Source organism: Sesamum indicum, linkage group LG11 (genome assembly GCF_026168435.1).
Source record: "Sesamum indicum cultivar Baizhima isolate 11 linkage group LG11, ASM2616843v1, whole genome shotgun sequence".
NCBI classification, from domain to species: Eukaryota; Viridiplantae; Streptophyta; class Magnoliopsida; order Lamiales; family Pedaliaceae; genus Sesamum; species Sesamum indicum.
The window spans coordinates 12,618,219-12,725,402 of NC_142667.1; the positions used below are offsets into that span (position 1 = coordinate 12,618,219).

At 39.8% G+C, this 107,184-nt stretch overlaps 9 protein-coding genes and 2 long non-coding RNA genes across 17 annotated transcripts; 7 read left to right on the top strand and 4 right to left on the bottom strand.

Moving 5' to 3' along the window:
- The first annotated feature begins 4,097 nt into the window (after positions 1-4,097).
- On the top strand, positions 4,098-6,414 carry LOC105173914 (plant intracellular Ras-group-related LRR protein 6). The gene is made up of 3 exons (XM_011095830.3): positions 4,098-4,570; positions 4,824-4,993; positions 5,475-6,414. The coding sequence occupies exons 1-3, from the start codon at positions 4,298-4,300 to the stop codon at positions 6,145-6,147; spliced, it is 1,116 nt and encodes a 371-aa protein (XP_011094132.1). The 5' UTR covers positions 4,098-4,297; the 3' UTR covers positions 6,148-6,414.
- Positions 6,415-7,508: 1,094 nt separating this feature from the next.
- LOC105173915 (Oligosaccharyltransferase complex/magnesium transporter family protein) lies at positions 7,509-8,287 on the top strand. The gene has a single exon (XM_011095831.3). The coding sequence runs from the start codon at positions 7,643-7,645 to the stop codon at positions 8,141-8,143; it is 501 nt and encodes a 166-aa protein (XP_011094133.1). The 5' UTR covers positions 7,509-7,642; the 3' UTR covers positions 8,144-8,287.
- Positions 8,288-10,925: 2,638 nt separating this feature from the next.
- On the top strand, positions 10,926-13,030 carry SDG20 (SET domain protein 20). Its single transcript, XM_011095836.3, has 3 exons — positions 10,926-11,590; positions 11,723-12,118; positions 12,342-13,030. Exons 1-2 carry the CDS (start codon positions 10,927-10,929, stop codon positions 12,109-12,111), a joined length of 1,053 nt encoding a protein of 350 aa, XP_011094138.1. The 5' UTR covers position 10,926; the 3' UTR covers positions 12,112-12,118; positions 12,342-13,030.
- Positions 12,209-17,886, bottom strand: LOC105173916 (Leucine-rich repeat protein kinase family protein). The gene is made up of 10 exons (XM_011095832.3): positions 17,257-17,886; positions 17,031-17,126; positions 15,140-16,648; positions 14,622-14,755; positions 14,255-14,495; positions 13,606-13,811; positions 13,466-13,515; positions 13,264-13,375; positions 12,695-12,986; positions 12,209-12,468 (listed from the first exon to the last, which is right to left on the bottom strand). The coding sequence occupies exons 3-9, from the start codon at positions 16,473-16,475 to the stop codon at positions 12,705-12,707; spliced, it is 2,361 nt and encodes a 786-aa protein (XP_011094134.1). The 5' UTR covers positions 16,476-16,648; positions 17,031-17,126; positions 17,257-17,886; the 3' UTR covers positions 12,209-12,468; positions 12,695-12,704.
- Positions 17,887-20,783: 2,897 nt separating this feature from the next.
- On the bottom strand, positions 20,784-23,010 carry LOC105173918 (plant cysteine oxidase 2). Its single transcript, XM_011095837.3, has 5 exons — positions 22,505-23,010; positions 22,086-22,210; positions 21,479-21,635; positions 21,177-21,380; positions 20,784-21,089 (listed from the first exon to the last, which is right to left on the bottom strand). The coding sequence occupies exons 1-5, from the start codon at positions 22,746-22,748 to the stop codon at positions 20,953-20,955; spliced, it is 867 nt and encodes a 288-aa protein (XP_011094139.1). The 5' UTR covers positions 22,749-23,010; the 3' UTR covers positions 20,784-20,952.
- Positions 23,011-25,067: 2,057 nt separating this feature from the next.
- LOC105173920 (uncharacterized) lies at positions 25,068-47,835 on the bottom strand. 6 transcript variants are annotated; one of them, XR_016062790.1, is made up of 10 exons: positions 47,697-47,835; positions 47,531-47,585; positions 47,308-47,454; positions 46,795-47,136; positions 46,622-46,689; positions 46,348-46,545; positions 46,175-46,242; positions 45,902-46,098; positions 44,498-45,789; positions 25,068-25,798 (listed from the first exon to the last, which is right to left on the bottom strand). It is a non-coding gene; the product is annotated as an uncharacterized LOC105173920 (long non-coding RNA). The 6 variants fall into 6 exon arrangements; XR_016062791.1 differs by having other exon boundaries at positions 46,628-46,689; positions 46,846-47,136; positions 47,257-47,454; XR_016062789.1 differs by having other exon boundaries at positions 46,846-47,136; positions 47,257-47,454.
- Positions 47,836-47,958: 123 nt separating this feature from the next.
- LOC148785106 (uncharacterized) lies at positions 47,959-49,663 on the top strand. The gene is made up of 3 exons (XR_016062792.1): positions 47,959-48,154; positions 48,921-49,220; positions 49,407-49,663. It is a non-coding gene; the product is annotated as an uncharacterized LOC148785106 (long non-coding RNA).
- A 2,294-nt stretch (positions 49,664-51,957) lies between these two features.
- On the top strand, positions 51,958-62,382 carry LOC105173921 (protein RRP6-like 2). The gene is made up of 14 exons (XM_011095838.3): positions 51,958-52,835; positions 53,553-53,708; positions 55,214-55,372; positions 55,448-55,531; positions 56,229-56,308; positions 56,495-56,545; positions 57,287-57,395; positions 57,818-57,900; positions 58,012-58,057; positions 59,173-59,260; positions 59,386-59,555; positions 60,328-60,666; positions 61,070-61,165; positions 61,388-62,382. The coding sequence occupies exons 1-14, from the start codon at positions 52,149-52,151 to the stop codon at positions 62,033-62,035; spliced, it is 2,796 nt and encodes a 931-aa protein (XP_011094140.1). The 5' UTR covers positions 51,958-52,148; the 3' UTR covers positions 62,036-62,382.
- A 986-nt stretch (positions 62,383-63,368) lies between these two features.
- LOC105173922 (ArgH (DUF639)) lies at positions 63,369-67,481 on the bottom strand. 2 transcript variants are annotated; one of them, XM_011095839.3, is made up of 11 exons: positions 67,348-67,481; positions 66,721-66,949; positions 66,395-66,496; positions 66,140-66,309; positions 65,741-65,874; positions 65,418-65,595; positions 64,674-65,226; positions 64,446-64,558; positions 64,111-64,354; positions 63,758-63,984; positions 63,369-63,621 (listed from the first exon to the last, which is right to left on the bottom strand). In XM_011095839.3, the coding sequence occupies exons 1-10, from the start codon at positions 67,407-67,409 to the stop codon at positions 63,778-63,780; spliced, it is 1,992 nt and encodes a 663-aa protein (XP_011094141.1). In that variant the 5' UTR covers positions 67,410-67,481; the 3' UTR covers positions 63,369-63,621; positions 63,758-63,777. The 2 variants fall into 2 exon arrangements, with proteins under 2 accessions (XP_011094141.1, XP_011094142.1); XM_011095840.3 differs by having other exon boundaries at positions 66,721-66,945; positions 67,348-67,441.
- A 1,440-nt stretch (positions 67,482-68,921) lies between these two features.
- On the top strand, positions 68,922-74,924 carry LOC105173923 (FH protein interacting protein FIP2). Its single transcript, XM_011095842.3, has 11 exons — positions 68,922-69,115; positions 69,902-70,011; positions 70,674-70,808; positions 71,285-71,440; positions 71,833-71,916; positions 72,016-72,062; positions 72,247-72,320; positions 73,021-73,079; positions 73,297-73,356; positions 73,899-73,979; positions 74,629-74,924. The coding sequence occupies exons 1-11, from the start codon at positions 69,067-69,069 to the stop codon at positions 74,680-74,682; spliced, it is 909 nt and encodes a 302-aa protein (XP_011094144.1). The 5' UTR covers positions 68,922-69,066; the 3' UTR covers positions 74,683-74,924.
- Positions 74,925-77,316: 2,392 nt separating this feature from the next.
- Positions 77,317-78,081, top strand: LOC105173924 (uncharacterized). Its single transcript, XM_011095843.3, has 2 exons — positions 77,317-77,754; positions 77,864-78,081. The coding sequence occupies exon 1, from the start codon at positions 77,396-77,398 to the stop codon at positions 77,747-77,749; it is 354 nt and encodes a 117-aa protein (XP_011094145.2). The 5' UTR covers positions 77,317-77,395; the 3' UTR covers positions 77,750-77,754; positions 77,864-78,081.
- Positions 78,082-107,184: the final 29,103 nt, after the last annotated feature.

Genomic DNA, 107,184 nt, shown 5'->3' on the forward strand with positions numbered 1-107,184 from the left:
CACAATTTCAAGATTATACACATCACGAATAAAGGGTCAATCAATTATTTTAGTCAAACCTACGTGATTAATAATTAGGATGTAATAAGTATGATATTGTATAGTATTTTTGGTAAAAAATAAAAACTTACCTTTTGAAAGTGATGTATATGGGTAAAAAATATTAACTTGTAAGGGTAAAAGAGTAATTTAACATATATAAGATACATGTTAAACAAATGCAACCTACCATACAATGTAACTTCCAACATTACTATAAATACAAAAAATATTTTTTTTTAACTTAACTCCTATTCATTGATAGTGACCACTCTTACTAAAAAACTCACTCGAAAATTGTATTTTCAACTGGTGAATTATCGTGTCGCGGATAAAATTTTCAGTTTCATCCCGTCGTAAAAACCTCGACCACATCAGAATATTGATGCAAAAAATTGTATTTATGAGAAGAATATATAATAAATATTTGTATATGCAAGTCCAGATATAATACATCAGAGCAGCCAATATAAATATTAACTGAAAGCCACATATACATAATTTAATTAAGTGGGTTGGTGGAATATATATATATATATATTTATATTTAAATAGTGGTATTATTATATATTATTATTTAGTGATCAGATAAGCATATATCAATTAATTAATAATATGTAGCGATCAACGAAGTAATCATGTACGGCAGAAGATGGAGGGCATATATATAGTCAACCCAAACGTACGTTCCAAAATTAGTATTTAGACTTTAGTGTTTGAACACGTCACCGTTTTGTTGTCTTCCATATAGCCTTTTTCTTTAGTGGGTAAAGTATTGTTTAAATTTGATCTAATTATGAATACTTATTTATTATGTAAAATTTATAAATACTTTTCGATACTTGATGAACGTATATAATTTTTATATGAAAATTTGAAAGTGTTAATTTTATTTTTATTGTATTTTTTTTAAATCTTTTATGAAAAAATCAGACAAAGTGGATCGAATTTTTTGTAAAAATATAATAAAATTATCCATTTAGTCCACAAAACCTTTTTAGAAATTGCAAATAATAAATAAAATTATAGTTTGTAGTTCACAAATGTATTTTGGTTAGTTCACCAAAAGAAGTAGATGAAAATGTAATGGAGACTAATGGATTGCGGACAATTGTTATGCGATCGTTAAAATTAGGGGTTATTGATAATTTTTTAAACAATAAGAGGTATTTGTAATCATGTCAAACATCACAAAAGCTTGTTGTAATTTTTTTTTAATTTCATCTTGTAAAACTAAAATTTCGGTATTATGAGGTTTTGAATTTAATTTTTTATTAATAATTATTTATTTAATTCAATCATCGTTAACATTTTATAATTAAATTTATATTGTGATCCTTTCTTATTTATTGGGAAAAAAAAAAGAAGAATACTTGTATTTTGAAACGACGTCAAACCCTGATGATCAAACACAAAGGGCAAATTTGAGGGGCTCCTTTGAATTTTCAAAGTCAATCTAAGGGCGTACGGGAACCTTCATCTGATATTTTTCATTTAATTAAGTCATAATTATATGATTATATCAAAATATTAATTAATTATTGACTTAGGTATATCAATTACAAATTAATTTCAACAAAAGTTGATAGGACTTAATTAAACAAGAATACCTCTTTAGTGTTGAATTTTAATTTTTGAACCAACTTTATCATATGACGAGTAAAATACAATTTACTTAATCATGTAAATCTCAAAAAATTGAAAAACGATATAGAAAACCTTCCTCATATTTGAAAAATAATGCCTTGTGTTTAATAAATTAATATTAATGGTTACAGTCAGACAAAATTAATGCTAAACTTCGCAGTTTTCAAATTTAAATATTTTCAAGTGTGTGGTTGTTTTTGTATTGGGTTTATAATTGTAAGAATGAAAATATGATTAGATTAGGATACTTTAAGATGTTTATTTGTTTTTTATAAAAAAATATTATAGAATAAAAATATATTTAAATCATAATGTTTTATGATTCATATTCTTCAATATGTGATAGTTTGAATTATGATGTTTTGTGATAGATTTTTTATAGGGACATATGTGATATTTTATAATAATTTTGTTTAGTATAAAATACGTGATATAATGAATTTTCAAAAAAATACATATTGTAAAAGGTTCGACCAAACATGATTTTACGATTTGAAATAGTATAATTAAAATTCCTTTGAAAACAAAACCAAACCAGGTTGGCTTTGTATGCTTTCATTTTTAAGGGATTCTTCTCTGTTCATACTAATATAGAAAATAAAGGCCTTTACACTTACAAACGATGGTTAATAATATCATATATTAATTTTTTGTATAAACTATTAAACAATTTATAAGATAACTAATTTATTCAAATTTTTATTTTTATTTATAATATTTTAAAAAATATGAAATATTAATAGAATTATTTTATAGTAGAACTCACATAATAATTGATCGCAATAATTTCTGGTGATTATAACCATATATATATATGATATTATTACAATTATCATACTAAAACATGGGATACGACTTTTGTTGTGCCCGGCGGCTGCCCACTGATTTATTATTTCCAAGTCGGTTTTGACTAATACTTCCTCGTTCGAATATTATATTCTTTTTTATATTTAATTATGGGAGTTTCCATAATAAAATATATATAAGATAAACTTATTTTCATTTTCTTTGGTCTGTGCAAATGAAATTAACAATATTACTAATTAATAAATATAGTTTCAACCATTATTCAATTTAAGTCCATTCCAGGAAACGCTAGTAACATTTTCAGGGGTTTATAAAATTACAACTACATCCTCTGAAGGACGTTAGTATAATATTTTTTAAGTAGTGTTTGTGTAAAATTTTATCTTTGAATGCAGAGAGGGAGAGGTAATTATAATTACAATTATAACTTTATGCTGTAGTTAAAATTCTATAAAAAGCATAAAATATTTGTATATTTTGACATAAACCCAGAATATTTATTGATATGAATTACCTTAAAAAGAAAGAAACGAGTAAAACGCATTTTACCCTAATGTGGATGGGCAAAAACCATCATATAGGAGGTAAAAGTCAAAATTTATGGTGTGTGAGTTGGGCTCAACTGTTAGCTTAGTGGTTGAGGCTAAAGGTAAGATTACATGAATAAGTTTGAGTTTAATCGGATGTGTGGATATTTGTTTCACTTTATGTGAGTTATTGTAATTTATTTATTGAATTGATATAATTTATTTACTGATCTTAGTCATACTAATGTATTAGTTGAATTGCATTACCCAAAAATAAAATTCGGCTTAACAGTGGGAGTTTTAAAACTCAATCACGATTTTTGAAGAATCAATTATTATGAAAGTTAAAAAAACAAAAATCAATTCTTTGATGATCAATTATTCAAAACTCAGATGAAATTCACCTTTAAATGAGATGTAAAAGAACAGTGTGGTGGGAAGAACAATATATATGCACATTTTCATAGAAATTTTATGGGTTAAATGCAATTTATCCTTGTTGAAATACAAAATGAATAAATATCTTTTTATATATAAAAAAAATGAGTAAATTATTTTCTATATTTTAAAAAATGAAGCAAATTATCTCCATTAATTGTTTAGATAGGAGAAAAATTTGCTTTATTTGTAAACACAAGGAGTAATTTGCTATTTTATTTTTCGTATGGGGTATTTTGTTTATTTCTAGTAACATGAGGGGTATACTATTTTTTTGAAATTTTATTGTACTTGTATTTATATATATATATATATACAAAATAAAGACAGAATTAAAGATTGTATTTGTTTACATATAAATTGTATGTGTTATTTGAGAAAGAACATATGAAGTTGTTGAAAATTGATAATTTACTATAAGGGGTATTGTGAAATTTGGTATTTAAGACAAAAGGAATAGCAGAAGAGCAAATATAGTATATAGTGAGAGGAAGAGAGAGAGAGAGAGAGAGGCGTAGCGCAATTGGCGGGCAGCAGAAATAACGGAAATGGGTTGACTTTTATAGAGAAGGTAACGTCAGCACGCAACATACGGACCTTTGTACTTTCCCCCATTCATTCATTCCTTCCAGCTCTCTTCTCATCCGTACCGCGTCCTCTCTCTCTCTCTCTCTATATATATATATATATATACTTTCACATTTTCGATTGGTCTACAGATCTCTCTATTATTTTTCATCAAAAATTAGAAGAAGAGATATATATAGAGAGAGAGTGCCCTTTGTGTATATTATTGTTTGAAAGAGATAGAGAAGCAGAGTGAGTGTGTGTGTGTGAAGATGATGTATGAGCAGCAGCAGCAGCAGCAGCAAGTACGGATTGATATGAGGAGTAAGAGGCAGATGGAGAAGAGGAAGATGATGATGATGATGATGAATAATAACAATAATAGAGTAGTAGGGATAGAAGTGGAGGATGAGAATAGCATTGATACTAATAATAAGGTGGAAGAAGTTGTGGATCTGAGTGGTATGTCTTTGGACACACTTCCCAATCCGCCTCTCAATTTAGCCATCATTTCCAAGTTAGACCTCTCCAATAACAATCTCCAGGTCACATCTCCTTCTTTTCTATCTCTTCTTGATGAAATCCCATCTTTCTTTTCATTTGGAAAAAACAATTTCATAAACAGAAAAAGGTAATTAATCTTATTAATAATTCTATACAACCTGAAATTATTCGTATTTATCTCATTGAATATTCAGTTTTAGTAACCTATGATTCTTTTTTTCTTACTATATTGTTATTGGGTTTATATAAGCTGTCTTAACCCCTTAATTTCTTATCTTGTTCGTCATTTGGCAGAGTATCCCAGAATCCTTGACAGCAAGGCTCCTGAACGTGGTCGTCTTGGACGTGCATTCAAATCAGCTCAAGTTCCTACCAAACTCCATCGGATGTTTATCCAAGCTCAAACTCTTGAACGTTTCCGGCAACCTTCTTCACTCCTTTCCTAGGACGATCGAGAACTGCAGGTTCATTTCCTCCACAATCTTTATGGCTTTCATTGTTCATCATGTCCCACATACAGCTAACATCGTCATTTTGAAAAATTCTTGCACAAATCATGTTTGGTCCAATCAAAACAATCATGTTTCTTGGACGTTTTATTTGCCTAGATCGTTATTTAAATTGCTGGTCGTTTTCTGCCATCTTTTCCCAGCTCATGTCTAGTTTTAATTCTTTGAGGAAAACAAGGTTTATCAGATAATTGTCTGGTGGTTATCACTCCAAATAAAAAGTCAACTTTTCAATAAGATATATATGGATCAGAGCAACACAAATCCATTCCCAAGTTTAATATAATTGTTCCCTTGTCTTTTTCCACATTAGATTATCGCAATTTGTGTGTGATTCAATCTATAGAAATATTAAATAATTTTCCACACGACTGTTTAAATTTTTAGATGAGACAGTCCTTTAGTAACAAGGCGCGTGTGTTTTGAGAATCTGCAGGTCTCTTGAGGAGTTAAATGCAAACTTCAACCAGCTAAGGCAGTTACCAGACACAATCGGTTTCGAGCTAGTAAACCTCAAGAAGCTGTCCGTCAACTCAAACAAGCTAGTATTCCTCCCCTACTCCACCTCCCACCTGACCAATCTCCGAGTCCTCGACGCCCGTCTCAACTGCCTCCACTCCCTCCCCGACGACCTTGAAAACCTCATCAACCTTGAAGTCCTCAACGTCAGCCAAAACTTCCAGTACTTGGCTACAATCCCATATTCCGTAGGCCTTCTCATATCCTTAGTCGAATTAGACGTCAGCTACAACAAGATCACTACCCTACCGGAGTCCATTGGCTGTCTCAAGAAGCTCCAAAAGCTCAGCGTGGAGGGAAATCCACTCGTTTCACCCCCCATGGACGTTGTCGACCGGGGAGTGATGGTCGTTAAAGAGTACTTATGCAATAAGATAAATGGAACGCAGAAAACGTCCCCAAAGAAGAAGTCATGGTTTGGGAAGCTGACTAAGTGTGGGACGTTTAACGGTGCGAGTTTACCGGTTGATGGTGGAGAAGGGTACATTATGCCTAGTTATAGGCCTATCGATGCCATGACGTCGCCTAGATACATGGGGATGTTCTCCCCGAGACGGCTTTTCTCGCCTAAATCCTACTTCTCGCGGTGAATTGTGCATGGCTTGTGCTAGAAATTTAGTACCTGCGGAGGTTCTTCTCATCGGAAGATCCTCGTTTTGCATGTTTGATTCTTGTAATATAGGTGCATGTTTGTGTGTATATTGTGGTATTAGTGTGTATGCAGTGGGAGTTGTTTCTTTCTAGTGTTCAACCCTGAGGTACGTATTATGAATGTTTGGGACGAGAGCAAACCTTGTTAAGATATATGTGCACTCTTGTTTGTGTTCATAGCTGAAATTATGTTCAGTTTAGCTTCAGAGGTGTTTGTTTGCAAGGATTTAAAATAATTGTTTATCAGCTTATTGTTGAAAATAAGTTAAAAATAATATTTTTAATTTACAACTTGTTCTTTCAAACGATTTAAATTAAATTGATTCGAACTATAAATAGATTTTTAACAACTTATGCAACTTATTAATAAAATTGTAAATATTAATCTGTTTTTCAAAATACTCAAACTTTAATTTTTTTTTTGTTCACTTTTAGCTTATGTTTTCAAACAATTCAAACTTTTACTATTACTTCACTCACAACTTTTTCTATAATTTATTCCCCGGTTATTCATTTGCAAGGTGATGAAAAAAGCTTGTATTGAAAAATCTTGTGCAAATGTGTTGAGTCCCACCCCCATTAATAAAATTTAGTTGAACTTTCTTTGTGCGACATCACTTACAAGCATTGCGTATTTGTTGTAGAAGAAGATTTTGAGTGGTTTATAAATTTTTTATATCTCATCTCTCTAATAAGATACCGATAAAATCGTGAAACTCATAGGAAACTCGAATAGATAACATCGTATCGTTATATGGGGAATGATGAAATATTATTAAAACTAATAAATAATTTAATATATTTTCATATTTGGGCTGATTAGTTTTCCGAAATTAAACAGTTGAGAATCCCTTGAATTTTACTTAAGTGGGTTGATTCAAATCCGACCATAAATGAAATCATAATCCATACAAATTGCTGGATCGAATTTACCCTTAATTATTTTATTACTGACTTATTACATATCAAACAATTTATTTTCAATTAAACTGCTTTGGTAATGGTGAAGATATACTTCACATTAATGCGTGAATATGAATACGGGTAATTTGGTCATGAAAAAATTTATGTGACATGTAATAAATCGATAATAAGTAAATTGAGGGTAATACAAATTTTTTCCATATTTTTTGTTAATATCTATAAATTTGATGAATTTTAATTAATGAAAAGAATTATTTATTAGACGAAAAAAACTTTAAAAATATAATTTTGTAAATTATAAAAAATTTACATATAATTATATCAAATCTAAAACGAAAATGTAATTATCCCAATAAAATATTATGCACATAGAGGAGGTGTCACAAAATAGTAGTACCGAAGTAAACGGAAGGAGCGAGAGTAAAGAAGTAGGATCCAGTGACGAAAACCCCCAATTCTTCCTAGATCCCTCGCTCAGCAGCTCATCTCCTCCTCCAATCCACTGCTAAAATGTCCGCCACCGCACCCCAACCCGATCCATCATCCGGATCCATCGACCCGATCTTCCACCTCATCCGGATCGTCCCATTCTCCTTCCTCCGCCCCCCGCGCCTCCGCCTGAAGCTGCCCACCTTCACCCTCCCTTCTGCTATGACTGTCTACTCCCTCATTCTTCTCACCTACTTTATGGTCGTCTCCGGCATCGTTTACGACGTCATCGTCGAACCACCAGGCATCGGATCCACACAAGACCTTTACACTGGGGCAGTCCGACCGGTCGTTTTCCTCCCGGGTCGGGTGAACGGCCAGTACATCATTGAGGGCCTCTCCTCCGGGTTCATGTTCGTGCTTGGTGGGATTGGGATCGTGCTTTTGGATCTGGCGCTGGATAAAAATCGGGCGAAGAGTGTGAAGGTGTCGTATGCTTCAGCTGGGATTGCGTCTGTCGTGATTTCTTATGTTATGAGTATGCTATTTCTGCGCATTAAGATCCCTGGATATCTTCGCTGATTTATTTTCATTTTCTGTTTCCTTTTGGCTCCAAAATGGATACTTTTCGGTTTTACAATTGTAATACGATGAAATTCTGCAGTTTCGACATTCTGTTTATGCGACTTATTAGCTGAGATATAATGAGTTAGAAGTAGTAGATAATCGACTTGCATAATTGAGCATTTCATTGGCTACTGGCTGTAATGATTGATTATTGGTTCGTTCTGAAGTTAATAGATGGTCAGGTTAAGCTCTCTTCCGCGGCAGAACTCCTGAGAGTTTGAGACTTCTGAATTTAGCGGGTTTAAAAGTGTCCTAGATGCAAAAAGAAAATTGAGCTTTTTATACTTCGATTGCTAATATTACTTGTTACAATTCTTTGATGAATGTCAGCCATCGAAGCTATTACATCTTGTTTATCATGTTGATATTTAAGAATCCTACATAAGGGAATAACGGAAACTGAACACCTGTTTCTACATTTGCTAATAATTTTGCATTTCAACTAAAAAATATTACCCCAGTTGTCAAGTTTTGAACGAGAAGGGATTGTTTTTGTTTTTGATGTGTATGGTGATCAGAAGTCTTTATGTTCTGACCCTTGATCAGATTTTTCTGCATTTTATAGGCTCAATCTTTTATGTGTGTGTGTGTGTGTGCATCTGTGTGTTGTCTATGCCGTCGTGGAATTTGGTTCTTTTGTACATTAGATGGGTGAATGGTTATGCGATACAGATCTTGAGTCTAAATTATGCTGCCATTGATTAAGATTTTAACATGAATGGAGATGTGGGTTAAGCTTGAACTATATTTTGGACGCTGTGGATTGCTGATGCCTGCTTGTTATGGGGTTGAAGCAAGCAATTTCTAGAATCTGTTCTAGAAAAACTTTTTGTGAACACAGTGCTCCGTGTTACATATAATATGGTTGTCGTGAACACCCTTTTCTTTAAGCAGAGATATATATCTGTGATTCCTAGTGGCCTATTCGTCATAATTTTGTAAATCGTGTTTGAATCGTATGGGTATTTTTGCTCTCATCCTGGCAATATTATTACACCCTCGGTCATTTGTTTATATGATTATTCTTGTATCCCTTTTCTTTTCAAAAAGTGGAAGTTTACTGCAAGGAGTCTATCTGAACTTCTACTTGGGATCATTTGGCCCTACAAGATTCTTAGTTAAATTGACCTGAGTACTTATGGACCTTATTTTGTATTTAGTTGAAATGGTTGGTTTAAGTGATGCATTGCTACTTCCCTTACAATGTAAGTTGTAAATCATCTGAGGTACGCTGGCCGAGCAGAGTGTTAGCACTCTGTATGTTTGTCAGATTAGGACTCACATAGCTGTGATTGTTTCCTACAGAGGCACTGATTTGGAATTGTATCTCATTCGCTTTGAGTTCAGGCAAAATGTTTTGTGAGGCAAGGCAAGAATGAAGTTGTGAGGTGAGGGTTTGAGGCGAAACTCTTGTATGGACAGGGTGCAACAGTTCCAAGTCCATCCAAAATCATTAGATAGATGAATCAGGAAAAAAACATCAGTTCCTATGGTCCAATGGTTACGTTGGACCAAGTGTGTTACCACTCTGTAGAACGTCCGCGATTTGAGTGTGTTGGTTGGTTGAGGTGAGATAAGCCAAGTGGTCCTTGGTTTGCAGATTACTAGCAAATTTATCTAGTGTTGTGAAGTTTAACTGGCAAATGAGCAGAATAGGAGACGGGGAGAGAGTTGAGAAATATGAAATGGTCTTTGTTACAATCAGATTCTATCTTGATCGTGCAGGGTCCTCTTTCCTCACAGAGAGCGTAGTTTCAGCACCCAAGTGAGGTTGTAAGCAATCAAAATATGATGATGGTACGATATAAACTCCAACGTCCCAATGCGCAATTTAACAGTTCAGAACTCCACTCCATTTGGCCCTTGGATGGAATGGAACCTCATTGACCTGCTAGCGCTGCCGATCTGACTTGTGCTACTTGTTACTTCTCCCTGATTGTTGGGCATAACGAACATTACAACCATCAGTATGTCATTGCAGGGTGAATGACAATTACCGAAAACCAAGAAAAGAATTATAGGGTGAATAAGACTATTCGTCATGTATATACCCTATCGATTCATTCTTTCTTCAATTGTGATTTAAATAAATTATAACATAGTTTCATTTTGTTGAAGTTGTGATGTTATGATCTTTTTTCCAATGTGAGGTTTTTGTTATCCCGTGGAACTAAGAATGAAAGGCAAGTTCTATGGACAAGGCAAGGATGATGGGGTTGTAAATAAGTAGAGCCATGTTTAAATTATTGTTCAATTTTTTTTGAATTATTATTTAAATTTTAAAAATTATGTTTAAATTTAATTTGATTTAATCTAATTAAGTTCAAATAAATCTTAATTAAATAAGATATAAGTTGAAGTTTGATTAATTTGATATTTTAAATATATTATATAATTTTTAATCTAATGAAGTCGAGTTGTGCTCCAAAAGTTTATCGAATAAAATTTTTTATTCAAATTTAATGAATTGAGTTGAAATGAATTTTTGTGCGTCAATTTCAAGTATTCAATGCTAAAAGAGATGATTTTTATAATCATTTGTTATCGTCGCACGCGGTTTCTACCAACAAATAATAGTAAATAGTTAAGAAAAAAATAATTGTGAGATTATTAAAAAAATATTAAAATTATTAATTTGATTAATTTTTTTTAAAAAATAAAATAAATAAATTTTAAAATTGATAAGATAAAAAATTTTATTATAATAGTATTGATGTCCAGATACCCTAATTCTTAAGATGAAAAATCTATATTGGTGTTGGGTGGCAATCTTTAATAAATTTGCAATGGAGGAACAAGAATGCAGCAAAACGCGCGATCGCCACTCTCACGATGCTTTTCTCCGGTGCGCCGCCGTAGTCCTCCCATACCTTAACTCCGATGAACTAGCCTCTGTTGCCTCAACCTGCAAAGCCTTGCATCTAATCTCCAAACCCATAACCTCTCGAAGAACCTCCGACGCTTCCAGAGGGTTGGAGAACCTCCCAATACCATTCTTCAACCCCATCGCCGGCGACTCACAGCCCTACCCCTACTTCTTCTACACCCCCACACAGACCCTCCTGGTAAGACCCGAATTTCGCCAGCCCTGGGGCTCCGGCGACGATGCCCGGATGTGCACTGAAGAGGGTCGGCCAGACCCGTTTCTGTTCCGGGTCGAGAGTGCCAGCGGGTGCGAGTGCGCAAGGTGTATTGGCGATTGTTGTCCGTGCTTGGAAGCCGGCGACATTTTGCTGACCCGAGAATGTGGGCCTAGCTGCAAGTGTGACCCGGCGTGCGGGAATCGGGTGACTCAAGGAGGGGTCAGGGTCAGGTTGAAGATAGTAAAAGATGAGAGGAAAGGTTGGGGCTTGTATGCGGCTGAGATGATTCCTAGCGGGCAGTTCGTCTGCGAGTATGCAGGTAATATCTGGTCTCTCAAATCGCCAAAATATCCTATGAACTTCCCCTTGTGTACTGGAAAATTTGCAATTTTGAATATAATTCATTTTCAATGGATAATTGATGAGTGAATCGTTGCCATTCCTATTGAAGGTGAGCTTTTGTCCACCAAAGAAGCAAGACAAAGGCAGCAAACATATGACAAAAACGCATCAATGGGGTGCTTAACTCCTGCTCTTTTGGTTGTAAAGGAGCATCTTCCATCGGGGAACACATGCATGAGGATCAACATCGATGGCACAAGAATTGGGAACATTGCACGGTTCATTAATCATTCTTGTGATGGTGGTAATCTTGATACGGTGATAGTGAGAAGTTCTGGAGCTTTGCTGCCCCGCATTTGCTTCTTCACGTCTAGAGATGTTCAAGAAAATGAAGAGCTTACTTTTAGCTACGGGGACGTTAGGCTCAAGCTGGATGGCCAGCCATGTTTTTGTGGTAGTTCTTCTTGTGCTGGCATCCTGCCTTCGGAACATACATGATGTGCAGGTAACAAATGCAATCAGATATGTGTGGTTTATGGAAGTTGGTTTAACTTTGTTTCACTTGCCCTATGTTGTTATGCGGAATAGATCAATGTGTAGGAGAACAATTTTACTTAGAAAGGAAAATTTTAGTGAAGTTAAAGACAATGAAATAGTTAATTTTTTCAGGACAATATCTTGCCTGTACTCCTATGATATTGTCATAAACATTTCTCTCCCTACTTTAGGAAGAAAGCTATGAGGTACAGCCTGGGAAGATCGAATCTTCGGAGTACAATACATACAACTTGTCTATGTTGCTGGATCCAATATAATTTCCTTAGCGGCGCTCCTCTTCTTATGAATGCAAAATCTCTGAAGATGAGAAATGATAGAAAAGTAAACTTACAAGGTCTGTTTACAGAATGAATCAGCAAAAGCACCAAATGTAGTATGTGACGTGCGGTATCGAACAATCTTTTTAAAAATTTCAACATGCTCTTAAATAATGCTGGAGTGGCAGTTTTTCTTAGTGCGGAAACAGAGATCAAATTGAGAAATTAGTTTTGAGTCATGGCTTTTGGGAGGCAATAGGAAATACCTGTTATCATCTATTGTTTGATAGTCAGCTTCAAGCCTGAAGTTCGCAGAGGAGAAATGGGAGAGCCCTCACTGCTCTGGGAATCACCCCTCCATGCGTCCTGAACCTGAGCAGCAAACTGCAAATTCCAGAGTACATCTTCAATGGAAGGTCTTTCAGCAACATCCTTGAGCAAGCATCTCAAGCATATCTCGATCATCGTTTGCACAGATTCACCCGAGCACGAGTTTTTAACTGCTGGATCGATGAAACTCTTTCTTGATGTATCATCAGCTATGATGCTGGCTTGTAACTGCATAACATTAGAAGAAGATCAATGACTGTTTAGCATGTTGATGTGATGATCTCCAATTAACACCGACACATTTACTGATAATGCAAGTGAAGAAAAAGAAAGACATATATTCTTGGTAAAGAAATTTCTTTTCAAGCTTCAGGCATCTAATGGAGCCATGAGCTACGAATGACTTGTGAATTCTCTTCATTAGAAGCATAAAATGGGTTTTATTCATCTTTTGTGCTTCCGAATGAAGAGAAGAAAACAGAGTGTAGTTTAGTTCAGTGACTACCTGATCTTTTAGAACCTCCACTTCTTTCCTGGAAATCATAGGCTTTCCTGAGATGACTTCTAGTAAAATCACCCCAAAGTCATAAATATCCAACTTATCTTGATGCTTTGTCCTGTCGATCAACGGAATGCATGTCTGAAGCATCAGTTACATCAAGAAGCATTTAATTATATAGTTTCTTATTCGTTGACAAGTGACAGACCTTGCACTCTTAAACTCCTTTGATACACCGAGAAAATTTTGGAGCTGATCCTGTAGAATTGGGTAGATTCTAACAGTCAGTTTCTGCAGCACCAATAATAAGGAAAAACAAAAATATTCTGAGAAATTCTTTCTTCATACTTTTCCCATATTTTCTGATAACAAAGGCAGGTTGTAGCTGCTAATTTTTGCAACAAGGTTCTGATCAACTAAAACATCTGTTATTTTGATATTGTTGCCAAAGAGACCTGGCACAATTCCAGTATGGAGGAACTGAATGCCCTTTGCTACCCCCGTAACAGCAGCTATGCGCTGAGCCCACGTAAGCTTTCGTCTAACTCGCTTCTCTGCCAAATATTATGGTCAACGAGAAATCATCAAACATACTGTTACATAAACTTAATTCAAAAATGCATCTGAACAAACGAACTGGTATATTAAATAATATCAGCTATAATTTTACTTCCAGACCGACGTTAATAGACTACATCACCTGCTTTTATTGCACATTCAAAAACTTTAGTTCACTTGTTCAGCAAGTTCTTGTTGAAAAGATATGCAATTACATGTCCAGCTAAAGGGTTTGATATTAAGCACGACTGTTAACTGTACAGAGATTCTTCTGGAGATAACAAGTTACAGAATTAATCCCATTCTCATCTAGCTCACCTTAATTAGAATAATATAGGAAAAGTTCCCAAGTATTTGGTGGAAAGAGAAGGTAAGAATAACTTTATGCATGTCAAGAAAATGCAGGTAACCACACAATAACTGCCGTATATTCACTTACCAGATATCCAGCTTCTGAGAGTCCCATTTGGCACATATTCAAACACCAGAAATACTCTGCTTACACTTGAATCATCTAAGTAATACTCAAAGCAGTGTCCAAGAGCACTGACCAAATGCTGATGTCTGAGTTTTGATATCATTTCAATGTGAGGCATAAAATATTGAGTGCTGTGGTTTCTTTTCAGTTTAAGGCATCTAATTGCAACGTAGGAACCATCCCTGAGTTGACCTCTGTACATCTGATTCCAGTTAGAGGCAAATTCATCAGCCCTTTCCCGTCAAATCTCAAAGAGCTTAAGAGGACAAATTTACTTTGTCCCAGAAATCTTAATACGATGAGAATATGTGAATCCAAATGTGAATACCTGGCCATGAGATCCTTCTCCCATGAAAGTTGATGTATCGAAGTTGTTGGTTGCTTCCTCAAGTTCTTCCAGTGAAAAGGTCCTATAAGCTGGAAGCCCAAGTGCTCCCAGTTTCATTGCTTGAGTTATATATCCTATGAACAGTGATCGGGCAAAAGTAGAAACAGTCAAATTGGTTGAGACATTCTTGAGGGCGTATACAAAGGCATCAGAAATCTTTCTATGTTGGATTTTGGAAAAAAAGCAAAATATGGGCAGCTAAGGTCATACATTCACTATTTTCCTGTAAAGATTAACTATATTAATGAAAGTAGCCACATGTGGATAATTGTGTCAGCTGTTTTCTCTCAGATACCAAATCAGAGTCTAAATCAGTTGCAGTATTTAGAATAATTAGTCTTGATTAACATGTCAAATGCAAGAGCTTGTGCTTTATAGTTGTGCATATTGATCACACCTCAGAACAAATTCCACTTGAGCATTATTCACTCAAGGAGAAGGTGAAAGGAGAAACTTACTTGCATCTTTAAGAAACTTTGAGGTGTAGCCAGTTGATGCATTTTCTGTCTTGTATCCTGGTAGAGGTGTTTGTGCTGCTGTCTTGACAAGAAAATTCCTGACCACCAGAAAGGTTACACTAACTAAAACTATTACCCCAATAACTCCTCCAGTTATGCTTAAAGCAAGAATTACTTTGGAAGCTTGTTTTTGCTTATGAGAATGAGGTAATATTCCCACAGCTAGAGCCTCGTTCTTACAGAAGGAAATTTGTCGTTGGTTTTCACCTCCAGCGTCCAAACAATTTTCAGCATATAGAACTACCCTTTTCTTCGGATCAGACAGTAAACAGTTGGGCAGTTTTCCGGTCAACAGATTAGCAGTGAAGTTCACAAAACCAAGCTCATCATTGCAAGGAAGATTTTCAGAAAGCATCCCAGTGAATTTGTTTTCTGAAATATCCAGATAAGTAATTGATGGCAGAGATAACAAAGATACTGGAAACGGTCCGACAAATCTGTTGGAAGAAATGTCCAAGATTTTCAGCTGGTAATAGGATTGAACTTTCTCCGGAATCCCAAAAGTGAACTTATTGCTCCTTAGCACAATTCTTTCTATTTTGTCACCAACTACTGGAAATCGAGGCCCAAGAACATTGTTTTCCAAGTCAAGAACTTGAAGGTTTGTCAACCTGCTGAGATCAGGCACTTCACCAGAGAAATTGTTATTAGACAGCGCAAGAACTCTGAGGTTTTCCAAACTTCCCAGTGAATGTGGCAAGGATCCACTTAAAGAATTGTTCTTCAAACTCAGAACAGCCAAAGATGAAAGTGAACCGAGGCCATCTGGCAGCCTACCTGTCAAGTTATTGCTATCAAGTATTAGTGTTTGAAGGTGTTCCAATGATGATATGCTTGGCGGAATGTTGCCTTGGAAGAAATTCAAAGTCAAGTTTACTATTTCTAGGGATGATAAGCGCATAAATTTGCTCGGCAGTGGTCCCCATAAACCAAGAGACACCAATCTGAGGACTTTCAAGCTTGGAAGCTTCACAAGTGTAGTAACAAAGGAATCAATTGAGAAATTCTCTGGTAATCGAGGAGCCCCAATATCCCCGACAATATGCAACTGAGTTATGTTTTCTTCATAGCAAACAACAGTGAGAGTAGCAGTTGGTTCGCTTTTGCAGAAATCTGTGTCATTCTTCCAGCTACTCAGAAAAGATGGAGAGTTTAGGAGGAGTTTAATTCTCAGGAGAGTTTCTACTTGGGATGATTGTTGCTGCTCTCTACAGGACACTGAAATCAATAGGACAAACAAAAATAGGAACACTATTTGGCAGAAATGTTTAGCCATCAGCTCCACTGAACAAGGTGCGGGGTCTGGTGGAAAAACCACAAGCACTTAAACTATTCGCCGACTTGATTCTAGTGATTTCAGGAGAAGTTTGTCTGAAAGAACAGGAAATGAATCAGAATTTGGAGATTTTCACTCCTGAAGAAGACCGGAATTATTGTGAATCTGAGTGCCTGCATTTATCATCAATGCAAAAATAATTGAAACCAACAGAGATAAGGCGCACAAGAGAGAAAAAATTGACAAGAAAGTTTCTTCGTTTCATTCTTTCTTCCCTTGTGGGATTTAGACAATGACAAACTTCTTGAGACCAAATGACAGTTAGAATTCAAGAACATTCTCAAAAGCTGCTATTATGGTGTTGAGATACTCTCAAGAAGATGAAAACATTTTCGCATTTTTGCTCATATTTGATTCATCCACATGTATTTTGTACCTTCTCATTGCATTAGCAAGTGAACAAGTATATTCTTCTTCCATCTATTGACAACATACAGCCACCAACACAATCTAGAATGCAAAGTACAAAGTTGGAAGAATGTCTCAGAAGCATACCTTTCTTATCAGCAAAAACAAGTTTCTGGTGAACCCAAATGGTCAAAGAGACTTGTCTGAACAGAATTAAGCCCCCATAAAATTTAATTGGAATACCTTGAAAAAAAAAATCAAAATCCCAACAATGTATTACCTTCAAATGAAGCAACACAGGCATAATCAAAAGCTTTCTGAGGAAAAAAAAAACATTGAAATCAGGTGTTACTGAACTTCACCAACTACTAACCTTCGAATTAAGCAACCACAAACTTCAAACAGAGCCTTCATTACAGTTCATACTAAACTGACCACAAGATTGACTGAGCTTCTCCGCAAGCTCCCATTTTCTTAAGGATAAAAAACTCGTTGGGTCCTTAAAGAAAAAGAAACCCCTGAATCTTTTCTAAGAATTGGAGCCTTCCGACAAGGATAAAAGAGTGGGAGTTGGTTACAAATTGAAAAGGCACAAAAAATTACCATGCACGGAAGAAGACAAGTGGAGTTACATGTTTTACATAAAACTCAGTGCCAAACCACATTTTAACCACCATTATCACTTCATTTACCGACAATTTTCTTTTCACAATTTCTCTCTCTCTCTCTAAACTTTATAGCTCATATTTTGCCAATTATATAAGTGCTTTTGAAGCTTTAATGGTGTCCCATTGTTGGGCAGAACTACAAAAGAAAAGCAAAAAACCACAAAGAAAGATTCTTGCAGAGAAGAACCCTTTATTCTCTCACAGTGCCAGTGAGCATTCGTTATCTGCAACAACCACCACCACCTATGTTTTTCTCTCTTTTCTTCCTTAAAAATGCTGGTTCTGGCACATCAAAATCCCTTTTTTTCCTATTTAATTTCAAGATTTTGTATTACTCTAATAGAGAATTCTATAATTTTCAAGAAAAGGAATTTGTCATGCAGAGCGAGGTTTCGCTTTCCAAGTCCCGTCAGGCGTCAGGCGTCAGCAGTTTGGGCTTTGGCTAATCCTAGACGTAGTTATCTTGGCTGAGCTGTGACCCTCTTTGGGTTGTCAGTTCTCCCTTTGGCGCTTTTTCACTTTCTTCTCTCTCTCCATTTATTTTTCATTTGAAAAAAGAAAAGCAACAGCCAACATGCAAGCAACAAGCACTGCTGCTGAATTATTAAGAATCTGACTACCAACACTCAATGTGGTTGGATCATTATCAAGAATGGCTACTATGTTAACTAAAACATTCACATCGTATTATATATATATATATATATATTACATTTATTTTTTTATAAATACAAAAATATATAAAAAAATTTTAAATAAGGAGCAAAATAAAAAAAATATTATATACTTATCTCTCCTCTTACAAATTGAGGGTTTTCGTTGAAAAGGACTATAGAGATTTCACATGTATCTTTCTTCAACATATTTGCAGCCTTAGACTAAACCAAATCTATAAATTGGGAATGGACCATGCTACCAAAAGATGCCAAAGTTTCCACGGGCCAACCCCCCCCCCCCCCCCAAAAAAAAAAAAAAGAAAGTGTCCCTAAGTTCATTGGGTTCCTGACTTGCAATTCGTGGTTGTCACTATTTCTAGAAATTTTTGCATACGATGAGGTTTCAATACAAACTTTCCTCTAATAATATAAATACAATGAGCCATACCCCTGAGATTCAATAACTACCTTAATATCCCTTAGTTTCAAGATTTCAACTCATTGTGGGACACATCTAACAAGTGTAGGCTTAAGGGCCTAATAGAGTTGCTTTCTTTTTGTGAGTATATGGACCTAAAATAGTATACCCTATACTACATACTTTGTCTTATTGAATTATGAGAGGCACATATTAAGTGCCTCTTTAATAGTTAGGCTACCTTTACGTATGTTGATTAGATGGAATACATCATTTAATTCTCCTTTATCCCTTGTCTATATTATTGGAGGGTGGTATCAAATATGTACTTCTCGTTGTTTGAAAAATTAACAATATTTTTATATGTTTGATGAAATTATACAATTCTTGAATTGAATTTGAAATTCTCCACTTTGGACGAAATAATCTGAAAAATTATATATATAAAAAAGTTATCGACTTAGTCTATAAAATTTAGTAATATTTCAAAAAAATTTTAAAAATAAGTAAAATTTATGATTTATGGCCCACAAGGGCATGTTTGCTATTTCACTATAAAAAATAAATAAAAATATAATGAAAACTAAGAAATTGAGCTACTTGTTGGGAGGTAGTTAAATTTAAGAGTATTAATAATTTTTTAAACAATGAGAAGAATTTGTAATTATGTCAAATTTGACATAAAGTCATTATTACGTAAAAAAACCTTTTTCTCCTTTTAATAGTTTAACTAAATTATTATTGGGCCGAACAGCCCATCTGAGGCTTGCCCGTCTTAATTGAGGGACAGCACCCTGTGGACCAATAGATAATCAGCTCGTTTCTACAAATAGTAGCGATTACGACTCTGGCCCATCAAAGCCCAAATTCATGGAGACTCCACGGCTCTCATATTGCTCAAATACCTGAAGAACGTTTTGGTTTTATTTTCATTACCAATGTTGAATTTTAGAAAAAAGAAAATTGTTTGCCTGTTAATGATCTTACTATAAATGCTTTTATCATTATTGTTTAGGTAAATTATTTTGACATTTCCAGATCAAAATACACAAACATCTCTTATTTTTTTATAAGACTAGCTGTTATGGCACGTTGTTCCTGCGTGCATATATTAAATAATCTTTCATACTTTAAAATATATTATAAATAAAAGTAAAATATATAAATCAGCATATTACATTAATAAAAAGAAAAAAAAAGATCATTTAATGTAAATTTTAAAAAGTTGAGTATGTTATTTTATTATGAAGGGTATTTTTGACTTCACAAAAAATTAGTGTGACTATGTCATTAACTATTGTTTTTTAGTATAAAGGGGCTTTTCTTTTTATTAGTATCGATATAGATTGCAGGTACACCTCCTAAAGAATGTTTGTGTAAGTTTATATTTAAATAGAGGGTGTAGTTATAATTACAATTATATTCTCAAAGGGTATTTTGGAATTTATAAAAAATATAAGGTGTTTGCGTAGTTTGTCATAATCTTATAAAATATCAAAACAATTTACTCTATTTCTTACTAACAATTTAAGTACTCACGATGTATGAACAAATAAAAATGATTAAGATAAAATAATTAATATTCATTAATCAATATATTTTTATTATGTATTTTGGTCAATTTTAAAACATAGTATTAAGTAAACGAAATAATATATATAAAAAAAGATCAAATAAATCTACATATATTGCCAAATAAATATATGATTTGAAATATATAAAATTAAATATTTACAAAAATACAAAATATAAATACTGGCAACAAAATTATACACAATTTTCTTTTGTCAGCATTGAAAAAACAGTTAAATATATTAAATATCATAATAGTACAAATATTACTCGCTCACAAATATTGACAAGCCACTATTAATAACGATAATCCTAATACTATAATTGTGTAAAAAAAAAAAAAAGAAATATTATATAAATATAAATATATTTTCAAAAGAATAATGTGATTCTTTTTTTAGTTAATTCTAATTAGGAGTGAATGGTACCAAATGGAGACTAATTATACGCTGCAGATTACAGTTTGTCATGTATTAATGTAAATGGAGTGTAGATATTCAAGAACACAGTCTCTTGTCTTACAAAGCTGTTGTTCACTGAACTATGAAACTATGTAAGAATTCGACAGCCTGTGTTTCCCTTCGCATACTACCAATGAAGAAACTATGTCACATTAAACTCTACAAATGGGGCATATATACAAGAGACAAAAAGACCAAGAAATGTATAGCAAAAGATCAGAAACATGAGAACTAGCTGATGCTTTAGGTACAAACAGGCACTAGAGTGTAAGAAATGTGGGAGGAAAACGATCACTAGGCCATCGAATCGAAGACTTGTGGACCCTTATACTCAATCCCATCCATCTCTGATTCCTCAGGGATTTCGATCTCCTCCAGCCACGCATAACGACCACCCGCGTTGTCTATGATCTTTCTAAATTCTGCACCGTCTGAAATCAAAACGAAAAGATGTTCTTGGTCAGCACAAAAAACCACGACAGATAATGTGAAGGAAGCATGAAAGAGTAGCATCTTACACAATGAAGCATCGCACGGAGTATCTCTATAGTGTGAGCAATCACGGCCATCGTCTTTTGAATAGGGAGGCCCAATAACATCCAGCACGGCACATGGCGTTATCGCTGTGAACTCGTGGATGTTTCCTCCGGATGTTGGATATAACACGGAAGTGTCGCACGGGGCTGTGAACGTTGCATCCGCTTTGAGCTTCGCTAGTCTAGCTGAAATTTTATATTTGAACAACATATGCATTAGCAAATCCATATTCTTAGTCACATACATAGGGTTGTTGGTTTTGAGGAGACAGGAGATCACTTACATTTGGTAGGTGAGGTCAAGTAATCAGAGTCGTGGGGATCGACCCAATCGTATGCTTTTATGTGCATTGTCCCCAGCAGAAGCTTGCTGAAGACAGTCATTTCCGGGTGATTGTGAAGAGGTATGACAGCAGTTGCCGGAAGGAAGAAAATGCACAGCTGCAGAAAGGAGATTGAATTCGAGCTTTTCAAGATCAGTAATTCAGCTTATATTTGTGGGATAATTAGATTAATTACACTCCCATGACTACAATCAAATTACAGAAAAGACATGGAATTACATTAATTATAAACTGCTAGGCATGCCACATCCTCACTATTGCTGGGGAGAGAGGCTAGTGAGTGTAATTATTCAAAAAGTATGAGCTGTTTCAGTAATTTGACTATATTAGTGAGGCATCAGTGCAATAATCCCTATATTTACATAAGATTCCCCAATTTGCAGAATAAATAAATAGTAACAAGTTCAACATACTTCAAGAAAACCAAAAGCAGAAATCTGAAAACGACGGTCTTCAATTGTATAGCTAATAGTATTGGGACATCATATGCTCAGGCATATGTTGCATGAATTCATGATTGCTGCAAGAAAGTAAGAAGATGTATTACCTCAAAATTTTGACATTTGTAGATGGTAGCTGAAGTTACTCTTGGAGTGCCTTCAACCTCATGACTCCTAGGTTTGAAGAACTGCAGATCCCTACTAAGTCCAACATCTTCAGGCTTCATTACATCTACAACATGAAAAAACATTATTAACTATCAAAAACTATGACTATAACTTTGTCTTAAATTAATCCTTCACCACATAAGTGATAACTAGATGCGTTCATGCAATCAATCGCATGACGAATATAATTCAGTAAATATTTAACCAATCAAGAAAACTGAGCAGCTAGCAAACAATTTTTGAATCATCACTGGAAATTGCAGTGTTTCACAAAAAAAAAAAAAAAGGGAAATTCTTGATCGATCCCACAAGACAATCCCATAAAAGAAGTCAAAACAGAGGGTTGTTGCGTAATTACCAAGAATACGACACAACTTCCGGACATCAGTAGGAGAAGGAACAGTTCCAGGGCCCTTGAAGACATTCCGGCAGGAACGAAAGAGCTTCTGCAGAGTGGTGGGATGATCAACCTGAGGAGACCTCCTCAATCGAATTTGGACAACCTTTCGTCTGCATCTCTTCTTCTTGATAACCTTATCCACAAGCCCAACTCTGTCTGATCTCCTGATTTCCTCCACCAAGCCTGCAGCTTCAATTGTCATGATCAGACGACGATTCTCAACTTCACAACAAGAGGAAGAAAGCTAGTAATGGTTTTCTCTCTCTCTCTCTCTCTCTCAGTCTCTGTCTATATACATATATAATGATCAAAGTAATTAGATATTTGTTCCTGCAGGAGCAGAAAAGGACGGATCTGGAACAAGAAAACCCAAGAAGAATAAAGCGGGGGGGAACTGTGCAAGGAAAAGTCAGAAGGGAAATGGCGGATGGGGGGTGGGGAAAAAGGGGAAGAGAGAGGAGAGAATTTATATAAGGAGAGAGAGAGAGGGTAGTAAAACCAGGGGCCATGAGTGGAGGGGGAGGGAAGAATTCCAAGGGAAAAAAAGCATGCAATTAATGTATAGTATAGTTGAAAAGGGAAGAAAGCAGTTTATTTCCCGCCCCAAGATTGAAACCAAAACTGCCAAATCCGGTATTGCTCTATCTATCTTAATAGTCCCACTGTTTTTTCTTCTGAGTTCGGGTCTCCCTCTGTCATGTGCTGTGCTGCTGCCCCCCCACCCCACCCGCACCCGCAAGCTCACCTGGCCACCCTTTCCCATCTACACGTCTCCAACTTCTGACTGCACACCTACTGCTTCTCTTTTGCTTTCTCTTTCCTCCTAATTATTATTATTCAAATTAAATTTAGTCTAATCAGATTAATTGTAAAATAAATATAATACATTCATTATATAATTAATTATTTTTTAATTATACACTAATTATATTATAAATATATTAAACTTACTATATAATTAATTAAAATTCCATCAAATTCAATTTGTATTACAATTTTTCCACCTTACTACACGTGATATAAATCAATTTTTTTATTTTAAATTGAATTTAATTAAGCAGATTTAATATATCATATTTATCTACAATTTTGGAAAAATATATATTTTGTATATAACAAGTGTAATTATAATTCCCAAATTATGACTGGCTTTAACATGTTTTATGTTGAAGTATTATGAAAAAGTACAAAAGTATAATTTTCTCAAAGAAGAAAAATAGGACAGTTTTGACAATTTTTTTGTACTGACTGTGGGATCTTTATTTATTTAATTTTCTGCGTAAATTAGTTAATTAACGGCATTCTCATTTTCAACTTGATCATTACTAATCATGCTAGAGGGTGGTCCTATTTGATGTTCTTGCACCAATTAGATGTAATGAACTTCTTATCTTTATATTTTATAATTAAATTTTATATTTTTACTATAAGTTTCGTGATCTTATATTAAGGAAAATAAAAGTAATCATGTATGAGATGAGAGTAAGAATTTTCATTAAAATTTATTTTGCAGACCACTAAACCAACAAATTGTTGATCCATACACCCCGTAATATCAAAATTAATTACCATATAAATACTGAGTTGAAATCACTCCTAATTATTCAAAATTTTGGGACAAACACACCCTTAAATTAGTTGGGAATGTTCAAAATCCAGCGGTATATCTTCTTGAAATGTCTAGTCATATACAACACCAAAAAAAGAAGAAGATAACTAAAAAATGAGACAATGGCCACTGGATTTGACAAAAAGAACGAAGCAGCCGAAAGGCCAACAGTTAAAATAGTTCACTTTGGTTCACACTGTGAAATTGGCAAAATAGGATTCCAAGGCCTACCTCCTCCACTGCACTGCACTCACCACCCTTTTACCTTTTCCCACGTTTTCTCTGCGGATTAGGCACTAGTATTTCATGATTTCGGCTGCGTTCCTACCAATGATTTGTATTGTACCCACTTCATTTGAAATTTCAAATTCAATGAATTTTAGCTCAAAACAAAAAAACTCTTTGCATTTGAATAGAGACATTCAGATTTTTGGAATTGATTCGGAGTTAAAAATTCAAATGTATCCACTAATAGATGGATAGAAAACTCCATCAAAATGGTGATGAAAAATGTTATTTTTGATCCATCTACTTTCTTAAACCACTCCCTAGCCCTAAACCCACCCCACCATTTTCAGAAATCCGCCTCCATCTCTTCCGCCCACGCTGCTAATGCTCCAGCCGACCAGCGTGCTTATGATTAAATATGAAGCACAACTATCTTTCTCCACTTAAAAACCCAATAATAGTCGCATCATAGCATGCACCCCTCCGTTGCTTGCCCTAATCGTGTTTTTAGCAGTTCTAGGTGGGAGGCAGATTGCATCCAAACTGTAAACGAAATGGTCTAGTTCAAGGTCCCTATGTTGATATAACCTTTAGTTTGTGCAGAGCATTAAGTCATGCAGCTCTGCTTCATTTCACATGGGAAACTACTGTGCAATCAAAAGTCAATCCACTTGAAACCCCACATATTGAAAACCATCATATACACGCTCTGAATCTGTTGGCAGAATGCATAATTTACATGGTGCTTTGGAACTTTTCAACAAAACATAATACTTGAAGAAAATGAATTCATGAAAACTTGTACAATGAGATCAGCCATGCATGGAAAGTACAGCAAGTCAAGGTGAAAGAATGCTACTCATCAATCGGCCTATATCATGCTACTTACAACTCAACTCACACAATTTGGACCTATGTATGCCTTCAGTTACCAGTTCTTCCTACTTCCACTTTTGTTTCATTGTAACATTTTCTGACCATCTATAAATATGAACACATCTAGGAAATCAAGTTTCAACTAGATTCTTTTTGTTCATGAACACTGGGTAGCTCGCTGCAACACAAGATTAATGGAAAAACTGTGTTATAATGAGGTTGTACCAAATGGTGCATCAGTCGTCTTGCCACCTCCAGATAATAATGAAGATGATTATTGTAAAAACCATGCCTGCATACTTAATCCATCTGTCAGCACGATTACGCCTCTCAAAAAGAAAATGGGAGAAAGATCAGTTGATCTTAAGTAAACTGAAGAAGTGCTTGTTTCAAATCTCAGTAAGAGGACATACAGCTCTTCCAGAGTAATTCTATCCTTTCTTGGGCTTCTAGCATTTGCTTCTGGTTTTGACAAAGGTGTTTATCCAGACTATGCAAGGCTAACTGGCTCAGCCTCCTCACTGATTTGCTCCCTTTTCCTGTGCAAAAGGAGAAAAATTACTTCTTTCAAATAACTAAGTCTGCAAACCTCCTCAAAAAATTGTAAGTAGAACCAAACAAACTGAGCAAACAACATACAGCGGACAAAGGAAGTGAAGGAGAAGTCAAGAACTTGTGACTTGTGAGTCCAGCTAGATGCCTCCAAGCTCAAAGAAGACACATAAACGCCCATTTGTCTAGGATTAAATATATCAAGAAGTTGTTGCTTAATTTACAAAGGATATTTGATGATCTTCTATGCACGAAAAAACATACATCGTATATGATCGACAAAAACAGGGCCGCATTGTTGATGCATTTCAATTTTCTATTAAGATCAATCTACAGACAGACACTCATACCAAGCATTCAGTTGTCTGTCCTTTTGTGGTTTACATTCAATGGTGTATCAAGAGTAAATAAAGCCATTTAACCCACTTGACGATCTTTCCGATACACAGTACCAGACAAATTTCAATCTCCAACTTCTGCAGTTGGACCAGACAAATGATATCAGACTCATACTTATCTTCTACAGAGTAAGGATAAGATCAATTAAACTTTCACGGATCCCTTTCAAAAACATTCATAAAATAAAAAACTAATGAACAGCATAAAATTCAAGAACTCGTCCAGAGCACACCTGAATTCAAATTCAGCAATAACAATCAACCTAATATACGAACCAACAGTCCAAACCAATGCGTAGACAGAAACCAAGCTTAAACACGCAAGCAGATGGAGAGAGAGACCTTTTCCAGAGATCGCGCTGGGGCTTGATACATCGACGGCGTTTGAAGATGACAAAGAAGAAGATAAGGAGGTGCACTCGAGGCGCTCAAGTCTCTCCAAGGCATCCCTGATCTTCTTTGATCATAATATTTTTTTATAATTTTTATAAATTTAATCAACAACTTAGTAAATTATAATATTTTTATAATTAAAATTATTATGTAATATAATACATATAAACTTTATGTAATATTTTAATATATATTTGAATTGTGTTATATTTTTTATAAATTGACAAGTAATTCACTTACGATTTTTTTATTTATTTTTATATCAAGATATATAGTATGCATTATACAATCTATTTTATTAGTTATAAATTTATATTGAAATTTTTAGTGATTCTTACAAATTAATCTAAAAACAATGATAATAAAGAAATGATTTCAGTTATTTCATGCAATAATTTGGGTATTCAGCATGATTCTGACTATATGTATAAGGATTTGTATCTCCTGCCTTATCCAATTTATTGTGTTCACAGTACAATGCTTTGTTATTTATTTGCAAATGTTGTTAAGGTCTCCAAGCTCACATGAGTTTACAACGAAGAGGAAGTATGAGGTCTAATAAACATATTACACCTTTTGCTTGATCGACAGTGTAAATTTAGCTAAAATTTTAGTGCAACAATCACTCGCGCCAAATAATTTTGTTCCACAATCAACTGTCTTTCCTTTTCCAATCTATCCAAGAAAGAAATGAGAATTTCCTTCATATCAAGAGCAGCTTTAGCATCAGAGCATCCAACGTCCTGGTGTTGTTGCTATGGCCCATGACCTTAAAATCGGTAGACCACTTAAAAGCCCAAACCCCAAGCCCACCCGGCAGCCCACAGACGACCCATGACCCGACCCACTACCGGTACTTATACTCTCTAATTGTTGCCCTAACCCTCAGTATGTACCTTGCGCCGTCTGCCTCTCTTCTTCCCCTTTCTCTCTGATACTCACCGAGATACTCTTTCCTTCTTGTCACCGGCTTCCATGGAAGCTTTCCTAAACCAAGATAATGGTTTAAGGAAAGCTTCAATGGCTTTCCTTTCTCACCTATTTTCTCAACCGTATAAATAGGAGCTCTCTCCTCTCTTTTCAAAAAACTGAAATCGAGAAATACCCGAATCCTCTTAACTCTTCTTTGTGAGAATCGTGAGCCTTGAGGTGTCTTTTGCGACCGGGTGAGATAGTGATCTGAGTGATCCGGTTCGTTGAGGTCGTGTCTCCGTGTGGTGTTGCCGTGGGCTTGGTGCCGTTTGGGAACGGAACTTACAGTGGCCGTGTCCCTCTCATTCTTGGACCTGGTGTTTTCTGAGCCGACTATTTAACAAGAGTTTGTCTCTGTTGATTCCTCAGTTTATTCATTCTGTTATTTTATTATACTGCAATATTGGGTTGTATAATTTTTAAGGAGTTTCGTACTCCAAATCGGCTTGTAATAGTTGATAGGATTGTTTTGATATCCACTCTACAGTGGTATCAGAGCCACTCCTTCCGATCCGACGGCACTCTGGTGGCGGTAACCTGCTGAAACCCCTCCTTTTACTTCCGCATTTTATTTCTGTTATATTATTTCTCGAACTATTAACTGAGGTGCTTGTTCCCCCTGATTACCCTCCTGGCCGGACCCTTGAGGTCGTCGGGTATCTGGACTGGGTGTTAGGCTGGAGAGGCCTCAGCTTCTATTTTCTATTCGTGATATTAACTGTTGCAATATTCTGAATATTATTTCGTACACTGTCTTGTGGGATTTCTGAAATATCTGTTATTTCTACTTTGTGATTAATCTCTTAAGATTGTGGATATCTCGGTCTATGATACTGCCGCGTGCTTGTTCTCGGTGAACACTATACTCTGTGAAATTTTGAACTTACCATATCTTTTAAGGCTCTGTGCGTGACTTACTGTTGATTCTTGATACTTTGAGGTTATAATCTGAACTGTGTGTCTGCGTCGTAATCTCTGAGTGCTCACACTTATCTGTGATTTCATAACTGTTGGGACTTTCTGCTGTGATTTCATAACTGTTGGGTTTTTCTGCTGTGAATTTTCATAACCCACTGAAACTTGTTTTCTTTTGAAAATCCTTCCTTCTTTTCTTAAATTCGATTTTTGAAAAGGTTTTTTCTTTAAAATGGCCGGATACAATTTGCAACCTTTCGATGGAAAAGGTGACTTTTCAATTTGGCAACAGAAAATGAAGGGCATTTTAATTCAACAAAAGGTTTTCAAGGCCATTGATGGTCGGTACTCTGATTCCATTTCTGAAGAAAAGGTTTTAGAAAATGACGAATTTGCATATTCTTCTATAATTCTAAACCTGTCTGATAATGTTTTAAGAAAAGTTGGTAAACAAGACACAGCAAGAGATTTATGGGAAAAACTAGAGGATCTTTACACTGATGTTTCATTGCCTAGTAAGCTATTCTTGCTTGAAAAGTTTTTCAAATACAAACTTGATTTATCCAGAACCATTGATGAAAACCTTGATGATTTCACTAAATTAGTGCAAGATATAAAACTGACTGGTGATAAGAATATTGATGAGTATTCTCCTATTGTGCTCTTGAATGCTATACCTGATACATATTCTGATGTGAAAGCTGCGATTAAATACGGTAGAGATAGTGTGGGTCTTGATATTGTTGTTAATGGCTTAAAAAGCAAAGAAATTGATCTTAAAACAAATAGACCTAGCAATAATCATCATGAAGTGAACTCTGTCAGAAGTAGGTCCAAATTTAGGAACTCTAGTAACAGGTACAACAATAGGAGTAAGAGTCGGAATAAAAACAGGAGTAAATCCAGAAATAGAGATTATTCACATAAGGATGACAAAATTAGAGAGAGAAGATGCTATAATTGCGGTATAAGAGGTCACTATATCAAGGACTGCAGAAAACCTAGACGTGATAATAGGGATAACCATGGAGAAGAAAAAGAACAAGTGAATAATGTTACTGATGAATCTGGAGAAGTCTTTGTGGTTTCTGATGTGAACTCCGTGCTTCCTTTGAGTATGCATGAATGGCTTGTTGACTCTGGTTGTACTTTCCATATTAGTCCTTTTGAAAGCATTTTCTCAAATCTCAAAATTGGTGATTTTGGCTCTGTGTCTATGGCAAACGAAAAACGATGTGATATTAAAGGTATTGGTGACATTTCCTTGACTTTTGATAATGGTTATAGAATGACTCTCAAGCATGTTAGATATGTTCCTGAACTTAGTCATAACCTTATTTCTTGTGCTGCTTTAGAAGATGATGGGCTAGAGGGTAGATGGGGAAAGGGCATTATGAAAATCATGAAAGGCTCCCTTGTCGTTTTTAAAGCTGAAAAAAGACGAAATCTATATTTATGCTCTGTGACATATGATTCCTTGGCTGCTTCTGTGAACATGCATGACAAAACCGTTCTTTGGCATAAACGTTTTGGGCATATCAGCCAAAAAGGACTTGAGTTTTTAAACAAAGAAGGCATTTTGAGTGATAACATTGATAAACTGCCATTTTGTGATGATTGTGTTATGGGAAAACAACATCGTGTACATTTTCCTGCTACACCTTCCCCGAACCTTTCTATGTCATCTTGCATTCTTGACTATGTTCATGCTGATGTATGGGGTCCTTCCAAAGAACCTACCCATGGTGGGAATCGATATTTTCTGTCTATTGTTGATAACTTTTCTAGAAAGGTGTTTGTTTTCTTGCTTAAACACAAATCTGAGGTTTTTGAAAAGTTTGAAAAATGGAAAACCCTCGTTGAAAATCAAACTGGAAAAAGGCTTAAATCTTTACGCACTGATAACGGTCTTGAGTTTTGCAATAAGCATTTTGATAATCTTTGTGATAAGTTTGGTATTAAGAGGCACAAAACAAACCCCTACACCCCCCAGCAAAATGGTGTTGCTGAGCGTATGAATCGAACTTTACTTGAAAAAGTAAGATGCCTGCTGATTAGTTCAGGTTTACAAAAATCTTTTTGGGGTGAAGCCGTGTTAACTGCTGCATATTTGATAAATCTATCTCCTTCTGTGCCTTTGCTTGGAAAGTCTCCTGAGACTGTTTGGAGTGGTAAAAAACCTGATATCTCTTTATTGCGCACTTTTGGCTGCTCTGCTTTTGTTCATCAAACTACTGATAAACTTGAACCCCGCTCCCTGAAATGTGTTTTTATTGGTTATCCTGATGGGGTAAAAGGGTATAGGTTATGGGTTAGAAGCCAACCAGGTTTTAAGGTCATCATTAGTAGAGATGTAACTTTTAATGAATATGAGATGCCCTGCCTCTTGAAAACTGAAGTAGAACCGAAAAACTTGACCTTTAATAAGGTGGAGGATAACCAAGAAGGGGGAGAAAATGTAGTTGAGACCAATAATGATGAACAAAACTTAGAATTAGAAGTTGATCCCTTAGAGAATTATCAACTAGCTCGAGACAGGAGTAGACGAGAACGAAAGATCCCAACTAGATTAAATGATTTCCAAGTGGCTTTGAACATAGAAAACATAGAACCCGCAAACGTAGACGAAGCTCTTAGGTCAAAAGAATGGCTTAGTGCCATGAATGAGGAGATGAAGTCTCTAAAAGACAACCACACTTGGGATCTAGTTCCAAGACCTAAAAATTGCTCCCTAGTTGATTGCAAATGGATCTTTAAAATCAAACAAGAAAACCCTTTGAAATTTAAAGGTAGATTAGTAGCTAAAGGGTTCACTCAAAAAGAAGGGATAGATTACAATGAAATATTTTCGCCCGTTGTGAAATATACTACCGTTCGTATTATGCTTGCTCTTGTTGCTCACTTTGATTGGGAGTTGAAACAAATGGATGTTAAAACTGCTTTCTTACATGGTGACCTTGATGAATGCATATACATGCGACAACCTGTTGGTTTTATTGAGAAAAACAAACCTGATCATGTTTGCTTGCTAAAGAAATCCCTATACGGTTTGAAACAATCACCTAGACAATGGAATAAGAAGTTTGATATGTTCATGCTCTCTTTAAACTTTAAGAGAAGTGATTATGACCATTGCCTTTATTTTAAGTTTTTGGATGAAGTACCTGTCTTTCTTGTGTTATATGTTGATGACATGCTCATTACTAGTCCTAGTTTAAATCTCATCGAATCTTTGCAAAATGACCTTTCCAACAACTTTGAAATGAAAAATCTTGGTGATGCAAAGAAAATCCTTGGCATGGATATTCACAGAAACAGAAAACGTTTTTCCATCCTTTTGAATCAAAAATCCTACATTCATTCTGTTTTGAAAAGATTCTCTATGGAAAATTCAAAACCTACATCGGTTCCCCTAGCTGCCCATTTTCAATTATCCAAAGATCAATGTCCTAAAACTTCTTCCGAAAAAGACAAAATGTGTAAAATTCCTTACTCTAATGTGATTGGGTCTATAATGTTTCTCATGGTATGTACCAGACCCGATATTGCATATGCTATAAGTTGTTTGAGCAGGTACATGTCCAATCCAGGACCTCCTCATTGGGAGGCTTTAAAATGGCTCCTAAGATACCTACGAGGTACCGATAACATAGGTATAAATTTCTCTAAATTTTCTGATTCTGTTAATCTCATTGGTTATGTGGATTCAAATTATGCAAATGAAAAGGATAGTAGAAAATCCACAACCTCATACATTTTCACTTTGTGTGGATCATGCATTAGTTGGAAATCCCAACTACAACACATTGTTGCACTTTCTACAACTGAAGCCGAATACATTGCTACTACCGAAGCTTTCAAAGAAGCTATTTGGCTCGAGGGCCTTGTAAAAGAAATTGGTTTTCTAAAAAATCGGCTTACTGTTTTTTCCGACAGTCAATCTTCCATTCAACTTTGCAAAAATCCCGTTTTTCATGATAGGACTAAGCACATTGACGTTAGATTCCATTTTATACGTGATATCGTCAGCAAGGAAATCATCAAATTGGAGAAGGTAAGATCTGAGGAGAATCCTGCTGACATGGGCACAAAAAGCCTTCCGGCTGAGAAATTCATAAATTGTTTAAAGATTCTAAATTTAGTTCCTGACTAACGTCAATATTTTTCTTGCAGGTACACAGGGGTAGATCCCCCTAAGGCTATGATGAGTAACCAGGTCCAAACCAAAATCTCCAGGACCCAGTACCTTTAAGGTCTGGTCCAAGGTGGAGTATGTTGTTGCTATGGCCCATGACCTTAAAATCGGTAGGCCACTTAAAAGCCCAAACCCCAAGCCCACCCGGCAGCCCACAGACGACCCATGACCCGACCCACTACCGGTACTTATACTCTCTAATTGTTGCCCTAACCCTCAGTATGTACCTTGCGCCGTCTGCCTCTCTTCTTCCCCTTTCTCTCTGATACTCACCGAGATACTCTTTCCTTCTTGTCACCGGCTTCCATGGAAGCTTTCCTAAACCAAGATAATGGTTTAAGGAAAGCTTCAATGGCTTTCCTTTCTCACCTATTTTCTCAACCGTATAAATAGGAGCTCTCTCCTCTCTTTTCAAAAAACTGAAATCGAGAAATACCCGAATCCTCTTAACTCTTCTTTGTGAGAATCGTGAGCCTTGAGGTGTCTTTTGCGACCGGGTGAGATAGTGATCTGAGTGATCCGGTTCGTTGAGGTCGTGTCTCCGTGTGGTGTTGCCGTGGGCTTGGTGCCGTTTGGGAACGGAACTTACAGTGGCCGTGTCCCTCTCATTCTTGGACCTGGTGTTTTCTGAGCCGACTATTTAACAAGAGTTTGTCTCTGTTGATTCCTCAGTTTATTCATTCTGTTATTTTATTATACTGCAATATTGGGTTGTATAATTTTTAAGGAGTTTCGTACTCCAAATCGGCTTGTAATAGTTGATAGGATTGTTTTGATATCCACTCTACAGTGGTATCAGAGCCACTCCTTCCGATCCGACGGCACTCTGGTGGCGGTAACCTGCTGAAACCCCTCCTTTTACTTCCGCATTTTATTTCTGTTATATTATTTCTCGAACTATTAACTGAGGTGCTTGTTCCCCCTGATTACCCTCCTGGCCGGACCCTTGAGGTCGTCGGGTATTTGGACTGGGTGTTAGGCTGGAGAGGCCTCAGCTTCTATTTTCTATTCGTGATATTAACTGTTGCAATATTCTGAATATTATTTCGTACACTGTCTTGTGGGATTTCTGAAATATCTGTTATTTCTACTTTGTGATTAATCTCTTAAGATTGTGGATATCTCGGTCTATGATACTGCCGCGTGCTTGTTCTCGGTGAACACTATACTCTGTGAAATTTTGAACTTACCATATCTTTTAAGGCTCTGTGCGTGACTTACTGTTGATTCTTGATACTTTGAGGTTATAATCTGAACTGTGTGTCTGCGTCGTAATCTCTGAGTGCTCACACTTATCTGTGATTTCATAACTGTTGGGACTTTCTGCTGTGATTTCATAACTGTTGGGTTTTTCTGCTGTGAATTTTCATAACCCACTGAAACTTGTTTTCTTTTGAAAATCCTTCCTTCTTTTCTTAAATTCGATTTTTGAAAAGGTTTTTTCTTTAAAATGGCCGGATACAATTTGCAACCTTTCGATGGAAAAGGTGACTTTTCAATTTGGCAACAGAAAATGAAGGGCATTTTAATTCAACAAAAGGTTTTCAAGGCCATTGATGGTCGGTACTCTGATTCCATTTCTGAAGAAAAGGTTTTAGAAAATGACGAATTTGCATATTCTTCTATAATTCTAAACCTGTCTGATAATGTTTTAAGAAAAGTTGGTAAACAAGACACAGCAAGAGATTCATGGGAAAAACTAGAGGATCTTTACACTGATGTTTCATTGCCTAGTAAGCTATTCTTGCTTGAAAAGTTTTTCAAATACAAACTTGATTTATCCAGAACCATTGATGAAAACCTTGATGATTTCACTAAATTAGTGCAAGATATAAAACTGACTGGTGATAAGAATATTGATGAGTATTCTCCTATTGTGCTCTTGAATGCTATACCTGATACATATTCTGATGTGAAAGCTGCGATTAAATACGGTAGAGATAGTGTGGGTCTTGATATTGTTGTTAATGGCTTAAAAAGCAAAGAAATTGATCTTAAAACAAATAGACCTAGCAATAATCATCATGAAGTGAACTCTGTCAGAAGTAGGTCCAAATTTAGGAACTCTAGTAACAGGTACAACAATAGGAGTAAGAGTCGGAATAAAAACAAGAGTAAATCCAGAAATAGAGATTATTCACATAAGGATGACAAAATTAGAGAGAGAAGATGCTATAATTGCGGTATAAGAGGTCACTATATCAAGGACTGCAGAAAACCTAGACGTGATAATAGGGATAACCATGGAGAAGAAAAAGAACAAGTGAATAATGTTACTGATGAATCTGGAGAAGTCTTTGTGGTTTCTGATGTGAACTCCGTGCTTCCTTTGAGTATGCATGAATGGCTTGTTGACTCTGGTTGTACTTTCCATATTAGTCCTTTTGAAAGCATTTTCTCAAATCTCAAAATTGGTGATTTTGGCTCTGTGTCTATGGCAAACGAAAAACGATGTGATATTAAAGGTATTGGTGACATTTCCTTGACTTTTGATAATGGTTATAGAATGACTCTCAAGCATGTTAGATATGTTCCTGAACTTAGTCATAACCTTATTTCTTGTGCTGCTTTAGAAGATGATGGGCTAGAGGGTAGATGGGGAAAGGGCATTATGAAAATCATGAAAGGCTCCCTTGTCGTTTTTAAAGCTGAAAAAAGACGAAATCTATATTTATGCTCTGTGACATATGATTCCTTGGCTGCTTCTGTGAACATGCATGACAAAACCGTTCTTTGGCATAAACGTTTTGGGCATATCAGCCAAAAAGGACTTGAGTTTTTAAACAAAGAAGGCATTTTGAGTGATAACATTGATAAACTGCCATTTTGTGATGATTGTGTTATGGGAAAACAACATCGTGTACATTTTCCTGCTACACCTTCCCCGAACCTTTCTATGTCATCTTGCATTCTTGACTATGTTCATGCTGATGTATGGGGTCCTTCCAAAGAACCTACCCATGGTGGGAATCGATATTTTCTGTCTATTGTTGATAACTTTTCTAGAAAGGTGTTTGTTTTCTTGCTTAAACACAAATCTGAGGTTTTTGAAAAGTTTGAAAAATGGAAAACCCTCGTTGAAAATCAAACTGGAAAAAGGCTTAAATCTTTACGCACTGATAACGGTCTTGAGTTTTGCAATAAGCATTTTGATAATCTTTGTGATAAGTTTGGTATTAAGAGGCACAAAACAAACCCCTACACCCCCCAGCAAAATGGTGTTGCTGAGCGTATGAATCGAACTTTACTTGAAAAAGTAAGATGCCTGCTGATTAGTTCAGGTTTACAAAAATCTTTTTGGGGTGAAGCCGTGTTAACTGCTGCATATTTGATAAATCTATCTCCTTCTGTGCCTTTGCTTGGAAAGTCTCCTGAGACTGTTTGGAGTGGTAAAAAACCTGATATCTCTTTATTGCGCACTTTTGGCTGCTCTGCTTTTGTTCATCAAACTACTGATAAACTTGAACCCCGCTCCCTGAAATGTGTTTTTATTGGTTATCCTGATGGGGTAAAAGGGTATAGGTTATGGGTTAGAAGCCAACCAGGTTTTAAGGTCATCATTAGTAGAGATGTAACTTTTAATGAATATGAGATGCCCTGCCTCTTGAAAACTGAAGTAGAACCGAAAAACTTGACCTTTAATAAGGTGGAGGATAACCAAGAAGGGGGAGAAAATGTAGTTGAGACCAATAATGATGAACAAAACTTAGAATTAGAAGTTGATCCCTTAGAGAATTATCAACTAGCTCGAGACAGGAGTAGACGAGAACGAAAGATCCCAACTAGATTAAATGATTTCCAAGTGGCTTTGAACATAGAAAACATAGAACCCGCAAACGTAGACGAAGCTCTTAGGTCAAAAGAATGGCTTAGTGCCATGAATGAGGAGATGAAGTCTCTAAAAGACAACCACACTTGGGATCTAGTTCCAAGACCTAAAAATTGCTCCCTAGTTGATTGCAAATGGATCTTTAAAATCAAACAAGAAAACCCTTTGAAATTTAAAGGTAGATTAGTAGCTAAAGGGTTCACTCAAAAAGAAGGGATAGATTACAATGAAATATTTTCGCCCGTTGTGAAATATACTACCGTTCGTATTATGCTTGCTCTTGTTGCTCACTTTGATTGGGAGTTGAAACAAATGGATGTTAAAACTGCTTTCTTACATGGTGACCTTGATGAATGCATATACATGCGACAACCTGTTGGTTTTATTGAGAAAAACAAACCTGATCATGTTTGCTTGCTAAAGAAATCCCTATACGGTTTGAAACAATCACCTAGACAATGGAATAAGAAGTTTGATATGTTCATGCTCTCTTTAAACTTTAAGAGAAGTGATTATGACCATTGCCTTTATTTTAAGTTTTTGGATGAAGTACCTGTCTTTCTTGTGTTATATGTTGATGACATGCTCATTACTAGTCCTAGTTTAAATCTCATCGAATCTTTGCAAAATGACCTTTCCAACAACTTTGAAATGAAAAATCTTGGTGATGCAAAGAAAATCCTTGGCATGGATATTCACAGAAACAGAAAACGTTTTTCCATCCTTTTGAATCAAAAATCCTACATTCATTCTGTTTTGAAAAGATTCTCTATGGAAAATTCAAAACCTACATCGGTTCCCCTAGCTGCCCATTTTCAATTATCCAAAGATCAATGTCCTAAAACTTCTTCCGAAAAAGACAAAATGTGTAAAATTCCTTACTCTAATGTGATTGGGTCTATAATGTTTCTCATGGTATGTACCAGACCCGATATTGCATATGCTATAAGTTGTTTGAGCAGGTACATGTCCAATCCAGGACCTCCTCATTGGGAGGCTTTAAAATGGCTCCTAAGATACCTACGAGGTACCGATAACATAGGTATAAATTTCTCTAAATTTTCTGATTCTGTTAATCTCATTGGTTATGTGGATTCAAATTATGCAAATGAAAAGGATAGTAGAAAATCCACAACCTCATACATTTTCACTTTGTGTGGATCATGCATTAGTTGGAAATCCCAACTACAACACATTGTTGCACTTTCTACAACTGAAGCCGAATACATTGCTACTACCGAAGCTTTCAAAGAAGCTATTTGGCTCGAGGGCCTTGTAAAAGAAATTGGTTTTCTAAAAAATCGGCTTACTGTTTTTTCCGACAGTCAATCTTCCATTCAACTTTGCAAAAATCCCGTTTTTCATGATAGGACTAAGCACATTGACGTTAGATTCCATTTTATACGTGATATCGTCAGCAAGGAAATCATCAAATTGGAGAAGGTAAGATCTGAGGAGAATCCTGCTGACATGGGCACAAAAAGCCTTCCGGCTGAGAAATTCATAAATTGTTTAAAGATTCTAAATTTAGTTCCTGACTAACGTCAATATTTTTCTTGCAGGTACACAGGGGTAGATCCCCCTAAGGCTATGATGAGTAACCAGGTCCAAACCAAAATCTCCAGGACCCAATACCTTTAAGGTCTGGTCCAAGGTGGAGTATGTTGTTGCTATGGCCCATGACCTTAAAATCGGTAGGCCACTTAAAAGCCCAAACCCCAAGCCCACCCGGCAGCCCACAGACGACCCATGACCCGACCCACTACCGGTACTTATACTCTCTAATTGTTGCCCTAACCCTCAGTATGTACCTTGCGCCGTCTGCCTCTCTTCTTCCCCTTTCTCTCTGATACTCACCGAGATACTCTTTCCTTCTTGTCACCGGCTTCCATGGAAGCTTTCCTAAACCAAGATAATGGTTTAAGGAAAGCTTCAATGGCTTTCCTTTCTCACCTATTTTCTCAACCGTATAAATAGGAGCTCTCTCCTCTCTTTTCAAAAAACTGAAATCGAGAAATACCCGAATCCTCTTAACTCTTCTTTGTGAGAATCGTGAGCCTTGAGGTGTCTTTTGCGACCGGGTGAGATAGTGATCTGAGTGATCCGGTTCGTTGAGGTCGTGTCTCCGTGTGGTGTTGCCGTGGGCTTGGTGCCGTTTGGGAACGGAACTTACAGTGGCCGTGTCCCTCTCATTCTTGGACCTGGTGTTTTCTGAGCCGACTATTTAACAAGAGTTTGTCTCTGTTGATTCCTCAGTTTATTCATTCTGTTATTTTATTATACTGCAATATTGGGTTGTATAATTTTTAAGGAGTTTCGTACTCCAAATCGGCTTGTAATAGTTGATAGGATTGTTTTGATATCCACTCTACAGTGGTATCAGAGCCACTCCTTCCGATCCGACGGCACTCTGGTGGCGGTAACCTGCTGAAACCCCTCCTTTTACTTCCGCATTTTATTTCTGTTATATTATTTCTCGAACTATTAACTGAGGTGCTTGTTCCCCCTGATTACCCTCCTGGCCGGACCCTTGAGGTCGTCGGGTATCTGGACTGGGTGTTAGGCTGGAGAGGCCTCAGCTTCTATTTTCTATTCGTGATATTAACTGTTGCAATATTCTGAATATTATTTCGTACACTGTCTTGTGGGATTTCTGAAATATCTGTTATTTCTACTTTGTGATTAATCTCTTAAGATTGTGGATATCTCGGTCTATGATACTGCCGCGTGCTTGTTCTCGGTGAACACTATACTCTGTGAAATTTTGAACTTACCATATCTTTTAAGGCTCTGTGCGTGACTTACTGTTGATTCTTGATACTTTGAGGTTATAATCTGAACTGTGTGTCTGCGTCGTAATCTCTGAGTGCTCACACTTATCTGTGATTTCATAACTGTTGGGACTTTCTGCTGTGATTTCATAACTGTTGGGTTTTTCTGCTGTGAATTTTCATAACCCACTGAAACTTGTTTTCTTTTGAAAATCCTTCCTTCTTTTCTTAAATTCGATTTTTGAAAAGGTTTTTTCTTTAAAATGGCCGGATACAATTTGCAACCTTTCGATGGAAAAGGTGACTTTTCAATTTGGCAACAGAAAATGAAGGGCATTTTAATTCAACAAAAGGTTTTCAAGGCCATTGATGGTCGGTACTCTGATTCCATTTCTGAAGAAAAGGTTTTAGAAAATGACGAATTTGCATATTCTTCTATAATTCTAAACCTGTCTGATAATGTTTTAAGAAAAGTTGGTAAACAAGACACAGCAAGAGATTTATGGGAAAAACTAGAGGATCTTTACACTGATGTTTCATTGCCTAGTAAGCTATTCTTGCTTGAAAAGTTTTTCAAATACAAACTTGATTTATCCAGAACCATTGATGAAAACCTTGATGATTTCACTAAATTAGTGCAAGATATAAAACTGACTGGTGATAAGAATATTGATGAGTATTCTCCTATTGTGCTCTTGAATGCTATACCTGATACATATTCTGATGTGAAAGCTGCGATTAAATACGGTAGAGATAGTGTGGGTCTTGATATTGTTGTTAATGGCTTAAAAAGCAAAGAAATTGATCTTAAAACAAATAGACCTAGCAATAATCATCATGAAGTGAACTCTGTCAGAAGTAGGTCCAAATTTAGGAACTCTAGTAACAGGTACAACAATAGGAGTAAGAGTCGGAATAAAAACAGGAGTAAATCCAGAAATAGAGATTATTCACATAAGGATGACAAAATTAGAGAGAGAAGATGCTATAATTGCGGTATAAGAGGTCACTATATCAAGGACTGCAGAAAACCTAGACGTGATAATAGGGATAACCATGGAGAAGAAAAAGAACAAGTGAATAATGTTACTGATGAATCTGGAGAAGTCTTTGTGGTTTCTGATGTGAACTCCGTGCTTCCTTTGAGTATGCATGAATGGCTTGTTGACTCTGGTTGTACTTTCCATATTAGTCCTTTTGAAAGCATTTTCTCAAATCTCAAAATTGGTGATTTTGGCTCTGTGTCTATGGCAAACGAAAAACGATGTGATATTAAAGGTATTGGTGACATTTCCTTGACTTTTGATAATGGTTATAGAATGACTCTCAAGCATGTTAGATATGTTCCTGAACTTAGTCATAACCTTATTTCTTGTGCTGCTTTAGAAGATGATGGGCTAGAGGGTAGATGGGGAAAGGGCATTATGAAAATCATGAAAGGCTCCCTTGTCGTTTTTAAAGCTGAAAAAAGACGAAATCTATATTTATGCTCTGTGACATATGATTCCTTGGCTGCTTCTGTGAACATGCATGACAAAACCGTTCTTTGGCATAAACGTTTTGGGCATATCAGCCAAAAAGGACTTGAGTTTTTAAACAAAGAAGGCATTTTGAGTGATAACATTGATAAACTGCCATTTTGTGATGATTGTGTTATGGGAAAACAACATCGTGTACATTTTCCTGCTACACCTTCCCCGAACCTTTCTATGTCATCTTGCATTCTTGACTATGTTCATGCTGATGTATGGGGTCCTTCCAAAGAACCTACCCATGGTGGGAATCGATATTTTCTGTCTATTGTTGATAACTTTTCTAGAAAGGTGTTTGTTTTCTTGCTTAAACACAAATCTGAGGTTTTTGAAAAGTTTGAAAAATGGAAAACCCTCGTTGAAAATCAAACTGGAAAAAGGCTTAAATCTTTACGCACTGATAACGGTCTTGAGTTTTGCAATAAGCATTTTGATAATCTTTGTGATAAGTTTGGTATTAAGAGGCACAAAACAAACCCCTACACCCCCCAGCAAAATGGTGTTGCTGAGCGTATGAATCGAACTTTACTTGAAAAAGTAAGATGCCTGCTGATTAGTTCAGGTTTACAAAAATCTTTTTGGGGTGAAGCCGTGTTAACTGCTGCATATTTGATAAATCTATCTCCTTCTGTGCCTTTGCTTGGAAAGTCTCCTGAGACTGTTTGGAGTGGTAAAAAACCTGATATCTCTTTATTGCGCACTTTTGGCTGCTCTGCTTTTGTTCATCAAACTACTGATAAACTTGAACCCCGCTCCCTGAAATGTGTTTTTATTGGTTATCCTGATGGGGTAAAAGGGTATAGGTTATGGGTTAGAAGCCAACCAGGTTTTAAGGTCATCATTAGTAGAGATGTAACTTTTAATGAATATGAGATGCCCTGCCTCTTGAAAACTGAAGTAGAACCGAAAAACTTGACCTTTAATAAGGTGGAGGATAACCAAGAAGGGGGAGAAAATGTAGTTGAGACCAATAATGATGAACAAAACTTAGAATTAGAAGTTGATCCCTTAGAGAATTATCAACTAGCTCGAGACAGGAGTAGACGAGAACGAAAGATCCCAACTAGATTAAATGATTTCCAAGTGGCTTTGAACATAGAAAACATAGAACCCGCAAACGTAGACGAAGCTCTTAGGTCAAAAGAATGGCTTAGTGCCATGAATGAGGAGATGAAGTCTCTAAAAGACAACCACACTTGGGATCTAGTTCCAAGACCTAAAAATTGCTCCCTAGTTGATTGCAAATGGATCTTTAAAATCAAACAAGAAAACCCTTTGAAATTTAAAGGTAGATTAGTAGCTAAAGGGTTCACTCAAAAAGAAGGGATAGATTACAATGAAATATTTTCGCCCGTTGTGAAATATACTACCGTTCGTATTATGCTTGCTCTTGTTGCTCACTTTGATTGGGAGTTGAAACAAATGGATGTTAAAACTGCTTTCTTACATGGTGACCTTGATGAATGCATATACATGCGACAACCTGTTGGTTTTATTGAGAAAAACAAACCTGATCATGTTTGCTTACTAAAGAAATCCCTATACGGTTTGAAACAATCACCTAGACAATGGAATAAGAAGTTTGATATGTTCATGCTCTCTTTAAACTTTAAGAGAAGTGATTATGACCATTGCCTTTATTTTAAGTTTTTGGATGAAGTACCTGTCTTTCTTGTGTTATATGTTGATGACATGCTCATTACTAGTCCTAGTTTAAATCTCATCGAATCTTTGCAAAATGACCTTTCCAACAACTTTGAAATGAAAAATCTTGGTGATGCAAAGAAAATCCTTGGCATGGATATTCACAGAAACAGAAAACGTTTTTCCATCCTTTTGAATCAAAAATCCTACATTCATTCTGTTTTGAAAAGATTCTCTATGGAAAATTCAAAACCTACATCGGTTCCCCTAGCTGCCCATTTTCAATTATCCAAAGATCAATGTCCTAAAACTTCTTCCGAAAAAGACAAAATGTGTAAAATTCCTTACTCTAATGTGATTGGGTCTATAATGTTTCTCATGGTATGTACCAGACCCGATATTGCATATGCTATAAGTTGTTTGAGCAGGTACATGTCCAATCCAGGACCTCCTCATTGGGAGGCTTTAAAATGGCTCCTAAGATACCTACGAGGTACCGATAACATAGGTATAAATTTCTCTAAATTTTCTGATTCTGTTAATCTCATTGGTTATGTGGATTCAAATTATGCAAATGAAAAGGATAGTAGAAAATCCACAACCTCATACATTTTCACTTTGTGTGGATCATGCATTAGTTGGAAATCCCAACTACAACACATTGTTGCACTTTCTACAACTGAAGCCGAATACATTGCTACTACCGAAGCTTTCAAAGAAGCTATTTGGCTCGAGGGCCTTGTAAAAGAAATTGTTTTTCTAAAAAATCGGCTTACTGTTTTTTCCGACAGTCAATCTTCCATTCAACTTTGCAAAAATCCCGTTTTTCATGATAGGACTAAGCACATTGACGTTAGATTCCATTTTATACGTGATATCGTCAGCAAGGAAATCATCAAATTGGAGAAGGTAAGATCTGAGGAGAATCCTGCTGACATGGGCACAAAAAGCCTTCCGGCTGAGAAATTCATAAATTGTTTAAAGATTCTAAATTTAGTTCCTGACTAACGTCAATATTTTTCTTGCAGGTACACAGGGGTAGATCCCCCTAAGGCTATGATGAGTAACCAGGTCCAAACCAAAATCTCCAGGACCCAATACCTTTAAGGTCTGGTCCAAGGTGGAGTATGTTGTTGCTATGGCCCATGACCTTAAAATCGGTAGGCCACTTAAAAGCCCAAACCCCAAGCCCACCCGGCAGCCCACAGACGACCCATGACCCGACCCACTACCGGTACTTATACTCTCTAATTGTTGCCCTAACCCTCAGTATGTACCTTGCGCCGTCTGCCTCTCTTCTTCCCCTTTCTCTCTGATACTCACCGAGATACTCTTTCCTTCTTGTCACCGGCTTCCATGGAAGCTTTCCTAAACCAAGATAATGGTTTAAGGAAAGCTTCAATGGCTTTCCTTTCTCACCTATTTTCTCAACCGTATAAATAGGAGCTCTCTCCTCTCTTTTCAAAAAACTGAAATCGAGAAATACCCGAATCCTCTTAACTCTTCTTTGTGAGAATCGTGAGCCTTGAGGTGTCTTTTGCGACCGGGTGAGATAGTGATCTGAGTGATCCGGTTCGTTGAGGTCGTGTCTCCGTGTGGTGTTGCCGTGGGCTTGGTGCCGTTTGGGAACGGAACTTACAGTGGCCGTGTCCCTCTCATTCTTGGACCTGGTGTTTTCTGAGCCGACTATTTAACAAGAGTTTGTCTCTGTTGATTCCTCAGTTTATTCATTCTGTTATTTTATTATACTGCAATATTGGGTTGTATAATTTTTAAGGAGTTTCGTACTCCAAATCGGCTTGTAATAGTTGATAGGATTGTTTTGATATCCACTCTACACCTGGGAACAAAGCCCGTGCACACAGCTCCACGCCCTCACTTTGTCCCCAACAGAGTGCACAATTGTTCTGAAAATCTCTACTCATTATAAGGTGGAATCTATGCAGGACCTATTCTACCACTTCAAGCAGGTAACAACAAAAAGGAACACGACAAAAGGAAGATCACAGAAAAATGTGCAAGAAAAAAGAATAATACCGGATATTTAACTTACGGAGACAACCACAACCGCTTAGCATTGAGATCGGCACCCTAACCTGTATTACCATTTAAAAGAAGCAGCAAACCATAGCGGAACAACAAGAAGTACACATACCAAATTGACAAACAGTAGAAGGTATGCATTTTAAGGTCCATACCTAGCCATCACTATAAATCACAAAGAAAGATGGTAGATCAGATCAAGGGCAAATAACTCGATCTACTCATTCGAAGACTTGTAATATAAATTGGGCTTCTCAAAGTGGTGGTGTTCCAACGGAGAAAATGCATTATATTTGCGGAATCCTTGAAGACGTCATGGACAAATAAAAATCCATGGAAAAGCTTTTTTGGCATCTAAATCCATGCTAAATTTTTGGTTCAATATAACGTAATAAGATACTAATTGGATTTTGCTTTGACTGAGATGGAATTTTCAGCCAAAATCCAATTAACAACAAAATTTGAATATATTGAGCCAAAAAATAACTTAACTAGAAACAAAAAATAATTAACCTATATCTTAGACTAAATTCTTATTTGTCTAAAATCTTCAAGGTGAGCTCAATACCACAACAACATTACTTTCCTCCATGGAACATCATTATCAAGAAAAAGCCTATCTATATAAGAAGGGCTCCAAACGGTAGCTTGAGCTATCAATCGCTATGGAAAAGAGGGGAATGCTTAAAGAAACAAATTACAGAAAAGACAAGTTTAGATGAGGATAGGTTTGCTATAAAAAATTTACATGGAAGATTATTAAGAATAGAAAGTCCTCGAAAACAAGAGCTAAGACAAGAAAGATAACATAACCGAAATTGCTAAAGAGACAATGTTTTGACTCATTCAACCATACAAAAGAAGATTCAAGAAAGGAGATTAATTTTCCTTGTTAGAAAAACGAAAGCTAAAAACATATAGGTCATTGGGAGAAAAAGAGAGTGGGGAGCTTAAAGAAGTAAATTTTGAAAAGGACTAGGTTTCGAGATGATAATTTTATAAAAAGGTTTAGTTTTTGTATAAGAATCACAAAAGCAAGATAATTTAAGAAGGGAAAGTTTAGAAAGATATACTAAGACGAAAAGGAAATCATATGAAAATCTTTCTGATCACAAAAACACAAGGATCCTAACAAATGGTCTCTATTTCATCATGCATCCTGTTGCATCAACAGAGATGCGATTACCTAGAAAGTCATTGGCTCAGAAAGTTGCATTACTGCATTCCATGCTTAATTGAATGGAGATTAGGATGACTTTAGCATGTCATTAACCAGCAACACATCCCTGGAAACAAAAAAGCAATTTAGCCTTCAACACTAAATGGTATTGGGGTAAACAGTTTATAACAAACTTATCAAATGCACACGTAAATCACAAATTAAAAGAACTAACTTACTAAAGGTAATGATATCAGTTTAGGATGTGTATCTATGGGGTCTCCACATACCAAGTGCTGCATTCCGAATTTGATAAGTACAGTCAATTGTCTTTCCATTTTGCTACATTTTTTCTCGCGGAGAGAAATGACAAATTTCCATCATAAATCATATCATCGGCAACGGCTTTAGCATTAGAGCTTCTAGTGTCCTTGTCCTGGAGAAAGTAAAGGAGATTTTGACAACAAAGAAAAAGAGTGAAATAGATGGAAGAGATTGAGACGTCACAATACTTATACGTTGGCCTTTGCTGGGACTGCAAAGCAGGCCATCATGCATGTCGTTAACCAGCAACACATCCCTAGAAACAATAAAACAATTTAGCCTTCTAAAAGATGGAACTAAATGGTATTGGGGTAACCAGTTTATAACAGACTTCTCAAACAAATTAAAAGAACTAACTTACTAAAGGTAATGATATCACTTTAGGATGTGTATCTATGGGGTCTCCACATACCCAGTGCTGCATTCCGAATTTGATAAGTACAGTCAATCGTCTTTCCTTTTCGCTGTCACTTTTTCTCGAGGAAAGAGATCACAAATTTCCGTCATAAATCATATCATCAGTAGCAGCTTTAGCATTAGAGCTTCTAGTGTCCTTGTGCTGGAGAAAGTAAAGGAGATTTTGACAACAAAGAAAAAGAGTGAGATAGATGGAAGAGATTGAGACGTCACAATACTTATACGTTGGCCTTTCCTGGAACTGTAAAGCACGCCATCATGCATGTTGTTAACCAGCAACACATTCCTGGAAACAAGAAAACAATTTAGCCTTCTAAAAGATGGAACTAAATGGAATTGGGGTAAACAGTTTATAACAAACTTCTCAAACAAATTAAAAGAACTAACTTACTAAAGGTAATGATATTACTTTAGGATGTGTATCTATGGGGTCTCCACATACCCAGTGCTGCATTCCGAATTTGATAAGTACAATCAATTGTCTTTCCTTTTTGCTGTCACTTTTTCTCGAGGAAAGAAATCACAAATTTCCGTCATAAATCATATCATCACCAGCAGCTTTAGCATTAGAGCTTCTAGTGTCCTTGTCTTGGAGAAAGTAAAGCATATTTTGACAACAAAGAAAAAGAGTGAGATAGATGGAAGAGATTGAGACGTCACAATACTTATACGTTGGCCTTTCCTGGGACTGCAAAGCACGCCATCATGCATGTCGTTAACCAGCAACACATCCCTGGAAACAAAAAAATAATTTAGCCTTCTAAAAGATGGAACTAAATGGTGTTGTGGTAAACAGTTTATAACAGATTTCTCAAATGCACGCGTAAATCACAAATTAAAAGAACTAACTTACTGAAGGTAATGATATCAGTTTAGGATGTGTATCTAGGGGGTCTCCACATACCCATTGTTGCATTCTGAATTTGATAAGTACAGTCAATTGTCTTTCCTTTTTGCTGTCACTTTTTCTCGAGGAGAGAAATGATAAATTTCCATCATAAATCATATAATCGGCAGCGGCTTTAGCATTAGACCTTCTAGTGTCCTTGTCCTGGAGAAAGTAAAGGAGATTTTGACAACAAAGAAAAAGAGTGAAATAGATGGAAGAGATTGAGATGTCACAATACTTATACGTCCTTTGCTGGGACTGCAAAGCACGCCATCATGCATGCTCACATGTTGCTGACAAAAAAGACAAGATACAAATGAGTCAAGAGCTCCATCAACTAAGATTCGTTTATGGGGATCAAACTTTTCAAATGCTACGATCACAAAACAAAAGAAGCAACTTACTGAATGCGATTAGATCAGCGAAGGATGTGTATCTCCCAACCAAGAAAAAGAAAAGGGGATCAACAACGAAAACATCTCATCAAAGTGTGACCATTAGAGCTCTCCCAACCAAGGAATGACCAGTTTGAGCATAATCCGTGCACACAGCTCCTCACCCTCACCTTGTTCCCGATAGTGTGCACAATTATTTTGAAAACATCTACTCATTATAAGGTGGAATCTATACATGACCTATTCTACCACCTCAAGCAGGTAACAACAAAAAGGAAGAGGACAAAAGGAAGATCACAGAAAAATGTGCAAGAAACAAACGTAGTGCCGGATATGTAACTTACGCAAACAACCGCAACCGCTCAGCATTGAGATCGGCACCGTAACCTATATTACCATATAAAAGAAGCAGCAGAGAATGGCGGAACAACAAGAAGTACACATACCAAATTGAGAAACAGTAGAAGGTATGCATTATAAGGTCCATACCTAGCCATCACTATAAACCACAATGAAATATGGTAGATCAGATCACGGGAAAATAGCTCGATCTACTCATTCGAAGACTTGTAATATAAATTGGGCTTCTCCGAGTGATGGTGTTCCAACGGAGAAAATGCATTATATTTGCGGTATCCTTGAAGACGTCTTGGACAAGTAAAAATTCATGGAAAAGGTTTTTGGGCATCTAAATCCAAGCTAAATTTTTGGCTCAATATAACGCAATAAGATGCTAATTGGATTTTGCTTTGACTGAGATGGAATTTTCAGCCAAAATCCAATTAACAACAAAATTTGAATATATTGATACCATTTAGTTTCATCTTTTAACGAGCCAATACCATTTAGTTATTTTCTTATATAGATAAGCTTTTTCTTGATGATGATGTTCCATGGAGGAAAGTAATGTTGTTGTGGTATCGAGCTCACCTTGAAGATTTTGGACAAATAAGAATTTAGTCTACGATATAGGTTTAATAATTTTTTGTTTCTAGTTAAGTTATTTTTTTGGCTCAATATATTCAAGTTAATTGGATTTTTATCTCAAATATTAGGTTGCTTGTTATGTGTTACTCTTTCAATTTCTTTGTGCTTACACTTAGGCATGAGAATGGTCAAAGATTGATATATTTACCTAGTGTCGCTCGAGGGACAATATCATTATTGTATTCTTCATTCAGATTGCAAGAAACATAAAATCCATTGTAATTTCATTTGCTCTCTATCTTACAGGAGAACCTCTCGGTTATTGACTTTGTTGATAAACCTGATAGCTTCCAATCGAAGTTACACCATTCAAACTTGTGGAGGACTTGAAAGAGTTGAAGCAATTAGCCATTAAATTGTGCAATGTTGACGTATCCATATATTCGCTTCTCTGTGTTTGCACGAGTGTGTCTGTGGAATTACTATCCTGCTTTGTTATCTTGGTTTGTGGTTGAGTAATCGCTTTTCTTCTTTGTTATTAGGCCTCGAGGACACAGCTTGGAATACCTGTTGAAATCATTTTTGTGGAGTTGTGGCAAACAGAGAGTATGGCCTCTTCTCTTGCTGTTATAAGATATACACCACTACGGCTGTTTATAATAAATTGCCCCCAAACCCAGTTGAAAGAAACAAATGCACCCCACGGACACAAGAATAAGATAAAACAGGAAACATAGGTAATAAGTAGAGAGAATGGGGAAATTGTTAGGCTAATCAGCCTATGTTCTGCAGATTGGAGAATTAGACCACTTCCCCAGGAGATGATCAAGTATGTTTTCTACAGTAAATCCTGTCTATTATTGGTTTTCCTACATTTTTACTCGATCCTGTAAACTTTGGAATGTTTGGATACAGCATCCATTGTTTCTTTCCTCTCATAGTTTAATGTTTATTGCTTCATTTCATGCAGACTTATGATTTCTTTTGGTTTATGTTTCAGAGGTTATGTCACCTCTTTGATCCTAAGTTGAGTATTGTTAGGCAAAAGAATGGGCATGATTTTTTGTCTTCTACTTTCTTATTTCTGTTTTAATGAATTCTGTTGGTCACTTGATTCCTGTTACGCTTGCATCTCCATATGATGAGTCACACTGCCTTACTTCCAAATGCTTAGATAAAATGCAACCTAATAGTCTGTAACTTATACACTGTCTAAATCAGTATTCCATTTAACTTTAAATTAACATTCTCCTATAAACTATGATGGGTTTTCTTATTTTCTTGGAAATGATTATAAAACTATGTTTGCTTTTAATTCCAACTTATCTCATAAATAGTCACACAAGTTTCGAAAATTACCGTTGCAAAAAGCATAGTGAATGGTGGACTTATGCGAGAAAAAGGGGAAATTAATATATTTTTTTATGATTTGAAATACAAGCCAAATTTTTTAAAACCTTTTACATAATTTCATCCCCTAATTTGCCCAAATTTATTAAGTTGATAGTCGCTGCAATATGTGGAGTTAAGAATTCTACTTTATTTGCCTTCATGGTGGCTCTAAAGCAGTTCTGATTATTGTAAAAATAGATATAACTATTTTTAATTCAAGCTTATTTGGCAAACATCTTCATCATCGTCATCATCGTCCGACCCAACATCTTCATCATACGGGGAAGGCATCCCCAAATAAACTCCGATTCTTTCAGCGGATTTTTCTATTTCTTGAAGCGCTTTCTTGATTTCTTGAAAATGATTATAAATAGTCAAGTGTTTTGAAAATTACCGTTGCAAAATGCGCAGTGAATGGTGGACTATACGGGAAAAAGGGGAAATTTTGAGTGCGTTGCCCCTTTCTTTTCTTTTAACTTTTTTTTTTGAGTAAAATGAAGACACCTCCAATTGTACTTTGTCTCATCATTATTTTCTTTTTTTGATATTTGTACCTTTTCTAAATTGTATTAATTTTCATTTTCAAATAAAAATTAATGTATTTTTTGATTGTTTGAAATACACGTCAAATTTATATGATGGGCTTTCTTGTTTTCGATTTAGAACTTTCTTGGTTTCTTGAAAATGATTATAAAACTATGTTTGCTTTTAATTCCAACTTATCTGATAAATAGTCACACGAGTTTCGAAAATTATCGTTGCAAAACGCACAGTGAATGGTGGACTTATGCGAGAAAAAGGGGAAATTAATGTACTTTATTATGATTTGAAATACACGCCAAATTTTTTAAAACCTTTTACATAATTTCATCCCTTAATTTGCCAAATTTATTAGAGTTGATAGTCTCTGCAATATGTGGAGTTAAGAATTCTACTCTATTTGCCTTCATGGTGGCTCTAAAGCAGTTCTGGTTATTGTAAAAATAGCTATAATTATTTTTAATTCAAGCTTATTTGGCAAATAAGTCACGATAATTTGAGAGAATGTGTGTAACCTTATTGTTTGAGAGGTAAAAATGAACTGGTTATTTTGTTGACTTACTTAAACTCCTATTATAGGAGCGGGTTTTGATTAATTTAGGGAAATTACTGGGGGCAATTAAGATATCCTCAAAATCATTAGGATGTCTAGTTTTTAAAGATGTGCTTTTTTTAATTGTTGGAGTTTTTCTAAAAAAAATATACCGGCAACAAGAGAACCTATAAAGTTAATCGAGAATACAAAACTGTTGGTTATATACGGCATTTATTAGTCGGACCCAACTGAGAGACGTTCTTTTATAGTTACATAGCCTATGATAAAGGTGGCAGCCTTGTTGTTCGACATTACCCAGTTAATAGGGCGTTATGACTCGACTGGTTGGCCTAATTACAACTAGGTATTAAATATAAATAAGTATATTTATTAAATAAACAACTTGAGTACCATATTTCGACTGTGATGATACTTAAGTACCATAAGTCAATTATTGCTTCATAAACCATTCTTTATGAAATTAATTTTTAAGTACAATATAGATTATCACCCAAAAACCATTGTGTATTATGATTATAATTTTATTTATTTATTTATTTTTTTTTTTGGTGGATTAAATGGATAAATTTTTTTAATAATATTTCAATTTTTTTTTATCTACTTCATTCAAACTTTTATGTATTTTTTAATTTTTTTTAAAAAAGAAATAGATATAACAATTGTAAAATTGACGACTCCAAATCTTGATTTATGAATTTCATCATTTTATTCAAATAATAAGAAATATTTATAATTTTTAAAAAATAAAAATAATATTTATAATTATATCAAATTATAGGAGTATTGGCGGTTGGTGTATAAAATGGTTAAAATGGAGGTTAAACAGAATGGCAAGGCGAAAATTCATTGGCACACAAGGCATGCTTCTGGCTTCATGTGTACTTCAATATAACATTTTTCCAGCTGTAGCTTTTTTCCACTCTTTTTTGCTGTGCGGTAGAAAGGTACAGAAAATCACAACAGCGTTCTCTTAAAACCCTCAAAACCCTAGCACCCCAAAATCATTCTTTTCAATTCCAAACACGGAATTCTAAGCAAGACATATCATGGAAGTTGATCAATCTGAAGAAGACAATGCAAGAAAGTCTGATGTGTTGCGGAATCTCTCAACCAAGGGCCCGTTACCCACTTCCATGGCGAAGCTCTCGGGCTCCTCGCGTATCATACCCTCCCAAAAAGACTTTTATTTCTACAATAATTTTCAAGAATTCAAGAAACCCCTGCAAGAAATCGACGAGAAGTCGAAAAATATGCTGAAAGAGGTGGGGGCATCGGAAAATTTATTTGGGAAGGCAATCCCCTTACCGGATGATAAAGATGTTGAATTGGATGATGATGTGGCGCTTGATTGGCTGGTGAATGTGAATGACGAAATTTTTGAGAGGATTGATGTGTCATTGGACGACTTTAAGAGGTTGCGGAACAAGGAAGAGGAGAGTGGTGTGAGAATGATGAAAGTTGATGGTGATGATGATGAGAACGGGTTTCAAATGGTATATGGGAAGAAGAATAAGAAAATGCCAGTAGGCTTGGATAGGAATGAAGAGGGTGGAGAAAAAGGGGTTCAAGAAGTGAAGGTGGCGGCCAAAGTAAGGCCAAAGGTTCCGTTCCATATACCTACAATACCAAGACCGCAGGATGAGCTCAAGATTATCGTGAATAATTCGAATCAGCCGTTTGAACATGTCTGGTTGCAGAGGAGTGAGGATGGGTCTAGGTTCATACATCCGCTGGTTTGTTCTTTAATTTTTCCGTGCTCTCTTCTTACGTCACCTCCGCTTTCCTGCAATGTCTTGTGCTTGTGCTTGCACTTCTGGTGAATCTTGATGAGTTCACAAGAAAACTGAACTGGATTACTTTGATTAAGTATTTGCTGGCAATGTTGTTAACTAAGTTGTTTGTTCCTTGAAAATTTTCTGTTTCGTAAAAAATTACTCATCAATTTCGTCACAAACAAGCCATACCAATCAACTATCCAAAAGGCACTCCGTCATGTTTGTCTGTGACTTTGTGGTCTTGAGAAAGTTGTCTAAGGCAAAGGTGTAATTAGTGCCCATCTGAAGGCACTATAATGATTAATAAGTACCATCCTGGAGGCATGTCCTGGTTCACTGAAGTGTCTCTAACACCATCCCTTACATTTACAATATAAAATTAATGAAAGGATAAAACTCTTTCTATTAAGAAATCTTCTTACATCAAATGTATAAAAAAAATTTCTCAAATATTAGGTTGCTTGTTATGTGTCACTATTTAAACTTCTCAAAAATTATTTGCTTGTTATGTGTTATTCTTTCAATTTCTTTGTGCTTACACTAGGGCATGAGAATGGTCAAAGATTGATATATTTACCTAGTGTTGCTCGAGGGGCAATATCATTATTGTATTCTTCATTCAGATTGCCAGAAATATAAAATCCATTGTAATTTCATTTGCTGTCTATCTTACAGGAGAACCTCTCGGTTATTGACTTTGTTGATAAACCTGATAGTGCTGTTGAGCCTGTAAAACCTCTTCCAATCGAAGTTACACCATTCAAACTTGTGGAGGACTTGAAAGGGTTGAAGCAATTAGCCATTAAATTGCGCAATGTTGACGAATTTGCTGTAAGTCTGTTCCTTCTGTTCTTCATAAATACACATTGGTCCGTTTTATATGTCAAACCCAATTACATTTCGGACATTAAAGTATAGGGGCATGTACTTTGAGCTTCTTTAGTGAAAGGATTTTTGAGACACAATCGGGATGCTTACCCAGTGGCTTGATTTTCACATTTTTAAAGAAATACTTTAAAATTGCACTTGTGATTTTTATATTTTGATCTTTGCATGAGTGGTTCATCCTAAACCCCAAGCAATTGATGTGAGAGCCTGAATAATGCTGTATTAAACTTCATCTATTAATAAAATGAGTTTTATCCTAGAGCCTCCGTACATCTGTAAGTTCTTTAACACACTGCCGTGATTCTAACCTTCTGTATGCAAGAACGGAAAATGAAAGTAAAAAAACACAACTTAATATGTGAGGCAGACATGTGCTTTGGAAGAGATACCTACAGTTCTGATTGGTTGGTTTAGGGAATTTTGATATTTGAAATTTTAGACTTGATACTTGCTTCTTTTTACTTAGATTTAATGAAATTTCAGACTGTCTATATCATCTTATTTTAGTTAACTCGTTGATTCTTCGGTTAGATGTTTTGTGCTGTAGGGTCATTATATATAAGTTATTGTGGTTCTTAACTATTAGCTAAAACTGTTACTTTCATAATCCATGGTTCTTAAGGGGTATCTTACTATATTTCTAGTTATCCTGTTCTCAAGGAATTCCTAAGACTTAGAAGAGTCCCAGTTGAGAGGGTTCTCAACTCTTGTAGTTTTCACGTTTCTGTTGTATTTGCTATATATTCCTAATGATCATGCCAACATATTTTCCTCCACAATGATTCTTAATTAATCATTAAAAGGTTCCTAGCTTCAAAGCAGCTCTGACAATGTTCTCATCACTTCTTCAGTTCTTCCCCTGTCAATCTGATAAAGCCATAAACCTTACTGATTAGTCTCGTCTTGGCCTAAGCATTGATAAGTTGCAAATTGGTCCAGAGAGCTTTTTATTGTTATATAATTGCTTCTTTGTGGAAACAGTTCAAGAGAATATCAATGTAGGTCTATGTGGAACACATTTAAAGCTTGATCTTTTGGAAATGTTTGTGACATTTCCAAGGTCTACGAAGTCCATAGTTGGCGACAAAGTTTTGTGATAATTCACTAAAAAGCATGCATCTAGAGGGTTTGATGTTTTAGCTGTATCCAGTGAAAGGTATATGGGTTGCACATCGCAATTGGTGTTTTCTTTTCCCTGCACTTATTCTGGAGTTCGTCTGGAAGTTGAATTTATCTTTTATGTTGTCCTAGTGATCAATGTCATTTTCAACCATTGCCTTGTTGCAAGTTTTGTTTGTGAATTAATTACAGAATAATATAATGGAGAATCACTGAATTAAGAAGTAAGAAATTACAGAAGCATTTTGAGGAACTAGCTTATTTCACAGTCAGCAGTCTAATTCTTTCCTGTATTGATTTGTTTTGGACTTGCACTACTGCTTGTGCAGGTTGATTTGGAACATAACCAGTACAGGTCTTTTCAAGGGCTGACATGCTTGATGCAAATATCTACTAGAACTGAGGATTTTGTCATAGATACTCTGAGATTGCGTGTCCAGATTGGGCCACATCTCAGAGAGGTATTCAAAGACCCAACTAAGAGAAAGGTACCTGTACAGATTATTGTGCTTTATATTGATTAAGTTGCTTTTTGCAGTCATCATATTACTTTGGTAAATTAGGTATTGCATGGAGCAGATCGTGATATCATGTGGCTTCAACGGGACTTTGGCATATATGTCTGTAATATGTTCGACACAGGACAGGTTCTTGTCTTAAGCTGACATGTTTTTAACCACTATTGTATTTATTTGCTCTTTTATATTTGGAGTAAACTTCATACGTGCTTTTTTGTTATTTCTTCCCAATAACTCACTAGTTTTTTCTCCTAATGGATATATAGTTACAACTTACAATGAATTATGTTCTAATGAATATATAGTTGCAACTTACAATGAATGTTCCATTCTGATTTATCCTAACATAATGGAGAACTCAAAGTTTTTCTTCTATCCATGTACTTCAATATTAATTGTTGGATTTTAAATAGAATTGTAAAATTGCTTTCATACCATATTATAGCTATTCTGCATTTAAACGTTACTGGTAAATCCTGGTTAACTGGATGTGACTATGGTTTTTGATGGCTGATTGAGCTAGCCCATGACGGAGGTCTGGTTGAAGGCTTTAGGTCTGCCTTTTTGGGGCCTAAAATAGGCCTTAAACAGTATATTAGCAGAGAAAATTTCCATCTAGTTGCTGGAATGAGGAAAGATAGGTACTTGGAGTCCCAGTTTTTCCTGTCTGGTGTACATATTCATAATATTGCAGTCTGTTTCTTTCTGTGATTCGTATCCATATGTTCGCTATCTCTGTGTTTGCATGAGTGCGTGTGTGGAATTACTATCCTACTTTGTTATCTGGGTCTGTGGTTGAGTAATAGCTTTTCTTCTTTGTTATTAGGCCTCGAGGGTATTGAAAATGGAAAGGCACAGCTTGGAATACCTGTTGAATCATTTTTGTGGAGTTGTGGCAAACAAAGAGTATGGCCTCTTCTCTTGCTGTTATAACATATACACCACTACGGCTGTTTATAATAAATTGGCCCCAAACCCAGTTGAAAGAAACAAATGCACCCCACGGACACTAGAATGAGATAAAACAGGAAACATAGGTAATAAGTAGAGAGAATGGAGAAATTGTTAGGCTAATCAGCCTATGTTCTGCAGATATCAGAATGCAGATTGGAGAATTAGACCACTTCCTCAGGAGATGATCAAGTATGTTTTACAGTAAATCCTGTCTATTATTGGTTTTCCTACATTTTTACTTGATCCTATAAACTTTGGAATGTTTGGATACAGCATCCGTTGTTTCTTTCCTCTCATAATTTAATGTTTATTGCTTCATTTCATGCAGGCTTATGATTTCTTTTGCTTTATGTTTCAGAGGTTATGTCACCTCTTTGATCCTAAGTTGAGTATGGTTAGGCAAAAGGATAGGCATGATTTTTTGTCTGCTACTTTCTTATTTCTGTTTTAATGAATTCTGTTGGTCACTTGATTCCTGTTATGTTTGCATCTCGTTATGATGAGTCAACCTTATGGCTTCATCAGTAAGATGACGAGCTTAGGTTTTTGTTCTTCCTATGGTAATTAAAGAAGCATAGTTTTGTGTCATTTGTATATATGCATGTGTTCGTCTTTCCCTAGCTGGATTTTGAGCTTGGGTTGTGGTTGCTGTGCTATAATAGCATTTTCTCTGTGTGCATGGTCAAGTTTATTATATGAGAATTAAGGTTGTTAAAGATTTAATGAATTCTTGTTGCAGGCACGGAAACATAAAATTTAAATAGCTGGGCTACCTTACCTTTATAGAAACATTGACTTTAGGCATTATAATTTGAATGTTCTGCAAGGAATATTCTATTTATTTTTGTCGAATTATGACGCCATCAGCTGGGCTTCTGAAACCTACTTGTTGTAACCACATGACCTTTTTCTCTTGACTTCTTTTACCAGATATGCCAGGGAAGATACGCATTATTTGTTGTATATCTATGACCTTATGAGAACGAAGTTGCTTGCGTCATCCGTGGATGCTGAAAGTGCCGATCCTCCTCTGGTTGAGGCAAGCTCTTTGTTCTTTCATTTTTCTTATTTTATGCAATTACGATGAGTTCTCCAAAGAACCTAAATTTCCATATACGAAATATTAACTAAGAGTAGTGATCTCCATTGCTCTGTCATTCTTCATAAATGGATGAAATACCTGGAAGCCAGAAGGTGATTGAATTGCTGAGACTGTATCTTTAGCTATAAAATTTTCAAATTGACAGATTCCTTGAAATTTTGACCTCTTTGGGGTTTACTATTTATGTTTCTTAGTATTATTCTTGCCAAGGTGTCGAGAGATTAGTTTTATCGGACTGAAGTTAAAATCTCTCTGTTTACTTCTTCCAGCCAAATTTATGTTGCTCAATTTTCCTTTTCTTTTTTCAAACCTCCCTCGCTTATCATGGTTGCAGTCTAACTAGTGTGTTCTTTTGCCAGGTCTACAAACGCAGTTATGATCTATGCACTCAACTTTATGAAAAAGAACTTCTGACAGATACTTCATACCTTCACATTTATGGGTATTGTTTTTGCTTGTCAACGATGGCGAGACATGAACCTTATATTTCATACTGTCAACTGCTTCTCAATTTTGGTGTGTGTATCTCTAGTTAGTTTAAATCTTAATGCAGGTTGCAGTGTGCCGAGCTCAATGCTCAGCAGCTAGCCGTTGTTTCGGTAAGTTACTTATATACTTAATTTATTCTTGCACATTTTTCTGATGATTTTTCTTTGGTCGTGTGTGTTTTTTGCTATTACCTGCTTGCAATTGTAAACATGATAATGTGTAAGATGTAAGTGGATTCTGGGACCACTGTACACTATTTCGGGGTGGATGTGAGGGGGCTCGCACTATGTGCAATAGCTATGGCTCAGACCAGTCATTGCTCGGTCAGGGAAGCTCTCATTGTCCCACATACTGATGGTGTAGCATATTAGTCCCACAATGTAGAGTCATTTCAAGACCCAACACTTTGCGGGATTTTAAGTCGGATAAATTAAATTTTGCCATCCAAACTATATATGTTTTTGCATTTTATCTAAACTTTTTGTGTCGACTTACCATTTCAACTTTGCGAAACTTGAGATGGTAAGTTGACACAACAAAAAGTTTAGATGACAACGTTTAAAAGGGTACATAGTTCGGATGGCAAAATGTAGTTTTCCTTTTTAAATTTAACCTTGTTAGAAAGGCAAAAACGTTGCAAAAAAAGCCCCCTCCCACTAACAGATGTTAAAACTAATTGGTGACCATCTTTTTGACCCACGTGCACGTGAATTTACGGTGGTTCTTCGCCAATACTTTAATGTCGGTTAGTGTTGTGGCTTTTTTTGGCAATGTTTTGGCCTCTTTTTGCAAATTTCAAAGGCCATTTTTTTGACCCACATGCACATGACTTTCATATGGGTTCTTCACCATTAATTTAACGTGAGTTAGTATTGGGGCTTTTTTCGGCAACGGTTTGGCCTCTTTTTTCAACTTTTAAATGAACATAGGGTTAAATTTAAAATCCCATAAAACATGGGTCAAGTTTAAAATGGCCCTAAACTATGGATTAGTTTTGCAATTTTGCCCCGATTGTGCTGTTACCTTGCTCACTCTTTTTTGTTTTTCCTCAGATAAGAGAATAAAAGACTAGATTTTTCCATTTTTTAATTTGTTCTGCATGGGATATTGGAGAACCATGTAATTTTTGCCTTAACAATACATTTATGTTTTCCTGGATTTTTCTCTGCCGTTTTTGTTTACTGCTATTCTACCTGTTTTTAAGCAACTCATAAATGTCCTCTAGGGACTGTGTGAGTGGAGGGATGCTGTCGCTCGTGCAGAAGATGAGAGCACTGGTTATGTTTTGCCCAATAGGACTCTCATTGAAATTGGTATGTTCTTACTATTTCAAAAGTTCTAATTTATAGCCTTTTCTATCCTCCAATATGTTCCACACTGATACTATTTCTGTTCTCTAATGCTTTACTTTCTCTTCCGCCTTTTTGTTGATGAAAAGCTAAACAGATGCCTCTCACCACGAGCCAACTTCGTCGGGTTTTGAAATCCAAGCTCCCATATATTGACCGGAATCTTGGTTCAGTCATTAGTATTATAAGGCATTCTATCCAAAATGCTGCTGCATTTGAGGAGGCTGCAAAGCATCTTAAAGAGAGACGCTTGGAAATGGTAAGCTCCAGCATGTATAGCCAATTTGATCATGTAGGCATCTGCTATTTTCTAGTCAAATAAGCATCATGACTTACTCTTTTGAACTGGTGCTTTGCATTGTACTCATCAGCAGATTAACTGCTTGTTTAAGCATGTCTTAGGCTTTTAAATTGCACGACCTAGGTGTATTTCTGTGCATAAAATCACAAAAAGGAATAGGTGGGTGTTTTGTGGACCAGCTTGCGATACTAGCTTTTGACTTGTTTATATCAATACATTTTGTCGTCTTCTCCTACAGATAATCACATAGGATATGAAGCTTAAGTTGGGAAGAAAATGAGCAACATTTTATAGTTAAGTCAATTAGACAGTCTTACTCATAAATGGGGAATAGCAATATGTCATATAGAGCTTGCATTAAGTATACCATGTTTGTTAGATGAGCATTTTATTGGTAAATCTTATGTGCTACTCTTTTGCAAAGAGAGCTGTAAGTAATTGCAAATGACATTAGGTTTGGGAAGGTGGTAGATATTGTACTCAATCCTTAATTATATTATGTCCTTTTGGTTAAAGTTTCAGTATTCTTGCTCCTTGGCAATTTATAACATCACAGTAAGTCTTTCTGAGTTATTTTTCTTTTGATCTGCTGAACGCCAGTTAAGGTATTCTGTTATATAGCTCTTTGAAATTCTGTGGTGAAGATACATCTTCACTACTCTCCTGTATTCTTATTGTTATTGCGCCTTTGAAAACAATCTGTTCTGATGTGTTCCATCATTCTATGCAGGCAAATGAAGAGAATACTTTGGCTGCAGTAGAATCTGAAGAGTTGCCTTCTGAAGCTCCAGAGATATTAAAAAATGCTGAGGGAGCAGATAATATACCAAATGAAAGTTTACTTAATGATCCTTCAGTCCAGAAGATGCCGGCTTCCATACAGTCTCGGGACACGGGAAGCTGTAATGCAGGAGCTGCTACTGATATATCAAGAATTTCTTGTCTCTCCCCCAAGGAAAAAGTGAATGAAAAAGGAAAAATAGGTGACCAGACCTCTAATGTTCAGAATGCAGTATTGCATATGGATGGAGACCTGGATGCACATACTAAGCTGAATTCATCACATTCAGTAAGTTACTTATTTTGTTTTATTATTCCCCTTTTGTGCATTTGAAAAGTCTGGGCCCCCTATAAAATGTTTACCGGTCAAATCCATTCATAAAATGTACCGCTGAGAAGGCTAAACTTTCTCTTAAAGAGAAGTATTAATGCTTTCCATTTGATTAACCACTGAAGCACCAGTAATGACTGGCTGAACTCCATGAGTAACTTAGCCACCTAAACTTAGGAAGCAAAAAGTAAAGTTTTCATCAAAGAAGCACATGGCCGCACTTCAGTTGGTTGCTTCTGTGTAAAAAGACCAATAACTTGAAAGCTGCACTGATGAGTATCTTCTGCAGTCAACATGAATTACATGCTGTGTTTACACTGGTGAAGTGTATTGTGCTAAAGAGTTGCTTATGTTATTCTAGGCTGAAGCCACTGTTCAGATACTAAAGAAGCCAAGCCGAGCTTTTGGGTCATTGCTCGGAACTTCAGCAAAACGGAAATTTGATCCCGATAAAAGAGTAAGTTTCAAGGTGTCATTTTGAAGTACTAGTGTCTTGTGCTTCCATCTAAGCAGCAGTCTTGACATACAATTATGTCACCATGGTGTTGTCTTTAATAACACTAGATTTTGAATCTTACTTCCGTGGTTGAAGACTTATTGGCACCATGGATCTTCTGTTGCTTTGTCATCATCTGCTTCGTTGAGGTTAAACTTCTCTGTTTGTTTTTCTTTTTTGTAGGAAAAAGACGACACCAAATTGGAGCAGATAAAATCAACAGTAACTCTTCCCTTCCACACATTTTTAGGCAGAGATGAAAGGTTGCAATCAGAGGTTGAAGAATCGGTGGGGATATTAGAAGTTCCTCATCAAGGAAATGTCTCAATTCCTGCTACTAGTTCAACTGTAGAGGACATCATTATTTTGGATGATGATTCAGATGTTGAGGAATCAGCCAATGCCAACTCTGCTGCTGCTCCCAACGATCAGTTGAAACAACTGCGAAACAGTGAAACTGGTACTGCTTCAGAAATCCAGGAGGGAGATGAGCCCATGTCACTGTCTGATCTATCCTCCAGCTTCCAAAAGTGCTTTCCATCAGCAGATCAATCTATGAGTTCTAAAGTAGTTGATAAATCTCAACCATCGGAGGGTTTCCTCCAGGTAAAACCTTTTGACTATGAAGCTGCTCGGAAGCAGATAATATTTGGAGAAGATCCCAAGACAGAACCAACGGCAGAAGATGATGATAATCTTAGGAGAAGAGACAGGAAAAAAGGTCCCGTCTTAGGTCAATCACCAGAAGATGAGGGGACAACAGATCTCCCACAAGGTAGAAGACGGCAAGCTTTTCCAGCATCTGGCAACCGCAGTGCGACTTTCCGTTGAGTCTGGAACACGACTCTGAATAGTCTCTACTCAACCTAATCAGGTTGTACAACGGTATTTTTGAAGTGAAAAAAGGAAAATGATAAACAAAAAGTAAGTGAGGAAGGTCATCCATTTTTGGGTTGGTGTATTGATCAGAAATGTGTAAGGAAGGTCATCCATTTTTGGGTTGGTGTATTGATCAGAAATGTGTAAGAAACGACTTACTGTCGATTGTTGTAGTGTATCATTACATGCTGAGTCGAGTATTTTTGTTGGATGGCTTTCTCAAATCTCAATGAAAATTGTCGATTGTACAATGCAAACTTTAACGCATTTGTAAGATGCCTACCTTTTGAACGCTGCTACTTGTGTTTTACTTTTCTTTTGTCTACAAGACGGAGAGAAGGGCATATAGTAGTTGCAATCTCTGAATCAGTAACAAAAGAGATACAGGACTCATACTGAGTGAAGGAAGTTTTATACCATAACTTCTTGTAGCATTTCTTCTCGATAATTTTTGGATCTTGCAATGTTATTGTACACCCTGACACATACAATCTTGAGTTCTGGAAATTTTGCGTATATCTATGAGTAAAATATTACAAAACTGTTAGATATATGAAAAATATATTACTATAATTTGATTGTACATTTATAAAACTTGTTGGACCAAGTTTTTTTACAAGGCCATTCTTTTTGAGGTTAGTGTCAAGTGAAGTATTGTAAGTAGACTCAAATGATGCAATTAAAAGTAGAATGGTATCAAATGAGACAAAACTCAGAGCACTAAGAGGTAAAATTAGAATCTACAACTGTGGCAAGCACAAACTTGAATTCTGCAATAAACTTTAAAACTCATTAATGCGTGGATTCTTATTCTATTGTAACGATAATTATTAATTAACCATTAACAAACGATACGTTGATGGAAACTATAATGGGATAATACATATAATTTATTCATTCAAAAGGAAAAAGCTTAATCTTCCCTTGGTATTGCGGAAATATTGACATTTATACATATTCATCGTCTATATTTAAACTAGTGACTCTTTTGCCGTACTTCCTTTTGTGACATAGTGTCTCCGAGGAGATTGGTACATACTTCCTTTTGGCCGTTCCTTTAAAAGCCAGAGCTATTACGTTTTTTAAGTCAAGTCCTAATTCGTGCTTGCTTGCAACTATGCGGCACATCGTCTATTATCTAAATTGTGTGGATGAACTTGAACACCAATTGGCACCATAGTCCAACAATCGTGCTCAACAACGATGACAAGATGCTCTCAGACTCGGGCGCATTTAGTTGTTTAAAGCTAATAGAAGTTCTTCACTGTGTTGCACTATTAAAAGATGATGAAAACAACAAATCTTTTCCATGTACAGGTACACACTTTCACTTTGCATCCAAATAAGATCCTCAACATCGCCTGAATTTCCTTCTATCTATGCAAGCAACAAACAAAAATAACAAATAATAATAAAACAACAATTATACATAGTGTCAATTGTCTGCCTGAGATAACTCTGTATGTGCAAAAAGCACTCAAACTTCCCATATTTGTAGCCCGTCCTCCGTTTCTTACATTCTGCATTCACCCTGCAGCCTTCCATAATAGTATAGGGCACAAACAAGAAAACGAAAAACAATGAAATCAGCGACGATAACAAGAGCAAGTAAATAATACAATGCCTAGGTGAATCACAACCACATACACTAAATTGCAGTAGTTTATTACTCACCTCCCAGCCATATCGGATACCTAGTCCACGATTTCAAGAGGAACGATGGGAATAGAGTCCCACCATTCCTTCATACGCCGGTTGCCCTGCTCACTTTGCATGCACTTCCCAAGTTTTGACGTCATAAAGAAACCATACACTACAAGGGCCATTAGGATGAACTTGAGTGGAATCACAGCTAGTACAATTGCACAAGCAGCCATAACTGTCATCACTGTGTTTGTGTGCTGCACCAAGAGACAACAGTCAGAAACTTTAAATACTGGGTTGACATGGAGACAATGTGCAACTTGCTTTTTGCCTCTGACTGTCCACTGCAACATTATTCAAAAATACATGTTATCAAATATTACCTTCGGAGCCTTTGAGATCAGTATTGACCATATCTTGAGTAAAGCTATATTTGTCTGCTGCATTATCTCATGTACACTTCTTAACCCCTGCTGAGCTGAGACGATACTCTCCATTGTTGACTGATCGGAGGCTGTACAGATAACAATCTTGTCTTGCTTTTCTGGGATCCTCTCTCGTCTGGCTTGTAGCATCTTTGCCACTGCCCACAACAAGAAAGCTGATATCGCCAGACCAACCAACTCTCTACATTACAGAACAATTTCGAGAATCTTAAGTCCGGCCATGCTCTGAGTAAACCAGTGAATTCAGATATATGAGACCATAGACTACTCACTTGTAGATGACTATCAATGTTGTAATAACCACCACAGAGGTGGTCATCGGGTGTTCCCACATAACAACTTCTTGAGACCAAGGGACTAAGATCTGAAGTGGTTTAAGCAGCCCCTGAACATCAAAATAAATCAATATATTAAAACATTTACAATATATGTAATGTTGCTTAGGTATGCACACGTCATAACTGGGAACTTAATTTAAGATCACAACATTGCCCACTTACAATAAGAACTTGGGCACTTTGGCTGATACCTTCCTCTTTAAGTGCCCCGGCAGTAGATTTAGCCAAGTCAGTTTCTTTTGCTTCTTCTCGTGCTTGATTTATAGCACTCTCCAACGACGAGAGATTTTCAGGGTGGATAATTTCCGTGCTATCACTAGTCTGTTGTGGCTCTACACAAGGCAGGCAGGGCCGGGACACATTCAAGCTCCTAAGAATCGAACTGGCACTACACGGATGTCCACTATTCGACTTTTTCAGACTCTCGGCCAGCTCCTGGAGTACATAGTCTCCCTTCGGCAGTTCATCCAGCAAGGCAAATATTAAAAAGCTTTCGGGTACTGGAGGTGCGATTCTGAGCATTTCTCTTGCTGCATGAAGCCTTACAATCCCTAATATGGTCCTCGCATGCATTTCCCATACTTCTAGTGCCGATTCAACTTTGAACTTCGACAGGAACTGGTGCAGTAACATAACCTCCTTAACAAGAGCGAGCCAGTGGTCGCGTCTCGTTGAGCTTGTCATCTCTGGGAACTCTAACACAACACCTTCTTGCCTAGGAGGTTTGCAAAATTAAAACGTAAAGAGATGATTGAGGGACATGAAAATTGTCAAACCATAGATATATACTGAAAGATTTGGCATCAACAAGTTGTCACCGTTAATATAGCCTATGGCAAATTTATAGTAGATGCATGAAATGACATCAATGGACAAGCTTAATGACTAATATTGGTAGCTACTCACAATTCAGAAGATTCATAAACTATAGCTTTATCGAAAAGAGGAGCACCAAAAGGACCAGTTGCTACAGGTTTGACATTCTGCCCAGCGTCTTTCGAGAGGTCAAGTTTTAGCGCATTTTCATAAGATACGACGCCAGAGGCCTCAAAGTAAAGGGCATAGTTCGTCAGTGTCAACCTGCCTAGAAACAATACTCTTATTTTAGCCCAGACAACTGCTATTCATGCAAAACAGTACATATAATATATATATATATATATATAGAGAGAGAGAGAGAGAGAGAGAGAGAACTGTACTAATGCAATATTCTTGAAAAGTAGACTGACCAGGCCAACTAGTTCCTCCAATGTGCCGCACCACTCTCTGTGAACTTGCAGTTCCCTCCACATGCAATATGAATTCATCATCTTCTAGTTCTACCCCCGTAGGAGTCTCTTGCTTCTGTAAATGCTTTATACATCTAACAAACATTAAGAGTATTATTATTATAGAAATTCTTTTCAACATAACTATGCTTTAAAGTTTTCAAGCGATATGAAATAGAGCAAGTTAACTTTTCCCTTTATGTTCTTTTTACATGAGAAATTTAATTGCCAGGAGCATGAAATGGAGCACACAAAGAAATAAATTAAGTCCTCAAATGAAAATTTGAGTGGTACCCTGAGTCTGTTCATTTTTTCTTGTAGTATCTGACAATTCTTTCCATGGTATAGTGTTATATATACCTGTCAATTTCTTTCAAAAATTTGTCATAAGCCGGAAAATGAAGTCGATTCCCTGTGGGTGCGGTCAATGTCTCAAAAGTAAATCTCCCATTAACCATGTCAACAACCAAAGGAACAAGCGTTCCCAACCATACAAATGCATCCTCTCCAGCACTTGGCTCTTGATCAACCTACCAACAAAGTTTCCTTAAGAATCAACACATTTTCACATTGATTCTCCTCCTGCTCCAAACTAAGGAAGCCATTTCCACTTACAAGTAGTGGCATGAGATCAGAATAGAACAGAGAAACATCATCTTCTTGTTGTTCTGTCGCTATTGCAACCTTCTTGTCCTCGCTCTCTTTTGCAATGCACTCCTGATGCAGGAAAAAGAAGTATATTCAGTTACAAGAATTCATATGTTAAAGACTCCTACATTTAAAGGCAAGCATACAATTTTGCTCTTCGCAGTTAGAAAACTGATTAACATACCAAAGTGATTAAGAGCTTTTATCCACACTAACATATTGGAAAATCATATAAGTTGAATAGATGAACTGCACATCATATCTAATGATGAGAAAAACGAAAAGTTCCTCACACTATATGATTCTTCTTCTTCTGAGCTTGGTGTCTCCCAAGCAAGCATCATATCGAACGTGTCGCGGCTGAATGAACCATCGGTGATTGTGTCATCTATAACTCCACACATAACCATAAGAGCTTTGGAGGAGCAAAATTCTACTAATTTCCTGGAATAACCACTCATCTGAGGCTCCCATTCTCTCTCAAATTCTTCAATCAGCGAATCAACAGAACAACCAAGCTTCCTATGATAAAAAAATTAGGTGTGTGCTTTATCATGAGAAATCCATATGAAGCAGCAGAAAGAACATCATTCATATACCGCACCCTCCCAGAATCAGAAAACAACACCACAAATAGCAAAAAAGGAAAAAAATTAATACATTTCTTAATTTATATATAGAGTTGCTTTGTGCATAAAAGTAGAAACAATCATTCTCCATGAAACTACGACACAAGATATCAGGAGAAACAAGCTGAATTCAAATAAACCAAAGAAAACACAAACCACCACCATAGAATCATCAAGAAACTATTTTTCTTCTGTCTTTTCTGGCTAAAATTCAAGAACCAAACATGTCATGAAAGATTCCCAGAAGAACATCTTGACAAACAGAGAAGAAGGGCGAAAGGAGAGATTTACCGGGCGCATCTTTGAATCACGATGTTGGCAATAGTGGAAAGATGCTTCTTCTCCTTATCCATATCTATGAACAACAATGGCAACGAAGAACGTTCAGGTCTGGAAATGTGAAGAGGCGGGTTTATGGGCGCGATCCACATTATACTATTAACTGCTGGCTATGCGTTCGCGGGCTGGCGCCAAGTGGCGGCCATGCAACGCAGTGGATTTGCCTATGCTTGCACAACTGCCCCTCATTCCTCATTTCTTCTCTTTTTCACTTCTTTCCTTCTTTTACATGTAAGTTCTTTATGATTTATAAATATTAGATTGTATTTAGTACTTAATAATTACATTTATAATCTCAAAGTTTTATATTATAAGATATATTAGTTAAATTAAGTTGTTTTAATTCTAATAGATTCAATTATATATTAGGTCCAAGTTTTATTGATATATATGGTTGGACTTAGTCAAATTGTGTTTGGAAAAAAATAAATAAATAATGATTCATATAGATAAACAATTAAGTGAATTTATTTTCTTGTGAAATAAATTTAGTAATTCTTTTTATTCCTTTTTCAATTGAAAATCGTGTGTTTATTGAATCTTGAAACTCCATGGTATTTTCTTAGGAAAAAGTAAAGTGAAAAATGGGGGTGAATAGCAATTTGTCCCCATGTGATATTGAAAATGAGCACATTACCTCATTATGAAAAAAATATAATAATTTATCCCTTGTACTTTTTAAAATGAAGCAATTTACCTTCTTATACAGGGAGGTAAATTGCTTCATTTTAAAAATCATAGGGGGGTAAATTATTGTATTTTAAAAAATACAGGGAGGTAAATTGCTATTTATTTTTTCATAAGGGGGTAATTTGTTCATTTGCGATATCACAAGGGTGTTGCTTGCATTTTTTCCTGAAAAATGGATTAGAAATAGTTTCAATAAAATCCAAAAATAAAAATAGAAATAAAGAAGATATTTCATTTATTCTATGCTAATATAAAAAAGAAAGCTATTCTCCGCTCACAATAATCAATTTGTGATAGTGTAGCGCTAGTTTTAAAATATTAATTATAAATTTAAATACTTATATCAATATAATTATTTATTAATTTTAAATGACATGCGCTATTATTAACTGTCAATAATTATCGTATCTCTTGTTGACTTGTTCTCCTTTTAAGCATATATTAATTTTAATTTTTAAAATCTATGTTTATCTATTTAAATATATACACATATATAGGGTGTGCCACATTGACTAATATCTATAATATTATAAAAAAGAGGTGCTATAGACATAAAATGATTGTTTTGACACCCCTACATCGATTTTTTGTTAAAATTATCCTTCAACTAATAAAAAAACTAATTAATTCTCATATATAACATATTTTTAAATGCCAATAATTTTTTATTATGTGCACAGAAAAACGACGTGCCGCGGCAACTAGTATAAGAAAAGAAAAGGGACTATAGAGCAAAAGAATAGAACTGAAAATATTGGAAGAAAAAGGGGCCATTTCAAATATTCAACAAAATCAGGGACTATTTTGGAAGGATCTCTTGCTAACATCTTCATCCGTGTCCCCGCAAGATGCCAAACCGTCACTTGTGTTGAAGAAGCTTGATGAAGATTCGTTGCTTTCTTACGAAACTCGCGGCATTAAGATTTCCTGAAAGTGGTGGTGATCACATCAGTTGAACAGCTCCGCCTCCCCCAACTCAAAATGAACCTCAACTTTAATACTTCTTCGTCCGTGGTCCGCCTTAACATCGGTAAATCTCTCTCTCTCTCTCTCTCTGTCCATATATTTGTGTACAACTTGGATATGTATATGTATGTGTTTGTATAGACTTTTAATTTGTTCAATTCAGTCTCGTACAGTAGAATTTAGCAAATTGTAGGGAAAGCTTTAGCTATTGATCATTGCAGCTGGTTAATTGTCTTTGACTGTTATGATTTCGTATGCAGTAAGGTATCAATGATAACCGAAGCTGTATAATTTTCATTTTTGTGATTATTGACTGAGCGACGCTGTTAAATTTGACTATAGAAAGAAAAAGATTATTGACTGTCGAGAAACTTGGAGATTGACTGTAATGGATGGCTATGCCAGAGTCCAATATTTGCTAGCACGTTGCAAGTACCTCGGGCAAGTGTGACATTTAGCACCAACACATCCAATTCTTATGTTTTTCAGGACATACATGATCAGGATACCAAACTTTGAAAATCTTAAATATTCACTGCATACAAAGCTAGCAGTTAGTATTTGCTTAAAATCACATGGAAGGAATGCTATGTTGGCTGGATTTGCAATCTTACTTGGTCAAGTGTTGCTTGACTTGAGCTTGAGTGCCAGTTTCAACTCCTTGGTGAGAATGTGAATTTTCATTGCACAGCTTATGGCAGCTTATCCAACTAGAACTTGGAATTGATGCCTAAGGATAAGCCATTAGGCTGTTGTGTCTAGCTCTGGCATTAGTTTTTTTTTTTTGGGTCAATGTATGTTGACTGCACATGTCCAGTTAAATGCTGAGTGTGATTTTATTGTCTTCCAGGGGGCAAAAAGTTTTGTACAACAATCGATACATTGACTCAGCGTGAGCCTGATTCAATGCTTGCCGCAATGTTCAGTGGTCGCCACGCAGTCCATCAAGAGTCTGACAAGGTATATGCCCTGATCAGATGTATATCTCAAGCATTAGTTTGTCGTAAAATTTTGCCCATTGATCTACAATAGTTGTTGACAAAAAGACTGAGGAAGAATGCAAAAGAGAGGTAGGAAAGGAAAAGAAAAAACCTTCATCTAGTTAAAATCTAGTGCCTGGAAGATATAAATAATATAAAAAAAAGTCTCAGAATGAACCTTTATTACCTCCGCTTGAATTATTTCTTTAGTTCGTGAATGACATAGTTTATGCCTGTCAGACAGCACATGCTAGATCCCCATATGTTACCTCATTTGTTGAATATGATTGACAAGTGCAAAGCATATATAAACACGTATATCTCTCCTCCATTCTGTATGCATACATGTGGAATTATCAAATAGTAGTGTTGTACAGAAACTAGTGTTGATAGTTGCACAGTTAGGAACCAATTAATTCAAGACACTCTAGACGTGAAAAAGGATGTCTCTGATGCATGTGTATTTCAAGGATCCAGGAATATTTATCAATTCTTTTCTTTTTTATCTTTTCAGCTCACTACTATAGTGGATTTGTCAGGGTCATAATCTTTTGGGATAGAATTTTTAAGGCATGACTAGCTTTAATGTACTATTTCTTCAACTCTGTATAATTTGAAAGGTTTTGACTGTTATCATTGCAGGGGTATGTTTTTGTTGATAGGGATGGGACATATTTTCGGCATATTTTGAATTGGCTGAGGGATGGCGTAGTTCCTACTTTGAAGGATTCTGAATATTCGGAGCTTTTACGAGAGGCTGAATATTTCCAGCTTCTTGTGAGCCATTCTTTACTTTTTGTGAACTTCTAGAAATTTCTGACATGCCTTGATTTTGTTCAGAAGATGATATTATGCAAAGATAAATAAGTGTCGATGGTCATTTGATGTTTTGTTTTGACAAGTTCCATTGCCTGCAAAATCTTTTGTTATGAAAGAAGTACTTTTTATTTTTTACATTATAAACTGGGATAAGCTGCTAAAATTTGAAAATTTTATGGGATGCCTGGAAATGATAGCATCAGCACAGCCCCAAAAGTTGAGATTGCTGATTAATAGGTTCAATCAGTTCTATTTTACTCAGAATCTTCAATTTCACCCTCATTCCATTCTTGGTAAGTTGAGAGTTAAAAGAATATGCAGATGTCATCTATTTTGCTATTCCAGACAGGTGATTGTTTCTGTTACATACTGATAATATAAAAAAGAGATGTCTCCTTCTTTCTTATGTAAGAACCTTGCTTCTCTGACTCCAGGGACTGATAGATGGAATTAAGGCATCTTTGATCAAGAGGAAGGAGGATGAGGAGATGAGTACTGAACTAAAACGTATTGATATTATTAAATGCATACAGTCCGAGAGGGTCAGGTTTCGAGGACTCAATCTATCTGGGCTTGATCTTTCTAAGCTGGTAATGTATTATATATCACTACATGACTTTTTTAACTGGTTCAACTGAAGTGAAATCTTTATCTTAGTTCTTAATAGTGTTCAGCTTTGAGTTTGAGCTTTACTCTTATAGAATAAGAGAAATAAGATTAGAATGTCCTTTTAGTTTCTTTTTTCTGGCATGTTTTCCTCTCTCTATTTTTTTTTTTTTCTTTTGGAAAAACTGGGGAAGTTCTTTGCTCAATAGCATTTGATCTGTGGGTAACATTTGCTTTAAGATGGCTACAGATAGTGCAACCGGAAAATTGTTTGTTTGACTGTCAAATGACTATGAATTTCTTTCTCATTTTTCTGCGCCCTTCAATTTTCTCCTCCAGTATGAACTCTCCTTGCTTTCCATGTCAATAAATGCAGGATCTATCATTTGTGGACTTCAGTTATGCATGTCTGAGAAATGTGTTCTTCTCACGCGCCAACCTTCAATGTGCCAAGTTCAGGGTCAGTGTGCTTACTCTTTCTAGGAGAAAATATGTCTTTGTGGACTTTTATGATTCTGTATGTGGCTATTCATCATGTAACATTCTACTGTTGGCACAGGATGTGGATGCTGAGGCTTCCATATTTCACAATGCAACTTTGCGAGAGTAAGACTTTCTTTTATGCAATTTTGTCTTGCCTATTGTCATTTGTCCTCAAAAGATTTTGAGATTATTCTGGAACATGGAGTTGTGGAATCAAAAGCTGCTGGTCCTACTTGAACTTTCATCAAAATCTTAATTTAAGAACTTGTCTTTGTCATCTCTGATGAATTTGTTTAACCTAGGGAAGATGTGAGTTCACTGGAGCTAATCTCCGTGGAGCTCTGTTAGCTGGAGCCAACCTCCAGAGTGCAAATCTACAAGGTACATTTGTAGTATGCATTCTTTTGTACATTTTCAAAAGTTGATTCAAAGAGCTGGAAGAGGCTGGATTAAGTGTAACCAACACAAATTTCTTAAGAAAAAGAAGCGAGTTCATCAGAAGTAGGAAACAAACTACTAAATCAAGGAACAAAATTGTCTTCTGCTTAAGGTGCCCTAGAATCTAACTCTAGGAATAAGCTGAATATTTGTGTACATATGTATGTAAACACGCGTACATGCCGACACATATACATAGATATACATATGTACTTAGATACTTATACGCATGCATATTATCGAAGACTTAGTCGGTGCATTTCATAGTGAAACACCTTTAGTCTATTTATTTCTAGTTTAATACCAATGATAGTTCCATGAGTATAAAAACATAAAATGTGGATGAGACGTTCTTAAAGGATTTTTGTTAAGTCACTCTGGATCAAATTTTTGTTGTGTTCACAAACCAAAACCTTAGTCTGACACCAGATAAAATCTCCAATCACTATGTGATCAGGCAATAAGCAATGTACTTGTGGCTATTCTGTTTCTTATGCTGGACTCATTTACTTTACTGTCACTATAAACCCTTTTCTTCTTTCCGAAATTATGTACACTTTTCTTTTTCTGCTTTACTTCTGTGGTATAGCAATATTTAAGTGAATTATGATATCTCCTCATGGATTATCATTTCCAATCACAGATGCTTGTTTGGTGGACTGTAGCTTCTGTGGAGCAGATTTGCGTTCTGCTCACCTGCAGGTTTAGCATGCATAAATACTGCATAATGTAATTTTGTTGACCCATTGTTACTTAACTTTTCCTCTTATATATAACTTTCAGTTATTTATCGACCATAGGAAAGTCCAACTTCCTCATCTGTGTTCACCGTATTAAGTATCCCTAATTTTCAGTTAGACAGTCTGCTTAATCTTGGTGACGTTTCTATTGAATGAAGTACATTTTGAACCATTTGCAGACTGCTGATCTTACCAATGCCAACCTAGAAGGAGCTAATCTTGAAGGAGCCAATTTGAAGGTAAAAGTTCTGTAATTGTTGTGTGCTACTGATTTCCCTTTTTTGTGTAATACCAGAAAGGATATTTATTTGATATTTTTTTCTTAACACTGTCTTTCCTTTTTGATGTAAAAGTTCCAAGTCTCAACAACATTACCTACATCAGTTGCCCCGGTCTAGAATACAACATTGATTTGTTTAGTTGTGTGGAAAGTTGCTTTATTTACACTTTGCACTTTTGTGTGATTGTGCTCCACATTAATGAGATAAACTTGGGAAAGGATTGATTTCGTTCCTATCAGAACTTAAAAGTACGGTCACCCACTTGAATCATCTGAATTCCTTAATCCCTCACTCTGTCTCAGTTGATTTTTGTTTCAGCTTTTCTGGTCTAATTGAGTTGACCCATTTAATTCTTATAGCCGTAATCTACACATAAAAACATATTTACGTACAGTATCAAACTTACATGTTTTTGTGTTAATATATGGATTTCTCTTCCAGAAAATTCAACGATCTCAAACTTTAACTCATCTTCTCAACTTTCTGTGTGCTTTCTCCAGGGTGCAAAGTTAACTAATGCTAATCTGAAAGGTGCAAATCTACAGAGAGCTTATCTGCGACATGTAAATCTTCGCGATACAGTAAGTAACCTACACATCTACCAACAAGGAATTCTTTCTTCCTGTGGCATACCATTTTGACCTAGGATTGTAGGGAACAAAAGCCCTTTGACATCTAACCTTCAGTTAGCTGCAATACTATCTTTCTGTACATGTAACTGAATATGAACTGAAATTTAGTAAAAGATGTCTCCTGTATATGATATTTTTATTTCAATTTTTCTTTTATAACCTCAATAGAACAAGTACCTGATGAGATCTTGGTACCATTAACCTTTTGCTTTTATTTCTTTTTTTTTTTGGGGTGGGGGGGGGGGGGGCGGCGGTTGTAGAAAACAAATTGACTGATCTTAAATTAAATGCCAAACAGAGTTTTTCACTTACTATGTCTATAATTAATTGAATCTAAGGTGAGATTCCTTGAAACAAAGTTGAGACTGTTGAATTGTTTGATAAAATAGGGGCTGTCGGTCAGTTGGATGAAGTTGAAGAACGAGCTTTCGTACTAATGTCAACTGTAAATATATATAGAAAGGATAAAGATATAGGTTATCCGTGATTGCATATTACCACTGCTATGGGTTACACCTGTTTGGTTGAAACTTGATATTGGGTTTATACTTGATGAAATTTGTACTCGGCCTGCTCCCCTAAACTGTTCATTTCACAGGATTTGGAAGGTGCAAAACTTGACGGTGCCAATTTGTTAGGAGCAATCAGGTGACATGCTCTCTTCCATCCCTATTCTCTCCCACCTGATCAGCATTTGAAACCCACCGAATACAACGTGCACTATAAATATGTGGGTCCGTAAATTAGGGTAACATAGGTGTGGGTTTGTGTATAAACCGTGCTGCTTATTTATTCTGAACATCGTTTAATAGCAAGACAACTCTACTTCAACTGTCAAACTGATGTATATTCACTCTTACTACTACAAAATAATATAATATATATATTTGGAAACAGCGGACTCTGAATTTCTATACCTATGTTCATTTGGATATATGGTTGTATGAGCATTAGATAGTTACATGCACAAAAGTGCTAGGGGACTTAGTAAATCTGTATTTGACTACCAGTATGCTTCCAGAACTCTTTCAAGCTAAGCTTCAACCTGACCTATATATTGTGGTGTTATCATGAAATCAGCCTAATTCTATTCTAACTTACACAAGTATGTCTTTCCCATGGTAAGCCTGGCGAATCCGCTGCAAACTGGTATTGCATTGCGTATTTCATTTAGTATAAATGTCGGGTATGTAAACTTAATTATGTTTCAAAAAGATATTTTATTACGTGTCTCGTCTCGGACATATTTAACAAAATACGAAATGTAAAATTATTTAGAATAGCCAAACTACTAGTAAAGTGGCTGAACAACCATGTCTTACAAAGGGACCACTCTCCTTGAATGACCTAACGCGCCTAAAAATTATATATCGATTTAGTAATAGATGAAAATGTGGCAAGTGTCATTTAGGCATAAGAAATGAGGAATATGGCACTCGGGAACTTGAAGCCGCTTGCGTCTGGAAGCTCCGAATTGCAGGAACCGGCCAAAATTATTTTAATGAAGCTGGGGTTTCCCCACGTCCAGATCTTGAAAGATTTGTCTGCTACATCTACGTGCCTTGCAGAATATTGCTGCAACACGGAAATCCAAAACCTTCCCCCACCCTGTTAGTATTTAATCCAGTAAATGAAGCTGTTTCAGGACTTGGATTGCATTTCCTATTTTCTAACTTATAATTGGATTTTTTATTTCATTTCATATATACACGTCACATCACGTACATAAATTATTTTCATAAATTTGAAATTGATAATGTAATATTTATACACACGGTACATACATATGAAATGAAATAAAATATATAATAAGAATTTTAACAGAAAATTCAATCTATTCAAAACTCTGTTTTGCAAACTAGATTCAATATATCATGCCCGTATATAAATATTGATATATATGACTTTATTAATTTAAAGTCGGATCTATAAATTAATTAATTCTCGAATATGCAGAGAGAGATAAGAAATATAAAATATACACTCCACGCGTTGGGAGAAAATGAATATTTTTTATTTCAGATAAATTGAGTATGAAAAATATTATACAAGTCATATCATTATTTGACATTTTAAAACTTAGCTTATACGGAACTATACACGATATCTGAAGATGCATAAAGTTATAATAATAATCGTGTCGGTGCCAAATCAGTACTTTGATAAAAGATAGAAACAGAGAGTGGTCTTTTAATTAGCCCTTTATTCTTCTCCCAGATATGAAAACAAAATCCACACAGTTTTCCAATTACTAAAGTAACAGCACAGATGCATTTCCCTACAACTGTTGAAAGGATCAAGAACGTCGGTTGATATTTTTGCTGCATCACCCGCCCATTTAATGCCGCTTGTCAAATTCAAGTGGGAGCATCAGATCTTGATTCATCACTCTTTTCCTGATACTCATAATTTATTCTTGAGTGGTCGGCGTCATGGTCTACCATTCATCTCACACGCAAAATAAATTGAAAGATTATATATATATATAAAGAAAAATAAAATCTTTGGCAAGTCTTGCACTAATTAATTGAATAATTATCCCTTTATTTAGATTATCATTGACAATTTTTCTTAAAAAAGAAAATAGAAAAAATCAGAATCTAGCTCGACCCTGTCAAACAAATCTACTTTGTATAATTAAAAAAACAATAATTATATAACGTAATATTATTTAGCATGAGATTGATTAGTCATAACTAGACTTTATAATCAACATTTTGGTTAAAATGAGAGCAACTAACTTTTATTTTCTGCAAATTACATCTCTTAAAAGATTGAAATTGTTATGAAACAAAAAATAAATTTATTCTAGTGATGAATTATAATTAAAATTTTGATAAAATTATAACATGTTCAAAATAAATAAAACTTATCTCGAGCTTCCCTAGTGTCAGTGTCAACTTAGTTTTTATTAAACCTAATTTGACCTTTGATTTTAAGAGATAATTTTTGAGTTAAAATCGTAGATTGATTAACGTTTGCTAAATTTGATGGTTTATATGTGCTTTTTATTTCCTACTTTAAGTTTTAAATAAAAAATATATTTTTTTAATTTTATATAAATTTTCGTGTGAAATAATAATATGTCTGAATTAATAAGAAAGAGATTTAGGAGTGAAAATCAATTTCGTGGTAAAATGATGGTATTGGTGTGCCGCGTACACACCGTGGTCCCATCCGCGTCTAACTAAAGCCAAAATCCTATCCGTTTCAGATAATATTTAAAATTTAAAAACAATAATAATATACCCGTATCTTTTTTCCGTGCCTATAAATACTCGGCACACTCCGTTACCATTTCTCATCACAACTCACAAGCACTTGAGAATTCACTTCCACAAACTAGTCAGAGAACAAAAGAGAAAATGTCTGGAATCATCCACAAGATCGAAGAGAAGTTGGGCATGGGAGGCCACAAGGAGGGAGAGAAGCACGGCGAAGACCACAAGGCCGCATCCCATTCCGAGCACAAGCCCGAACACGGATACGGCGAGCACAAGCCCGAACACGGGTACGGCGAGCACAAGCCCGAACACGGGTACGGAGAGCACAAGCCGGAGCACAAAGAGGGCCTGATCGAGAAGATCAAGGACAAGATCCACGGTGAGGGTGGGGAGCACGGATCCAAGGACGAGAAGAAGAAGAAGAAGGAGAAGAAGAAGCACGAGCACGGCCACGAACATGGCCACAGCAGCAGCAGCGACAGCGACAGCGATTAATTCAGGTATACAGATAGATTTTAAGTTAATTGCTTCCTATTTCTGTCAATGTTTGTGTAGGATGATGTTTGGACTGATTGATTTCTGCAAATTTTTGTTGCTTTTGATTCGCAGGTGTGCTTGAATCATGTGATGCTGAGATTATCTACTCTACCGTTGGTTGCTTGCAAATAAGGGAAGATTAAAAAAAAAAAAAAAAAAAAAGGTGTTTGGGGCTGGTGACCTAATTGTGACGAGTATATAGCTTCTACTGTGTTTGGATTGTTGTTTCTACTCCTACTTTGTACTGTGCTACTTCTTCCATCAATAATACTTCCAACTTCTTAATAGTAGTTGTCTTCTTATGCTCTTTTTATTTTTTTGCATTGATATTTCTTGGTATTAATGCAAAATTATACAAATACAGTATTTTTTGAAATTATAGTTATAATTATATTTTTTTTTCAAAGGTATTTTTTAAAGCAAAATTTGCACAAGCACTCCGTGTAAAAGCAAAACATACATACTCTCTGAAAAATATTGCAATAATACCCCTTAAGGGATAGAGCTATAATTTATAAAAGTATGAGTTATTTGTATATTTTGTCCCCAAGTAGGGGAATTTGTGTGGAAGCTCAGCCCCCCCCCCCCCCCCCCCTCTTCTTTTATATTAAGAAAAAATGATATTAACTCAATCAATACTTTCTGGGTCTTTCTTAAATGCTTTAATTAATTTTGCCCTCCTACTCTTGAAACCTTCAAACATCCCTAATATGAGAATTTAACATAAATTGACAAAAATATTTTTATGCATTAATAAATAAATTAAATATATTTACCACGTACTAGAATCTATATATCCTGTTGAGATGGCCCTTCTCAAGTCAAAGTATCAACAAATACAATAACAATTAACCGATATATTATTTAAAATGTTAATATGTGTCATAGTGCATCGTACTTTCTATATTTATTTATATTATATAGAATAAAGACATTATTTAATAATTTTATGTGAGATTTAACTTTTGATTTTACACGGGCAAAAATATGGCATATAAAGTATAATAGGAAGTAAAATAAAGTGTATTCTTTGTATAAGTTATTTTCCTTCATACAAGTTGCATTTTCAGAATCCGTGGGATTGGAAATTTGATGGTTTTAGCAGTAGAGCGGTGTTTGTTACGCTTACTACAATGAGAAAAATCAATTTAATTCTAGAAAGTATAACTTCAACACATTCAAATATTCCACGATAAATAAAGTCATATCTTATATTAGACTTTATATAAATACGTTAAATGTATTATTGGTAAATTTAATTTCTGTGTTGGATATATTTTTGAAATTATATTATTCATATAAAATGCAGTAAAAAAAAGGTAATTTTTTAATATAATGGATTCAGATATAAAAATATATAATTAAATTAATTCATTACATTAAAATATACAAAACAAAAAAAATACACAGTATAATAAAAATACCTCCTCCGCCTCAGCCTTCGCCGCCCAGATCTAGGCTGCAACGAGCGACGTTGATAAAAACTGAAATCAAATCCATAAGAGCAGCAAGAAGGAGGAGCAAATATATCTTGAGTGCAATATCTAGAAAACTTAAAAATGAAGTCTAACATTGGAACTGAAAACGTTCAGCAGCTTAAAAAGATATAGAGAAGAAAAGAAGAAAGTTGTAACTACCTGTGTATATATATAAATACAAGAAATATATTTTATAAATTTATTAAGATCTAAGTCGTTCATTTTAACTAAATGACTAGTAAAACAAGAGATAAATTATAAAAAAATTAATATCGTTAAAGATAATTGATGGAAGAAGTGCGTGTGTAATATTTCAAAAAATACAGAGGATTTTTTTGCATATATTTTTAACATCCGTCTATCAGGAGGTTGGAAAGTATCAAAATTTTCAACTTTTGGGGTTTCAGTTGCTAAGCCTTGTAATGTGGGGGACCATATGTGTAATACCCCATATCTATGGACCAAATATATGATTTTGTCACAATACTACTGTACTAGCAAAGTTGACACACTTGATGTCTGTGCTTTAATTTTATTTTATGTCAAATTCAACATATTTAGGCGTAAAAGTATTTTTTAATCAATATTTAATTTTTTTTAGTAATTATATGGAAAATATAAAGATGAAGATACACAAAGCACAACACAATATAGGAGACGAAAAAATAGCAAATTAAAACTTCACTATTATTTTTTCTTTGATATATTGTACACTTTTCATGCTTATTAAATAAATTTAGATATTTGAATAAAAGCGTAGGCATATTTAGACTTTGAAGCACTAAAACGAAAGGAATAATTGCACTATCCTTTCTTGAGATTTTGTATAATTATGTATAAATTTTTTATAATTTGAAAAAATTATGTTTAATACACATAGCGTTTATTTTCTCATCTAATAAATAAGTTCATCCGTTAGTTAAAATTCACTAAATTTTTTTATATTAACAAAGAAACTAAATAGAAGTTAGTATTTGCCCTCGATTGACTTATTACTAATTTATTACAGGTTAAACATTTTTTTCTAACTAAACTACCTTCATAAAAGTAAATATATATATCCCGATATGTATTGACGTGTGAAGATATACTAGAACAATTTAATTATAAAAATTTATTTAACTTGTAATAAATAGATCAATTGAGGTAAATATGTATTCATATCCAATAATTTTATTGATATTGATAAATTTTGACTAACGAAATAACTTATTTATAAGATTGAAGCATACCTCATAAGTATTAATTTTTTAAATTATAAAAAATTTATGAGTAATTGCACAAAATTTCAGAGGGGAGTGTAATTATCCAAAAAAAAAAAAAAAAAAAATAATAGTCCGAATGTGGGTTGTATAGACTATAGAGTAGACCTATCTAAGGGGTCTCCTTTGTTTCTCGGCCATATTTCTTCTGGGCTTACAACAGATAAGACTTGCTCAAACACGCTGCAGGCTGTGGCCTTGGTCCACAATTTTTGCCAACTACTACAACTTGTAGTGTCTGCTTATTATTATTATTACAACAACTTGTAGTGTCTGCTTCTTATTATTATTACAACAACTTGTAGTGTCTACTTATTATTATTACTACAACTTGTAATATCTACTTATTATTATTATCCACATTAGAGTGAGAGTCACAGCGACAGTGACTAGTTATTAACTGCTGATCATATGCAACTATTAAAAATTTGATGTCGTTCATATGATTATGTACCCATTGAATTATTAAATCAATATAGGTACGAGTTTACATGAGCAGCATCATCAAACCCGGCCGACTGCATTTACCACTTTGTATTTGTTTGTGATCTTTATGATCTCTCTTTCTCATGCAATATTCTTAGCCAAGGTAGATTTGACACATTGTTTGGGAGTTGAGGTTAAAGAAGGAGATACAAATGTTATAGCACCCGTTTGGCTCTGCGATCAACTAGAACAACCCATGAGTACATGAAAACATTCGAAGTATACATATGTTTCTTAAAATAAGTTTGAGATATTGTGCGTCGCAACGTCACTTAATTATGTAAGTACTGCTATAAGATTTTTTTCAATACATCTGTGTTATATTATAATGTCACATTAACGCGTGTATTGTATGTAATTTTACTTTTAAATTATAATTTAATTTAATTATATATATATTTAATATAAAAGAGAATACATACTAATTATTCATTTAATGATATTAATATGTGACACGAAATTATAATAGAAGAACGAAATAAGTGCCATATGACTTTTTCCGAAGCTGAAGGCAACTATTATTTCTTTATTGGTGTGAAACCCAACCCAATTAATGCATCAACTTGCAATAAAAGCCAATTGAAATATAATAATATAAATTCATTCTGTTTAATGTTTGGTACACATCTAAGTACGCGGGTTTCAATTCCGGCTGCTCCAACTTCAAGTCAACCTTAAGTGGTGGGATTCATGTCCGCATTCACTCTCGGCTTTGCTTGCTGCTTATAAATTTGAAATCAGGTCAAGGTGTGCATATATATAGAGAGAGAGTGGAAGACATACAGAGGAGAGGAGAGAAAAACATATATTGTATAGAGGTACTATAAAAATGTCGAAAATCATTCACAAGATAGAGGAGGCTTTCCACCACCACCACCACCACAAGGACGAGGACGAGGACGAGGACGACAAGGCCGAAGAATCCGTCGAGCACAAGCCGGAGCACGTCAGCCATAGCGAGCAGCTGAAGGAGTTGATGCACAAAATCAAGAAGAAGATAGGCGGCGGCCATGGCAAGAAACGTCGGAGCAAAGGGCATTATAAAGAAGGAGAAGAATATAAGGAAGGCAAAGAGGAGGAGGAGGAAGAAGAAAGTCAGAGCGAGAGCGAGAGCGGGAGCGAAGAAGAGGAGGAGGAGGAGGAAGGTGAGGGTGGTGGTGAATTTGAGTTCGAGTTTTAGATGAAGTGATCGTTTTTTAATATTCTCTTTTAAAGATATCAATGTGTAAGTGCTTATGCAATGGATGTTTTCTAATTTAATGTTTGTTGTAATTTAATTTATTTGATGAGTGTGCATGTGTTTTTGCATGTATATAATACAAATATTTTTGGTTAATGCATGATGGATTAACACAAGCTGTGTATTAATGTTCGAGTGATTCATCAAATGTAATAATGCTGTGAAATAATTAAGGTTTCTCCCTACCTATTTACTTCTCCATATATTTTGGGTTAACGTAAGATGAATTAATTATCTTCTTCTTCTCTTTATTTTCCCCCAATTATGGGAGAGTTTTGTTCATTACAAGGTTAATAAATTCATTCAAAAATAATAAATAAATTACAACGAGCTCTTTTAAAGTTAAATACAATTAAATATTCTTTCATTATTTAAAAAATTTAATATACCTCAAATGTTTGATAAAACGATATAATCCTTAAATAGAGACTTAAAATTATCGATTTTGCTCTTGCTGTTTTTTTTTTTTTTAATTTTCTTAAAAAAATTTATTAAAAAATCGGGCGACGTGAATCAAATTTTTTAAAAATTATAAAAACAAAATTTTCACTTTGTCTATAAAAAAAATAAGAACAATGAAATTATAATTTATAATGCATAAGAGCATTTTGATCAATTCACGACAACAATTAGATCAAAACTTAATAGATTGGGCTAGATATTGGAAGACTATTAAATTGAAAGAGTATTAATAATTTTTCAAATAACGAGAGAATAATTATAATTATATCAAATTTTAAGAGATTCGTCTGCACTTATGAAACACGGCACCCATCATATGGACGTAATATTTAGTGCAAGTTTCAATACAAACCTCGATTTAGAATATTTCAGATACAATCCTCTAAAGTTAGTTCATTTATCGACAAGTGATTTATAATTTTTATTACAACGTATGAAAAATACAAAAGTAAGAACAACAACATAAGATCAAATGATACTTTTTTTTTATTCATTTAATTCAATATCATAAAACAAAAAAAAAATTACTTAAATAAATTATAAAAAAATCAATTTAATTGACTTGATACATTTGTGTGTGCATTTTTTTTGTGTGTGTGTGAGTGAGTGTGTGTGCGGTGTGTGTGCGTGTGCGGTGTGTGAGTGTGTGTGCGTGTGCGTGTAAGTGTGTGTGTTTCACGGTAGAACATATTTTACTTCTATTTTGAACATAGAAGAAGTGAGGTGTTGTTTTTATCTTCTGCCCCAAATAATGTCATCTACATCTTGTTACATTTGCCATTCTCCTTCAATTTCTAAGTCTTTATTTCTATCTTCACAACCCTTTTCCTCGTGCAGGATGTCACCATAGTTTCGCAATATTTTAAGCTCATTACAGGTATTGTGTGTCTTTGTAGTCTACTTATGTCCTTTGTAGCATTTTTGTGTTCTTGCATAGATGTGTATTCTCATTTTTGTTTACCTAATATGAATGAATATTTATTGAAATGAAGAGCAATAACAGCGCAGGAGATAGTGCATTATACCCCTTCTTTTTTTCTTTCAATATATCTCATTAGCAAGAGTGGTCATGGATTTATTTACTTTACTAGAGAAGATATAGTGAGAGAAAATGAGTGGAGCATTGATAAAATCTGATAAATGCGTTGAGTGGTTATGATCTGCTAATCAATTTTTGAATTGGTTGTCGAATGCCGACGTGCGCGCGCGCGCGCCTGTGCGGATACTGCCGAATGCCGACGTGCGCGCGCACGCCTGTGCGGTCACTGCCGACCTGCGCGTGCGCACTTGTGTAGACACTGCCGACGGGCGCGCGCAGGCAGACGTCAGCATACGGGCGCCCGTGCAGGAACCCCTGCCGACGTGCGCGCGCGCGCCTGTGCACAAACTGCCGACCTGCACGCGCGCAGGCAGACGGCAGCAGACGGGCGCCCGTGTAGGAACCCCTGCCGACGTGCGCGCGCGGGCGCAGGCAGACGGGCGCCCGTGCAGGCAGCCCCTGTCGGCCTGCGCGCGCGCGCGCCTGTGCGACCCACGGGCGCGCGCAGGCAGACGGCAGTAGACGGGCGCCCTTGCAGGGATCCCCTACCGGCCTGCACGCGCGCCTGGCCGACCACTGCCGACCTGTTTGTCGTTGCGGCTGTGATGGCTTTCGGCGCACACGATGCAAATGGGCATCGGTCGCTTGCAACACCGTAGACCCCCCCTCAAGCGCCCGGCCGGACTCTCGCCGTCAAAACAAGGCCAACACAAGCCACACCCAAGCCATGAGGGCGGCCGAGGCTTGGGGCGGCCGCCTTGCCCCTGCTCGCCCCCAGCGCCCAGACCCCCCTCAAGCACCCTCCTCCCCCTATAATAGGCTTAAAAAAAAAAATCTTGTGACAGGACTAGACATTGAAAAGGCTGAGAAAGACACTTTTTTGACATTTTTGAAGCATTTTAGCGTATATTTGCATGAAAATTTGCATGTCGCCTCAAAATCACGTGGTTAATTCATTTTTTCTAAAATAATTTATTTTTGAGTTATGAAAATATTTATTTAATTATTTTAATTATTAAAAATATAATAAATAAAAAAAATAGGAAAAATATGAAGATACATTAGAATAATATTTTAATTTTTTACGCATCGTATTAAAAATATGACGCAGGCGCGCGCGCACAGGCCGGCAGAGGCTGCCTACACGGGCGCCCGTCTGCCTTCGCGCGTGCTGGCAGCGTCCGCACAGGCGCGCACGCGCACGTCGGCATGGGCTTCCTGCACGGACGCTCGTCCGCTGCCGTCTGCCTGCGCCCGCGCACGTCGGCAGTTGTCGGACAGGCGGCGTCTGCCGCCGTCGGTAGTTTTTTCTCAATTTTTTTTCAAACTTTTGGAACGCATAAGATAACTGAATATAATAAAAAAAATATTTCGCGATACAAATACGATTCGTAAAGAATTAAAATATTATTCTAATGTGACTTCATATTTTTTCCTTTTTTTCCTTTTATTTATTATTTTTTTAATAATTAAAATAATTAAATAAATATTTTCATAACTAAAAAATAAATTATTTCAACAAAAATGAATTAATCATGTGATTTTGAGGTGACGTGCAAATTTTCATGCAGCGGTCGCCCAAGGCGCGTGCGCGCACGGCGGCAGTGTCCGCACAGGCGCGCACGCGCACGCGGGGCTGCCTGCACGGGTGCCCATCTGCCTGTGCGCGTGCCAGCAGCGCGCAAGTCGGTAGGAGCTTCCTGCACGGACGCCCGTCTTCCTGTGCGCGCGCGCGCCGACAGTGGTCGGGCAGGCGGCGTCTGCCGCCTCGGCAGTTTTTTCCTGATGCTTTTTCAAATTTTTGGGACGCATAATATAACTGAATATAATAAAATAAATATTTCGCCATACAAATACGATGTGTAAAAAATTAAAATATTATTCTAATGTGTCTTCATATTTTTCCCTTTTTTCCCTTTTATTTATTATTTTTTTAATAATTAAAATAATTAAATAAATATTTTCATAACTCAAAAATAAATTATTTTAATAAAAATGAATTAATCATGTGATTTTGATGTGACGTGCAAATTTTCATACAGCGATTGCCCAAGGCGCGGGCGCGCACGTCGGCAGTGTCCGCACAGGCGCGCGCGCGCATGTCGACAATTGAATATAATAAAATAAATATTTCGCGATATAAATACGATGTGTAAAAACTTAAAATATTATTCTAATGTGTCTTCATATTTTCTCTTTTTTTCCTTTTATTTATTATTTATTTAATAATTAAAATAATAAAATAAATATTTTCATAACTCAAAAATAAATTATTTCAACAAAAATGAATTAGTCATGTGATTTTGCGGTGACGTGCAAATTTTCATGCAGTGTCCGCACAGGCGCGCGCGCGCACGTCGGCAGTGTCCGCGCAGGCGGGGCTGTTTCCGCACTGGCGCGCTCGCACAGGCAGGGCTGCCTGCACGCGCGCCGGCAGTGTCCGCACAGACGCGCGCGCGCACGTCGACAGTGGCTTCCTATACAGGCGCCCGTCTGCTGCCGACAGGCCTGCGCGCGCGCACGTTGGCAGTGGTCGGGCAGGCGGCGTCTGCCGCCGTCGGGAGATTTTTCCAACACGCTTTTTCAACCTTCTGGGACGCATAATATAACATAATATAATAAAATAAATATTTCGCGATACAAATACGATGCGTAAAAAATTAAAATATTATTCTAATTTGTCTTCATATTTTTTCCTTTATTCCCATTTATGTATTATTTTTTTTAATAATTAAAATTATTAAATAAATATTTTCATAACTCAAAAATAAATTATTTCAGCAAAAATGAATTAATCATGTGATTTTGAGGTGACGTGAAAATTTTCATGCAGCGGCCGCCCAAGGCGCGCGCGCGCACGTCGGCAGTGTCTGCGCGCCCGCGCCCGTAGGCAGTGCCCGCGCAGGCGCGCGCGCCCAGGCCGGCAGGGGCTGCCTACACGGGCTCCCGTCTGCCTTCGCATGCGCCGGCAGTGTCCTCATAGGCGCGCACGCGCACGTCGGCAGGGGCTTCCGGCACGAGCTTACATCGGCAGTGGTCGGGCAGGCGGCGTCTTCCGCCATCGGCAGTTTTTTTTCAATTTTTTTCAAACTTTTGGGACGCATAATATAACTGAATATAATAAAATAAATATGTCGCTATACAAATACGATGCCTAAAGAATTAAAATATTATTCTAATGTGTCTTCATATTTTTTCCTTTTTTTCCTTTTATTTATTATTTTTTTAATAATTAAAATAATTAAATAAATATTTTCATAACTCAAAAATAAATTATTTCAACAAAAATGAATTAATCATGTGATTTTGAGGTGACGTGCAAATTTTCATGCAGCGATTGCCCAAGGCGCGGGCGCGCACGTCGGCAGTCTCCGCACAGGCGCGCGCACGTATACAATTGAATATAATAAAATAAATATATCGTGATACAAATATAATGCGTAAAAAAATAAAAAATTATTCTAATGTGTCTTCATAGTTTTTTCTTTTTTCCCTTTTATTTATTATTTTTTTAATAATTAAAATAATTAAATAAATATTTTCATAACTCAAAAATAAATTATTTCAACAAAAATGAATTAGTCATGTGATTTTGCGGTGACGTGCAAATTTTCATGCAGTGTCCGCACAGGCGCGCGTGCGCCCGTCGGCAGCGTCCTTCCGCAAAGGCGCGCGCGCGCACGCGGGGCTGTTTCCGCACTGGCGCGCTCGCGCAGGCGGGGCCGCCTGCACGCGCGCCGGCAGCGTCCGCACAGGCGCGCGCGCGCACGTCGACAGTGGCTTCCTACACAGGCGCCCGTCTGCTGCCGACAGGCCTTCGCGCGCGCACGTGGGCAGTGGTCGGGCAGTCGGCGTCTGCCGCCGTCGGCAGTTTTTTCCAACACGCTTTTACAACCTTGTGTGACGCATAATATAACATAATATAATAAAATAAATATTTAGCGATTCAAATACGATGCGTAAAAAATTAAAATATTATTCTAATCTGTCTTCATATTTTTTCCTTTTATTCATTTATTTATTATTTTTTTTAATAATTAAATAAATATTTTAATAACTCAAAAATAAATTATTTCAGCAAAAATGAATTAATCATGTGATTTTGAGGCGGCGTGAAAATTTTTCAGGCAGCGGCCGCCCAAGGAGTGCGCGCGCACGTCGGCAGTGCCCGCGCAGGCGCGCGCGCGCGGGCGCCCGTCGGCCCTGACTTTGCCCGCGCAGGCGCGTGCGCGCGGGCGCCCGTCTGCCGTGCCCGCGCAGGCGCGCGCGTGGGGGTGCCCGTCGGCCCTGCCTGTGCCCGCGCAGGGGCGCGCGCGCGGTCGCCCGTCTGCTGTGCCCGCGCAGGCGCGCGCGCCAGGCCGGCTGGCGGCGTCTGCCGCCGTCGGCAGTTTTTTTCCATTTTTTTTCAAACTTTTGGTACGCATAATATAACTGAATATAATAAACTAAATATTTCGCGATACAAATACGATGCGTAAAAAATTAAAAAATTATTCTAATTTGTCTTCATATTTTTCTCTTTTTTCTCTTTTATTTATTATTTTTTTAATAATTAAAATAATTAAATAAATATTTCAATAACTCAAAAATAAATTATTTCAACAAAAATGAATTAGTCATGGGATTTTGCGGTGACGTGCAAATTTTCATGCAGCGTCCGCAAAGGCGCGCGCGCGCGCACGCGGGGCTGTTTCCGCACTGTCGCGCTCGCACAGGCGGGGATGTTTCCGCACTCGCGCCGGCAGCGTCGGCACAGGCGCGCGCGCCCACATCGGCAGTGGTCGGGCAGGCGGCGTCTGCCGCCGTCGGCAGTTTTTTCCCAATTTTTTTTCAAACTTTTGGGACGCATAATATAACTGAATATAATAAAATAAATATTTCGCGATACAAATATGATGCGTAAAAAATTAAAAAATTATTCTAATGTGTCTTCATATTTTTTCCTTTTTTCCCATTTACTTATTATTTTTTTTAATAATTAAAATAATTAAATAAATATTTTAATAACTCAAAAATAAATTATTTCAGCAAAAATGAATTAATCGTGTGATTTTGAGGCGACGTGGAAATTTTTCATGCAGCAGCCGCCCAAGGCGCGCGCGCGCACGTCGGCAGTGCCCGCGCAGGCGCGCGCGTGCGGGCGCCCGTCGGCCCTGCTCGGCGCGCGCGCCCGTCGGCAGTTTTTTCCCAATTTTTTTTCAAACTTTTGGGACACATAATATAACTGAATATAATAAAATAAATATTTTGCGATACAAATACGATGCGTAAAAAATTAAAAAATTATTCTAATGTGTCTTCATATTTTTCCCTTTTTTTCCCTTTTATTTATTATTTTTTTAATAATTAAAATAATTAAATAAATATTTTCATAACTCAAAAATAAATTATTTCAACAAAAATGAATTAGTTATGTGATTTTGCGGTGACGTGCAAAATTTCATGCAGCGTCCGCACAGGCGCGCGCGCGCACGTCGGCAGCGTCCGCGAAGGCGCGCGCGCGCACGCGGGGCTGTTTCCGCACTGGCGCGCTCGCGCAGGCGGGGCTGTTTTCCGCACGCGCGCCGGCAGCGTCCGCACAGGCGCGCGCGCCCACGTCGGGCAGGCGTCGTCTGCCGCCGTCGGCAATTTTTTCCCAATTTTTTTTCAAACTTTTGGAACCCATAATATAACTGAATATAATAAAATAAATATTTCGCGATACAAATACGATGCGTAAAAAATTAAAAAATTATTCTAATGTGTCTTCATATTTTTCCCTTTTTTTCCATTTAATTATTATTTTTTTTAATAATTAAAATAATTAAATAAATATTTTAATAGCTAAAAAATAAATTATTTCAGCAAAAATGAATGAATCGTGTGATTTTGAAGCGACGTGAAAATTTTTCATGCAGCAGCCGCCCAAGGCGCGCGCGCGTGCGAGCGCACGTCGGCAGTGCCCGCGAAGGCGCGCGCGCGCGGGCGCCCGTCGGCCGTACCCGCGCAGGCGCGCGCGCGGGGCGCCCGTCGGCCCTGCCTGTGCCCGCGCAGGCGCGCGCGCGCCCATCGGCAGTGTCCGTCTGCCGCCGTCGGCAGTTTTTTTCCAATTTTTTTTTCAAACTTTTGGGACGCATTATATAACTGAATATAATAAAATAAATATTTCGCGATACAAATACAATTCGTAAAGAATTAAAATATTATTCTAATGTGACTTCATATTTTTCCCTTTTTTTCCTTTTATTTATTATTTTTTAATAATTAAAATAATTAAATAAATATTTTCATAACTAAAAAATAAATTATTTCAACAAAAATGAATTAATCATGTGATTTTGAGGTGACGTGCAAATTTTCATGCAGCGGTCGCCTAAGGCGCGTGCGCGCACGGCGGCAGTGTCCGCACAGGCGCGCACGCGCAGGCGGGGCTGCCTGCACGGGTGCCCATCTGCCTGCGCGCGTGCCAGCAGCGCGCAAGTCGGTAGGGGCTTCCTGCACGGACGCCCGTCTTCCTGCGCGCGCGCGCGCCGACAGTGGTCGGGCAGGCGGCGTCTGCCGACTCGGCAATTTTTTCCTTATGCTCTTTCAAACTTTTGGGACGCATAGTATAATTGAATATAATAAAATAAATATTTCGCCATACAAATACGATGTGTAAAAAATTAAAATATTATTCTAATGTGTCTTCATATTTTTCCCTTTTTTCCCTTTTATTTATTATTTTTTTAATAATTAAAATAATTAAATAAATATTTTCATAACTCAAAAATAAATTATTTTAATAAAAATGAATTAATCATGTGATTTTGATGTGACGTGCAAATTTTCATACAGCGATTGCCCAAGGCGCGGGCGCGCACGTCGGCAGTGTCCGCATAGGCGCGCGCGCGCACATCGACAATTGAATATAATAAAATAAATATTTCGCGATATAAATACGATGTGTAAAAAATTAAATTATTATTCTAATGTGTCTTCATATTTTCCCTTTTTTTCCTTTTATTTATTATTTATTTAATAATTAAAATAATAAAATAAATATTTTCATAACTCAAAAATAAATTATTTCAACAAAAATGAATTAGTCATGTGATTTTGCGGTGACGTGCAAATTTTCATGCAGCGATTGCCCAAGGCGCGGGCGCGCACGTCGGCAGTCTTCGCACAGGCGCGCGCACGTATATAATTGAATATAATAAAATAAATATTTCGTGATACAAATATAATGCGTAAAAAAATAAAAAATTATTCTAATGTGTCTTCATATTTTTCCCTTTTTTCCCTTTTATTTATTATTTTTTTAATAATTAAAATAATTAAATAAATATTTTCATAACTCAAAAATAAATTATTTCAACAAAAATGAATTAGTCATGTGATTTTGCGGTGACGTGCAAATTTTCATGCAGTGTCCGCACAGGCGCGCGTGCGCCCGTCGGCAGCGTCCGCAAAGGCGCGCGCGCGCACGCAGGGCTGTTTCTGCACTGGCGCGCTCGCGCAGGCGGGGCCGCCTGCACGCGCGCCGGCAGCGTCCGCACAGGCGCGCGCGCGCATGTCGGCAGTGGCTTCCTACACAGGCGCCCGTCTGCTGCCGACAACGCACGTGGGCAGTGGTCGGGCAGTCGGCGTCTGCCGCCGTCGGCAGTTTTTTTCAACACCCTTTTTCAACCTTCTGTGACGCATAATATAACATAATATAATAAAATAAATATTTAGTGATTCAAATACAATGCGTAAAAAATTAAAATATTATTCTAATCTGTCTTCATATTTTCCCTTTTTTTCATTTATTTATTATTTTTTTAATAATTAAAAAATTAAATAAATATTTTAATAACTCAAAAATAAATTATTTCAGCAAAAATGAATTAATCGTGTGATTTTGAGGCGGCGTGAAAATTTTTCATGTAGAGGCCGCCCAAAGAGCGCGCGCGCACGTCGGCAGTGCCCGCGCAGGCGCGCGCGCGCGTGCGCGCGGGCACCCGTCTGCCGTGCCCGGGCAGGCGCGCGCGTGGGGGCGCCCGTCTGCCGTGCCCGCGCAGGCGCGCGCGTGGGGGCGCCCGTCGGCCCTACCTGTGCCCGCGCAGGGGCGCGCGCGCGGTCGCCCGTCTGCCGTGCCCGCGCAGGCGCGCGCCCGGGCCGGCTGGCGGCGTCTGCCGCCGTCGGCAGTTTTTTCCCATTTTTTTTTCAAACTTTTGGGACGCATAATATAACTGAATATAATAAAATAAATATTTCGCGATACAAATACGATGCGTAAAAAATTAAAAAATTATTCTAATTTGTCTTCATATTTTTCTCTTTTTTTCCTTTTATTTATTATTTTTTTAATAATTAAAATAATTAAATAAATATTTCAATAACTCAAAAATAAATTATTTCAACAAAAATGAATTAGTCATGGGATTTTGCGGTGACGTGCAAATTTTCATGCAGCGTCCGCAAAGGCGCGCGCGCGCACGCGGGGCTGTTTCCGCACTGTCGCGCTCGCACAGGCGGGGATGTTTCCGCACTCGCGCCGGCAGCGTCGGCACAGGCGCGCGCGCCCACATCGGTAGTGGTCGGGCCGGCGGCGTCTGCCGCCGTCGGCAGTTTTTTCCCAATTTTTTTTCAAACTTTTGGGACGCATAATATAACTGAATATAATAAAATAAGTATTTCGCGATACAAATATGATGCGTAAAAAATTAAAAAATTATTCTAATGTGTCTTCATATTTTTTGAGTTATTTCCGTTTTATTTATTATTTTTTTAATAATTAAAATAATTAAATAAATATTTTCATAACTCAAAAATAAATTATTTCGACAAAAATTAATTAGTCATGTGATTTTGCGGTGACGTGCAAATTTTCGGCAGCGTCCGCAAAGGCGCGCGCGCGCACGCGGGGCTGTTTCCGCAAAGGCGCGCGCGCGCACGCGGGGCTGTTTCGGCACCGACGCGCTCGCGCCGGCGGGGCTGTTTCCGCAAAGCCGCGCGCGCGCACGCGGGGCTGTTTTCGCACCAGCGCGCTCGCGCCGGCGGGGCTGTTTCCGCAAAGCCGCGCGCGCGCACGCGGGGCTGTTTCCGCACCGGCGCGCTCGCGCAGGCGGGACTGTTTCCGCACACGCGCCGGCAGCGTCCGCACAGGCACGCGCGCGCACGTCGGCAGTGGCTTCCTACACGGGCGCCCGTCTGCTGCCGACAGGCCTGCGCGCGCGCACGTCGGCAGTAGTCGGGCAGGCGGCGTCTGCCGCCGTCGGCAGTTTTTTCCCGATGCTTCTTCAATCTTCTGGGACGCAGAATATAACATAATATAATAAAATAAATATTTCGCGATTCAAATACGATGCGTAAAAAATTAAAATATTATTCTAATCTGTCTTCATATTTTTCCCTTTTTTTCCCATTTATTTATTATTTTTTTTAATAATTAAAATAATTAAATAAATATTTTAAATTAATAATTAATAATAATTATTTTAATTAAAATAATTAAATTAATCGTGTGATTTTGAGGCGACGTGAAAATTTTTATGCTGCGGCCGCCCAAGGCGCGCGCGCGCACGGCGGCAGTGCCCGAGCAGGCACGGGCGCACGCCGGCAGTGCCCGCGCTGGCGCGCGCGCGCGGGCGCCCGTCGGTTGTGCCCGCGCGGGCGCGCGCGCGGGGGCGCCCGTCGGCAGTGCCCGAGAGGGCGCGCGCGCGGGCGCCCGACCGCCCTGCCTGTGCCCGCGCAGGCGCGGGCGCCCGTCCGCCCTGCCTGTGCCCGCGCAGGCGCGGGCGCCCGACCGCCCTGCCTGTGCCCGCGCAGGCGCGGGCGCCCGACCGCCCTGCCAGTGCCCGCGCAGGCGCGCGCGCGCAGCCGCCAGTCCGCCCTGCCTGTGCCCGCGCATGCGCGCGCGCGCGGGCGCCCGACCGCCCTGCCTGTGCCCGCGCAGGCGCGCGCGAGCGGGCGCCAGTCGGCCCTGCCTGTGCCCGCGCAGGCACGCGCGCGCGGGCGCCCGTCGGCCCTGCCTGTGCCCGCGCAGGCGCGCGCGCGCCGGCGCCAGTCGGCCATGCCTGTGCCCTCGCAGGCGGGCGCGCGCGGGCGCCAGTCGGCCCTGCCTGTGCCGGCGCAGGCGCGCGCGCGCGGGCGCCAGTCGGCAATGCCTGTGCCCGCGCAGGCGCGCGCGCGCGGGCGCCCGTCTGCCGTGCGCGTGCGGCCGCCGTCCGGCTGCGGCGGCGGCCGGCGGGGTCTGCAGGCCGGCGGCGGCGGCCGGCGGGGTCTTCCGGCCGGCGGCGGCGGCCGGCAGGGTCTTCCGGCCGGCGGCGGCGGCGGCGGTTTTTTCCCAAATTTTTTTCAAACTTTTGCGACGCATAATATAACTGAATATAATAAAATAAATATTTCGCGATACAAATACGATGCGTAAAAAATTAAAAAATTATTCTAATGTGACTTCATATTTTTCCCTTTTTTCCCTTTTCTTTATTATTTTTTTAATAATTAAAATAATTAAATAAATTTTTTCATAACTCAAAAATAAATTATTTCGACAAAAATTAATTAGTCATGTGATTTTGCGGTGACGTGCAAATTTTCGGCAGCGTCCGCAAAGGCGCGCGCGCGCACGCGGGGCTGTTTCCGCAAAGGCGCGCGCGCGCACGCGGGGCTGTTTCCGCACCGGCGCGCTCGCGCCGGCGGGGCTGTTTCCGCAAAGCCGCGCGCGCGCACGCGGGGCTATTTCCGCACCGGCGCGCTCGCGCCGGCGGGGCTGTTTCCGCAAAGCCGCGCGCGCGCACGCGGGGCTGTTTCCGCACCGGCGCGCTCGCGCAGGCGGGGCTGTTTCCGCACACGCGCCGGCAGCGTCCGCACAGGCGCGCGCGCGCACGTCGGCAGTGGCTTCCTACACGGGCGCCCGTTTGCTGCCGACAGGCCTGCGCGCGCGCACGTCGGCAGTAGTCGGGCAGGCGGCGTCTGCCGCCGTCGGCAGTTTTTTCCCGATGCTTCTTCAATCTTCTGGGACGCATAATATAACATAATATAATAAAATAAATATTTCGCGATTCAAATACGATGCGTAAAAAATTAAAATATTATTCTAATCTGTCTTCATATTTTTCCCTTTTTTTCCCATTTATTTATTATTTTTTTAATTATTAAAATAATTAAATAAATATTTTAAATTAATAATTAATAATAATTTTTTTAATTAAAATAATTAAATTAATCGTGTGATTTTGAGGCGACGTGAAAATTTTTATGCTACGGCCGCCCAAGGCGCGCGCCCAGTGCCCGAGCAGGCGCGGGCGCACGCCGGCAGTGCCCGCGCGGGCGCGCGCGCGGGGGCGCCCGTCGGCAGTGCCCGAGAGGGCGCGCGCGCGGGCGCCCGACCGCCCTGCCTGTGCCCGCGCAGGCGCGGGCGCCAGTCCGCCCTGCCTGTGCCCGCGCAGGCGCGCGCGCGCGGGCGCCCGACCGTCCTGCCTGTGCCCGCGCAGGCGCGCGCGCGCGGGCGCCCGTCCGCCCTGCCTGTGCCCGCGCAGGCGCGCGCGCGCGGGCGCCCGTCCGCCCTGCCTGTGCCCGCGCAGGCGCGCGCGCGCGGGCGCCCGTCCGCCCTGCCTGTGCCCGCGCTGGCGCGCGCGTGCGGGCGCCAGTCGGCCATGCCTGTGCCCGCGCAGGCGCGCGCTCGCGGGCGGCAGTCGGCCCTGCCTGTGCCCGCGCAGGCGCGCGAGCGCGGGCGCCAGGCGCGCGCGCGTGGGCGCCAGTCGGCCATGCCTGTGCCCGCGAAGGCGCGCGCGCGCGGGCGCCCGTCTGCCGTGCGCGCGCGGCCGCCGTCCGGCGACGGCGGCCAGCCGGCGGGGTCTGCCGGCCGGCTGCGGCGGCGGCCGGCGGGGCCTTCCGGCCGGCGGCGTTTTCCGGCGGCGGCGGCGGTTTTTTCCCAAATTTTTTTCAAACTTTTGCGACGCATAATATAACTGAATATAATAAAATAAATATTTCGCGATACAAATACGATGCGTAAAAAATTAAAAAATTATTCTAATGTGACTTCATATTTTTCCCTTTTTTCCCTTTTATTTATTATTTTTTTAATAATTAAAATAATTAAATAAATATTTTCATAACTCAAAAATAAATTATTTCGACAAAAATTAATTAGTCATGTGATTTTGCGGTGACGTGCAAATTTTCGGCAGCGTCCGCAAAGGCGCGCGCGCGCACGCGGGGCTGTTTCCGCAAAGGCGCGCGCGCGCACGCGGGGCTGTTTCCGCACCGGCGCTTGCGCCGGCGGGGCTGTTTCCGCAAAGCCGCGCGCGCGCACGCGGGGCGGTTTCCGCACCGGCGCGCTCGCGCCGGCGGGGCTGTTTTCGCAAAGCAGCGCGCGCGCACGCGGGGCTGTTTCCGCACCGGCGTGCTCGCGCAGGCGGGGCTGTTTCCGCACACGCGCCGGCAGCATCCGCACAGGCGCGCGCGCGCCCGTCGGCAGTGGCTTCCTACACGGGCGCCCGTCTGCTGCCGACAGGCCTGCGCGCGCGCACGTCGGCAGTAGCGGGCAGGCGGCGTCTGCCGCCGTCGGCAGTTTTTTCCCGATGCTTCTTCAATCTTCTGGGACGCATAATATAACATAATATAATAAAATAAATATTTCGCGATTCAAATACGATGCGTAAAAAATTAAAATATTATTCTAATATGTCTTCATATTTTTCCCTTTTTTCCCATTTATTTATTATTTTTTTAATAATTAAAATAATTAAATAAATATTTTAAATTAATAATTAATAATAATTATTTTAATTAAAATAATTAAATTAATATTTTAAATTAATAATTAATAATAATTATTTTAATTAAAATAATTAAATTAATCGTGTGATTTTGACGCGACGTGAAAATTTTTATGCTGCGGCCGCCCAAGGCGCGCGCGCGCACGGCGGCAGTGCCCGAGCAGGCGCGGGCGCACGCCGGCAGTGCCCGCGCTGGCGCGCGCGCGGGCGCCCGTCGGCAGTGCCCGCGCGGGCGCGCGCGCGGGGGCGCCCGTCGGCAGTGCCCGAGCGGGCGCAGGCGCGGGCGCCTGACCGCCTTGGCTGTGCCCGCGCAGGCGCGGGCGCCCGACCGCCCTGCCTGTGCCCGCGCAGGCGCGGGCGCCCGTCGGCAGTGCCCGAGCGGGCGCAGGCGCGGGCGCCCGACCGCCCTGCCTGTGCCCGCGCAGGCGCGGGCGCCCGTCGGCAGTGCCCGAGCGGGCGCAGGCGCGGGCGCCCGTCCGCCCTGCCTGTGCCCGCGCAGGCGCGCGCGCGCGGGCGCCCGAGCGCCCTGCCTGTGCCCGCGCACGCGCGCGCGCGCGGGCGCCCGAGCGCCCTGCCTGTGCCCGCGCAGGCGCGGGCGCGCGGCCGCCAGTCGGCCCTGCCTGTGCCCGCGCACGCGCGCGCGCGCGGGCGCCCGTCGGCCCTGCCTGTGCCCGCGCAGGCGCGCGCGCGCGGGCGCCAGTCGGCCATGCCTGTGCCCGCGCACGCGCGCGGGCGCCCGTCTGCCGTGCGCGCGCGGCCGGCGGGGTCTGCCGGCCGCCGCCGGCCGGCGGCGGCCGGCGGCGGTTTTTTCCCAAATTTTTTTCAAACTTTTGCGACGCATAATATAACTGAATATAATAAAATAAATATTTCGCGATACAAATACGATGCGTAAAAAATTAAAAAATTATTCTAATGTGACTTCATATTTTTCCCTTTTTTCCCTTTTATTTATTATTTTTTTAATAATTAAAATAATTAAATAAATATTTTCATAACTCAAAAATAAATTATTTCGAAAAAAATTAATTAGTCATGTGATTTTGCGTTGACGTGCAAATTTTCGGCAGCGTCCGCAAAGGCGCGCGCGCGCACGTCGGCAGCGTCCGCAAAGGCGCGTGCGCGCACGCGGGCCTGTTTCCGCAAAGCCGCGCGCGCGCACGCGGGGCTGTTTCCGCACCGGCGCGCTCGCGCCGGCGGGGCTGTTTTCGCAAAGCCGCGCGCGCGCACGCGGGGCTGTTTCCGCACCGGCGCTCGCGCTGGCGGGGCTGTTTCCGCACACGCGCCGGCAGCGTCCGCACAGGCGCGCGCGCGCCCGTCGGCAGTGGCTTCCTACACGGGCGCCCGTCTGCTGCCGACAGGCTTGCGCGCGCGCACGTCGGCAGTAGCGGGCAGGCGGCGTCTGCCGCCGTCGGCAGTTTTTTCACGATGCTTCTTCAATCTTCTGTGACGCATAATATAACATAATATAATAAAATAAATATTTCGCGATTCAAATACGATGCGTAAAAAATTAAAATATTATTCTAATATGTCTTCATATTTTTCCCTTTTTCCCATTTATTTATTATTTTTTTAATAATTAAAATAATTAAATAAATATTTTAAATTAATAATTAATAATAATTATTTTAATTAAAATAATTAAATTAATATTTTAAATTAATAATTAATAATAATTATTTTAATTAAAATAATTAAATTAATCGTGTGATTTTGAGGCGACGTGAAAATTTTTATGCTGCGGCCGCCCTAGGCGCGCGCGCGCACGGCGGCAGTGCCCGAGCAGGCGCGGGCGCACGCCGGCAGTGCCCGCGCTGGCGCGCGCGCGGGCGCCCGTCGGCAGTGCCCGAGCGGGCGCAGGCGCGGGCGCCCGTCGGCAGTGCCCGAGCGGGCGCAGGCGCGGGCGCCCGACCGCCCTGGCTGTGCCCGCGCAGGCGCGGGCGCCCGACCGCCCTGCCTGTGCCCGCGCAGGAGCGGGCGCCCGTCGGCAGTGCCCGAGCGGGCGCAGGCGCGGGCGCCCGACCGCCCTGCCTGTACCCGCGCAGGCGCGGGCGCCCGTCGGCAGTGCCCGAGCGGGCGCAGGCGCGGGCGCCCGAACGCCCTGCCTGTGCCCGCGCAGGCGCCCGCGCGCGGGCGCCCGTCCGCCCTGCCTGTGCCCGCGCAGGCGCGCGCGCGCGGGCGCCCGAACGCCCTGCCTGTGCCCGCGCACGCGCGCGCGCCCGTCGGCCCTGCCTGTGCCCGCGCAGGCGCGGGCGCGCGGCCGCCAGTCGGCCCTGCCTGTGCCCGCGCACGCGCGCGCGCGCGGGCGCCCGTCGGCCCTGCCTGTGCCCGCGCAGGCGCGCGCGCGCGGGCGCCAGTCGGCCCTGCCTGTGCCCGCGCAGGCGCGCGCGCGCGGGCACCAGTCGGCCATGCCTGTGCCCGCGCAGGCGCGCGCGCGCGGGCGCCCGTCTGCCGTGCGCGCGCGGCCGCCGGCCGGGTCTGCCGGCCGGCGGCGGCGGCGGCCGGCCGGCGGCGGTTTTTTCCCAAATTTTTTTCAAACTTTTACGACGCATAATATAAATGAATATAATAAAATAAATATTTCGCGATACAAATACGATGCGTAAAAAATTAAAAAATTATTCTAATGTGACTTCATATTTTTCCCTTTTTTCCCTTTTATTTATTATTTTTTTAATAATTAAAATAAGTAAATAAATATTTTCATAACTCAAAAATAAATTATTTCGACAAAAATTAATTAGTCATGTGATTTTGCGTTGATGTGCAAATTTTCGGCAGCGTCCGCAAAGGCGCGCGCGCGCACGTCGGCAGCGTCCGCAAAGGCGCGCGCGCGCACGCGGGCCTGTTTCCGCAAAGGCGCGCGCGCGCACGCGGGGTTGTTTCCGAACCGGCGCGCTCGCGCCGGCGGGCCTGTTTCCGCAAAGCCGCGCGCGCGCACGCGGGGCTGTTTCCGCACCGGCGCGCTCGCGCCGGCGGGGCTGTTTTCGCAAAGCCGCGCGCGCACGCGGTGCTGTTTCCGCACCGGCGCTCGCGCTGGCGGGGCTGTATCCGCACACGCGCCGGCAGCGTCCGCACAGGCGCGCGCGCGCCCGTCGGCAGTGGCTTCCTACACGGGCGCCCGTCTGCTGCCGACAGGCCTGCGCGCGCGCACGTCGGCAGTAGCGGGCAGGCGGCGTCTGCCGCCGTCGGCAGTTTTTTCCCGATGCTTCTTCAATCTTCTAGGACGCATAATATAACATAATATAATAAAATAAATATTTCGCGATTCAAATACGATGCGTAAAAAATTAAAATATTATTCTAATATGTCTTCATATTTTTCCCTTTTTTCCCATTTATTTATTATTTTTTTAATAATTAAAATAATTAAATAAATATTTTAAATTAATAATTAATAATAATTATTTTAATTAAAATAATTAAATTAATATTTTAAATTAATAATTAATAATAATTATTTTAATTAAAATAATTAAATTAATCGTGTGATTTTGAGGCGACGTGAAAATTTTTATGCTACGGCCGCCCAAGGCGCGCGCGCGCACGGCGGCAGTGCCCGAGCAGGCGCGGGCGCACGCCGGCAGTGCCCGCGCTGGCGCGCGCGCGGGTTCCCGTCGGCAGTGCCCGCGCGGGCGCGCGCGCGGGGGCGCCCGTCGGCAGTGCCCGAGCGGGCGCAGGCGCGGGCGCCCGACCGCCCTGCCTGTGCCCGCGCAGGCGCGGGCGCCCGTCGGCAGTGCCCGAGCGGGCGCAGGCGCGGGCGCCCGACCGCCCTGACTGTGCCCGCGCAGGCGCGCGCGCGCGGGCGCCCGTCCGCCCTGCCTGTGCCCGCGCAGGCGCGGGCGCGCGACCGCCAGTCGGCCCTGCCTGTGCCCGCGCACGCGCGCGCGCGCGGGCGCCCGTCGGCCCTGCCTGTGCCCGCGCAGGCGCGCGCGCGCGGGCGCCAGTCGGCCCTGCCTGTGCCCGCGCAGGCGCGCGCGCGCGGGCGCCAGTCGGCCATGCCTGTGCCCGCGCAGGCGCCCGTCTGCCGTGCGCTCGCGGCCGCCGGCCGGCGGCGGCGGCGGGGTCTGCCGGCCGGCGGCGGCGGCGGTCGGCGAGGTCTGCCGGCGGCGGCGGCCGGCGGCGGTTTTTTCCCAAATTTTTTTCAAAGTTTTGCGACGCATAATATAACTGAATATAATAAAATAAATATTTCGCGATACAAATACGATGCGTAAAAAATTAAAAAATTATTCTAATGTGACTTCATATTTTTCCCTTTTTTCCCTTTTATTTATTATTTTTTTAATAATTAAAATAATTAAATAAATATTTTCATAACTCAAAAATAAATTATTTCGACAAAAATTAATTAGTCATGTGATTTTGCGTTGACGTGCAAATTTTCGGCAGCGTCCGCAAAGGCGCGCGCGCGCACGTCGGCAGCGTCCGCAAAGGCGCACGCGCGCACGCGGGCCTGTTTCCGCAAAGCCGCGCGCGCGCACGCGGGGCTGTTTCCGCACCGGCGCTCGCGCTGGCGGGGCTGTTTCCGCACACGCGCCGGCAGCGTCCGCACAGGCGCGCGCGCGCCCGTCGGCAGTGGCTTCCTACACGGGCGCCCGTCTGATGCCGACAGGCCTGCGCGCGCGCACGTCGGCAGTAGCGGGCAGGCGGCGTCTGCCGCCGTCGGCAGTTTTTTCCCGATACTTCTTCAATCTTCTGGGACGCATAATATAACATAATATAATAAAATAAATATTTCGCGATTCAAATACGATGCGTAAAAAATTAAAATATTATTCTAATATGTCTTCATATTTTTCCCTTTTTTCCCATTTATTTATTATTTTATTAATAATTAAAATAATTAAATAAATATTTTAAATTAATAATTAATAATAATTATTTTAATTAAAATAATTAAATTAATCGTGTGATTTTGAGGCGACGTGAAAATTTTTATGCTGCGGCCGCCCAAGGCGCGCGCGCGCACGGCGGCAGTGCTCGAGCAGGCGCGGGCGCACGCCGGCAGTGCCCGAGCGGGCGCAGGCGCGGGCGCCCGACCGCCCTGCCTGTGCCCGCGCAGGCGCGGGCGCCCGTCGGCAGTGCCCTAGCGGGCGCAGGCGCGAGCGCCCGTCGGCAGTGCCCGAGCGGGCGCAGGCGCGGGCGCCCGACCGCCCTGCCTGTGCCCGCGCAGGCGCGGGCGCCCGACCGCCCTGCCTGTGCCCGCGCAGGCGCGCGCGCGCGGGCGCCCGTCCGCCCTGCCTGTGCCCACGCAGGCGCGCGCGCGCGGGCGCCCGAGCGCCCTGCCTGTGCCCGCGCAGGCGCGCGCAAGCGGGCGCCCGAGCGCCCTGCCTGTGCCCGCGCACGCGCGCGCGCGCGGGCGCCCGTCGGCCCTGCCTGTGCCCGCGCAGGCGCGGGCGCGCGGCCGCCAGTCGGCCCTGCCTGTGCCCGCGCACGCGCGCGCGCGCGGGCGCCCGTCGGCCCTGCCTGTGCCCGCGCAGGCGCGCTCGCGCGGGCGCCAGTCGGCCATGCCTGTGCCCGGGCACGCGCGCGGGCGCCCGTCTGCCGTGCGCGCGCGGCCGGCGGGGTCTGCCGTGCGGCGGCGGCGGCGGCGGCCGGCTGGGTCTGCCGGCCGGCGGCGGCCGGCGGCCGGCGGCGGCCGGCGGCCGGCGGCGGCCGGCGGCCGGCGGCGGCCGGCGGCCGGCGGCGGTTTTTTCCCAAATTTTTTTCAAACTTTTGCGACGCATAATATAACTGAATATAATAAAATAAATATTTCGCGATACAAATACGATGCGTAAAAAATTAAAAAATTTTTCTAATGTGAGTTCATATTTTTCCCTTTTTTCCCTTTTATTTATTATTTTTTTAATAATTAAAATAATTAAATAAATATTTTCATAACTCAAAAATAAATTATTTCGAAAAAAATTAATTAGTCATGTGATTTTGCGTTGACGTGCAAATTTTCGGCAGCGTCCGCAAAGGCGCGCGCGCGCACGTCGGCAGCGTCCGCAAAGGCGCGTGCGCGCACGCGGGCCTGTTTCCGCAAAGACGCGCGCGCGCACGCGGGGCTGTTTCCGAACCGGCGCGCTCGCGCCGGCGGGCCTGTTTCCGCAAAGCCGCGCGCGCGCACGCGGGGCTGTTTCCGCACCGGCGCGCTCGCGCCGGCGGGGCTGTTTTCGCAAAGCCGCGCGCGCCCACGCGGGGCTGTTTCTGCACCGGCGCTCGCGCTGGCGGGGCTGTTTCCGCACACGCGCCGGCAGCGTCCGCACAGGCGCGCGCGCGCCCGTCGGCAGTGGCTTCCTACACGGGCGCCCGTCTGCTGCCGACAGGCTTGCGCGCGCGCACGTCGGCAGTAGCGGGCAGGCGGCGTCTGCCGCCGTCGGCAGTTTTTTCACGATGCTTCTTCAATCTTCTGGGACGCATAATATAACATAATATAATAAAATAAATATTTCGCGATTCAAATACGATGCGTAAAAAATTAAAATATTATTCTAATATGTCTTCATATTTTTCCCTTTTTTCCCATTTATTTATTATTTTTTTAATAATTAAAATAATTAAATAAATATTTTAAATTAATAATTAATAATAATTATTTTAATTAAAATAATTAAATTAATATTTTAAATTAATAATTAATAATAATTATTTTAATTAAAATAATTAAATTAATCGTGTGATTTTGAGGCGACGTGAAAATTTTTATGCTGCGGCCGCCCTAGGCGCGCGCGCGCACGGCGGCAGTGCCCGAGCAGGTGCGGGCGCACGCCGGCAGTGCCCGCGCTGGCGCGCGCGCGGGCGCCCGTCGGCAGTGCCCGAGCGGGCGCAGGCGCGGGCGCACGACCGCCCTGGCTGTGCCCGCGCAGGCGCGGGCGCCCGACCGCCCTGCCTGTGCCCGCGTAGGAGCGGGCGCCCGTCGGCAGTGCCCGAGCGGGCGCAGGCGCGGGCGCCCGACCGCCCTGCCTGTACCCGCGCAGGCGCGGGCGCCCGTCGGCAGTGCCCGAGCGGGCGCAGGAGTGGGCGCCCGACCGCCCTGCCTGTGCCCGCGCAGGCGCGCGCGCGCGGGCGCCCGAGCGCCCTGCCTGTGCCCGCGCACGCGCGCGCGCCCGAGCGCCCTTCCTGTGCCCGCGCACGCGCGCGCGCGCGGGCGCCCGTCGGCCCTGCCTGTGCCCGCGCAGGCGCGCGCGCGCGGCGGCCAGTCGGCCCTGCCTGTGCTCGCGCAGGCGCGCGCGCGCGGGCGCCAGTCGGCCATGCCTGTGCCCGCGCAGGCGCGCGCGCGCGGGCGCCCGTCTGCCGTGCGCGCTCGGCCGCCGGCCGCCGGCGGCCGGCCGGCGGCGGCGGCGGCCGGGTCTGCCGGCCGCGGCGGCGGCGGCCGGCCGGCGGCGGTTTTTTCCCAAATTTTTTTCAAACTTTTACGACGCATAATATAAATGAATATAATAAAATAAATATTTCGCGATACAAATACGATGCGTAAAAAATTAAAAAATTATTCTAATGTGACTTCATATTTTTCCCTTTTTTCCCTTTTATTTATTATTTTTTTAATAATTAAAATAAGTAAATAAATATTTTCATAACTCAAAAATAAATTATTTCGACAAAAATTAATTAGTCATGTGATTTTGGGTTGACGTGCAAATTTTCGGCAGCGTCCGCAAAGGCGCGCGCGCGCACGTCGGCAGCGTCCGCAAAGGCGCGCGCGCGCACGCGGGCCTGTTTCCGCAAAGGCGCGCGCGCGCACGCGGGGCTGTTTCCGAACCGGCGCGCTCGCGCCGGCGGGCCTGTTTCCGCAAAGCCGCGCGCGCGCACGCGGGGCTGTTTCCGCACCGGCGCGCTCGCGCCGGCGGGGCTGTTTTCGCAAAGCCGCGCGCGCACGCGGTGCTGTTTCCGCACCGGCGCTCGCGCTGGCGGGGCTGTTTCCGCACACGCGCCGGCAGCGTCCGCACAGGCGCGCGGGCGCCCGTCGGCAGTGGCTTCCTACACGGGCGCCCGTCTGCTGCCGACAGGCCTGCGCGCGCGCACGTCGGCAGTAGCGGGCAGGCGGCGTCTGCCGCCGTCGGCAGTTTTTTCCCGATGCTTCTTCAATCTTCTGGGACGCATAATATAACATAATATAATAAAATAAATATTTCGCGATTCAAATACGATGCGTAAAAAATTAAAATATTATTCTAATATGTCTTCATATTTTTCCCTTTTTTCCCATTTATTTATTATTTTTTTAATAATTAAAATAATTAAATAAATATTTTAAATTAATAATTAATAATAATTATTTTAATTAAAATAATTAAATAAATATTTTAAATTAATAATTAATAATAATTATTTTAATTAAAATAATTAAATTAATCGTGTGATTTTGAGGCGACGTGAAAATTTTTATGCTGCGGCTGCCCAAGGCGCGCGCGCGCACGGCGGCAATGCCCGAGCAGGCGCGGGCGCACGCCGGCAGTGCCCGCGCTGGCGCGCGCGCGGGCGCCCGTCGGCAGTGCCCGCGCGGGCGCGCGCGCGGGGGCGCCCGTCGGCAGTGCCCGAGCGGGCGCAGGCGCGGGCGCCCGACCGCCCTGGCTGTGCCCTCGCAGGCGCGGGCGCCCGACCGCCCTGCCTGTGCCCGCGCAGGCGCGGGCGCCCGTCGGCAGTGCCCGAGCGGGCGCAGGCGCGGGCGCCCGACCGCCCTGCCTGTGCCCGCGCGCCCGTCCGCCCTGCCTGTGCCCGCGCAGGCGCGCGCTCGCGGGCGCCCGAGCGCCCTGCCTGTGCCCGCGCACGCGCGCGCGCGCGGGCGCCCGTCGGCCCTGCCTGTGCCCGCGCAGGCGCGGGCGCGCGGCCGCCATTCGGCCCTGCCTGTGCCCGCGCACGCGCGCGCGCGCCGGCGCCCGTCGGCCCTGCCTGTGCCCGCGCAGGCGCGCGCGCGCGGGCGCCAGTCGGCCCTGCCTGTGCCCGCGCAGGCGCGAGCGCGCGGGCGCCAGTCGGCCATGCCTGTGCCCGCGCAGGCGCGCGCGCGGGCGCCCGTCTGCCGTGCGCGCGCGGCCGGCGGCGGCGGCGGCCGGCGGGGTCTGCCGGCGGCGGCGGCGGCCGGCGGGGTCTGCCGGCCGGCGGCGGTTTTTTCCCAAATTTTTTTCAAACTTTTGCGACGCATAATATAACTGAATATAATAAAATAAATATTTCGCGATACAAATACGATGCGTAAAAAATTAAAAAATTATTCTAATGTGACTTCATATTTTTCCCTTTTTTCCCTTTTATTTATTATTTTTTTAATAATTAAAATAATTAAATAAATATTTTCATAACTCAAAAATAAATTATTTCGACAAAAATTAATTAGTCATGTGATTTTGCGTTGACGTGCAAATTTTCGGCAGCGTCCGCAAAGGCACGCGCGCGCACGTCGGCAGCATCCGCAAAGGCGCGCGCGCGCACGCGGGCCTGTTTCCGCAAAGGCGCTCGCGCGCACGCGGGGCTGTTTTCGAACCGGCGCGCTCGCGCCGGCGGGCATGTTTCCGCAAAGCCGCGCGCGCGCACGCGGGGCTGTTTCCGCACCGGCGCGCTCGCGCCGGCGGGGCTGTTTTCGCAAAGCCGCGCACGCGCGCACGCGGGGCTGTTTCCGCACCGGCGCTCGCGCTGGCGGGGCTGTTTCCGCACACGCGCCGGCAACGTCCGCACAGGCGCGCGCGCGCCCGTCGACAGTGGCTTCCTACACGGGCGCCCGTCTGCTGCCGACAGGCCTGCGCGCGCGCACGTCGGCAGTAGCGGGCAGGCGGCGTCTGCCGCCGTCGGCAGTTTTTTCCCGATGCTTCTTCAATCTTCTGGGACGCATAATATAACATAATATAATAAAATAAATATTTCGCGATTCAAATACGATGCGTAAAAAATTAAAATATTATTCTAATATGTCTTCATATTTTTCCCTTTTTTCCCATTTATTTATTATTTTTTTAATAATTAAAATAATTAAATAAATATTTTAAATAAATAATTAATAATAATTATTTTAATTAAAATAATTAAATAAATATTTTAAATTAATAATTAATAATAATTATTTTAATTAAAATAATTAAATTAATCGTGTGATTTTGAGGCGACGTGAAAATTTTTATGCTGCGGCCGCCCAAGGCGCGCGCGCGCACGGCGGCAGTGCCCGAGCAGGCGCGGGCGCCCGTCGGCAGTGCCCGCGCGGGGGCGCCCGTCGGCAGTGCCCGAGCGGGCGCAGGCGCGGGCGCCCGACCGCCCTGGCTGTGCCCGCGCAGGCGCGGGCGCCCGACCGCCCTGCCTGTGCCCGCGCAGGCGCGGGCGCCCGACCGCCCTGCCTGTGCCCGCGCAGGCGCGGGCGCCCGTCGGCAGTGCCCGAGCGGGCGCAGGCGCGGGCGCCCGACCGCCCTGCCTGTGCCCGCGCAGGCGCGGGCGCACGACCGCCCTGCCTGTGCCCGCGCAGGCGCGCGCGCGCGGGCGCCCGTCCATCCTGCCTGTGCCCGCGCAGGCGCGCGCGCGCGGGCGCCCGTGCGCCCTGCCTGTGCCCGCGCAGGCGCGCGCGCGCGGGCGCCCGTGCGCCCTGCCTGTGTGTCACGGGCTGCCCATTCACTAGGCCCCGTGACGCGCACTTCGGCCACTCAACCGTTCTACATGGCCGACCACTCAGCCTTCATCGACAGACGCTGGACAACCAACTAGTCTTAGAGTCCTAGGTGT

Bases quoted from the DNA above. Each gene is read 5' to 3' on its own strand.
- LOC105173915 (XM_011095831.3), top strand. From the start codon at position 7,643: ATGTCCGCCACCGCACCCCAACCCGATCCATCATCCGGATCCATCGAC.
- SDG20 (XM_011095836.3), top strand. From the start codon at position 10,927: ATGAAAAATCTATATTGGTGTTGGGTGGCAATCTTTAATAAATTTGCA. The intron at 11,591-11,722 runs GTAATATCTGGT...TTCCTATTGAAG, and splicing joins GTTCGTCTGCGAGTATGCAG to GTGAGCTTTTGTCCACCAAA.
- LOC105173924 (XM_011095843.3), top strand. From the start codon at position 77,396: ATGTCTGGAATCATCCACAAGATCGAAGAGAAGTTGGGCATGGGAGGC.
- LOC105173914 (XM_011095830.3), top strand. From the start codon at position 4,298: ATGATGTATGAGCAGCAGCAGCAGCAGCAGCAAGTACGGATTGATATG. The intron at 4,571-4,823 runs GTCACATCTCCT...GTCATTTGGCAG, and splicing joins TCTCCAATAACAATCTCCAG to AGTATCCCAGAATCCTTGAC. The intron at 4,994-5,474 runs GTTCATTTCCTC...GAGAATCTGCAG, and splicing joins AGGACGATCGAGAACTGCAG to GTCTCTTGAGGAGTTAAATG.
- LOC105173923 (XM_011095842.3), top strand. From the start codon at position 69,067: ATGAACCTCAACTTTAATACTTCTTCGTCCGTGGTCCGCCTTAACATC. The intron at 70,809-71,284 runs GTGAGCCATTCT...CTCTGACTCCAG, and splicing joins CTGAATATTTCCAGCTTCTT to GGACTGATAGATGGAATTAA. The intron at 71,917-72,015 runs GTCAGTGTGCTT...CTGTTGGCACAG, and splicing joins TTCAATGTGCCAAGTTCAGG to GATGTGGATGCTGAGGCTTC.
- LOC105173916 (XM_011095832.3), bottom strand. From the start codon at position 16,475: ATGGCTAAACATTTCTGCCAAATAGTGTTCCTATTTTTGTTTGTCCTA. The intron at 14,756-15,139 runs GTAAGTTTCTCC...CACTGTTCATAG, and splicing joins AAAGTTTCTTAAAGATGCAA to GATATATAACTCAAGCAATG. The intron at 13,516-13,605 runs GTATGAAGAAAG...CCAATTCTACAG, and splicing joins TATCAGAAAATATGGGAAAA to GATCAGCTCCAAAATTTTCT.
- LOC105173918 (XM_011095837.3), bottom strand. From the start codon at position 22,748: ATGACAATTGAAGCTGCAGGCTTGGTGGAGGAAATCAGGAGATCAGAC. The intron at 21,636-22,085 runs GTAATACATCTT...TCCTTTCTGCAG, and splicing joins ACAAATGTCAAAATTTTGAG to CTGTGCATTTTCTTCCTTCC. The intron at 21,381-21,478 runs GTAAGTGATCTC...ATAAAATTTCAG, and splicing joins CTTGACCTCACCTACCAAAT to CTAGACTAGCGAAGCTCAAA.
- LOC105173921 (XM_011095838.3), top strand. From the start codon at position 52,149: ATGGAAGTTGATCAATCTGAAGAAGACAATGCAAGAAAGTCTGATGTG. The intron at 55,373-55,447 runs GTACCTGTACAG...TTGGTAAATTAG, and splicing joins AAGACCCAACTAAGAGAAAG to GTATTGCATGGAGCAGATCG. The intron at 60,667-61,069 runs GTAAGTTACTTA...ATGTTATTCTAG, and splicing joins AGCTGAATTCATCACATTCA to GCTGAAGCCACTGTTCAGAT.
- LOC105173922 (XM_011095839.3), bottom strand. From the start codon at position 67,409: ATGGATAAGGAGAAGAAGCATCTTTCCACTATTGCCAACATCGTGATT. The intron at 65,596-65,740 runs GTCAGTCTACTT...TATTGTTTCTAG, and splicing joins TGGAGGAACTAGTTGGCCTG to GCAGGTTGACACTGACGAAC. The intron at 63,985-64,110 runs GTAATATTTGAT...CTCTTGGTGCAG, and splicing joins TGATCTCAAAGGCTCCGAAG to CACACAAACACAGTGATGAC.